The sequence below is a fragment of the Triticum urartu genome, chromosome 3A, assembly GCF_056163025.1.
Source record: "Triticum urartu cultivar PI428250 chromosome 3A, HENAU_Tu73, whole genome shotgun sequence".
Lineage (NCBI taxonomy): Eukaryota > Viridiplantae > Streptophyta > Magnoliopsida > Poales > Poaceae > Triticum > Triticum urartu.
Window position 1 is genome coordinate 19,583,141 of NC_141875.1, and position 110,639 is coordinate 19,693,779.

At 45.7% G+C, this 110,639-nt stretch overlaps 5 protein-coding genes and 6 pseudogenes across 7 annotated transcripts; 7 read left to right on the forward strand and 4 right to left on the reverse strand.

Moving 5' to 3' along the window:
• The first annotated feature begins 4,333 nt into the window (after nucleotides 1–4,333).
• Nucleotides 4,334–7,285, forward strand: LOC147977938 (cysteine-rich receptor-like protein kinase 15). Its single transcript, XM_087516486.1, has 7 exons — nucleotides 4,334–5,239; nucleotides 5,344–5,457; nucleotides 5,685–5,857; nucleotides 6,016–6,226; nucleotides 6,336–6,576; nucleotides 6,667–6,811; nucleotides 6,902–7,285. The coding sequence occupies exons 1-7, from the start codon at nucleotides 4,345–4,347 to the stop codon at nucleotides 7,205–7,207; spliced, it is 2,085 nt and encodes a 694-aa protein (XP_087372612.1). The 5' UTR covers nucleotides 4,334–4,344; the 3' UTR covers nucleotides 7,208–7,285.
• A 5,696-nt stretch (nucleotides 7,286–12,981) lies between these two features.
• LOC125546514 (cysteine-rich receptor-like protein kinase 10) lies at nucleotides 12,982–16,668 on the forward strand. The gene is made up of 6 exons (XM_087516487.1): nucleotides 12,982–13,969; nucleotides 14,980–15,113; nucleotides 15,316–15,526; nucleotides 15,693–15,933; nucleotides 16,028–16,178; nucleotides 16,264–16,668. The coding sequence occupies exons 1-6, from the start codon at nucleotides 13,108–13,110 to the stop codon at nucleotides 16,564–16,566; spliced, it is 1,902 nt and encodes a 633-aa protein (XP_087372613.1). The 5' UTR covers nucleotides 12,982–13,107; the 3' UTR covers nucleotides 16,567–16,668.
• Nucleotides 16,669–18,301: 1,633 nt separating this feature from the next.
• Nucleotides 18,302–21,092, forward strand: LOC125542422 (cysteine-rich receptor-like protein kinase 15). The gene is given in 8 exon segments (XM_087516488.1): nucleotides 18,302–19,130; nucleotides 19,274–19,387; nucleotides 19,480–19,606; nucleotides 19,608–19,659; nucleotides 19,867–20,077; nucleotides 20,219–20,459; nucleotides 20,550–20,694; nucleotides 20,784–21,092. Coding segments are annotated over 8 exon segments (2,013 nt in total). The 3' UTR covers nucleotides 21,078–21,092.
• A 3,010-nt stretch (nucleotides 21,093–24,102) lies between these two features.
• Nucleotides 24,103–25,009, forward strand: LOC147977939 (isoflavone 3'-hydroxylase-like; annotated as a pseudogene).
• Nucleotides 25,010–31,872: 6,863 nt separating this feature from the next.
• LOC125542425 (cytochrome P450 81Q32-like) lies at nucleotides 31,873–33,881 on the forward strand. Of its 2 annotated transcripts, none has more exons than XM_087546048.1 (2): nucleotides 31,873–32,994; nucleotides 33,059–33,881. In XM_087546048.1, the coding sequence occupies exons 1-2, from the start codon at nucleotides 32,032–32,034 to the stop codon at nucleotides 33,713–33,715; spliced, it is 1,620 nt and encodes a 539-aa protein (XP_087402174.1). In that variant the 5' UTR covers nucleotides 31,873–32,031; the 3' UTR covers nucleotides 33,716–33,881. The 2 variants fall into 2 exon arrangements, with proteins under 2 accessions (XP_087402174.1, XP_048561426.2); XM_048705469.2 differs by having other exon boundaries at nucleotides 31,878–32,994; nucleotides 33,083–33,881.
• A 1,791-nt stretch (nucleotides 33,882–35,672) lies between these two features.
• On the reverse strand, nucleotides 35,673–43,517 carry LOC147977940 (uncharacterized; annotated as a pseudogene).
• Nucleotides 43,518–49,109: 5,592 nt separating this feature from the next.
• Nucleotides 49,110–50,227, reverse strand: LOC147977941 (receptor-like protein 6; annotated as a pseudogene).
• Nucleotides 50,228–54,444: 4,217 nt separating this feature from the next.
• LOC147977942 (receptor-like protein 6) lies at nucleotides 54,445–55,333 on the reverse strand (annotated as a pseudogene).
• An 11,736-nt stretch (nucleotides 55,334–67,069) lies between these two features.
• On the forward strand, nucleotides 67,070–73,324 carry LOC147977943 (wall-associated receptor kinase-like 1; annotated as a pseudogene). The gene is made up of 4 exons (XR_015617991.1): nucleotides 67,070–68,086; nucleotides 69,473–69,958; nucleotides 71,659–71,808; nucleotides 71,890–73,324. The product of XR_015617991.1 is annotated as a wall-associated receptor kinase-like 1 (transcript).
• A 1,358-nt stretch (nucleotides 73,325–74,682) lies between these two features.
• Nucleotides 74,683–79,973, reverse strand: LOC147977944 (uncharacterized; annotated as a pseudogene).
• A 671-nt stretch (nucleotides 79,974–80,644) lies between these two features.
• LOC147977945 (uncharacterized) lies at nucleotides 80,645–84,052 on the forward strand. Its single transcript, XM_087514598.1, has 8 exons — nucleotides 80,645–81,433; nucleotides 81,514–81,669; nucleotides 81,730–81,765; nucleotides 81,889–81,974; nucleotides 82,056–82,124; nucleotides 82,196–82,646; nucleotides 83,046–83,322; nucleotides 83,409–84,052. The coding sequence occupies exons 1-8, from the start codon at nucleotides 80,645–80,647 to the stop codon at nucleotides 84,050–84,052; spliced, it is 2,508 nt and encodes an 835-aa protein (XP_087370724.1).
• Nucleotides 84,053–110,639: the final 26,587 nt, after the last annotated feature.

Sequence of the window (110,639 nt, forward strand, 5' to 3'; positions counted from 1 at the left end):
CAACATATCGGCCACTATATTAAACAAGAGAGGGGACATGAAACCTCCTTGTCTCAAACCCTTGTGTGTCTGAAAATAATGACCAATATCATCGTTAACCTTAATTCCGACACTACCCTTCTGGACTTGGGAACCCACTTGGTTCCGTCAGACCTCGCTAAATCCTTTCATGCGCATTGCCTGCTGTAGGAAGGGCCACTTTACATTATCATATGCCTTCTCGAAATCCACTTTGAAGATAACGCCATCAAGCTTCTTCGAATGGATTTCATGTAACGTTTCATGCAAAACGACCACCCTTTCAAGTATATGTCACCCTGGCATGAACGCTGTTTGGCTCAGTTGTACCACTGAATACGCAATTTGTGTCAATCTATTAGTCCCCATATTTGTGAAAATTTTGAAACTCACGTTAAGAAGACAAATTGGCCTGAACTGTTCAATCCGAACCGCTTCTTCTTTCTTTTGCAATAGCATAATCATACCAAAGTTAACACGAAACAACTCTAAATGACCGTTAAAGAAATCATGAAACATAGGCATAAGATCATCTTTAATAATATACCAACATTTTTTTTATAGAATTCCGCTGGAAACCCATCTGGTCCCGGTGCTTTATTCGATTTCATTTGTGAGATTGCATCCAGAATATCCTTCTCAGTAAATGGTGCAGCTAAAATATCGTTCTCTTCTACCTGAAGCTGAGGAATATCTCCAATTACAGTTTCGTCTAGGGTCACCGTACTTGCTTCCGGATGGCCAAACAGTTGTTTATAGTAGTTAGAGATATAAGCTTTCAAATTCTCATGCCCCAAAAGTGTCCCCTCGTCTTGTTCAAGCTGAATGATTTTTTTCTTCCTATGTTTGCCATTCGCAATCATATGGAAAAATTGTGTATTGTCATCCCTTTGGACAACCTTAAGCACTTTGGCACGCAGTGCCCATTTGAGCTCCTCCTCTCTAAAAAGAGCTCGTAGGCCTTGCTCAGCTTCAGACTTGGAACTTTGCTCATTCACCGTAAGCAGGTTAGTTTTAGCTTTTAAATCTAAAGCTTCGATCAAACGAGTAAGTCGCTCTTTTTCTTGTTTGTAAAGCCCATTTTCATTTCTGGCCGAACCTCGCAAGAACTGTCACAAATGTCGGATCTTATTTTGCCATCTCTCAAGACTAGTGCTTCCACTAACAGGAATTGCCCATTCACGTGCGATGATCTCCAAGAAGTTTTTTTCTCGAACCAACTAAGTTCGAAAGAGAAAGCATTCTTGTTCGCAATATGCGTAGCATCTCCCGAATCTACAAGCAATGGTGTATGGTCGAAGATCGCTCTTTGCATCGCATGAACCGACACCAAAGGATATTTTTGTTCCTATTCCACACTAGCAAGTACCTTATCCAACTTCTCATAAGTCGAAGTGGGCAACGAATTGGCCCAAGTAAATTGTCTAACGGTGAGTTCAATTTTTCTCTAATTAAGACTATCGATAATCATATTGAACATCATACCCCACCGACCATCAAAATTGTCATTGTTCTTTTCATCTCTTCTACGAATTATATTGAAGTCACCACCGACCAGGATTGGTAGAGTCTCATCTTCACAAATCCGCACCAAGTCAGCTAAAAAATCTAGTTTAAGTTCACGTGCGGGTTTCTGGAAGCGGGCTCCTTGGATATAGTAGTTGTACACTACTGGTAATCAGATTGCTTCTATCTCCGGTGGCACTCCGATGCTTGATATGGAGATGCGTCCAGTTAGTCGTCGCCATGGCAGCAGAGAAACAAGGAGTGGGGTGAAAGCGAAGGGGGTTATGAAATGGGGTCAGGGTGTGCTCTGACCATTTAGACGATGTCGGAAATTGATTATCCCAAGGAATGAGCTCGAATTAGGCATTATTCCACGTACGGCAGGCTTTCCGACCTGTTTCTTGTGCATTTTCTTTTTGTTCTCTTCTAATTTTGGACGTGTGATTCTGTTCTAGTTCTTAATCTATAACTATTTTGTTGAAAGAAAAATCTTGTACATATTAGTATATTCGTGCTGGCCGGCAGCTGCTAGACTGAGTGTGTAAGTGAAAGTGAACTGAACAATTTGAAGTCAACAAATTAACTGGGGTGACGCCGAGATTGATCGTTCAAATTGGTTGGAAAGCAACAGGCTGGCCGGCCGCTGCATAAAATTTATTTCATTCTTACAAGTCATCCACCATGCGACATGGAAAGCATGTGATTGCCGGCCGTGCTAAACACATACGTTACGTGAAAGTGAACGTCTTGACCTGAATAATTAGTTATCTCACACTCAATAAGTTGTTCTTCACCTGAATAACCCGTGCGTTAGGTGCCAAACACGTAGTAACATATTCAGTAATTTGTTCTTGACTCTTCGAAAGGAAGACTTGCTCAACCGAAAGCAACGACTAAAAAGCGGTTAGTTAATTTGGAGTTTTGAGGGGTGGCATATTTCTATGTGTGATGACAAAGGCGGGTGACCTTTTCCACTAAAATCCAATGGGTGTAAATTTCTAATTCACGGGATAGACGGCCAGATGTCTTATTTTTCTGCAATATTTTCCAATATGTCTTTTTTTTCATGTTATTCTGGTTAGTCCATCATACACATTTAGTATAATACAATAGAATATTTTTGGGATGCGGTTCCAATCCTTTTTTTTGAACCGGACTATCCCCATTTGCATTTATCACGAAAATGACGAGTTCTTAGAGACCAGAGGAGACGGGAAAGAGAGAAATAGTTTGAGACACTAATTGTAAACCCACTGTGACCTTGTTGTGGTCCCGCAACAAATGTGTTTCTTCTCAGCGACTTGTTGAAGGCGTCTAGTAGTACACTTTTGATGCTTGTTAGGCTTGTTTTGTTGTGTGTTTATTTTTAATTCTTTTTTGCGGAAAGGCCAAAGGCCATATATTAAGTACTGTTTAGAAATACACCCTTACAAAAAATGGAAAATACATTCAGATTCTATAGGGTTGTTGAAGCCATTGACTATTTCATCAGCCTGTATGAAAAGTCCCTCGACATTATATTGTATCTTTCGGTTGTGTCATGTAATTTATGAAACGGAGTAAAACCATGTTTTGAAAAAAAAAACAAATCAAGACACTAATTGGAAGCCCGCTGCTAAGGGCATCTCCAACGCCGACCCGCAAATTCCTCTGGTATATGTCCAGACGTGGTCCGCGGACATGATACCGGAGGGAGCCATCCAACGCAAGTTACAAAGTAATCGGCTGAGAGGAGAAAAGGTAGATGGGGGCCATATATGTGATGGGATATTTATGGTTTAGTGTCCGATTGGGAGGAGAGGGAGAAGAGGGGGACAATGCATGTGCGGTTAGTAGGAGAGAGAGAAGAGAGAGACATGCATGTGATTGGTCAAGTACATGTCCGTACTCCAGCAAAACTCCTCCATGTTTGTCTCCAAAATACCAGAATTTTGACGTCTGGACAGCTTCGAGGACTGATAAATGTCCCCATTGAATTGCAAAAGTGAACAAATATGTCCAGTCGGACAAATACCAGTATTTTGCAGGTCTCCCTTGGAGATGCCCTAAAATATCTGAAACACAAGTACCTATTTTTAAAAAGGAAAATCCACCATAGCGACTATTAATTTTCGAACATACTTACGTTGTCCAAAAGGCTACATGCAATGAATGACGGAGGATCTCCCGTACAGACACAAGTCTGGGATCCCTTCTACATGGGGAGCTAACAAATGAGCTACAATATTCCTCTCCCTCAGACGGTCTTCTATGATTACATGAGAGAAATTCCTAGTCAAGAACACACACTCTTCGTATATTGCTGAAACTTCTGTCGCTGAAAAACCTCCATCATGCATAGTTTGAACAACTTCCCGGCAGTCCGAGTTGATAATTATCTTCTCGCTCCAACTTGACATGCCACGATGAGCCCGTCTTTCAACGCTTGAGTTTCCGCAGTAGCAACCGAGTTTACATGTTCAGTTCTACTGTTACCCGGAGCCACAAATTGCCCATGGTCATATTTGATCACAGCTCTAGTAGCCCCCTTCTCGTCCTGGAGACAGAAAGCAGCATCGATATTCATTTTAACATAGCCCTGAGGAGGTTTCGACCAACCTTGTTTCTTGATGCACTTCTTCCTATCCACAACCTTCATGTGGTTTGCAGTCAAACACATGTGTACGTAGTTTTTAACCTAGAATGATGAGTGAGGTGAAGAGTTTCAAGTCAGAGAGATTGACTGAGTGTTTGATCTTTCAAACACTGCATAGACCTTCTTTCCAACCAACCTCAGTGAACGCCGAGAAGACCTGACCTTCACTTTCTCTGCATTTTGCCATGTTAAAGCAACGAGAAACAGAGGGGCAATTAGGACAAGCACATACGGTCAGCATGGCGGGCGTGCTGCTGCTCGTGCTGCTCGTTCTCATGCCAGCGTCGGCCACGGCGATCGGCCACGTCTGCGGCAGCGGCGGCAACTACACGGCCAACAGCACCTACCAGTCCAACCTCGCCGTGCTCAACGCCACCCTCCCCGGCAACGCCTCCTCCTCCCCGCAGCTCTTCCTCACCGCCACCGCCAACGCAAACACAAATAACGGGACCGCCGGCGTGGTGCGCGGGCTCGCGCTCTGCCGCCATGACACCACAAACCTCACCGCGTGCAGGGAGTGCGTCGCCTCCTCGTTCGCGTACGCGCACAAGATGTGCCCCAACCACACGGCCGCCACCGTCTACTACGACTACGACGAGACCAACGCCTTAAAACCAGGGTGCCTCCTCGGCTTCTCCGGCGACCGCAACTTCCTCAACCCGGCGTCCGGCACCACCGGTAACGGCACCTTCTTCCAGTATTTCAACGCGGTAAACATCGCCGGCAACGCCGGCGTCGTCGCTGCGGCCGTCCGCCAGCTCCTCTCCCAGACGGCCCGGGACGCGGCCGCCGCGGCCAGGAGGTTCGCCACAGGGTTCATGGACGGCGGCACCACGACAACACTCTACGCCCTGGCGCAGTGCACGCCGGACCTGTCCGCCGGGGACTGCCTGGCGTGCCTCCAGCGGCTCGTGGGCTCGATCAACGCCACCAACTCCGTGCGCCTCGGTGGACGGATCTTCCGGCTCCGCTGCAACGTCAGGTTCGAGGCCTTCATGTTCTTCGAGGACAAGAACATGCGGCGGATTCCATCTCCGTCATCCATGGCTCCGGCGCCGGCGCCAGCGTCGGCAAGCAAGAGTATGTGATGAACAATCCTTGATTAATTAACCGACATGTTATTACTATATATGACTTGTATGATGATTCCTTGACACTGGAAAAAACGTATGCTAATTTTGAAGGACATGGAGTCAAACCTTGGGTAATTGCTTTATCGGTGGCTGCTTCTGTGGCACTAGTTGCACTCTGTTTCATCGTCTACTGTCTTCGGCGGCTTAGAAAAAAGAACACAAAAGGTGGGTAAATTAGTTACTGAAATGATACTCTCTCCGTTCCTAAATATAAGTCTTTGTGGAGATTCCACTATAAACCACATACGGATGTATATAGATGCATTTTAGAGTGTAGATTCACTCATTTTGCTCCGTATGTAGTTCATAGTGAAATCTCTACAAAGACTTATATTTAGAAACAGAGGAAGTATAATTGAAGAAATCGATACTGAGTGCGCCATAATTTTCAGGTACACAGGGAAAACGTACTCATGAGTTTCAAGAAGGAGATGAACAAGTTTGGGAAATGGAAACAGAGTTGGCCGACTTTTCAGTATTTGACTTTAATCAGATATTGGAGGCTACCGATAACTTTTCCGAGGAAAACAAACTTGGCGAAGGTGGATTTGGCCCTGTTTATAAGGTATAAATAATCCTTGTTTTCTATGCAAGACAACATGCATCACCAATAATATTGTCAGATTATATATAGGAATTAGAAACAATGGATAAGAGGAAGAATGTTAATCCTCGTAAAGCCCCAAATTATAGCACAATACTGATAGATGTTTTTTTCCCTAGGGTTGCTTTCCTGATGGAGTGGAGATAGCAGTTAAGAGACTTGATTCGGATTCAGGACAGGGTTTCATAGAGTTCAAAAATGAAGTTGAGCTCATAGCCAAACTGCAACACAGGAATTTGGTTAGGCTCATGGGATGCTGCTCTCAAGGAGAGGAGAAAATACTGGTCTATGAATACTTGCCAAACAAAAGCTTGGACTTCTTTATCTTTGGTACATATTTGCATTTTCAGATTCATATGTCAAATTAAAGTTCTCTCGCCTTTTGATTGTTTCTTTAGATGTTTGTCCACTGTTGTACCAACATTTAATTTCCGTGCAGATGAAGATAGAAAAGCTCTATTGGACTGGGACAAACGTATTGCAATAATTATAGGAACAGCAGAAGGACTACTTTACCTACATAAGCACTCTAGGTTGCGTGTTATACATCGTGATCTTAAACCAAGCAACATTCTTTTGGATAGCGAAATGAATGCTAAAATATCAGATTTTGGATTAGCAAAAATATTCAGCTCAAATAACACTGACACAGATACTACAAGAAAAGTGGTTGGTACATAGTAAGTTTCATATGAATTACTCCACTTATAAACATTTTTTTTCCAAGTCACCCGTATAGTAATTTGACATATATTATTACACTATTTTAGTGGCTACATGGCACCTGAGTATGCATCCCACGGCATTTTCTCTATCAAATCGGATGTATTCAGCTTTGGTGTTTTAACTCTTGAGATCGTTAGCGGGAAGAGGAATTCCCATGAATGTGGAGCTTTCATCAACCTCCTAGGACATGTGAGTGCATGTTTACACATCCATTTAACTGAAAAAGGCTTTGTTTGTTCTGTGATCAACTAATTAAGTATTTGATGAAATTTCAAATAGGCTTGGCAATTATTTGAAGAGGAAAGCTGGAGCGAACTCATTGATGTAGCATTGGTTCCCAACATTTATTCAACAGAAATGATGAGGTGCATTAACATTGCACTGTTGTGTGTACAAGAGAATGCAGTTGATCGACCAACCATGTTGGATGTAATTGCAATGCTAAGCAACAAGACCATGATCTTACAAAAGCCTAAGCACCCAGCATATTTCAGCTTAAGCACTGCAGGGAACAAAGAAGCACCCACTACTACTCAGTCTTGTAGTGTTAATGATGTGACTATATCTACGGTGACACCTAGATAGTTTTCCACTATATGGACGTTGTGTTAATTTAGATGTTCAGTAGTGTGTAAGTTCTAAATAATAAATGAATCGCGCAACTTCTTCTCTATATATTACAAATGTAATGTGTTTTGTACAATGGATGTAGCCAATCAAAATCAAAACTGTAGTTCTGTTAATTTGTGTTTATATCTTTTAATATCCTACCAATGGTTGTAGGCGATCAAACTACCAATAGTTGTATGGTATCGGACGAACTCTCCACCATCCAGATCACGTCCTCTCTTTCTTAACCATGTAGCTTGGAAAAAACAAGGTAGGCACTCCCAGAGTCTTTATAGTCCTGAAATTAAGTTGATGTACACCTTTTAGAAACCGAACCATCTCCGAGTGTCTTCCGTGGTTTTGAGAAGGAAGTGGTTTGACCGAAGGGGTGCTGGGAAAAATATAGAAATCAAATAAAGAAAAAATAGGAGAGAAGAAAGGAAAAAATAAAACACAAAGGTATCGAAAATCTTTGCCGAGTGTCAAAGGCCAGTGCTAGGCATCATCCCGGGTGATGTTTGCAAAATTTAATTTGCCTCCGCAACCTTGCGATGGAGATTATCCAACGATCATAATTTCCCGCTTACGGACACATTACACGGGGTGGCATGGGTTGAGCCACCCGCTTTCTGCATGCACACACATACGCGTCAACTCACTGCATGCAATCCAAAAAAAAGTAGTGCACACCGACCATTCGATGGTCACGCATATAGACTCCATGAATGCACATGTATTCCTGTTTCTACATGAAAGTGTTAAGTTGTCACCTTAGTTGTTGCTGTCATAGTATCACCATTAGTCATTCACGTGCAACACCCCCGCCAGTTGTCCTCCCTGCCCATTGCAACAATTGGTGAGAAGACCCGACAGCGCAACACCAGTTAACATTACGAGCCTCCGATCCTGGTTGCATTGCCGCCGCGGTTGCACATCATGGTCGTCGTTCGAGGTTGCAACATGGTCACTGTTGCGGTCACTGCCCCCATTGGGGCATCACCCAACAACCCTCGCATCACCACTCACACACCCGACAAACAAGCCTCGTGGCACTCCAGCATGTGGTTGTCTCATGACATGGACCACTTGCAGCAATGGCAATTAGTGTCGTATGTTGCAGTAGTGGTGGTAGGCAATTGCAGCATCATGCATACCGATTGCAGAACAATCAATCCTTGTAGCATCTTGTGTCTTGGCTTGCAGCAATGGTGCCCAACCATGCGAAATTGCGTGTTCGTCTTGTAGCAGTGGTGGCCACCCGTTGCAACATCAGGTTTGTCATCTTGCTACCATGGTGGGCATCCCTTGCAAAGTATCGCATCTAGACTTGCAGCAGTGGCGGTCACTCCTTTGCAGTTTCAAGCATCCCGACTTGCAACAACGACGATGGGCTTTGCACTAATGATGACAATCTTTGCAGCGTCGGCTCCATTGCAACATGAACCATGTTGCAGTAACCCATTGCAACATCATCTCCAGCTTGCATGGCATTGCAAACACGTGGACTTTTGATCACCCATTGCAAAAAGGACCAGGTTGCGGTCATCGATTACAATATGGCCACGACTAACTTTACTATGCAATAAATCTTCATTCTTTGCTAGCAAAAATACCTAGAAAAAAAACAAGGCATGTTTTAGCATGGAAGCAAAAACGTATAATACAAAAAAAAAAGTTCTAGTACCAAGCAAAGTTACATCAAAGACCATCGTACCATGTCATCCGTATAATACAAGCGTATAACGACACACCCCTAGCTGCAGATTGCGAGACAGATCAGAGCTGCCCACAAAAAAAAATGAGAAACACAGAGTAGAGCAGTGGTGCATGGACATGCACGAGGCAAAAGAATTGCAGCGGTAGGAGTGAGTCTAGGTGTAGCTACATGTGGCTAACAACAGAAGAGGAGGTTGCGTGCGAGGGTAAGAAAGGATTAGCAGGGTAGAGGCGTGGCGGCATGCCGCGCTTGAGCTTTAGCCCATCGTTGATCAAATTATAACTTAATCTGTTGTTGCTCGAGTCTGTTACCATAGTATATTGTGGTAACTTTTGTGTAAATTTCTGGTGAGCAGGTATACGCTTATGGTAAGATTGCATGTTTGTATGAGAATGGTACAATAGATAATCTGGATTGTTTAATTAGATTACATAGCTAGATGCATACATATGTGTATGAACAGAGAAATACAACAGGGTAAACACTCGATTATGGTAATATATCACATAGCTGGACGGCATACATGCACGAACAAAGAGGACAATTCAATAAATTATATTGTATTTCATTAGTACTGTAAACGATCTGCTTTTGATCTTCATTTCTTGTCATCAATTTTGTTCATGTTTTAAAAAATCGTTTGCAATCAAAAAAATATTTGCATTTAAAAAAATTTAGAGTTTCAGAAAATAGTTGACAATTTCAATAAATATTCAAAAATATAAATATTGAAAAAATTAAATCCACAAACATTTTTTTAGTTCGTGACTACTTTTTGAATTTATGAACATTTTTTAAAATCCACAACATTTTGTCTAATCCGCAAACATTTTTAAATTCACGAACATTTTTTGAATCCAGAGATTTAAAAAAAAATCAAGAACAAATTTTGAATTCGCAAAAAAAGAAATCAACCCATGAACAATTTTGAAATTCGCAAACATTTTTTGCAATGCACAAATATTTTTTGAATTCATGATTTTTTTTTCAAATTCATGATGTTTTTTTGGAAACGCAAACAATTTTCAAATTCATGATACATTTTTAGTTCTCGGATATTTTTAAAAGGCATAAAAAAATTCTGGACAATTTGTAGTTTTTTTTTGTTGTAGGAAAAAACACAGAAGGAAAAACTCCACAACTCAAACCTACGCTACAGTATAGGGGCTAACGATCGAATGTACTGGGCCGGTCCACCCAACGTGAGGGATCGCTCCCTTAACGCTTGCACCAGGCGCGCTATAGCATCTCCCACAAAACATTAGTCAACATTGTTATGCTTAACCTCGGTTAGTTCATGTCATGAGAGAAGAGAGTTAAATAAAGAGGTGCATAACAAGTCTCGTTTTTCTCTCCATTATGTAAACGGCCGCCACTTGGGTATTATGTCGCCGCCCACTAACCTTGGTATTCAGTCATCCTGAATGTTTAATAAATGGCAGTAATTCAAACATAAGAAATCATAAAACACTATAAAATGAAATGATAACGCACTACTAGAAAAAGGGTTATAGATGAAATTAACATTAATGACGCATCAGACATGTGATGCGTCATTACTATATACTAATGGCGCATCATGTGTTGGTGCGCCATTAGTAATTTTTTTTAAATTTCATCAAAACTACTAGTGGCGCACCATGGGAGTGGTGCGCCATTACTAGTTCAACTGAATGCACACCTCCTCCCCCCCCCCCCCCCCGACCGCCTTTTCAGTTTTGAAAAAAATAAACAAAAATGATGGAAATGTCAAAAAGATAAAAGAAAATAAGTTTCTCATGTGATATGTGGTCTAGTTGTTGTGAAAATTTACAAATATGAATTTTGACTTTATTTGCGAAATCTCTCGAGAATTTGTAAAATAGTCATAACTTTTGCGTACGAACTCGGATGAAAAAGTTTTTTATATGAAAAATCATCTACTCAAAAAGTTACATCCGAATTTAACAGGGGAATTAAACATTTTCAAAATCCTCAAAAACCTAACAGAAAAAAAGATACGGGGCTTTTAAGATCTGGAGAGGCAAAAAAATTCAAAAAAAAAATCAAACTTACTAATGGCGCACCTACCCATGATGCGCCATTACTATCTTCCCGCCTTCAAAATTCAAAATAAGTCAAAAAAAATAAAAATAAAAGTTAGTAATGGCGCACCTGCCCATGGTGCGCCATTAGTATCTTCCCGCCTTCAAAATTCAAAATAAATAAAAAAAATAAAAAAAGTTAGTAATGGCACATCTGCCCGCGGTGCGCCAGTACTATGCCATATATATGGCTGGGCGTGGTCCTCTCCTCCTTCATTTTTCTCCTCCACTCCATCTTCTCCTCTCCTCCACTCCATCTTCCCTTCTCTCCTCCACCATACTACCCTCCTCATCTTCGGCGACCTCCTCCTCCTCCTCTCCGGCAACCTCCTCCTCCCTCCTCTCCTCCCCTCCCCTCACGGTTTCTCCTCCCTCCTCTCCGGTGAGCTCCTCCTCCCTCCTCTCCTCCCATCCCCTCATGGTTTCTCCTTCCTCCTCTCCGATGCTTCGGTGAACTCCTCTCCGGCCACCTCCTCCTCCTCCTCCTCTCCGGCGACCTCCTCCTCCTCCTCTCCGGCGAACTCCTCCCCCTCCTCTCCGGCTATGTAGGCGAGCGCCTCTCCGGTGACCTCCTCCTCCTCCTCTCCGGTAAAAGAACACGGCAAAAGAACGTACAAGATCCAAAAACAGGAACAAAATTTGAAATAATATCGTGCCAAAAAACGAGCAAAAAATAGGCAAAAAAATCACGATCCAGATCCAAATTCAAAATTCAAAAATAGCAATGGCGCACGGTGGGGGTTAGACGGTGCACCACTACTATTTTCCCGCCTTCAAAATTCAAAAATACTAATGGTGCACCAGTGGCCTATACTAATGGCGCACCAGTGGCCTATACTAATGGCGCGCCGTGGCCTATACTAATGGCGCACCAGTGGTGCGTCATTAGTAAAAAATACTAGTGGCGTGATACTAATGGCACACCAGTGATGCGCCATTAGTAGGCAAAACTGATGCGCCATTAGTAGCCCTTTTCCTAGTAGTGACATATTCAACTGAAAGCTAGAAATTTAGCAAACACAAAAAAATAAAACCAAGCTTCTATCCTCGCTAGCCGGCATGATAAGAAAGAGAATCTCTCCTACTTTTAAAAAATAGTGTTCTCTCTAGCTCGTTTGTTTGTCCACCCTCAGTCATGGATGTAATCAGGTATTGATACATTCGGACAGCTTGATCGTCGTGGATGCACTGATTAAGAACGAAGGATATGGTTTAGTAGCAGCACCAATTCTGAATGATTGTCGTAGTTTACTAAAAGAGTTCGGGAAGGTTATCATTGAACATTGTATAAGAGAGACTAATATGGTTGCTCATGAGCTCGCTAGTTTCGGGGCGTGTAATCCACCGGCTGTGTGGTCGGATACACCCCCTAGTTTTATCTACAAGCTTTTAGCTAATGATGTAAGTTTGATTTGAGATGAATAAAACTAGCCATGAAGGCCTTCCCGTCAAAAAATAATAATAATTGTCCACCCTTTCGTCCGTAGTTCCTATTTTTATTTTCTCATCTCATCTTTGGTTTTCCTCATCAGTTTTGCATGAAACCACCTTAACTATAAAGCTTTTAAAAAAATTGTAATCACATTAACAATAAAATGGCTTGTAATCATGATGATTACCTACACAAATTCACTAAAAAATTAGTAGAAATGTACTCCTTACGATCCAAAAAAGGTGTCATGGCTTCAGTTTAAATTTAAACTAAATAAGCTGAACTGAAGCCATGACAGTTTTTTTTAGATCGGAGGGAGTACAAATTATGCTGCCATTGTAACGCATTGACAATTATCTAGTGATTCAGAAGAACAAAAAATAAGGCCCCCGCAAACAAAAGTCTGAGTGTGCGTTGATCTTTCCAAAGTAATGTGCCTTTCGGTGCACGGTGATGGGTGCGTTGGTCGTTTCATTCACCCATGCGAAATCAGCTGAAAAAAGTTTTCCGTGTTCATTTTTCCAAGTGACCGATGGTGATTTGATGACACACAAGCGCACTTATTTGTGGATATCTCATCTGGCAGAAGGGACACAAGAAACATGTTGTAGCTAGCTAGTCGTGCACTCGTGATAGATCGGACATGGCGATCATCCTGCTCCTCCTCCTACTCGCACCGTCTCTGGCGGCCGCCGACGTGTTCTGCGACAACGTCAAGGCCATCGCCACCACTCTCTCCAAGAACGCTGCCTCATCACCGGTACACTTCGCCACCAAGACGTTTGGCGGCGCCCCCAACGTCGTCTTCGCGCTCGGGCTCTGCCGCGGCGACGTCCTCGACGGCCCCGCCTGCGGTGACTGCATCGCCAACTGGTTCGGCAAAGCGCTGAACCGGACCAGGTGCGACAAGGCCCGCTCCACCTACGGCGACTGTATCGTCGTCTACAGCGCCGGCGATGACATCCTAGCGGCGCCCTCGAATACCACGGGAGCGTACGGAGACAACACGCCGCCATTCCAGCAGTGGAACATCAAGAACGTCACCACCGGCGACGTACCCCTCGTCGTCGGCCTCGTCTGCGAGCTGCTTGTGGAGACCGCGGAGAAGGCGGCCACCACGGAGCCGAGGCTCTACGCGACCGGCGTCATGGACATGGCTAGAGTGACGACCTACCCGAAGGTGTACTCCCAGGCGCAGTGCACGCCGGACCTGTCCGCCGACGACTGCTCGGCGTGCCTGCGCCGTCTCCTCGGCATGGTCAACTCCACCATGTCCCTGCGCATTGGTGGGCAGATGGCTGTCACGCGGTGCTATTTTAGGTACGAGGCATATCGGTTCTACGACGCCCAGCCCATGCTGATTCTGCCGTCGCGGCCACCGCCGACGACTCCGACCAAACGCAGGAGCATGGTGTGGGTAATTGCGGTAGTTGCAGTTCCACTATCGGCAGCAGCATTTATCTTCTTCAATTGTTACTCTCGTCGGCTCAAAAGGCGAAGAAAAGGTATGCTACCTAATGACCTAGTGGAACGTTGTTCCTTCACGTTCTTCACCGTTAGTGGTAATAATGTTTTTTTTACGAAAACACTAACACTCATACGTGTGGCCGTTATCCAACTCGTTTACACGCCTGGATCGTCGTTCACTGTCTTTTACACGAATCTTGACATGAAAAGGTGGATTTGGTGTGCCACGTAGGACAGGGCTGGTGTGTGGGCGTTGGAGAGTTTGCCCACACATCCGCACCACGCTGTTTGTCAGCTGCGTTGTGTGGGCGAACTGCTTTTCGCCCACACAGCCACCAACTAGGTCATGCGCGTGTGGGCGAACTGCTTTTCGCCCACACGACACTACTACCTTGTGGATGGTAACTGCAGTTACGGGAACGTGGCAACTCGGTACACACACATGGCAACTGTGATTCTTTGCTACACGGCAACTGCAGTTACGCGAACGTGGCAACTCGGTACACACATGACAACTGTGATTCTTTGCTACACGGCACCTGCAGTTGCGAGTACGTGGCAACCAGATAAACACACATGGCAACTGTGATTAACAATACATGGCAACTATGGTTGGACCACACGTGGCAACTAGGTAAACACACATGGCAACTACTGTTTTGACCATATGTGGCAAATAGTTAATCACACACGGCAACTATGGTTTGGTTACACATGTCAACTACCATAAATTAGACATGACAACTATAGTTAACCAAAACAGATACCTAACGTAGCTGCGTCAGGACGTGTGGGCATTTTTGCTTCGTGCCACACGCACGGGGTGGAGATGAGTAGTACTTGTTGGGCGTGTGGCACGAAGTAGCCGCGCCCACACGTGTGGGCAATTCTAATGTTCGCCCACACACAGCCCGTGTGGGCTGCCTTTTGCTCACACCACATACGGTGTGTGGGCGCATATCATATATGCCACACGTGTGGCAGTTATCGGCGTCCTTTTTTTAAATGTAGTGGTAATAATGTTATGCTGATGATCTAGTGAATTTAGGGGGAGAGGGCCTAGTTTGGCAAGGGAAGAATTCGGAGTTCTCTTTGTTTCACTTTGAACAGTTATTGGAGGCCACAAGTTATTTTTCAGAAGAAAACAAACTTGGACAAGGTGGCTTTGGTGCTGTCTACAAGGTACTACATTTATAGGCCTATGAGGTTACATATTTTTCTTGTGAACTGTTTTAGCAGCCTAATATGATCTCTTGTATGAAACATGTATGTCTACATTGAACCTAGCTATCTTACATAGTACTAACTTTTAAACGGGAGAGGATGATTAATTCCAGCGAAGGTGGGGAAGAGCCTAACTTTAGGGTAGATTTTTTTTTCTCAGGGCCAGCTTCCAGATGGGTTGGAGATAGCGGTTAAGAGACTTGCTTCACATTCAGGACAGGGTTTCGCTGAGTTTAAAAATGAAGTCCAGCTCATAGCCAAACTCCAGCACACAAATTTGGTTAGGTTCTTGGGATGTTGCTCCCAAGAAGAGGAGAAAATATTGGTCTACGAATACTTGCCAAACAAAAGCCTGGACATCTTCATCTTTGGTATGCATTTGCATTTCTTAATTTACCATAATTATTGTCCGTGGTTGTGCTGCATCAAAAGAACTAAATATTACTCGAAAATATTATTTCTATCAGTTCTGTGAATATGTAGTTTAATTTATGTGTGCGCTTTTCGCCGTATACTAAGTATCTAATTAATGTGCAGATGAGTATAAAAGAGCTTTACTAGATTGGACAAAACTGTTAGAAATAATTGAAGGAGTAGCACATGGACTCCTTTACTTACATAAGCACTCTCGATTGCTTGTCATACATCGAGATCTTAAACCAAGCAACATTCTCCTAGACAGCGAAATGAATCCAAAAATTTCAGATTTCGGGCTAGCAAAAATATTCAGCAAAAATGACACTGAAGGCGACACTACAAGAAGAGTGGTTGGCACATAGTAAGTTTCACAGAAAAAACTCCAACTCCAATTATATATATATTACATTTCAACCAGATAAGGTAATCTTGACATTTATCATATATAATTTTAGTGGTTACATGGCCCCTGAGTATGCTTCAAAGGGCGTCTTCTCTATTAAATCCGATGTCTTCAGCTTTGGTGTTGTTATTTTTGAGATCCTTAGCGGAAAACAGAATTCTGGTAACCAACAATGTGGAGGCTTCGTCAATCTCCTTGGATATGTAAGCGTATACACACGTGCTTCAACTTGCATTTTTTTTCTTCATTTGCTATAAAACCTATTTTTTTAATGGGATTGCGAAACAGGCATGGCAATTGTGGGAACAGGGGAAGTGGATCGATCTCCTCAATGCATCATTGGTTCCTGATACTCACTTGGCAAAGTTAATGAGGTGCATTAATATAGCATTGTTATGTGTGCAAGAGAATGCAGTTGATCGGCCAACCATGGGAGATATTGTTTCAATGCTAAGAAGTGATACTATGATCTTGGCTAAGCCTAAGCAGCCAGCATATATCAATGTAAGGGTGGGAAATGAAGAGACGTCCAATGCTCCCGAGTTGTGCAGTATTAATGATATAACCATATCTGCCACAATTCCTAGATAGTGGTTTTCCTTGTGTCATGTTATTAATCTATCATTGTACTAGTATTAACAACACTATAAACATTATATGATGTGGAAGTATAAGTGTTGCTTCAAATGTGAGATTATGTACCCCAATAGATATAAAAGAAGGCTTCCAAGCTAGCTGGAGTAAATAATCAGCTGATTTTCCTATGCCTTTGATCATATTTCCCTTTTTGGTGTTGCAAAATACTACCTTACTTTAATGATGTGCACATAGTAAATTTTGTACCATTCTGTCCTTCATAACTGAAAACACATGTTGCATGACAACGTAGAAAATGAAATACAATTATGAATGGTTGCATAGCAGAAGTAGATGGAGTGCTCCCAGGAATTCTCTTGTGCCCGGAAGACATCGGAGAGTGGGAGGAGTGGAGTGTTGTGTCATGGCATGCGGAGAAGAGCTAGCCGTGGCCTGGAGGAGTAGAGGAGGTTGTCGCTGGCGAAGTAGCTCACGACACCGATCGCATTGGAAGAAGGGGAAGAAGCAGGCTCACCACGGGCTCCTAGGGAAGTAGGAACATGGTCGTGTGGCGAGGCACACGGCGAAGGTTAGGAGTCTTTGCTCAGGCGATGGCCACTCGATGCATGCAAGTGCTCGATGGGTGAATCTGGAGCTCGGGGACAAAACCTGTGCCATGTGGCCGGTTTTCCCATATAATTTGATTTTCGGATGAAAGTTATCCGGTTTTGAAACATGAGGGACTAAATGTCGCTCAGAAAAATCTTAAGGGACCAGATGTAGTAGTTTGTTAAACTTGTGGGACAAAAACATACTTTTCTCAAAAATTAGGATGACGCCTTGTCAAGCAATAGTCAACAGACTGGTGGGCATCCACTGTGAAAACTAGTCAACAAACTGGTCGACATCCACTGCAAAGACTTGCTTTGCATTCTTACAAGTCAATCCACTATCTTTTTTATTTGAAAAAAAGTGAGTCCAGTGCATCAACTTGCTCAAAAATGCTAGACGTACAAAGTCCTACAAGCTTGCACAGGCTCCTTCCGGGTGAATTGTGGAAAGCCACCACATTGAGGCCTAGGTTTGCATAAAACACCGGTTTACACAGGAATTCGTAAACCTGTGTTTTCTGCAAACCTAGGCTTTAATGTGATTTTTTTTTGCAATTCACTCGCTTCTTCCTAACCAACTAAACATGCCCCGGCCCATCTTGATTTTTAGATGGGTGGGGCCTAACTTCCCATTAGCCGAGTCATAATTTGACAGCGCGTTTGGTTCGGGGGAATTAGAGATGGGGAATGGAAATTGAGGGGTGAGGAGATTAAAAGTCCATTGTTTGATTAGAGGGAATGGGAGTTTAAGTGGGAAGGGGAATGGGAGTTGAGGAAGCCAATTCCCACCTATTTCTTCCCAGGGGGTACCCTGTTAATTCGTGAGCAGAGTTTTATCCCGTGCTAATTCCCACCATATACCAAACAAAAGAATGAGAGTAAAAATCAACTTCCCATGACTAATCCCTCTATAAACACTCTGATGCAAACTCCCATTCTTATGCCCAAATGTTTACCAAACAGGCTGTAAATGTCCGTCGACTTAGCATTGCTGGTGCCTTGCATTCTTCCAAGTCAATGGTGGGCGCAAAACACACGTACATTTCCAAGTGCATCCGTGCGTGCCAAACACGTACGTTTTGCGTTTTAAGCAATGAGAAACCAACACAAGCACGGACCATCAGAAACCCTGCCGCACAATGGTGGGCGTGCTGCTGCTCCTCCTCCTCCTCATGCCGGCGTCGGCGTCGGCAATCGGCCACGTCTGCGGCCGCGCCGGCAACTACACGGCCAAAAGCACCTACCGGTCCAGCCTCGCCGTGCTCAACGCTACGTTCCCCGGCAACGCCTCCTCCTCCCCGCAGCTCTTCGCCACCGCCACCACCGGCGTGGTGCGCGCGCTCGCGCTCTGCCGCCACGACACCACAAACCTCACCGCGTGCAGAGAGTGCGTCGCCTCCTCGTTCACGTACGCGCAGAAGATGTGCCCGAATCATGAGGCCGCCACCGTCTACTACGACTACGACGAGGTAAATGTCACGCGGCCAGGGTGCCTCCTCGGCTTCTCCGGCGACGGCGGCTTCCTCAGCCCGGGATCCACTGTCACCTGGAACGACACGTTCTTCCAGTTCTTTAACCCGGTGCAAATCCCGGGCAAGGCTGGGGTTGTCGCTGCCGCCGTCCGCCAGCTCCTGACGCAGACGGCACGGTACGCGGCCGGCACGGCGAGGAGGTTCGCCACAGGGTCCATGGACTCCATTGGCAGTGCCGCACCGACACTCTACTCCCTGGCGCAGTGCACGCCTGACCTGTCCGCCGGCGACTGCCTGGCGTGCCTCCGGCGGCTTGTCGGCGCGCTCAACGCTACAAACTCAGTGCGCGTGGGCGGACGGATGTTCGTGCTCCGTTGCAACGTGAGGTTCGAGCCTTTTATGTTCCACAACGACAAAAGCATGCAGCGGGTTCCATCTCCATCATCCATCGCTCCGGCAACGGCACCAGCACCAGCGCCAGCTCCGGCAAGCAAGAGTATGTGATGAACAATTCACGCATGCAACAATTCAAATATGCGACAAGACTCTTGATAAAGTAGTTGCCAAGTTATTATGATTTTTATGGAATTATTGTGACGTAATGCTAATTCATGGACGTATGGATGTTTAATTTTGAAGGACATGGAGTAAAACCTTGGGTAATTGCCTTATCGGTAGCTGCTCCTGTAGCGCTAGTTGCACTCTGCTTCATCGTCCACCATCGTCGGCGCCTTAGAACCAAGCACACAATAGGTGGGTAAATTAGTTACTGAAATGATCAACATTATATATATACTCTACTCACTACTGGTTCATAATTGATTGCGCTGGTTCATAATTTTCAGATAAAGGGACAACCTTACAAGGAAAGCGTACTCACGAGTTTCAAGAAAGAGATGAACTAGTTTGGGAAATGGAAACGGAGTTGGCTGAGTTTGCAGTATTTGACTTTCATCAGATATTAGAGGCCACAGTTCTCGGACGAAAACAAGCTCGGCCAAGGTGGATTTGGCCCTGTTTACAAGGTAATTATATACAACACCGTTCTGTAATCCTTGTTTTCTAGGCAATACAAAATGATACCAAAGCCTCGTTAGAGTATAGGAAAAATATAGATCCAAAGTAGTGTAAATGTGCTTTTACACGGCACTATTGAATTGTGAATTAACTTGTGCAACATAAAGCAGCCTGGATTGTTGCATATTATTAATAAAAACATTTACGTTTCCTAGGGCCACTTTCCTGATGGAAATGAGATAGCAGTGAAGAGACTTGATTCACATTCAGGACAAGGTTTCATAGAGTTCAAAAATGAAGTTGAGCTTATAGCGAAACTTCAACACAGAAATTTGGTTAGGCTCATGGGATGTTGCTCTCAAGGAGAGGAGAAAATACTGGTCTACGAATACTTGCCAAATAAAAGCTTGGACTTCTTCATCTTTGGTACATATTTGCACTTTCAAATTCATATGATAGACATTGTTTGTCATGATGGCACCTTAAAATATTTTCAAAAATTAAGGTTCTCGGCTTTAGATTGTTTCTTTAGATTACTCTATTATACTAATATTTGTTTACGTGCAGATGAAAATAGAAAAACACTACTGGATTGGGACAAACGTCTTGTAATAATTGTAGGAATAGCAGAAGGACTTCTTTACCTACATAAGCACTCTAGGTTGCGCGTTATACATCGAGATCTTAAGCCAAGCAACATTCTCTTGGATAGCGAAATGAATGCAAAAATTTCAGATTTTGGACTAGCAAAAATATTCAGCTCAAATAACACCGAAGCAAATACTACAAGGAAAGTAGTTGGTACACTGTAAGTCTCATATAAATTACTGCATTTGTGAACACTTAAATTGTAACTCGACCATATAGTAAGTTAACATATATTGTTGCATAATTTTAGTGGCTACATGGCACCCGAGTATGCTTCCCACGGTCTCTTCTCTATCAAATCGGATGTCTTCAGCTTCGGTGTTTTAACTCTTGAGATCCTTAGCGGGAAAAGGAATTCTCATGAATGTGGAAATTTCATCAACCTCCTCGGACATGTGAGTGCACCTTTACACATCCATAAAATAAAAAGAAAATGCTAGTTTATTATGTGTCTTCCTAAAGTATTTAATGAAATTTCAAATAGGCTTGGCAATTATTTGAAGAGGAAAGCTGGGTCAATCTCATTGATGCGGCATTGCTTCCAAACGGTCATTCAGAAGAAATGATGAGGTGCATTAACATTGCATTGCTATGTGTACAAGAGAATGCAGTTGATCGACCAACCATGTTGGATGTTGTCGCAATGCTAAGCAGCAAGACCATGATTGTAGATAAGCCTAAGCACCCGGCATATTTCACGGGGGAGAAAGAAGCACCCACTACAACTCAATCGTGTAGTGTTAATGATGTGACTATATCCATGATAACCCCTAGATAGTTTTCTTTTGTATCAGTGTTGTATGAACTTAGATGGTGTGTAGTGCATAAGATTATAGTTCTATATGAAGTGCATGACCTTCTTGATATTATAGATGTATCATACTTTGCATGATGGATATAACCAATCAAAAATATGGCTTTGATAGTTTGTAGTAATGTCTTTTCATATTTTGCCGATGGTTTTAGGGCATGGGACTATTTCGAGGGATCGATTGTGTATTTACACTATGCGTAAAAACATATTTCTTTTTGACCTTGACATGGTCTTGGACATGATACATTTGCTAATTACTTTCTGCATGTATAGGTTAGTAGAAAATATACAAAAACCAAAATTTGGAATTTTCATGGCAAATACAAATATATTTTTAATTTTAGCAAGTGTATTGTTTAAATAATTTAACAGGAAGAGTCAGGCGAGTTTGACGGTATAATATTTGGGATGGCATGTATCAATGAATAATGATATACTATTTTTAGCAAAATAAGAAAGCCAATTATAGTATGAAAATATTTTTCTTGGAAAATAAAAAATATATTTTAGATTCAGTAGTGTAGATTGTTTATATATTTCGACAGAAAGAGTCACACAAAATTTAATTGTACAACTTTTAGGATAGTATATCTTTAAGAGTAAACATATAGTACTAATTTTTTACCAAAATAATGAAGCAAAATCATCTTAGAAAAGAACAATAAGAGGTACATGCAGATTGAGGAGAAATTTTTCTGAAATAAGTTTCAAAATATTTACCATTTGTATGCTATTAATTTTAGTGTATTCTATTTTATATAATCATCAATATATCGCATAAATTTGATATATACAAGAGAGCTGTCATGTCCTTGTGTACTTCTCTTGGACATAATGGTCTTGATATGCATATCCAGTACAATGCATGCATGTGTTGCCACATCGAAACATAGTTCTTGATGAGACATCCCTACTACGTACAGTTGCATCCTTAGCCCACATGACCAGGCCAAATCAAGTTTCAGAAACACAAGGACCAATTACTATAGCTTGCATAAGCCAAGTCAAATATCAAGATCTTTCGTCTCTAGGAACTTCCACTAGTTCTCATGAGAATGTGATACAACCTGAATCTAATATATTTGTATTAGTAAGGAAAGAATGGCCTACATGGACAAGAGCGACAATTATTGTAACATGAGCAAGTGTGGAGATGGCAGCCGACGAATGAATATGGCATTTCTAGTACTAGAGATTTCAGGACTTCAAGGCTGACATAATGACCCATGAAGACATGTACCAAAGATATGTCATTTCATAATTTCGTTCATGATCATCCATAGGTGTTGCGCCACCTCAAATTTGGGGGAACACATGTACTTTTGGAGTAAAAGACTATGTGTAGTTTCAGAGTATGTATTTAGGAAGGAGACCTACAATTCATATTGCTTCGTAAGTTCTTTGTTCTTCGGCTGCGTGTAGGGATTGATCTTCACGATCAAGTTGAATGTCTTTTCAACATCGTCAATAAACATACCAGAGTTTGTTGCTGGTTCATCAAAGGCTCCTCCAACAAAATAGAAACACCTTTGTACCTATCACGTGGTATCAGATTTCAGGTTGCTCGGTGAGAAAGTTTTAGTTTTCTGTATTTAGATTGCATATGTTTTTCATACTGTACCCACGAAATACTAGAAAAATCAGGTTAAATTCCTATCCAAACCAACCTAAGCTGTCGTAATATTTACTTCCTGCATTGCATCGTTGACATTACAAATGGATCATCATGTTGAGTTTCTCGGCTTAGGGTCCAGTCCTTTAAAGTGTTGAGTTCGGTTAGTAGCCACCATCCTGCCATCAACATCATCTTCACTGCCGACCACCACCTTTTGGCAATCGCCACCGCCCTCTTACACCATCATACTTGTGATCACTTGCAGGTTTGCTCAAGCTAACTATATTTTCCTCATAACATAGAAAGAAGCCAAAAAAAATACTAGATTCAACTAAATAACTACACTCTAAATTGGGGACGGAATTAGGTTTGCGTGGTGATCACTAAAACGACTAAAGGATCACATCTCACTCATACAGAGTCTGCTTGGGTCAACAAGTACTCAAAATGCTTTCGATGGTGAACCACATCCAAATTAATACTACTTTAATAAATTAAAATGCAATTAACTGAATTAATGTATTCCAATAAAAGAACGGTCCATATAGCATCTGTGAACAAATCAGTTGCTTGCATTGTGGAAATTTTCTTCCGGTGCAATTAATTGAAATATTTTGGCCCTATACAAACTTGTGTAAAAATTCTATCAATGGAGATATGTTTCCAATGCTACGTTTTTTCTACTTTCTAGTGCAATTCAAATTTGTGACCCCTTTGTTTTATCATGTTTAGATTTGTTTCCATGAAAGTACATATGTGGTCTTACCTTCTCTTAGTATGGACATATGTTTCCTTAAGCGGTTAAGCCTACATATGTACTTCCATAAACTGTTCTGGAACATGGTTTTTCATGCTTCATCTCACACATATATTAGTTCCATTGTGCCATCATATAGTTCTCCAACATAAATAGAGAGGCAGGGCTAGCCCCTAGAACACAAGTTTTTGGGGCCTTCTCCAGTTGATCTAGTTCTAGTTCTGGTTCCTAATTGACTAACTAGAGCTAGCCCTAGCCACCTCTAATCCTCATAATTAGAAGTCCAGTGTGGTTCTAATATCCTCCCTCTAATTCTCCGGCGATGATTAGCTCTGGATGGAGAAGCGCTGTCGGGTCGTGAAGATCATACGCTTGCAACCAAGTAGAGAGGCCGTGCTTTTAGTCTTCCTTTCGAGGGATCGTTTGAGGGTGGTTCGCAGGATCGTCATCGGCGTTCGAGGGACTCCAAGTACGATCTACACCGACTCATCTACTTCCGCTGCATTCTGAAGTCAGTAACGATCATTGATCCAAACCCGATATGCTTCTTCATATTGTTCCTAGGTGTTCGTAGGGCGAATTTTTTGTTTTGTACTACGTTTCCCAACATCTTGATGATGAGACGCCAGAAGAGGCTGCCACCTGGGCCAGGCTTGGCTCTCCCGCTAGTGGGCCACCTCCACCTGCTCCACGAGAACCCGCTCCACCCACGCTCACCGGCCTCGCCCGCGTGCCACGACCCCATCCTCTCCCTCCACCTGGGCCGCAGCATCGCAGTTGTTGTGACCTTGCTGCGGCTGGCCAAGGAGTGCTTCTCCTCCTAGCTGAACATCAACTTCGCCAACCGCTTGCGGTTCACCTCGGCATGGGAGGTCTCGTTTGGCTACACGGGGCCGTCGGCCGCCAGCTATACGGCCCACACTAGCGCGCCATGCGCCGCATCCCCACCATGCACCTCCTCTCGGCATGCCGCATCGACCTCATGTCTGACGCCGCCATCATCAGCGAGGCCCGTGCCATGGTGTGGCGCGTTGCGCACACTACAACTGCGGCTGCCGGTGGCGTCGCTAGGGTCGAGCTGAAGCAAAATCTGTTCGAGCTCTCGCATGGCGTCCTCATGGAGGCCATCGCGGGAACCAAGGGCAAGCGCGCTGCTAGCTCCGACGCCGACATGTCCTAGGAGTCGCACGAGTTCAAGAAGCTGGTTGACGACATTGTGCACTCCTCGGCATGGACAACCTGCATGTCCACCTGCTGGCACCCCTATGCTGGCTGGACTTTGGCGGCATCCGCCAGAGGCTCACCCAGCTGGTGAACTGGAGGAGTGTGCTAATCTATGGCTTGATAGATGTAGAGAGGCAACGGCGGCGGCAGGAGGACGCCAACGAGCTGCCGAACTCAAAGAGCATGATCAGCGTGATGCTCTCGCTGCAGGAGTACGTTCTGCAGCAGTACACGGACACTTTCATCGCCGCTCTAGTGCTGGAGCTTGGGTCAAAACCCTGCCTCGGCCTTGTGCTGTGACCAGCGATGGCGGCGGATGCGGCCGTCGTTAATCTTCTTGGAGGTATCTTTGCTTTGCTTCTGTGTGATCGGACGATGGCGGCGCCTTGTTGTTGTTTTCCCTCTTGGGGGCTTCATCTCGGAGCTCGGCATTGGCAAGCGGGACCGGTGGCTGGTAGCGGTTGTGGCGTCCGGACTTCTGTGGCAACGATGATGGTGGGAGGCGATGTCGGCAACGTGGAAATGGTTGACGTAGTTGGCTCTTCTCCGACGTGTCCGCGGGATTGCCTCGGTTAGTTTGTTGCTATGAAGTTGAAGCTGCTGCAGCGGGGCCTCTACGGTATACAATGCCTAGATGCAGGTGGTCTGTTCGGTGATCTTTTGCGGCGCCAGCCGTGACTGGTTTTGTCTTTCGTAATTATTTGTCAGGGTCGGACATGCTGTCTGGTCGCGGGTGGCTGAGTCGGCGCGGACCTTCATTCATCTCCACGCGGCTCTGTAGTGTGTGTTGAGTCGACGATCGCCTACGGCAAAGTTAGAGCCGTTTGCTTAGTGTTTAGGGATGGCGATGACACCTCTAGGGGAGTAGTCACTGGTAGAAAAAGGGCCTGTTGTCCCGGTTCATAAGGGCCTTTAGTCGATGCGACTATATCTCCCACGTGTCGAGGCACGACTTAGAGGCATAATCGCATTGAAGGCATATGTCGCAAGTCAGGCAATCTTCACAACATCCCATGTAATATAATTAATAAAAGGGGAGATAACATAGTTGGCTTACACTCGCCACGTCAATCAAGTACATAAATAGCATTACATCATTCAAACACTCATGGCCCGACTACGGCGCCAAAATAAAAGACAACCCAACATGCGACACAGTCCCGATCACCCCAACTGGGCACCACTACTGATCATTAGGAAAAGAAACATAGTAACGCTGAGAGTCCTCGTCGAACTCCCACTTGAGCTCAAGCGCGCCATCTGGAGCGGTATCGTCAGGCCCTGCATCTGGTGTAATAGTAATCTGTGAGCCACAGGGACTCAGCAATCTCGCACCCTCGCGATCAAGACTATTTAAGCTTAATAGGTAAGGCAAGATAAATATGTGGAGCTGCAGCAAGCGACTAGCATATATGGTGGCTATCCTATTCGCAAAAGAGAGTGAGAAGAGAGGGCAAAGCGCGAACGCATAACTAAAGAGGGCAATCCTGCGGCAAACATTACTCCAACACCGTGTCCACTTCCCGGACTCCGCCGAGAAGAGGCCATCACGACAACTCACACAGTTGATTCATTTTAATTAAGTTAATGTTTAAGTTATCTACAACCGGACATTAACAAATTTCCATCTGCCCATAACCGCGGGCACGGCTTTCGAAAGTTCAAATCCCTGCAGGGGAGTCCCAACTTAGCCCATGACAAGCTCTCACGGTCAACGAAGGAATAGACCTCCTCCCGAGACATTCCGATCAGACTCGGCATCCCGGTTCTTCAAGACAACTCCGACAATGGTAAAAGAAGACCAACAACACCACCCGCTGTGCCGACAAATCCCGATAGGAGCTGCACATATCTCGTTCTCAGGGCACACCGGATAAGCTAAGCGTACGGGAGCCAACGTAACCCAAGTTGCCAAGGGACGGCCCCGCACGGTGCTCTAGGTTGGACCAACGCTCAGAGGAGCACTAGCCCGGGGGTTTAAAATAAGATGACCCTTGAGTCCGCGAAACCCAAGGGAAAAGGCTAGGTGGCAAATGGTAAAACCAAGGTTGGGCATTGCTGGAGGAGTTTTATTCAAGGCGGACTGTCAAGGGGTTCCCATTATAACCCAACCGCGTAAGGAACGCAAAATCCGGGAACATAACACCGATATGACGGAAACTAGGGCGGCAAGAGTGGAACAAAACACTAGGCGAGAGGCCGAGCCTTCCACCCTTTACCAAGTATATAGATGCATTAAGATAACATGGCAATATAATGATATCCCAACAAGTAAATAATGTTCCAACAAGGAACGGTCTCCAATCTTCACCTGCAACTAGCAACGCTATAAGAGGGGCTGAGCAAAGCGGTAACATAGCCAATCAACGGTTTGCTAGGACAAAGGTGGGTTAGGGGCTGAACATGGCAATTTGGGAGGCTTGAAAGCAAGTGGTAGGCATCGTAGCATGGCATAGCAAAAGAGCGAGCATATAGCAAAGCAAAGATAGTAGTGATTTCGAGGGTATGATCATCTTGCCTGCAAAGTTGTCAAAGTTGACTGGATCCTCGAAAGCAAACTCAACGGGCTCCTCGTTAGCGAACTCGTCTCCCAGCTCTACCCAAACAAGACAAACAAGCAACAAGGGCACAATCAACCACGTGCAAGGATCAAACAAAATGATGCAAGCATGGCATGCTATGCGGGATGCAATGCGGGATGCATATGCAAGATATGACAGGAAATGCAAGAACCTGGCCTCAACTTGGGAAACCAAGTGTGCCACTGAAAAGATGAGATGAAATCGCTTGAAAACGATATAAAGATCACCGGAATGGCAAGCGATTTAAGAATGACACCGGTCTGCGATTTACAGCAAGTAGCCATCTAAATGCAATGAGATGAACATGCTACAGCACTCAAATATGGCAACAAAATACATGGCAGGGATGCATTCAAGATGCTTAACAAAAGTCTAGCACTGAGCTACGGCCAATTCATCCATTAACAGGTTCAAACAAGCATGAAAAAATTGCATATGGTAAACAGATCTCAGACTTAGTGAAATTAGCACTTGTCTGGAATTTCAGATCAGATAGCACTCTTCGGAGCAACAAAACTATATGCTACAGGATCTGAACATGATAAAGTAAAGCATGGCATGAAGCTACTCAAAGAGCTTAGCAAAAGTCCCTTAGTGACCTTGAGCCAAAAGGGATCACAAAATACATTGGCAAGCATGTGAACATGGCAAAAACATAATCAGTTTTCAGACTTAGTGAAAACTGGAGCATGCTGAAAACATAACTCAAGTAGGCATGTTTACGAGCTCGATGCACTTACTACGTAGCAAGTCATGATAAGCTAAGCATACACCCATCTAGAATACACAAAATACAAGCTAGAAATGGCAAGAACAATAGCATAGCATGCACGGATCAACTACAACATCCTCGGCAAAATTGCAAACAAGTTGACAATCTGCCCAGATTCACAAAGTAGCAAGAGTAGAGCTTGATTGACTCAAGCTAGGCTACTCCATAATTGCAAACAATGACATGGATGGATAGAGCACTACAAGGTTAACAAAATATCCTTACTGATCATCCTCAAAAGAGGCACGGATCACTAGGAAACAACATGAACATATGGCAACATGAGATAAACAGGTCAAGGACTTAGTGGAAATGCTAAGTCCCTGAAAACAGAATTACCAAGTGCCTCACTTCGCAAGCTTGTACTAGTCACCACACACATCACAAAAATACATGGGATGCACCTCTGGACAGATGGAAAAACCCTTAACAAAACATATGTAGAGCTCATGGGCATATCATGCACACAATAATCATGGCAAAAATGACAAATGTCTAAATGGAGTAGCAGATCTGACAATTATCTCAAGTAGCCTCCTTCTAACAGCATTTCAGGCATCAAGATGAACTCAAATGAAAATGATGCAATGGAATGAAATGATGTACTCTCTGATACGAACATTTTGATATGCTATATGTCAAAAACGGAGCTACGGATGCGGAGATATAGCATGATGAACAGGGGCACATGGATTAGGGTTTCGGGCAAAAGTCAACCCGAGTCACAGATCTGGATCGGGCACGGATTACGAGGATGGCCGGATCTTCTTGGAGCTCGCCGGAGACGAAGGGGAACGGTGGCCGGGGCGCCGGATCCGGCCTCGGGCCGCGGGGGAGGCACCGGCGACGAGGAGTAGGGGCGGCGGCGTGGCTCGACGGGGTCGGCGACGACCGGGCGTGCGGTGGCCGGCGAGTGCGGCGCGGTGGCGGAGGTGGCCGGCAACGGCCGGAGGAGCTAGGTGCGGCAGCTCGGGGCAGCGAGGCAGGAGGAGGCGCGCGCGGGCGGCGGCATGCTAGCGCGGGTCGAGGAGGGCCCCGCCTGGGCCCGGCGGGCCAGAGCGTGGGTGGCGGCACGGGGATGTGGGCGCGGCGCGCGGGCGAATGGGCGGCTGCCACGTGTCGGCGGGCGGCTAGCCGGACATGTCCGTCGGCGCGGACTTTGTCCGGTGCGGCGCGGTGGAAGAGGAGCTAGGTTTTCGGGGAAGGAGAAGGAGAATTTCGGAGGGGGTCTTTAAATAGAGGTAGAGGGAGTTAGGAGAGTCCAAATGAGGTGCGCTTTTCGGCCACGCGATCGTGATCGAACGCTCTAGATGATGGAGAAGGGTTAAGTGGGTTTTGGGCCAACTTGGAGGGGTGTTGGGCTGCAACACACACGAGGCCTTCTCGGTCCCTCGGTTAACCGTTGGAGCATCAAACGAAGTCCAAATGGTACGAAACTTGACAGGCGGTCTACCGGTAGTAAACCAAGGCCGCTTGGCAAGTCTCGGTCCAATCCGGAAATTTTTAATCCCCACACATGAAAGAAAGGTAGAAATGACCACCGGAGGAGAACGAAGCGCCGGAATGCAAAACGGACAACGGGGAAAATGCTCGGATGCATGAGATGAACACGTATGCAAATGCAATGCACATGATGACATGATATGAAATGCATGACAACGATAACAACACACGGAGACAAAGACCCGAACCCGAGAAAATAAAATAACTTAAGGCCGGAAACGGCAATAGTTAGAGTACAAATTGGGAAAGTCATATCCAGGGTGTTACATAAAGGGTCGGTACTAATGCCCTGACCCTTTAGTCCTGGTTCAAACCAGAACCGGGACAACAGGCCCTCCACGTGGCCGGTCCACCTTTAGTCCCGGTTGGTAACACCAATCGGTACTAAAGAAAATTTTCTGATTTTTTTTTAAATTTTTTTATTTTCAAATTTCTGAATTATTTTAACCTCTAATCTCTAATCACCCCTCATCACTGCTCAATTTAATCTCTAATCACCCCTCATCATTCCAAATCATCTAACTTCCCGGACGGTCACCCATCCTCCCACTCCCCCAGCCTGAGCACGCTTAACTTCCAGGTTCTATTCTCCCTCGTTTCCAAGTCTGCACTCGTTGTTTTCCTGACAATAGTAAGATGTCAATCCTATTAACCCTCAGGAGTTTAGCTTGAGCATGAAGTCACACATTTCACTGTTTGAGTTTGAAACTATTGTTCTAAAAAACAATAATTTTTTAGTAACACTAATATTTCTTGAATAAGTAGTTTGACCATTGTTTGACCACAGTTTGACCATAGTTTGACCAGATTTGACCAAAATTCAAAAAAAACTGAAATAATTATTTAATAACACTAATATTATTGAATAATTATTTAGTAACACTAATACTTATTGAATAAGTAGTTTGACCAGATTTAATGAAAATTTTAAAAAACTGAAATTTGAGCATAACTTTTTTTCCTTTTGGAATTTGAGGATTCTACAAATTTTCAAATAGGCCGTAGGCGGTCTCCATCGGATGTAACTTTTCAAGTAGATGATTTTTCATATAAAAAACTTTTTAATCCGAGTTCGTATGCAAAAGTTATGCCCATTTTACAAATTCCAAAGAGATTTTGTAAATAAAGTCGAAATTCATATTTGTAAATTTTCCCAACAACTAGACCACATATCACATGGGAAACTTATTTTATTTTATTTTTTTGACATTTCCATCATTTTCTTTTGTTTTTTCTAAAACTGAAAAGGTGGTCCGGGGGGGTGGGGGGTGGGGGGGAGAGTTTGAAAATGGGACCTTTAGTACCGGTTCGTGCCATGAACCGGTACTAATGCCTCAAAGCCCATTAGTCCCGGTTGGTGACACCAACCGGTACTAAAGGTTAGACTGGTAGTACCGGTTGGTGCCACCAACCGGGACTAATGGGCATCGCACCCTTTAGTCCTGGTTCGTGGCACGAACCGGTACTAAAGGGCCCAGGTGAACTGGGACTAATGCCTTAGCGGCACGAACCGGGATAAATGCACCCATTGGTCCCGGTTCTGTACTGAACCGGGACTAATGGGCTTACCTGGCCTGGACCAAAGCCCCCTTTTCTACTAGTGAGTATTGTTTGCAAGAACAATTTAAGTATGGTTTTTTGCGAAACATAAGAGTTTTATTCCATATTTAAAGAGTTATAGTCGAGAGGCGAAAGATCCTCAATACATGGTGGTCCTTGGTGCATCCACACAGCCGTGGCACACTAGTACGACTATACTTTGCTAAGCAGTCGACAACTCTATTTTGATCCCTAGTTAACTTTTGTTGAATAAACTCCTTGATTTTTATCAACTCCTTCATTTCAGCCACGAGAAGACCATAAGCAGAAAGATCTAGCCCATCCGTTGTTAAACTGGACAACGCCTCACTTGAGTCTGCTTGGACAATGACTGAAAGGTTAGTGTGTGTTGAATAGCAAGCACCATTCCTTGCATGATTGCATGTATCTCTATCTTCAGTGCATCGTTGCAATTTAAGTATGGTTAGTGGTTGTAATAGCTAATATTAATAGTTTGATTTATGTCTTGGCCCCTCACTTTTTTCTCCACGCTCCGCCAAAGCAAACATGATCAAACACAAGTACTCGTCAAAAACAACTATGTAGTAGTCATCAACATGACTCATATCAATAAAATGGAGTACCTGTAGTCCTAAACTATGCAGTAATCATCAATCAACACATCAATATAACAATGAACAACTTGATCAATCAAATATTTTTTACAAGTCACCAACCTAATCCAATATATACAACACCTAATGATTGTACTACCTTTTTCCTAAAGTCCTAATTAAACTAGACCTGAACTAGTGAAATCCTTTTACTTTCAGGCCAACCAAGTACCTAAGTCCATTACTGAAGGATGCCAGATCGTGGAGTTATAACCAAAGGTAGCTAGAGCTAAACTGAGAGCTTAGTTGGAGATGGAGTTAGGAGCTTACTACAGCATGGTAATGAGCAATTTGATGCTTGTGCTAACAGTGGTCATGGTCTCTGCTACTTACCTCTTGATGAGGAGGATGAGAGGCAAGAAGAGGCTGCCACCTGGGCCAGGCTTGGCTCTCCCGCTAGTGGGCCATCTCCACCTGCTTCGTGAGAAGCCGCTCCATGTCACGCTCGCCGGCCTCGCCACGCGCCACGGCCCCCTCCTCTCCCTCTGCCTTGGCCGCCGCGATGCCGTCGTCGTCACCTCGCTGCGGCTGGCCAAGGAGTGCTTCTCCTCCGAGCTTGACGTCAACTTCGCCAACCGCCCGCGGTTCCCCTCGGCGCGGGAGGTCTCGTTCGGCTACACGGGGCTGTCAGCCGCGAGCTACGGTCCGCACTGGCGCGCCATGCGCCGCATCGCCACCGTGCACCTCCTCTCGGCGCGCCGCGTCGACCTCATGTCCGATGCCGCCATCGCAGGCGAGACCCGCGCCATGGTGCGACGCCTTGCGCGCGCTGCCGCCGGTGGCTTTGCCAGGGTCGAGCTGAAGAGGAATCTGTTCGAGCTCTCGCACGGCGTCCTCATGGAGGCCATCGCCGGAACCAAGGGCACGCGTGCTGCCGCCTTGGACGCCGACATGTCCGAGGAGGCCCACGAGTTCAAGAAAGTGGTGGACGAGATCGTGCCGCTGCTCGGCATGGCGAACCTGCACGACCACCTGCCGGCACCGCTGCGCTGGCTGGACTTGGGTGGCGTACGCCGGAGGCTCACCGAGCTGGTGAACCGGAGGAACGCGCTGATGCACAGTCTGATCGATGCAGAGAGGCAACGGCGGCGGCAGGAGGACCACGCTGCCGAGGAGCTGCTGCCCGAGTCAAAGAGCATGATCGGCGTGATGCTCCAGCTGCAGGAGTCCGATCCGCAGCAGTACACGGACACTTTCATCGCCGCTCTAGTCACCGTGAGTACTCCTCTCCTACTGCTTCGTCTTGTACGTTTTATACAACCAAAATGCATATATCCAGGCTCCTCTGCTCTGCTCTGTGAAGAACCTCTTCGGCGGCGGCACGGTGACCACGTCGGCGACCATGGAATGGGCCATGTCGCTGCTGCTCAACCACCCGGATGCGCTGCGGAAGGCGCGAGAGGAGGTGACCACCCGCGTCGGCCACGCCCGCTTCCTCAGCAGGGACGACCTCCCCTACCTCCCTTACCTCCGGTGCATAATCAGCGAGACCCTGCGGCTCTACCCCGCCGCGCCACTGCTGTCGCCGCACGAGTCCTCCGCCGACTGCAGCCTCCATGGCTACCACCTCCCGGCGGGCACCATGCTGCTCGTCAACGCCTACGCCATCCACCGGGACCCGTCCGTGTGGGACGACCCAGAGGAGTTCAGGCCAGAGAGGTTCGACGTCAATGGCGACGGCCAGGGCCATGAGGGGATGATGATGCTGCCGTTCGGGATGGGGCGACGGCGGTGCCCCGGGGAGAGCCTTGCGCTGAGAACCATGGGGCTGGTGCTGGGGACCTTGATCCAGTGCTTCGACTGGGGCAGGGTGGCCGGAGACGAGGTTGACATGACGCAGGCCTCTGCCAAGATCCTGTATAAAGCTGTTCCTTTGGTAGCTCTCTGCAAACCACATGACAGCATGCGGGCTATGCTTCAATCAGGACCTAGCTAGTCCATCAAGTCTCCAACAGATCACCAAGACGTTCATGCTTATATATGCATTGTTGTAAACCAGAACTAATTTAAGGAGATCCATGTATGGGCAATATTATATTACACCAACAAACCATACAATTGCTCTGCTAAGTAAAAGAAATGTCAATGATGGGGGAGTTCAACACTTGAGATGAAACTATTTAGTCACTAAAAATTAAAATGCGCGTTTTTCTACCTGTCAAGCTTTCTCTCACTAAAATATATTCAGATTACCCAACTGTCCTTGGATTTTGTAACAAATCTTTCTAATCAATTTCGACCTTAAATGAATAGAACAACCCAATTTTTTACATATAGTATATTGCGATGACTCGGTTGGAATGGAATGCATTATGTTGATCCAAACTGAATGATGCAGTTTGAGCGTTTGGAGAATATTGTCCTCAACTGAGAGAGAATATGTAAGTGATGCAAATGGTTCGGCGAATAGGTTCCTCAGAGCACCCGATTAATTAGTAAGCTTTGCTTTTTTGACACAAAAAAAGGATGATCATATTCTATTAGGAGTTGATTGAAACCGAATCCTCTAGATATTGTACATATATAAACGCATCTATCAGACATTTGATAAGATCTTGACAGGTTCAATAGCAAAAGCCGATGCCAAATAAATTCATTTGATGGTGACATTCCCGAATCGCTTGGGAGACTTGTGTCACATCCTGTGTTTTGATTTTCAGTTTGAGCTTTTTTTCGCCCTAGGCCGAGATGGCCGAATTTCGGCCATTTTCAAAATTTTCGGCTGAAATTTGACTGCAATTTGACTTAAATTTGACCAAAATTTGCCAAATTTGAGCAATTTCGGCCTAAATATACTTTTCGCCTCAGGCCGAGATGGCCGAAATTCGGCCGAAATCCACATTTTGCGGCCGAAAATCAATGGCATTGCTTGGTATGTCTAATACATGATGTGACTCACATCATGTATTAGACATACCAAGCAATGCCATTGGTGATATTCCACAAAAAATTGTCCAGATGACTTAACTAGAATTGCCAGAGCCATCTCTGAACCAACTTGTCGAACAAACGAACAAAGTAAGTGAAGGTGGAGGAATTAAACAATAATTCGGCAGATTCTTTTGATCACATGGGATTAAAAAGCTAGAAAGAAGTAACACACAGTTTGAATAATAGAGTATCCACCAGCCAGCAGCACGAGAAAAAGAAAAGCAGTAGCCCTTTTTCTAATTACGTGAATAATTATGAGAAGAGTACCTGCGCAGTGACGAGGACAAACAGAATCAACTCCAATGGCCTTCGCACCATCTTTCCTGACGACATCTCCGTTCATCACCTGGGTTGCCTTGCTTTCGCTTATCATGACAACAGCAGCAAGCTGAGCCAGTTGGATTACTACTACTCTCTCCGTTCCTAAATATTTGTCTTTTTAAAGATTTTCAAATGGACTACCACATACGGATGTATATAGACATATTTTAGAGTGTAGATTCACTCAATTTGCTCCGTATGTAGTCATTTGTTGAAATCTCTAAGAAGATAAATAATTAGGAACGGAGGGAGTACATGCTATTGGACCGCCACACAGTGTCTCTACCCTGGCTGGTATTTGTGCACGAAAAAAAGTACTAGAGTAATATCTCTGTAAAAAAACCTAGAGTAAGAAAAAAATTATCATGATAAAATAAGTTTAAAGATATGCAGAAAAAATCAGTGTGATGAAAATTTTACATGGCCTCATGTGAGGAAAAAAATAATAAGAAAAATGGTTAGGCAAGGCATACGCAAACACACAATATTCCTGTAAAAGAGAGGTAGAAACTAATTCTGCAATATGATGATCAGATTCATCTGCCACTGAATTACAGGAACATAGTTATCTTCCAGACATGATACTTTGTCACAAGAAGATAGTACAACTTTACGAGAGAATTAGAAGTTTTGGTGAAGCGTATAACCCATGTCAGGCCGCGTGGAGTTTATTTACATCGAAACATGATAACATAATGGTTACAAGATTGAACTCCAGGTTAAACCGTACATAATCATACTCAAAACTGGAGATAACAACAAACAGATACAGGAGATAGATCTCCAACTATCTAGCCATCTAACCCAAGCAATATTGTGTAGTATACACCACAGGAGGTAAAGTGTAGCAGGGGTTTAATACATGAAAACATAGCACAAAAAATACTATATAACAAGCCTATACTTACAATACTCGGAAGCAACGACTGCAGCAGATGGGTAAGCTCTGTCCCAGGACAGCATGCTTGCACCTGGAAACAGTCTCCGGCATTCAGATCAAGTCCTCAAAGCTCTTGCTGATTTAACAAGCCATTCACCAATTCGACCCCATCTCATCAGAATGGCAGCTGCAAATCCAACACCGTAGCCCAGCCCGACAAAGAGAAACAAGATGACATCAACATGAGACAAATCCTCCACCTGCACTAAACTTGGAGGAGCAGGTGAAACGACACAGGGGTTGGACAACGGAGGTCCACACAGACGCAAATTGCCTTTGAACGAACTATTATCAAATGTCGAGAATTGACGTGATTGTGGTATCTTCCCCACCAATTGGTTGTCAGACCAGTTCAGCGTGCCGAGAAAGGTGAGATTTGCAAGTTCTTGTGGAATATTCCCTGAGAGTTGGTTGCAAGAAAGGTCCATTGACTCCAGATCAGTCATGCCACCAAGCTGGGATGGAATTTTCCCAGTGAAGGCATTGTGTGACATGTTCAGTACATGCAGTGAAACAAGCCATCCAACTGATTCAGGAATTGTACCTTCCAGTTTGTTATTTGAAAAGTCAATTGCTGTTAAGGTTGTCAGGATCTTTTCAAACGTCACAGAGGACCCCTTGTATGTGATCTTAGTAGAATCTTGATATAGTCCCCCGGGACCGGTTGATATGTTTTGAGCAAGGACAGTAGGTCCTGTACTATTTAACTTGGCCATCATTGATTTTAACTGCCCAAACCATTCAGTATTCAAAGTGCCAGAGAAGTTATTCGACGCAAGATCAATAATTTGCAAGCTAGAGAAGTAATCTTTGGATTGGTGATAAGAACGTAAAGATTGGGAAGCTCCCCTAGCCAAGATGGGAAAGTATCAACTATTAGATTGTTCCCTATATCAAAAACCTCCAATTCCTTGCAGTTAGAAAGTGTCCTTGGAAGCTGCCCTTCAATCTTGTTACCATGCAAATCTACTGTCCGGAAAGTACATTCACTTGTAATATCAGATGGCAATGTCCCTTCAAAGTGATTCTCTCTCAAATTTAATACCGTTAATGAAGCATATTCTATCAAACAAGAGGGAAGCCCCCCACTAAAGTTGTTGTAGGATAAGTCAAGGAAATCCAATCTGAAATTGCAAACTGATTGCGGTATATGTCCATTTATACTATTGTTGGACATCCTGAGATACGTGGTAGTTCCAAGATATAAAGTGAAGTTTGGAAGAACAGAAGAGAAATTATTATCTGAATAATCCAAAACACTGCTGATGAGTATGGCATAGGGATCTGACCCTGGAGACCATTGGAACTAAGATCAAGCGCATGCATTGGAATACTTAATGGGAGAACGGTTGAATTTAGTTGCATGCCAGTGAACATGTTGTGTGAAAGATTTAAACTGTAAAAACTTTTGCTCCATATCCAATTTGGTATATCCCCATTGAGTTTGTTGCATGACAGGTCTAAATCACCAACATCACCGAGACGTGTCAAAATACTCGGAAATTTGGTTATTTTGCAAGACGCAAGCCCTAACAAAGAAAGTCTGGAGAGATAGCTTGATGATGAGTTATTATTTCCTTCTCCATCCACGATAGACAACTTGTTGTGTGAAAGTCTCAAATCATGTAGCTTCGTCAACCTTTGAAATGAGGTAAGTTCCACCTTACCTACCAAGTTGTTCCAACCAACAAACATAGAGACCAAGTTTGTGAGGTCAAAGAATGACCTAGGAATTTTTCCATTCAATTTATTTCTTTCTAGACTCAAATACTCCAAGTCTGAAGATACCACATTGAACTCTTTTATAGGGCCAAAAAGTTGATTCCCAGACAGATCCAGGTATTGTAATGGAACATTGAAGAGAGATGCTGGAATTTGCCCTACAAATATGGTTAAATATTATAGATGTATTCCTTCCATCTCCTGCCCGAGTTTGGAGACGTGTCTGAAAATTCTAGCGAAATAGACTTTTCTAGTAACTTAAAAAAATACAAGGAGGGCACTCCATTTGGTATACAGGAGCTAGCAGCCTCTGCTTAAAGTAGCTTGGAGAAAATACAAAGAGCCCTTTTAACTTGGCTAGTTAGTCTACTACATAGAAATTGAAACATCCTGTCAATGATCTTGTATTCTTGTGAACCCTTTCTATGTATGAATCACAACTGATAGATCTCCATATAATTATACTGTACCAGTGTAACTACACATATCAGAGCCTATATATCATCGTCAATATACCTAGACAAATCACAACCGATATATCTGCATAATCATACATAATAAAACTCCACCAGTTAGATTCGGCAATGCCCCTCCCATTTTGGGGGACATTCCGATTTCCCTAGTATAATCATTTTTGTTGCGTGGATCCAGATTGAGATTGAGGAAATTAAGTGAATTAAATTTTTGAATAGACCACCACTGCCTAAACATGTCACAAATAATTCATCTACATAAGTGTAGCTAAAGATCTGACAACCAGTTTTAAGCATTCCTAAACAAATCGTATATGAAAAATCATCGTAAGTGTATCTAAACAAATTGTAATGATATATCTTGTATCTGAATAAACCACAATGGACTGATCTTCATAATTGTAGCTAGGTGAACCAGAATTTATAAACTTCTATGAGTACAAACTAAACAACATTTGACCATCGATGTGGCCAATCCTTGTTGTCACCAGTTGATAAACCACTGATCTGACAACCATAAAGTATTTGAATAAAAAAGAAAGGGGATTGTTGAGTCGTTGCCGAAGAACTTTGTCAAATACTCCCTCTGTCCCTAAATATAAGTTCTTTTAGAGATTCTAATATGAACTACACACGGAGCAAAATGAGTGAATCTACACTCTAAAATATGTCTACATACATCCGTATGTAGTCTCTACGGAAATGTCTTAAAAGACTTATATTTAGAAACAGAGGAAGTAGACATCAAAAGCGAAGGAGACAAAGAACTATAGGTTCGGGTCTCCTTATGGATAAATAAACTACTCCAATTGTGGTTTATATTGATATAATAGGATCATAATGGGGTTAAACTCGTCGAGACTAGAAGGGATCTAAAATTCATCGAGATCTAGGTGATATATGCCAATCTTTGGTAGAGGCTTGCCTGTCTCCTACGAAGATATTATTTTCGTAGGGGTTCATGGTTAGTCGTTGAATAATTCCTAGTTTCTGCATGTGTATCCCTGAGTAGAACTCCCACTCCCGTCCAGCCACTGCCATAGGGGTGGTTTCCTTACCAGGGAGGACTCCGGATCACACCTAGTTTCCATATCTCCTAGATCCATTCCGAATATGACACTGGGCCTTGCCTCTAGAAAGCCCCAGGGCATCGCATATTATATGATTCATAGTAGTTCAAACTACTCACCATCAAGCCCCACATCAGTACCATGATCTTAAAAAAGTTCACCCAACAACATCACTCCATTGGGTGGCTTTCTTTGTTTCCTGGTAGGAGAATGCTCGATTTGATATCGAAAATGTGTATAGGGCTACAGCTAGATTTGGTATATGTAGAGTGTTAATTTATTGAATATGTGTAACCCCGAAGTAATATATAAAGGCGTCACAAAGTAGCCAAACTAGAGCGGACAAAGCTAGTAGGCTGGACACAAAATCACAAAGGGGAGATCCACGCGCGCTATCGCAGGGCGATGCAGTGGTAGGAGATGTGTAAACCTGGTCATATGTCGGGTCTGGCCGGATTTCGGGCTGGGCTTGCAAAAGCCTGATCCTGAAACTACAAGCCGGAGTCCGACTTGAAACACCAAAATAGCTCTTTTCTCAAGCCCGAGCTCGGCCCAAAAAGCAGCCCAAAGCCCGGGTCAAACGCTGTGTTTCAGGAAAATCAGGAAAATGGAAGCCTGAGCCCAGTCCAAATACTCTATCGGGTTGCAAAATAAGACCCAAGAATAGCACAAAGTCAAGAGATGGTACCTAATTAGTTCGACATTTCAGTGACTGGACTGTCCGGTCCGGTCCGGTCCCTAACCGAGCCACCGTTTGGACCGGCCGGCGGCGGTCCGGACCGGACCGGACCGACCAGTCTTGCGGTCCTGTTTCTTGGGACCGGACCGGTAGAGGCAAAGCCCGGGCCAGCCCGAGCGGACCGGACAACCACCATCAGTAACGAGGTGCGCGGGAGCAGCGGCGAGGTAGGCGACGTGCAGGAGTGCTCTGGCGAGGTGGAAAACATCACGAGTGCCGCTCGAGGTGGGCGACGTGCGCGGGCGGCGCGGCTGTTACGCATGAACGTGGACACATTACCAGTTTTGTGTTGCATGCAAGTAATATAGCGCGTGCATGAACCCACGATTTGCAGTGCGCGGGCCTTGCCGTGATTAGCGGCTCAAATCGGACGTGTAGATAATCGTCAGATGGTGCCATAATTTTTGGAACCAACCTTGTTTCTCTCGTACTTGTTTTCTGTTCGACTGAAAAAAACTGCAAAAGAAACGGCACTGTGGATGGCGCGTGATTATAGGAAGCGTCCGGTATTAAATATAGCTCCTTCCAAAAAAGCACTTGCCTCATTCGTTGGATGAGAAAATTACGGAGGAGCATTCCTCTGCGTGCGTATTGTGCTGAAACGGCTTCCAGCGATCCGAAAATCACGGCCTGGCACTGAAACAGTCCAAAAAATAGTATTTGCCGTGCCATGGCACTGAAATCCGCCGCCATGGTATGAATTGGTCCGACGATTGGGGTCGACGGCATGGTCTAGAACTCGCGAACGGCGGCGGTGCACGCACGGCAGCAACGGCGAGCGACGGCAAGAGGCCACGGGGCACGGGGAGGAGAGGAAGGAAGGTGTGGGCAAGCTCAGGGACACGGTGGTTCAGCCCAGTTCTGCCGGTGGCCGCGACGACGTGGAAGGGCAACAGCGATGACTATGTTTTCTCGGTCCGCTCGGTTGGACCGGTTAAAGACCGGACCGGACCGAGATTTTTTCGGGCCTGATATGGCAGACCGGACCGGCCATTTTATGTAGCGAGCCAGGACCGAGCGGGCCAAGACCGAACGGGCCACGAGCGGGCCAGCCTGAATTGTGACGCTAATTGTAGCTAGGGATGAAATTGTGTATTAACTCTTAGAATATAGCTAAACGACATTTTTTTTTTTCAGAATCCACACTTCGCATCTGTTTGGCATTGAGTTGACTTTTTTCATAATGCTATCTTGTTTTTACACTTCATAATGTAACCATTAGGTATATCTTTGGAGTCAGAACCAACAAAACTTCTAAGGAAAATATGATGGCTAGAGCAGGAAGACGCGTCCTAGATGCTATCCTAAGAAACAAAGGGTGACTCTCCCCAAAAAAGAAAAGAAAATAAGGTTGTTGATGCGAAGGGCCGCGACCACACAAGGTCGAACTTGGCAGGCTGCTGCCTCACATGCATAGACAACCATCCCGAGTTGTGGCTTGATTCTCAGAATAACAACCTTTTAACTAGATCGAGTGAGTAAATATACCAATAATTGATTAGATTAGACTGCATAGTACAATAAAAACAACAATTTTATTAACTTACCAGTGAGATAATTTGTAGAGAGATCCAAAGAAAGCAGACTGGTCAAATTACCAATTGAATAAGGTATTCCCCTAGAAAAAGTGTTTACTCCAAGCGCTAGTGCTGTCAATTCCTTAAGTTTCCCAACTTCATGTGGTATTGGCCCAGAAAGCTTGCAGAGGGTGAAATCCATGCTCTGCAAGCTACTTAGATTGCCAATTGTGTAGGGTATTGTCCCAGTAAATTTTGAGTTGAAGAATCTCAAGCTTTCCAAGTTTGTAAGAAAGCCAATTGTACATGGTATTGGCCCAGAAAATCCAGAAGAATAAATAGTCAGGCTTCTCAAATCCGCGAGATTGCCTATTGCAGTTGGCAATGGCCCAATAAATCCACAATCACTGATATCCAGTCTTCTTAAATTTGTGAGATTGCCAATTGTAGATGGAATTTTCCCAGAAAAATAAGAAGAATGTAAACTCAGGCTTCTCAAATTCACAAGATTACCAATTGAAGATGGCATTCGCCCTAGAAATCCACAATCAGATATATCTAGTCTATTTAAATTTGTGAGATTGCCAATAGAAGATGGGATTGGGGCATTTAGTACACACGAGGACATATACAAGCTTTGTAGGTCGACGAGATTACCGACTGCAGATAGTATCGGCCTACTGAGGTTGCAGCCATAAATTCTCAAGCTTCTCAAGCTGTTGAAGTTGCTAATGGAGACGGCTTTGTGGCAGAGAAGTCGCATTCAGACAGTTCCAAGACTGACAACTTCTTCATGTCTCCAATCCATGAAAAGATTGATTCTTGGTGCCTTGTGAAGAGCCCCGGACCGAGCCACAATTGACTCAAAGACACAAGCATCTTGAATGAAGAGAGAAACTCCATGGAAATAAATCTCACATCAATAGCCAACTCTTGCAATGACAAGAAACCACCAGAAGAGCTAGTTTTAGAAAAGGACAAGTTGGTATCATCTAGTCTCAAAGTCCGTAAAGAACTTGCATTCGGAAATTTTGGCAAACTCCCTGAAAGATACATATTCCCGGACAAATCAAGGACACTTAGCTTTTTCGATTGGAAGATCCTAGGAGGCAACCACCCCTCGAGATTAATATTAGCAAGTCGAAGTACACTTAAATGGACGAAATCCATGAAAAACTCCGGAAATGGACCAGGAAAGATATTACTGTCTTCTTGGAGATTGATCACAGTTAGAGAGGTGAGGTTTGAAAGGGATTGGTGGATCGAACCGCTTAGAGAACACTGCTCCAAACTAACAACCTGAAGACGAGGAACAGATTTAGCTAGAGTGTTACACCAGTGCTCTCCGCTAGTAGACATATCCACACCGTCTAGGCGGAGCTCTCTTAAATTGCTGAGGTTCCCCACTAGGGCTTGAAAATCAGATATCCACAGTGAGTTAGGTAGGCTAACAACATGAATATCAGATTCGTCGTCACTAGGATCTTCACTAGAAAGATCCAAGGAGACAAGATTCTTAAGCTTGCCGATGCCAGCAGGTATTTCACCCTCAAGATTCGAATTGGAGAGGTTGAGGTGGGTAAGAAAAGTAAGCCTCTCGAGCCCAACAGCTGACATGTTATATTCAGAAAAGTCAGTCATGCTAAGATCGAGAAACTTTAGGCAGGTGAGATTGCAGATCACAGGGTTAAGGCCATTGCTCCTCAAGCCCAAGCGGCTGAGACTGAGTGCCGTGACCCGACCAGAGGAGCCACCACAGCCAACACCCTCCCAGCGACAACAGTCCGTACCTTCTTTCCAGGATGAAAGGCTGGTAGCGGCTTCATCGAAGAAGAAGGATTTCTTTAGCTCGAGGAGCGGTGCAGCCTGGTCTGGATGGCATCGGAGCTCGAGGCTACCACCACCATGGGCGTAGGAGGTGGTGGCGAATGCGAGGAGCAATGCAAGAAAGAGCAGTTTTGCCTGCCATATAGAAGCCATTGGTCTGCACTCTGGAGTCTAAAACTCTAAACACAGAATCACACTTGTTTCTTTTTCTTCTTGACCTGGAAAGGCAGGAGGGCTGCCTTGCTTTATAGAGAACACGCGTATGGCAAAACAGAAACAAATGGTCAGGAAGTCACAATTCCTGTGATGAGTGGATTCGCTTCTACATAATTGATGTGATTTATTTTTCTTCAGGTAAAGTCAGTGGACACAACACAATCAGATAACATCACACTAGTGAATTTTATATTTGTTCTTTGCTGCCGAGTCAAATAGGCGTGCACCAAGCAACAACAAAAGATTGAATTAGGAAAATATTATCCACTTGAGACGTCGGAATTAAAAAGCTAGGACGATTAAAGTAGCACACAGGCTGAACCATATAGTAGCATTTCACAAATATAAGATGCTTTGGATATTTCAATAGAAAATACACACAGAGTGAAATGAATAAACAAATACACTAAAACGTGTCTATATACATTTAATTCACAAAAAGATTAGAACACGGAGGGAGTAGCAAACAGTCTGAACCTGATGGCGAGGAAGCAGCACGTGAAGAGCCAGCCGAGCCCCTAATTTTCCAACAAAATCAGCCAAGATGGCGACCTGTTGGTGGCGAATCAACTCACATAGCACGCGCCTGAAGCGAAAGATTTTGTCCCCGCACCAGGACGAGCTTGGTGGTCCCCGTACTAAGACAGAACCACGGACCGCCTGACCGGCCGGCCGGCGGCGACGGTATATCATGGTAGCGAAGGATGCGCAGTGGCCGGTGCCGGCGCCGCGCCACCGCGAGGAGGGTTAGAGAATGTTCACCCGTGCCCCCAAAAAGACTCCTCAGGCGAATTTTTTGTGCCGGCGCTAAAAAATCGGCACAGTTACGCTCTCAGAAGCCCGATTTTTGCTGACCTAGGTCGAAATTAGCGCCGGCGGATCCAGGCCGAACCCGACGCGCTGGGAGGCGCTCCGGGACGCCCGTGCAAAGCGGTTTTGGCACGAAAGAGCCGTGGGCCCGCCGTGTCAGCGACATCGCGTGTCGTCTCCCCCCCCCCACGCCTCGGTTTCCCGTGGGGAATCAATGGCAAGGCTGCCGCCGGTCAGCCTTACCATTGATTCCTCACGGGCGGCGCGTCACGGGACGGCACCGATGTCTCCCCTCCCTCGCACGCGTACACACGGGCGGGGCGCGGCTATATAAAGCCGGCTGGTTCCCTCGCCTCTGGCCACACCAACCCTAGCCCTAGCCACCCTAGCCGTCGAGCTCTGCCTCTCCCGAGAGTCGCCGCCGAGCCCCCCTCTCCCGAGCGCCGCCGTCCAGCCCTCGCTCTCCCTCCCCTCCCAATGGCCGAGCGTTTCCCCGGAGATGAGGTGGCGGCCAACGGCTTCGGCCGCCGCTCGCTCCCACTGGTAGAAAAAGGGCTTTTAGTCCCGGTTCGTAAGTACCCTGACCCTTTAGTCCCGGTTCAATCCAGAACCGGGACTAAAGGCCCTCCACGTGGCCGGTCCACCTTTAGTCCCGGTTGGTAACACCAACCGGTACTAAAGGAAATTTCCTGATTTTTTTTAAATTTTTTTTTGAATTTTTTTTGAATTTTTTTTGTTTTCAAATTTCTGAATTATTTTAACCTCTAATCTCTAATCAGCCCTCTTCACTGCTTAATTTAATCTCTAATCACCCCTCATCATTCCAAATCATCTCACCTCCCGAACGGTCACCCATCCTCTTACTACTCCAGCCTGAGCACGCTTAACTTCCGGGTTCTATTCTCCCTCGTTTCCAAGTCTGCACTTGTTGTTTTCCTGACAATAGTAAGATGTCAATCCTATTAACCCTCAGGAATTTAGCTTGAGCATGAAGTCACATATTTCACTGTTTGAGTTTAAAACTATTGTTCTAAAAAACAATAATTATTTAGTAACACTAATATTTTTGAATAAGTAGTTTGACCATTGTTTGACCACAGTTTGACCATAGTTTGACCAGATTTGACCAAAATTCAAAAAAGGTGAAATAATTATTTAATAACACTAATATTCTTGAATAATTATTTAGTAACACTAATACTTCTTGAATAAGTAGTTTGACCATAGTTTGACCAGATTTACTAAAAATTTAAAAAAACTGAAATTTGAGCATAACTTTTTTTCCTTTTGGAATTTGAGGATTCTACAAATTTGCAAACAGGCCGTAGGCGGTCTCCATCGGATGTAACTTTTCGAGTAGATGATTTTTCATATAAAAAACTTTTTCATCCGAGTTCGTATGCAAAAGTTATGCTCATTTTACAAATTCCAGAGAGATTTTGTAAATAAAGTCGAAATTCATATTTGTAAATTTTCCCAACAACTAGACCACATATCACATGTGGAACTTATTTTATTTTATTTTTTTGACATTTCCATCATTTTCTTTTATTTTTTTTAAAACTGAAAAGGCGGTCCAGGGGGGGTAGAATTTGAAAATGGGACCTTTAGTACCGGTTCGTGGCACGAACCGGGACTAAAGGTCTCATCCCCATTAGTCCCGATTCGTGCCTCAAACCGGGACTAAAGGTCTAATCTTTAGTCCCGGTTTGTGGCTCGAACCGGGACCAATGGTTGTGGGCCAGGAGCGAGGCACATTGGTCCCGGTTCATCCCACCAACCGGGACCAAAAGGTCTAGATGAACCGGGACTAATGCCTTAGCCGCACGAACCGGGACCAATGCTCACATTAGTCCCGGTTCTAGACTGAACCGGGACTAATGGGCTAAGCCGGCCTGGACCATAGCCCTGTTTTCTACTAGTGTCCGTGAACAGGAGTCTTGTCTCCTGTTCCAGTCGAACATCCCGGCACCGCCGGACATGCGCGCCGGGCCGACGGGCTGGAAGCTCAGCAACGGGAGAGTGCCCATTCCCCCGCCGCCCGAAGCCGTGGCCAAACCCGGGTACTTCGCCGAGGAGGTCGACGTCGTGCGCGCCTCCTTCACCGACGCCCAACTCTCCCTCCCCCAGTACGCCGCCGACAACCATGCGGCTTGGGGGGCGTACTTCGAGCGCCGTCAGCAGCAGCGATTGGCGTCCACCAACGGCGCAGCAGTGGTCGCCGGCATGAAGAACAGCGAGGGGCGCCGCCTGTGGTGGGGCGTCCCCGGACGTACACTCGAGGGCGTGCTGACGCACCTCGAAGGTGGCAACGACCCGCCGTTGGCGTAGCCCCCGGCGAGGGCGGCCACCCAGGCGCACCACCGACGCGACGGGCCATGGGCGCCAAGGAGGTTCGGCTCCTCCTCTGTTCCTCCTCCTCGCGCTCTTCCTTGCACTCCTCTGACACTCCGGCGCTGCTCGGCGTCAAGGCCGAACCCGCGGCGGAGTCGCCGCTCGGCCGGCGCACTCGCAGCGCCAGCATCGTCATCAACGAGGGCGGCCGGCGCGCCTCCTCGTCGGCTCCTCCTTTGCGCTTCGTCAAGCCAAAGACGGAGCCGGGGCTCGCGCCGGTGAAGGCAGAGCCGGGGCTCGCGCCGGTGAAGGTAAAGCCGGGGCTCGCCGCCGTGAAGACGGAGCACGGCGAGGTCGAGCGCGACGACGACGCGGCCCTTGAATGGGCACGCCGGGACTCCCTCAAGATGGCGATGGAGCGCCAGTGCGCCGCCCTGCAGCGTTTCGCGGAGCGCCGCCGGGGCCGTGACGAAGGAGTCGTCATCGTCATCGACGACGACGACGCGCCGCCGCCACCAGTCCGCCATGGCGACGCCGGGTCCAGCAGGGGCGCCCGCGTCAAGGAGGACAAGGCCGCCGACGAGGATGGCGGCGACGACGGCGACTACTCGGTGTTCAGCAAGTTTCTTTTAGATTAGTTTATTATATATTTGCTATGTAATGAAAATCAGCGAACTCTGTCCAAATACATGTCCAAGTTAGCCGAAATTTGTCGTGTTTAGCCGAACTTCGCCGAACTGTGCCGAAATTTGCTATACTTTTTTTTATTTAATCGTGTCTGGGGGTGGCCCTGGGGCCGGCGGCTGGGAACCAACTCGCCCCAGACCCATTTTTTGCGCCGGCTCATCCCCAGACGGCGATTTTAGGCACCCCTGAGGGGCCAACGGCTGGAGATGCTCTTAGACACACGACGGCACGGCACCATCGATTGGGGAAGCAGAAGCCCCGAGGGAGGCCGAGGGCGCACTCTCAGCCTGGCCTTGTCTCGGCAAACTGCGCGCAGTTGGACCAGCCCAGAAGCCCATTTGACTTATGATATATTTCTGTTTAAAATTATTGGAAAATTGGATCCTAAAAAGAAAAATAGGGGGGAAAGTGCCGCTGGATATTAAAATTGTATTTTCAACATACAAATGTCCCAGAAAAATAGGAGTTTTTATTTTTGAAAAAAATAATATATTATCCGATACAATATGCTCCCAATATCGTATAAGCATTATTTACAGGTACAAAGAAACAGGCATCTGCTTGTTTGGAATCTCATTTCATGACAGTGAAAATTTTCAAGGAACAGTCAAGAACATGCAAGTATAATAAGAGTACATACTTCATATACACCTGGACTGAGAAAATAAACAAGACGGGAGCACGTTTTTCCGCTGCTGGATGTTCGAAACACTGCAAATCAACATCATATAAGTTGATTTAAAAGAACTGCATGAAAATGAAGAAAGCTGAGACCTCTTTGGATTATTTGTTCCAAAAAGAGCAGAAACTTCCCCTCTGACTTCTGTTGTGCGAAGAGCGGCATTAAACAACTAGTCCCTGCTAATCTGCAGGTAGAGAAAACTCATCATGAGCACCAGCTCAAGACGCGGAGCTGGCAGCAAAACAAAGAAATGCACTACTCACATGATTTATCAGCATTTTACTTCAGGCAAATTTAGATGCTGCTATACAGCTAAGGGCTATCGCAGCAATTAGGGAAGGTTCAGGTTTCATAAATTCCGCAGACCTCCAATGTAATAAATGGAACTGAACACCCATCTCCCACACAAGTTGTCCACTGGTTCCTAGTTCCTAGTTCCTTCCTACACATGACACGCATGACCCATCCGAAACAAAGAGGTGGTTATCACGGAGCCCATGCTGGATACCAGCAACGATCATCGTCTCTGAGCGCTTCGTCTTCGGCAGGCAAATGTGGATTCATGTTTCTCCCTCATGTCGCAATTTCCATCGCTGGGCTGACACGGCTGTCAGCGCAAGGCAGAGAGATTGCGCAACTGTTAATCATCCACACCATCTTCCAGCCAGCAGTTCGCTTCCACTCGAGAGCAGCAGCAAGCCGGGGCAGTTGGATCACAGGCTTTTGCCCCAGGACGCACTGCCTGTGTGCCCGCCGTACAGCATTCAGGTTTGTCAGCCTTCCGGCAAGCTCATAATTCACAACTCTGCATCAGCTATGCTGGTTTCATTTTTGCAACGATATGAAGGACAGAGGAATAAAAACTCTGCAATATGACTTATTGCATTCATGTCGCAATAGCACCTGAAACAATTAACGAATTACATCATCATGCTTATGTTCCAGAGCTAGTACATCCAGCCATCTAGGCCAAACAACATCATATACTACAGATAAGTCGTCGTAAGGCAGACATGATAGAACTGCATATATGCGTTCTACAATACGGAACAAATGTTAACTTCAGAAGTAAAAGTAATATATATGTAGAAGTCGTATTACATCTCAGTACCTCAGGGATAGAACCCTTCCAGGAAAACATGCAGTTCCCTTTAATTAGATGGAAAATATTGGCACATAACCTGAGAGACCATGTCCCAAACAAATGAAGGACCTTAGTTTTTGTATTGGATGATTCTACTAGGGAACCCGCGTTGGATATTTGTCCAAGCAAGCTGAAGAAAACTTAAATTGTGAGAATCCATGAGCATCTCCCGAGGAGGAGTGGTGGACGTATCAAAGTTATCTTGGAGACTGATCACAGCTAGGGAGTTCAGGGTCGACAGGGACGGGCAAATAGGACCAACAAGATTACAATATCTCAAGCTAAGAACTCGGAGATTCGGAAGAGAATTAGCAAATGCATCGCACCAATCATCTGCGCTGGTAGACATATCCACTCCATCGAGGTAGAGCTCTCTCAGATTGTTGAGGTTGCCAACTAGGATCTGAAAGTTGGGTTCCTGCAAACATAGCCAACTAGTAACGCCAGGTATGCTGGTGCCATGGCCATTAAGAGAATCATCAGAAGCGGCATAGTAGAGAACAGAAAGATCCAAGGATATAAGGTTGGCAAGTTTGCCGACGCCAATAGGTATCTGGCCTTGGAAGCCCGAAGTGGAGAGGTTGAGGTGGGTGAGCAAGGAGAGCCTCTCAAACCCGGTTGCCGGGAGATTGCACTGGCCAAAATTGTTCAGGCTAAGGTCGAGTAGTTGGAGCGAGGTGAGGTTGAAGATTGCAGGGTCAAGGCCTTGACTGTACAAGCCACGGCCGCTAAGCTCTAGAGCAGTGACATAGCCAGAGGAGTTGTTGCAGCCAACACCTTCCCAAAGACAGCAATCAGTGCCATCGTGCCATGAGTCGAGGGCGCTGGGGTAGCGGAAGAAGGAAAAGGATCGCTTTAGCTGGAGGAGGCTTGCACCCTGGTCTGGATGGCATCGGAGAGTGGGGTTATCGTCACCATGGGTGTGGGAGGTGGCTAGTGCCGAAAACATTGCAAGAAAGAGTAGTAGCGCCCAACAAATTGAAGCCATTTGGTTCTAACTAGTTGTTTGTCTTCCTTTTGAGAAAACAAGCAGGAGTACAGTTAGGCTTTATAGAGGGAATACCAAAGAAAATTAGAAACAAGAGGTTCAGAAATTTTAGTGACGGATCTGTCACAAGTTGTACCAATTCAAGTTTTATGCCGGTCTTCGCTCAAGTAATCCAAATAACACAATGGGCCAAAAAAAGGAAAGCCCCCGGTGGACTTCCACCATACGTGTGAGACGGGTTGCGTGGAACTGTGATCCTTGCAGATTTTCCCGTAGGGCAGGGGCCATAGGTTCCTTCAGATATGTCCATAATAGCTAGATGTTGTTTGGAAGCTACTGTCCCAGTGGCACTAGACTAGACGATGACTTGTGAGTTGCAGCTAGGACTCCAGGAGCAGCATGTAGTGCTCTGCTTCTGCAAGTAGACGTACCCTTGGCTGATGCACGCAGCAAGAAAGGCCAAGCTCCGGCAAGGCAAGCAAGACTTGACACCATTTACGTGCCGCGTGGCGCGTGGTATGCAGAAGAAGTGCAGTTCTTGGGTAGCGATGTGACATTTTTACGAAAAGTAGTGGTTGTACCACGGTGCACCATGCAAGAAAACATAGCAAAACATTTCAAAAAATTCTGAAACTTTGTGGGGATAATCATTAACAAATGTTATGGGCGCTAACAAAGTTTGGTGGTCAAATAACATTCGACGAGTTCTGTACAAAAAAGACAAAAAAATATATACAAAATCCAGTCAAATAGTGCACTTACATTTTGACTAATTTTCAGTGATTTTGTCTTTTTTGTACATAGCTCCTCCAATGTTATTTGACCCCCAAAATTTTGTAAGTGCCCATAATATTTGTTGATGATCATTCCTACATTTCAGAACCTTTTGAAATTTTTTGATATATTTTCTTGTGTGGGTGCACCGAGCTGGGGTGCAGGAAAACTACTCTCTTAGATGATTTAGTTGCGAGTTGCACCTGTTTACTGCTTCCATTGCTCATAGCTCGCTTTTCTTCTATTAAAGATCACTTTACATGACAAATTTGGCACATAAACAGAGATGTCCCAAACAAATCAAGGACGCTCGCTTTCAACTTTTATAGGAAGATTCTATTAGGGAACCAGCATCGGAGATTTGTCAAAGCTAGTTGAAGAAAGTTTAAATTGCCAAAATCCATGAGCATCTCCCGAGGAGGAGTGGCAGACGTATCAAAGTTATCTTGGTCTTGGAGACTGATCACAGCTAGGGAGTGCAGGGTCGACAGGGACGGGCAAATAGGACCAACAAGATTACAATATCTCAAGCTAAGAACTCGGAGATTCGGAAGAGAATTAGCAAATGCATCGCACCAATCATCTGCGCTGGTAGACATATCCACTCCATCAAGGTAGAGCTCTCTCAGATTGTTGAGGTTGCCAACTAGGATCTGAAAGTTGGGTTCCTGCAAACATAGCCAACTAGTAACGCACTACCGGAATCGCACCCTATGCCGACGGCCAGGGCCGTCGGCATAGCCCTGAATGGCCATCAGGACAGGTCTATGCCGACGGCCGTCGGCAACATATCTGTCGGCGTAGCCAGGAAGGCCGTCGGCATAGAAAGGTCGTCGGCATAGGACCTATCCCGACAGTGTCCGTACATCTATGCCGACGGCCCTGGCCGTCGGCAATGTTATCGCCTAACGGCGGCCGCCGTCAAGTGTTGACCAACGCGTGCTCGACACGTGGCACGTCTGTGCCGACGGCCTAGCCGTTGGCATAGTTTCAAACTAAGCCGACGGCTAGGCCGTCAGCATAGACGTGCCACGTGGCGAGCAGGCGTCACCCCTGGGGCGGGACTATGCCGACGGTCTAGCTGTCGGCCTAGTTTGAAACTATGCCGACGGCTAGACCGTCGGCATAGACCTGCCACGTGGCAGCCACTGGGAGCTCCTGGAGCAGGCCTATGCCGACGGCCTAGCCGTCGGCTTAGTTCGAAACTATGCCGACGGCTGACCTGCCACGTGGCAGCCACTGGGAGCTCACGGCAGCTCTATGCGCCGTCGGCATAGTTTCTGTCTGTTTTTTTTTTCTTTTTTCTGTTTTGTTTCAGCTCAATTCATTTGAATATATACAGCATCACACAACAAATATATGCATCACATAACAGCTGGCCCAGCAGCATCACACAACAAATTCATCATCACACATCATAAGAAGTATCGCAAAGCATAAACATATAAGTATCATCACCACAAAGCATATAAGAATCTCACAAACAACAATAAGAAACATCACAAGCATATAAGTATCATCACCACCAAGACCGCCACAATGTGACCCAAAGGCTTAAGCGCCAGGACGTCGAGCACCACGGAGGTCGTCACCGCCAAGACCGCCAAAGCCCGGGTCGTCACTGCTAGCGGCAGCGCTACCGCCAAGACCGCCTCCACCTCCGCCTCCGCCTCTGTGGATCGGAGTGGTTGGGCTCCGTGTCTCAGGAGTGCTGCGAAGACCACCACCAACGGTAGATCCACCTGTTCCCTGGATGTTGAAAAGACATATGCACGGGATATATGACTGTGTTGAAAGGCATGACATGCTTTGGGTGAATAGATTGGGGATGAACTAACCGGCGAGGGGCCAGCGTTCTGTGCCACAAACTCCTCAAAGCTCATCAGCACTGGTTGTGCTGGAGGGCATTGTGCTGGAGGGAACTGAGGACACCTGTCGGCCGCCATATCCTGAAAAACCTGCTGCATCTGGCTATCCCTCTGCACTTGGTGTTCATAAAGCTTCTGATGCCACGCCATGGTCTCCAGACTTGTGAGAGGCCGCCTACGCAAGATTTGGCGGCATGCTAGCCCCCGGAGGTCGCCGGCCATAGCCGTAGATGCGTGAAGGGCAATCCGCGTAGAGGGAATTTTTCGGATACTTCTCCATCACCAAAAATTATGAAAAAAATACCATTGTTACTATAGCAAATGTGCCCACGTCGTGCAAAAAAACTCATGATTTTATCGCGCTCCGAGTATTTAGTAATATTGACGCCGCATCGTTACCGCAGAACATCTACTACCGTGTCATCGCCGTCCGTGAGGGGGGCCACGCACCGGAGACGCGTCCCGCCTCTTCGGACATGCCACCACACCACCCCGCATGTATGAGGGCCCGGTGCGACGCTCCGGTGGCATTGCTACCCCCCAGTGCCCCCGTCCCGCCTAACCCTGTAGCGTTTGACCACGGGATCTAGCCCTTTGACTTTGCATGGACGGGCTTTGACCAGTGGACCTCCCCACCCGGTTGTGTTAGGTCAGTCCATAGGAACACTTTGGAGCAACATCCGGGCCAGATGTTGCCGTGGGCCTATGGGCTGACCTTACACAACCGGGTGGATACGTCTACTGCTCAAAGCCCGTCCGTGCAAAGTCAAAGGGGTAGATCCCGTGGTCAAACGCTACAGGGTTAGGCGGGACGGGGGCCCTAGGGGGGTAGTAATGCCACTGAAGCGTCGCATCGGGACCTCATACAAGCCGCGTGCTGGGTGCCTACGCCTGCCACCATGCTTATATAACTGTAGGAGGGCCACCGCAACACCTGGCGGCATTGCTACCCCCCAGGTACCCCGTCCCGTCTAACCCTGACACAGACGACCGCCGGGTCTATCCCTTTGACTTTCGCTGGACGTAGTTTGACCGGTGGACCTTTTCACCTTGTTGTCATAGCCCAGCCATAGCTACACCCCCCAACACAGTCCCGACACAACCCACCCCAAGATTCCCTCTGCGTCGGCCCGACGTGGTCGTTTCCCCCCTTCGGGGCACGGCGGCATCGACGCCCGTGAGGGGGGAGGGGGCACACCCCGGAGCCGCGTGCCTGCGCCTGCCACCACGTTTCCACAACCGTAGGAGGGCCCACCGCAACACCTGGCGGCATTGCTACCCCCCACAGGTACCCGGCCCGTCCCGTCTAACCTCTCCGTGACACGACGGAAGAAGGCCCGTGTGGGGGGCAATCGATATATGTTTTCTGTACATTTAAGTTAATGAAATTAGTATTGGAAAAAAAATAATAAGAGAAAATACAAAAAATATAAAAATATTATTAGAAATCTATGACGTGGCGTAGGGCGGGGATCAATGACGTGGCAAAAACCATGGGCCAGGCCTATGCCGACGGCCTAGCCGTCGGCATAGAAATGCCACCCCACGGGACCGGCGAACGACGTGGATCGATGATGTGGCGGCGCGGCGGATCGATGACGTCGGTGTAGCTATGCCGACGGCTAGGCCGTCGGCGTAGGTATGCCGACGGCCACCGTTAGCCCGCCGGCGTAGCCTGACGCCGTCAAACTGCCGTCGCCGCCCAGGTAGACGGGCCCACACGATATGCCGACGGCCTTCTCTATGCCGACGGCCCCCGTCGGTATATTCGGAGAAACGCCGACGGCTTATCTATGCCGACGGCCCCCGTCGGCATAGATGGTTATACGCCGACGGCCTTCCTACGCCGACGGCTTTTATTGGGCCGTCGGGGTATGCCCATATATGCCGACGGGGGCCGTCGGCATAGATATGGCCGTCGGCAAAACAAGTTTTTCTGGTAGTGACGCCAGGGATGCTGGTGCCATGGCCATTAAGAGAATCATCAGAAGCGGCATATTAGAGAACAGAAAGATCCAAGGAGATAAGGTTTGCAAGTTTGCCGATGCCAATAGGTATCTGGCCTTGGAAGCCCGAAGTGGAGAGGTTGAGGTGGGTGAGCAAGGAGAGCCTCTCAAACCCGGTTGCCGGGAGACTGCACTGGCCAAAATTGTTCAGGCTAAGGTCGAGTAGTTGGAGCGGGGTGAGGTTGAAGATTGCAGGGTCAAGGCCTTGACTGTACAAGCCACGGCCGCTAAGCTCTAGAGCAGTGACATAGCCAGAGGAGTTGCTGCAGCCAACACCTTCCCAAAGACAGCAGTCAGTGCCATCCTGCCATGAGTCGAGGGCGCTGGGGTAGCGGAAGAAGGAGAAGGATCGCTTTAGCTGGAGGAGGCTTGGAGCCTGGTCCGGATGGCATCGGAGAGTGAGGTTATCGTCAGTTTCATGGGCGTCGGAGGTGGCTAGTGCCGAAAACATTGCAAGAAAGAGTAGTAGCGCCCAACAAATTGAGGCCATTTGGTTCTAACTAGTTGTTTCTCTTCCTTTTGAGAAAAAAAGCAGGAGTACAGTTAGGCTTTATAGAGAGAATACCAAAGAAAATTAGAAACAAGAAGTTCAGAAATTGTAGTGACGGATTTGTCACAAGTTGTATCAATTCAAGTTTTATGCCGGTCTTTGCTCCAGTAATCCAAATAACACAATGGGCCAAAAAAAAGGAAAGCCCCCAGTGACGCGAGAGAGACGAGTTCTGCCATACGTGAGATGGGTTGCGTGGAACTGTGATCCTTGCAGATTTTCCCGTAGGACAGGGGCCATAGGTTCCTTCAGATATGTCCATAATAGCTAGATATTGTTTGGAAGCTATTGCCCCCAGTGGCACTAGATGGTGAGTTGGGAGTATGACTCAGAGTGGACAGAGCCAATATCTGCAGAGTGGCACTAGACTAGACGATGACTTGTGATGTGAGTAGCAATTAGGACTCTAGGGGTAGCATCTACTGCTCTGCTGCTGCAAGTGGAAGTATCCTTTACTGGTGCATGCAGGAAGAGAAAAGCAAAGCTCCGGCAAGGCAAGCAGGATTTGGCACCGTGGCGCGTGGGTGCAGAAGAAGTGCAATTCTTGGGTAGTGATCGACCATTTTTTATGTTTTAAATCTGGCTGAGTTTTCTACATAGTACTTCCTTCAGTCCGTAATAAGCACCGTAGTTTTGAACTAAGGTTGAACTAATCTTGTAGTTCAAAACTGCGACACCTTTGGCTAGACATACATTGGTGAGGTTACCGACCCTGGGTGCCGGAGGTGGCTACTGCCGAAAGAATTGCAAGGAAAAGTAGCAACACCCAACCGAGTGAATCCATTTTGTCCAAGTCTACTTATTACTCATCTTTAATTTGGAGAGAACAAGCAGGAGCACTGCTAGGCTTTATACAAAGCAAAACACAAGCAAGAGTGTCAGAAACAGTGTAGTGATGGATCGTTGGAATTGAATCAATCCAAGTTTTATGCCGGTCTTCGCTTGGGTTGTGCAAATAACACAATGGGCCAGAAACGGGAAGCTCTCTGCCCATGCGTGCAAGACGGGTTGCGTACGTGGAACTGTTATCCTTGCAGATTTTCCCATAGGGCATTGACGGGCACCATACATTCCATTCCATCAGCTAAATTTCTTTTGGAAGCTACTGTCCCGTTCCAATTGGCACTAACACTACTGGAAAAAATGACTTTGTCAAGTATGAGGCTGTTTGCCGAGTACTCCCTCTATAAACTAATTTAAAAGTGTTTAGATTACTATTTTAGTGATCTAAACATTTTTATATTAGTTTATTGAGGAAGTACACTTTATCGGGGCACTCAGCAATCCTGTCTTCGTCGCCGACGAGTACGTATACAAATATACCTCGCGGAAAGTAAAACTCGGCGAAAGCACATCTTTGCCGAGTATCAAAATAAAAACACTAGGCAACAGAAAAATACTCCGCAGAGGCGCATCTTTGCCGAGTGTAATGCTAGGCGAATATGTTTTTCAGTATTTCTTTTTTTATATTCTTTCTTTTCATTTACTTTTTTTATTTCCTTCCTTTCTCTATATTCATTATTTTATTTCTGTTCTTTTCTATATTTTTATTTATTTTTATTTTTATTTCTTATATTGTTTTCTTTCTAGGTATTTAATTAGTGAATATTATTTAAATTTAAACTGCAAGTGCGTGAAACAGTTGGAAATTTGGCTTAAAAAAATCCTATTTGTATTCTTGAGTTTATATTTAGGCCTTATACAAGAAAAGTAAAGGAATTCAAAATATGAGTGTGTCAAGACACACTCTGAACATGCAGTTTATTGGTTGTATAATTTCAGAAAATGCAAATGAAGTACAAAAAGCATGAAACTTCGCATGGTGCCGAACGCATTGTATCCGTCGCCTCGCGCCTGATTGGCCCCGCCTCCGCGCACCCTTCCGCCCTCCATCCGCGCCGCGCCGCTCGATCTACTCAACACTGACACTCCTAGGGTCGAGACATGATACGCTCTCACAAGAAGCTAGTGTAACTTTACAAGGAAATCAGAAGTGTTGGTGAAGCGTATAACCCTTGTCAGGCCGCGTGGCGTTTATTTATATCCAAGCTAAATAACGTAATGGTTACAAAATTGATCTCCAGGTTAAACAAATACATGATCACACTTAAAATTGGAGATAAGAACAAACAGATACAGGAGGAGATTGGATTTTCTACTCTCAGGTGTACTACACCCGAGTTAGCAAAAAAGTTTATCAAACGAAATCCAAAAAAATCTGAAATTCTGCTCCATCAAACTTTATCATATGTTTGAGGTTCTAGCCAAGTTTCATCAAAAAATAACATCCGCGGAGCTCTTATCGAAAAAAACAAAATTGCTGCTGAAAGTTTTGTGCACTGGTTAAGCAGTGATTTTGTTATTTTGGTGAGAGCTTCTCAGATGTTATTTTTAAGTGAAATTTTGCAAGAACCTCACACGTCTGATAATGTTTCATGTCCCAAAAATTCAGATTCTTTGGACAATGTTAACTCGGGTGTACTATACCCGAGAGTAGCCACTACTTTCTGATACGGGAGGAGACTGGATTTTCTACTCTCAGGTGTACTTTTTTTTGGAAATGGGGGCATACCCCCAGCCTCTACATCATAATGACCATCTTATTAAAAATCCACGAAGTAGCACAAAGTCATAAATGTATTACAGCTCGCAAGCGGAGCGAAACAAAATAAAATAAAGGAAAAGTACATGCTGACAATCACAACCGGTACGACATTATGAAGGATAATCTCCCTAGACTCCTATCTTGTTATGCGACCACCTTTCGAACCGGTTGAATATAGCCCGTGCTACCATCTCCCACTGGTTGCACCCAGTAACCAAAGGCTCAGTCCATAGAAGTGAGTAAGGACCACGTACGGATCCATGTGGTAGCTCTGAAGATGACCTGCAAGAAAGTTAAAGTGTGTTATCTGTTAAAAATCAAATCATTCCTACAGTTCCATATAGTCCACAGAAGCGCACATATTCCAATCCGAATACGAGCCACAGTAGTATGTTCAACCCCAGGTAACCATGTTCCAAACAACGACTCAATGTCAACTGGAGGATTAATGTTGAGGCTATATGAATCGTTCTCCAAAGCAATTTGACGAGTGGGCACTCAAGGAATAAATGTTGAGGCTACCTACCCATCGCCTCTTGATTAAGTTGTCTTTGGTGAGTATTACTTGCTTGTGGACGAACAACATAAAAATTTTAAAACGCAAGGGAACCTTAACCTTTCAAATATGCAAAGATCTTAAGATTGGGCCAGAATTAATCAAATTCATATAGAAAGATTTCACCGTAAATACCCCATTTTTAGCTAGTTTCGATTGCGTCGAATCCGGCTGGTCGGAGAGTTGAACATCTATCAATCTCTGAACCAAGTGCATCCAGGCAGTCCATCGCTCACCAACTAACGCACGTCTGAACTGAATATTCAAGAGAATCGTTTGGAAAAATGTGCCTACGTAATCCTCCTTACGTTGCACAATGTTATAAAGGGTGGGATATTGTACGGCCAGGGGTGTCTCTCCTAACCACGTATTCTCCCAAAATCTTGTTGAAATCTCATTGCCAACCAAGAATTTGACCCTACCAAAGAACAAGTCCTTCGTTCTCATAAGCCCCTTCCAGAATGGCGAGTCAGTTGGTCTCATGGTAACCTGGGCGAGCGTTTTCGACTGTAAATATTTATTGCGCAAAATCTGGGCCCACATCCCTTCCGGCTGTGTCTCTAACCTGTAGAGCCATTTGCTCATAAGGTATTTATTCTTGATTTCTAAGTTCTCAATACCGAGACCCCCTGGTCTTTTGGTCGGCAAAGGATATTCCATCGCGTGAGACGGTATTTCCTCTTGGCCTCATCTGACTGCCAGAAGAACCGAGGTCTAAAGAAATCAAGTCGCTTACGTACCCCTTTCAGAATCTCAAAGAACGATAGTAGGAACGTCGGCATACTAGTCAGTACCGAGTTAATCAGCACTAGCCGACCTCCATAAGACATAAGCTTGCCCTTCCAGCAGCTAAGCTTTTTTTTCAATTCGAACTTTGATACACTCCCATTCTTTATTGGTTAACTTACGGTGGTGAATTGGTATGCCCAAATAACTAAATGGTAAAGAACATAATTCACACCCGAATAGTTGTCTATAAGTGTCTTGCTCGTCTCTGGCCTTCCAAAAGCAGAACAACTCACTCTTGTGAAAGTTTGTCTTTAAACTAGACAATTGTTTGAAAAGACATAATATAAGTTTCATATTGCACGCCTTAGCAATGTCATGTTCCATGAATAAGATAGTGTCATTAGCGTACTGTAAGATGGATACTCCTCCATCGACCAGATGAGGAACTAACCCCTCCACCTGACCATGCTGCTTGGCCCTGCCAATAAGAATGGCCAACATATCAGCCACTATATTAAACAAGAGAGGAGACATGGAATGTCCTTGTCTCAAACCCTTGTGTGTCTGAAAGTAATGACCAATATCCCATGCTGCTTGGCCCTGCCAATAAGAATGGCCAACATATCAGCCACTATATTAAACAAGAGAGGAGACATGGAATGTCCTTGTCTCTCCTTGTGTGTCTGAAAGTAATGACCAATATCATCGTTAACCTTGATTCTGACACTACCCTTCTAGACTTGAGAACCCACTTGGTTCCGCCAAGCCTCACTAAATCCTTTCATGCGCATTGCCTGCTGAAGGAAAGGCCACTTAACTTTATCATATGCCTTCTCAAAACCCACTTTGAAGATAACCCCATCTAGCTTCTTCGAATGAATTTCGTGTAATGTTTCCTGCAAAACGACCACCCCTTCAAGTATGTGTCGCTCTGGCATGAACGTTATCTGGCTCAATTGTACCACTGAATGAGCAATCTGTGTCAATCTATTGGTACCCACCTTTGTGAAAATTTTGAAACTCGCGTTAAGAAGACATATGGGCTTGAATTGGTCGATCTGAACTGCCTCTTCTTTCTTTGGCAAGAACGTAATCATACCAAAGTTAATATGAAACAGCTCTAAATGGCCGTTAAAGAAATCATGAAACATATGCATAAGATCATCCTTAATAATATGCCAATACTTCTTATAGAATCCAGCTGAAAACCCATCTGGTCCCAGTGCTTTATTCGGTTTCATTTGTGAGATTGCATCCAGAACCTCCTTCTCAGTAAACGGTGCAGATAGAATATCATTCTCCTCTACCTGGGGCTGAGGGATATCTCCAATAACAGATTCATCTACGGCCACCCCGCTTGCTTCCGGATGCCCAAAAAGTTGTTTATAGTAATTAAAGATATAAGCTTTCAGATTCTCATGCCCCACAATTGTCCCCTCGTCCTGTTCTAGCTATATGATTTTCTTCTTCCTATGTTTACCATTCGCAATCATATGAAAAAATTGTGTATTATCATCCCCTTGGACAACCTTAAGCACTTTAGCACGCAATGCCCACTTAAGCTCTTCTTCTCTAATAAGAGCTCGTAAGCCTTGCTCAGCTTCAGACTTGGAGCTTTGCTCATTAACCGTAAGAAGGTTACTTTCAGCTTTTAAATCTAGCGCTTCAATTAATTGAGTGAGTCGCTCTTTTTCTTGTTTGTAAATCCCACTCTCGTTTTTGGCCCAACCTCGCAAAAACGGTCTCAGATGTCTGATTTTATTTTGCCATCTCTCAATACTAGTTCTTCCACTAACAGGCTTTGCCCATTCGCGTGCAATAATCTCCAAAAAAATTTCTTTCTCGAACCAACCTAGTTCAAAAGAGAAAGCATTCTTGTTCGCAACGTGTGTAGCCTCTCCCGAGTCTACAAGAAGTGGTGTGTGGTCTGAGATCGCTCTCTGCATCGCATGAACCGACACCAATGGGTATTTTTGTTCCCATTCCACACTAGTGAGTACCCTATCCAACTTCTCATAAGTCGGAGTGGGCAACGAATTGGCCCATGTAAATTGTCTACTGGTGGGCTCAATTTCTCTCTAATTAAGACTCTCGATAATCATGTTAAATATCATAGACCAACGTCCATCAAAATTGTCATTGTTCTTTTATCTCTCCTCCGAATTATGTTAAAGTCCCCACCGACTAGGATTGGCAAAGTTCCATCTCCACAGATCCGCACCAAGTCGGCTAAAAAATATGGTTTTAGTTCAGGTTGTGCTGCCACATATACAGCCACGAGAGACCATCGGAAGCCGTCCAATTTTGATCTCAGTCGAAACTTAACCGCAAAATCACCCCGAACCACGTTAAGCACCTCAAGTGTTTCACACCGAACCCCTAGTAATGTCCCATCGGATCTTCCTCTAGGAGGTAAAACGTGCCAATCAAAATCAATTCTTCCGGATAAAGTTCCAAGGAACTGTGAAGCGAAATTATCTCGTCGTGTTTCTAAAAGTGCAATGAAATCTAATTTTTGCTCTATCGTCGTCTCTGCCAAGAATCTTCGTTTAGCCAAGTCAGCTAGACCTCTGCTATTCCAAAAGATTCCTTTCATAAGTCATCGTGAATTTTTTTCTTAAGCTTACCCTAGAACTTCTACGAACCGCCGAAGTAGGATAATTTTTCTGTTTCCATGGTCGCTTGGGCTTCTCCGCATCTCCCTGGAAACGTAGTATCTACAGAAGATGAGACAGTGCCCTCCATCATTAGAGGCTCCACAGTGTCCGTATTCTCCGACCCCTCCTCATCTTCAGCCTCCGCATTAGGCAAGAGATTATCACAAAAGTTTTCGAGGGCTACAATTCCTAAATTGTTCATGTCATCGTCATTCATAGGTTTAACGGATGCGAGGTTCCGAATTATTTCAGAAGCCCGCTCCGATTCTAAATCTAAAAGATCATTGAAAGAGATTTCGTTACCTCGTTCTCATTTGAACCCAAAGATATTCCTAAGTCATTTGCCTTATCAATAATTTCATGCTCGGTGAAATGCATAATTGAATAACTCTTATCAAAAGACATACCTGTAGTTGCCTCGACATCTCGAAGCATGGCCGCCCTCTTGGCGCGCGCTAACTGCAGATCATCAGCATCTGGCTGTCCCTGGATCCGGTTGCTGACACGCCTGCCAGCCGTGACCGGATCCGCTATCCCACCGAAAGTGACAAGCTCCTCCGTAGTCCTCTCCCGAGGCGTGTGCTCTCTGCTCCCACGCCATTCCCTAGTTGCCGGTAAAGAAGGGCATGCGCGGTCGAGCGGGTATCACCAGCCGAAGTGGTGAGAGAAGGAGACCATGGAGCCACCAGCTCGATAGTCTCACTCCCCCACTCTCGGGTGTACTACACCCGAGTTAGCAAAAAAGTTGAAAAAAGTTTATCAAACGAAATCCAAAAAATCTGAAATTCTGCTCCATCAAACTTTATCATATATTTGAGGTTCTTGCCAAGTTTCATCGAAAAATAACATCCGCGGAGCTCTCATCGAAAAAAACAAAACCGCTGCTGAAAGTTTTGTGCACTGTTTGAGCAGTGAATTTGTTATTTTTGGTGAGAGCTGCTCAGATGTTATTTTTAAGTGAAATTTTGCAAGAACCTCACACGTCTGATAATGTTTCATGTTATATATAAATTACAAGATGTCCAACTATCTAGCGATCTAACCCAAGCATTATTGTTCGGTATACACGACAGGTGATAAGGGCTTAATACATGAAAGCACATCATAAAAAGCACGGCTCATACTTACTCTCTCCATCCCCAAATTCTCGTCTTAGATTAGTCTAGATATGAATGTATTTAATACTAAAACATGACTTTATACATTCGTATTTAGACAAATCTAATACAAGAATTTTGGGACGGAGGGAGTACAATATACTGCAGGAGCAACGACTGAGCAGACGAATAAGCTCTCTTCCAGGACATAATGCTTGCACCTGGAAACCGTCTCCGAAATTCAGATCAAGTCCTCATAGCTCTTGCATATTTAAGAGTTAATTCCATTTTTTACCCCTCGTTTCGTCCTTTTTGACAGGGATTACCCCATTTAAGCGAAATTCATCCATCTTACCCCATTTAACCAAAATATATGCCAGATTTTACCCCTCTTTAGATTTTTCCTCATTCTGTCGATTGATTCCCACATGATTTATAGGCATTTTTCTTTGTCTGTAGCCAGTTTTATTCACTTCCTCGACCGCACATCCGGTTCGGCTCCAAGCGGTGGAGATAAATACACTCGGACCTATCTTGATTTGCTCCTCGTTTAGGAATTAGGACCCATCAAATTGATCAATTCCATCGACTCCTGCCCATGCTAGTTTAGCAATTTTGCGCGCGTGACCTGCTCGTGATCGAGTTTGAGCTGAGCCGCGTGCGCGCGTGTGTGTGACATACTCGGCGTCCTTCTCCTATTCTAGCGCTGCCGCCTCGCCACACTCGCAACTTATGGTAGCTGTTGCTTGGTCTGCCAGTTGCTGTAGGTGCAAGCTAGCTGTTGCTTGGTCTGTTGCCTGCGTGCTGCTGCTGGTTGGTCTGCTTCGTGTGCCATGTTTTTGTTTTGTGCTTCGCATTAGCCCCTACTCCATATTGTGCGTAGCGCTAGGTGCTACTACTTGCAAAGGCACTTGCAAATTGATGTACGCTATCAAATGTTTGAAATGAGATGCAATACAAGCAGACATTTGTTTTGGTTGACATAACATCTGCAAAGAACGCCCAATTCGTAGAGGGGGCTCCGGAGAGATGCAAAGCGGTTGATGTTCTAGTGGCAGCGGATGCGGTATAACAGGACAAGGAGGAGTAGCGATGGAGGAGGGAGACATGGAGCGAGATGGAGGAACGACATGGAAGGGGCCTGCGTGATGTAGAACCGAAGAAAGAACCGGGTGTGCAATCGAGCGGGGAAGAAACGGGCTGCAAAAAATAAAAGATTGACAGAATGTGCAAAAAAAAGGGTAAACTCTGGCACAAATTTAGTTAAATGGGGTAAGATGGATGACTTTTGCTTATATGGGGTAATCCTTGTCAAAAAGGACAAAAGAGGGGGTAAAAAATGGAATTAACTCCATATTTAATAAACCATTTGCCAATTCGACCCCCTCTCGGGAGTGATGCGGGAGTGGATGGGAGGGAAGGGAGGATAACCCCTATGTTGCCTTCTCGGACGGGTAGCCTCGACAAGCTCCTCGCTCGGAGTCGATGCTGGTCAACCCAGCGACTAACTTTAAGTGCATCCTCCATTTTATTTCAGGTTTCCCCAATGGAGTGGAGTCTGGACACAAGCTATAGTGGTTTACTAGAGAAGCACGGAAAGGAAGAAACAGAAACGAGCGGTTCTGAAATGGTGTGGTGGCGGATTTGTCAGAAATCATAATAATTCAAGGATTTTGCCGGTCTTCGCTAGGCCATCCAAACCACGTAGCGGGTCAGGTCGGAAAGCTCCAGCCAAGCATGATTGGTACTGTACATGCGAGACGGGTTGCAATTGTTACTCTTGCTTTTTGTGCCCCCATTGGACAGAGACATTTTTCTTTGGAGTTACTTGCTCCTGTTGATCCTGTCAAATAAAAAAAACACTAGCTATTGTTGATTTGTTCTAGTGAATTTGTGAGGAGAAGGGAGCTTGGTTCGCTGTCCTGGTGGCACTAGATTGTGATTTATGGGTAGCGAACCAGTTCCTCGCAAAAAAAAGGAAGAAGAAGAAGAGGAGGAGTAGCAAACCAGTTAACAACCTATCCCCCGGTGGCGCTAGATTGTGATTTGTGACTAGATTAAATTTCTTAGTAGCTTGATTTGTTATTGTGTTGCAGACGAATTGCAGCGGCAGCACGTTACTGCATGTAGGAATACTGATGATTGAATCCAGAAAATCGCAGTTCTTTTGTGGAGACTTTTCGTCAGCAGTCAGGTCGGCACACGTAAACACCACCGGGTAGCAAGATAGCTGCTTGTCCCTAAATTCGGCTGCCAAATCAAGCTAGCACCAAACCAAGTAAACACTCCAGGACTTCGAATTGGATAAGATTTGGGCGAATCTGGCGGAACCAAAGCTGGCACCAGACTATCGAAGTAGAGAGCTACTCCTTCTATAAATTAATATAAGACATTTTTCGACAAACGTCTTATTAAATTACAGAGGGAGTACTAGAACTATGGAATGAGTGCACAGTTCGAAGAACCGCGCGTACCTGCGACAAAGCGGCTAGGACAAAAAAAAAACAGCAGGGAGCTCCCCACCCAAGGTTCAAAATTGCAACGAAATTTCAATGAAATTTTTGACATTTCGCATATTTCAGAGGGGTCCCAAATACTTGTAACCCTGAATTAGGTTAAAATTCATTAAAACTTATTGAATTTTGAAAACTCAAAATACGAAATAATTCATAAAATATGTGAAATTTCCAAAATTTCGGTGACCTCTGAATTTTTTCTGTTTCCGAAATTGAAAGCATGATGGTGATCTGATGCATGATGTAGGCCAGACTAGAGAATCTAGCAAAGTATAGTCCCACATTGTTAAGGCAGGAAGGTGGAGACCAAGGCGATTTGATTTCCGGTGAATCCATCCAAAACACGATGGCGTCGGCGGCCGGAACGCGTTGAATTCGGCAACGATAGCGAGGGCCGTAGATCTACAGTTTTAGGAGCCGCCGCCCGCCAGAGAGAACCAAATCCAGGTGAGGGATGAGCGCAGCACGTCCTACGAGCATCGGCTGTGGCGTGTGGTGGCCGGCAGAGGTTAGAGGGGAGCAAGGTTTTGGATCCCAAGCCGTCCTTTTTTCTCGAGGGTCACCGGAATTCGTGGTTACCACGGTAACCGCGAAATTCCAAAAAAAAAACTCAGGCGAAATTTAAAAACAAAATTTGAATTCAAATATTTTTGACGTATATATATTAAGTACTTTACTCAAAAGTGTCACGAACTATTCCCTGGCGTAGTGGTTAGTGCACCGCAGCTACAGCTTGCACGTATGTCGCAAGTTCGACCGCTGGTCATTGCAGCATTTTTAAACTTTTGCTTTTTTTAAAAAAAAAGAAAAATTGCGCGAGGCCAAATTCAAACCCGCGCCTTGCTGTTAAGGAAAGGATGCCTTTGCCGCTAGGCCACTAGCAGTTCTTGTGGTATAGAAGAGATGCTGCTTATTTAACTTGACAGTGAATGTTTGATTTCAAAAATTTCAAAATATTCGAGATATTTTGCTCGGTATAAGTGTTTCTCGAGGGGCGACGGTAAACGCGGTAACCGCGCGAGATAGTGAAATTTCACTCGGTACCCAAAACACTGGAGGGGAGGCGCCTGAGTAGATGCGGCGCCAGGGTAGGATGGGTAGGGCCGAGGGAGGATGTTCTTTGTTTTGCTCAAGCGGGTGCGCACTGAGTAAAAATAGGAGCCCGCGGCGCCGAGGAGTAAATTTTTTACTCTTCTAACCAGTTTAGGAGATCGGCTAGGTGCCGCTTGGAGGAGTAAAACTAAAATATATTGCCTCTATTTACCGATTGAAGTAATATAAGCCTTGCGGTCAGTATATGTGGCAACGCTTCAGTCAAAGTGACTGACTCCTAGTCTTTGATCGAGCCAAGTTTCCAACCTGGCTAGCGGGTCCTGTACTCCTGTACGCTTTGGAAACATTCCCTCTCGGGTGTAATTCTGTGTAGCATATTGGGTTGCCCTTACCGCAATCCACGGCATAGGCGCCAACCATGGTATGGGTATATATATACGCCTGGTTTACGGCTCACACCCACAACCGGCAACTTCTTGCAACCCCACAAGCAAAAAGGTAGCCAACACATATCTCTTTCCGAAAGGGCCAAACCGAAAGATGAGCCTCCTCGACGCGCTACTCTGTCTGCTCGCACTGCTGTTGCTACGGCCGTCGACGGCGCAAGCATCCGGCTTGCAAAAGAGCCGGCCGGCGAATGGAACCGTTCCCTCCTCCGCCACGCTTGTCGGTTGTCGGAAGAGCTGCGGCAACCTGAGCTTTGAGTACCCTTTCGGCATGGGCGCCGGCTGCTTCCGGGACCCGGACTTCGAGCTCATATGCGACGACCACAACACCACGCAGGCCCCCATGCTCTTCCTGCACGACGGCATCACCAAGGTACACATGGACATCAACGCTACTACCCACTGGAAGATGAGCATGATCAACACTGAATTGCAAATCAATAATGAATTTGTAGTATCATTTTCCCGTACCATCTATTTGAGACCGGACGTCCATATATACCACATCTCATGGTATCCTGGGAGATCTTTCCGTTTTTTCACCGTGGAAGCAGACATCATAGGCTGCGACTTCGACGTCAGCATGCTCGAAGACTCCTCACAAACGATGGTGCGACGGTGCACAGTTACATGCCCCAGCGGAAACATCACGGCCGATGCGGACACTGGACGGAACTGCAATAACACAAGAGGATGTTGCTCCTTCATGGTTACTGATGTTGGCGCCACCGTCCAGCTCAAGTTCGTGCGCCGCCCAAGGACAGGAGGGAAGCATGAATCCCAAGGGCACAACAGCCGAAGCTCTATCCGGGATAAAATCCATGTTAGCATTGGAGCTAGTCTGTGGTGGGGTATCTTTGACGATCAACTCACATCGCCTGGAAGCTTCCAAAATAGAACAGATTATGCATGTCTCAGCAACCACAGTGGAGAAGCACCGCAAATTTCAGCATCATCCTACTACTTTTATAATTACTTCTATAATTTTCAGTGCAACAGTGGTTACCAAGGCAATGCCTACATAGCCGATGGCTGCTCACGCGACAAAGGTAATTACTCTCAACTAAAGTTATTTAAACAGGGGTTACTTTTTCTATATATCACCATCTCCGCGCCCTAGGTAGCGTACGTTTCCTCAAAAGAAATACCAACGCTAGCTGCTTTTACTAATTATCAAGGACATGTGGCAATAATCCTCCCAATGCTATTTCGCTCAATGTAAACATATCATCTCAACACAATATATTAGTATGCTACTTATATTTCATAAATATTTTACAACTATAGAATAACCAAATGCAATACTCATAATAAATGCAATGCAATGACATAAAATTTGTTTGAAGTCAAACTTAGTAAAGTTTGAGCAACTTTATAGGAAAAAACATCAACATTTACAATATGAAATCCATATCATTATATGTATCATGAAATTAATTTCTATACTGTATAATTTTAGTAATACCTCCTTCTGCACTTATTAGTCCCCATCGAATTTTTGGTAAAAGTTTGACTACATATTTGACTAGCAAAATGTTAAGGCGTGTCAACAAAAAATATATTGTTAGATTTGTATTTGAATGTAGTTTTGAATTATTATTTTCCATGTATAACTTTTATTTATTAGTTAAAATCAATGTAAAAATGTAACCCACAATACGAGTGGGACTAGTAAATCAGGATAGAGGTAGTATTATAGATATTGATATATCTTTTATATCAATTTGGTAAACTTTGCGTAATTTGACTTCAATCAATCTTATATGTGGAGTAAAAAAAATGAAGGGAGCATGTAAACTTGCACAAAGTAGGAATGGATGACATAACATTGCGTTATTTTTAAGTTTATTTATAAGTAGCACGAGAGATTCCAATGCACCAAACAGGTCCATCCATCCGTTTGGTGGCTCGTGCAGTCTCCTCATTGTCAACCTCTACTCTGCTTCAGCTCGCTGCATTATCGTTGATCTTCTTTGTAGTAGTGTCTTCCACTTCTCTTTAGTGCAGTTAGGCCTTTTTTGCGGGGCCTTATTGTTTTATGGGACAACTTAAACAGTCACTATCAACCTCCAATTCAGTAAAACCTGAACTGGAAGGGTTTTCCGTCACCCGAGGGGATCATTTCATGAGTGGTTCCCCGACCGTTATAAGTAGTACTATCTCCATCTAATAATACAAGACGTTTTTGCAGTTCTTACCTCTTATATTTCTAGAAGGAGTAGTACATTGTATTGTGTTAGTGTGAGACATGTGACATATGGTCGTTTGGCTAATGTCAGGTTTTAGTTATTTCCCATCAGCAAGTGCCCCCCCCCCCCCCCCCCCCCTGAAAATAATTAGGATTTGGTCATATAGGGTACGTACAAACTAATTGTGTGTTAGTATTGAGTAAGTCATAAGCTAGATGCACTGAGTCTTTTTCATTAAACCTGCAGGGTACAGACAATTCCAACAGAAGGCTAACTGCTCTAGATGGTGCGGGAACATAAGTATTCCGTTCCCATTCGGCCTAGGACACAAGTATTCGGCAAGGATGTCGTTCCAGCTAAAATGTGCAAATTCAACGACGTCCACACTAAATTTCTATGCGCCGAGCTTCACGGAAAAGCATATTGAATACATAAATATCAATGAGGGGCTAGTTGGTATTACGTACTCAACCAATACTGAAGGTCAAACTGCTTTGATTGTAAGAGAGGACCCTGCGCTCTACATTGGCTTAGGGATATCAACATCTTTCCGATGGGCCGTTGCCAACTTAACATGCCAGGAAGCACAAGAGGACTTATCAAGATATGCATGTGTTAGCATTAATAGCACATGTTTGATTGTCAACTCGAGACATGGATACCCTGCCGGTTACCGTTGCAAATGTATGGCTGGCTATAAGGGGAATCCATACATCACAAACGGGTGTCAAGGTACTCTGCATGCTCACTCTATTACCTCTTGGTCTTGGAAGATAAGATGCAACAATTTTGCAGTGTTAATATGGACTTTGTGGTTTGTACAAATAAGGTAGAAAATAATTTTGACATTAAAGCATGTGTTACACTACGAAATATACCATGCATTGTGCTAATTTTTTATTTTCCATGTTTCGTTGTTCCTACATAATAATGTGTCCCTGCCATTGCTTTTTTTTCGAGCTTGATCATTTATACCATAGATTGAGTATAAATTCATATTTATGTGATGTAAAATGAGCTAATTGTTTTCTCTCTTTTCTACCTTTGGATCAAGATCTAAGTACGGACCTAACACCATAGGAAAAAATGAAAATAAAATATGTAAAGACATACATAATTTAGTTTCTATGAGCCAAAGTACTGATTGAAGCAAAATAATACAAACAAATGTACAAAGACTCAAAATTGCGGTATAGTTTGACTAAATGTATTTACCTCCCATGCTCCATTTTAGTTTCCAGGAGATATAGTAATTCTACATGACTAAAAAAAATGAACAGATAAAACTAATATACATTAGTATGGAGTGAAATGCCTCACTGGTCCCTTAACTCAAAGAGATTCCACGCTTTAGGCCAACAACTCAAGAACCGATCTATTTAGGCCGTAAACTCATTGATTTGATCAAATAAAGCCAAAACCGATTAATGACGGGGAGAATCGCTCCCATTCCTGCCTGATCAGTGCTTCTTTGACCACTCACAAATTATCTATTTTTAAATTTATAAATTGGTCTCTTTTTTCTCACATACCATGCCATCGGTGTGTGGGTAAATTTTCTTCTTTTATGAAAAACATGCTTTTCATGGACTTGAACCTGTGATTTTGAGCATTAGTTCCCGCTTTCCGAACACTAAACCACAAACTTCTTTGTGTCATGTTATTCAGCCGACTCTATTTATTACTTCCTCCAATTGCAAATATGGGCACCTAAGTTCGGGCTTGTTGATTAAGGAAGTAATTATGCTGTTATTTTGTTTTATAACTATAGCTAATAATCACATGCCATAACTGAACAATTCTTAAATAAGAGATAGGTGGGTCTCCTCATTTCCCATGGCACCCAATAGCAAAAATATGGTCTTTTTCTTTATTCCCAGCTAATTGATCGGAAAAATAGATACAAAAGGTAATTATAGAAGTTAGTTTGAAAGCGGTCAAAGGAACGCTGATGTGGCAGGCCCGCAGGCGGTCCCCCCCCCCCTCTTAAGTTGATTTTGACCTTATTTGATCAAATCAATAAGTTTACGGCCTAAAGTGATTGGTTGTCGAGTTGTTGGCAGCGTGCAATCACTTTGAGTTAATGGATAAGTGGCACATTTTAATTGACATATCATGGTGGAAGGAAAAAGAATAAAGGGTTTTCCATGAATGAGGCATTCGTATTATACGTAGAAATTATATGTGAATCTTTGGTATACACAGGCGAGGTAATTAAATCCATCTAAAATATATTTTATGTTTTAACACTTTATATACTTGACACATTTACATTGTCAAATTTACTCTTGATCAACGAACAGGTATTACATATTCCTCTAAGTTGGTGCTGAAAACAAAATCTAGTGTCGCCTGCAAATTAGGCACCAACCGGCAAATTAATTATTTCTGCTTTATATTTCTTCTCACCTTGCGCATCTCTTATATTGCAGATATTGATGAGTGCAAGGCGCCAGGTACTTGTAAAGAAATCTGTAATAACATTATGGGAAGCTACTATTGCACCGAATGTTCTGGTAAAACAACGTATGACACTACAACAATGAAGTGCATATCAATAAAAAGCCAAAATCTTGTAGTAGGTGAGTTCTATGGTACAACTGATTTACTGTGATGAGACAAATGGAATTACAATATAATACTGAGCAACATCTTCATTACAGGTGTTACCATCGGGATTAGTGTTGGCCTTGGTGTTCTACTTCTTATCTTGAGCGCTACAGTTCTCATCCGCAGATGGAAAAGACGCATCCAAAAAAAACTTCGTGGAAAGTATTTCCGAAAGAACCAAGGGCTTCTACTGGAACAACTAATTTCATCGGATGAAAACGCAAGTGACAGGACCAAGATTTTTTCCTTGGCAGAGCTAGAAAGGGCAACAAATAACTTTGACTCGACACGTATTGTTGGTCACGGAGGGCATGGCATGGTGTACAAAGGTATCTTATCTGACCAGCGGGTAGTAGCCATAAAAAAGTCTAAAGTTATTGAGCAAGTTGAGATTACTCAGTTCATCAACGAGGTCGCTATCCTCTCGCAAATAAACCACCGTAATATTGTCATGCTGTTTGGATGTTGTCTTGAGACGGAAGTCCCACTACTAGTATATGACTTCATCCCTAATGGTTCACTATTTGGAATCCTCCATGCTAACCCAACCAACCACTCCATGTTGTCCTGGGATGATTGCTTGAGAATTGCTACAGAAGCTGTTGGAGCACTTTATTACCTCCACTCAGCTGCTTCAGTATCTATCTTTCATCGAGATGTCAAGTCCACGAACATACTGTTGGATGGAAATTACACAGCGAAAGTATCAGATTTTGGTGCTTCAAGGTTGGTTCCAATTGATCAAACTCATGTGGTTACAAATATACAAGGCACCTTTGGATACTTGGATCCAGAGTATTACCACACGGGCATACTAAATGAGAAGAGTGATGTTTATAGCTTTGGTGTAGTACTTGTAGAGTTGCTTCTAAGAAAAAAGCCTATTTTACAAGTGACTCCGGGATAAAGCAGAATTTATCCAACTACTTCCTTTCTGCGATGAATGAGAAACCACTTGCAGAAATAGTTGATGCTCAAGTGCTGGAGGAGGCAACAGAGGAAGAAATTCGTGATGTCGTCGGTCTTGCAGAGACTTGCTTGCGGCTCCGAGGCGATGAGAGGCCTAGTATGAAACAAGTGGAGATGAGATTGCAGGCTGTGCGATTCAAAAGGTTAAGATCGTGTCAGGTTGCTCCAAGAAATGAAAATATGCAAGCATTCTTAGGTGGACAAAGCCAGGTCACACGTCGGCCGGTGATGGCTGACAGAGCTAACTCATCTTCTGAAATGAGCCATAATTGCTGCAGCCTGGAGCAAGAGTTTATGGCGTCGGCGACCCTACCACGCTAGATCATGTAGTCCTCTTGGTATCATGTTTCAAGTCTGTATTTTTCGTTTCAAGTTCTATCATTGTTGTCCTTCAATGGAAATGGTGAAGTATACAGTATAATGTATAGTGCACTTAATAATATGTAGCTTATATTATATATTGCAGTCCCATTCTTATAGTATTTTCTTTGAGAAAAAGGCATGTTTAATGTAATTATCCAAGTTGTAAAAATTATGATATGAACTTGTGATCATCATGTAATATAATGAATATCATATGATGAAACCTTAATTAGTAGAATCTATGTTTCTACGATTCTAATAGTTATCATTCTACGATTTGCAATCCTACCATCGGAGCTTCGTTCCAATTCGGAATCACGATTTTCGACTACCTTGTTAGGAACATCAGTTTGCAATTTGTATTCAGGGCTAAACGTTTGCTAAGTTGCAGTTGTGCTACGGAATTTACTTCTAAGAGTAAAGAGGATGCCATGGTTTGGTCGTTGGGTGCCAAAAACTTGAGTAATGTAATGACGTGAGAGTAGTGTTATATCTTACCCGCTTGGTGGGTCATGTCTTTAACTTTCTCCCTTAATTATTGAAATGAAAAATATTTTGCTTTGTTTAAAAAAAATGTAATGTGGGTTACATGTGGCATTTCGCCAAGTAGTCTAAGGTACAGAGATGTACATTATCCACGTACAAAATCTTGTTACTCATATGCCTTAGTAATTGGCAGCACCAATTAGTGCCCTTATATTATGCATGTTGCTCATTGTACCCATGGCGAATTTATCTTTTCTCTTATGTATGCCTGTTGTGAACTCGACCTGTTATAACATAAGACCATGACCCATTGTAACCCACTCTAGTGAGTCATGACTTGCTTTCGCTTGTTGCTCCAACGTATGACGTTCCTATTGAATGCAACTTAGTGGTTACTTCTCTTATGTTCATGTGTTCCCCTGGGATCAGACGAGTACAAGAAAGAGCAACTTCCATCAGTGATAAAGGCATCCATATGCAACATTTTCTGTTCCAATGTTTGCTTGGATATAGCCCTTGCATTCCCCATGGAGACGTGCATATATAATATGTAGTATCTTATCTGGATAGTTCCTTTGCATAAAGTTGGCCATGTTGAGTTCATTCTCAAACATAAGATCCGTCGGTCTTTTGCCAATGAGCATCTCTAAGAGTACTATTCTGAAACTGTAAACATCCCCACAGATTGATGCCTGGCCGCTTGGAGCATCCTCTGTATATTGAACCATAGCTTCCTCTTCCGATAAGGTTTAACTCCGAGAACTTCCCTTCTTTGAAAAGGAGGATAGCTCCCGGCCTCTGCATCAGAGTGATGCATGCAACCTATTTATTGAATTAAAGTACGGAAACAAGAATTCAGGTCCAGTACTGGCTCACAATCAGAGCCCGGAAATAACAAAAAATTATAAAAAGATGCCACAACCGGTGAAAAAAAAACAGGCCACGATGAATAAACACCTATCCTATTATTAGCTAGCCATCCAAATCAGTTAAAGATAACCCGTGCTACTGTCTCCCACCGGTTGCACCTAGTAACCAAAAGCTCCCTGGAGTGTGCATGAGTGAGTAACGACCACGTACAAATCTAAGCAGTGGTTCTGAAGATAACCTGCAAAAAGTTGTTAAATTTTTTCCGGTTAAAGATCATATCATTTCTGCAGTTCCATATAGCCCAAACTAGTGCACATATCCCTATCTGAATATGTCCCGCAATATTTAATCCACTCTATGTAGCCACATCCCAAATAACGTATTGATGCTAATAGAAGGATTCACGTTGAAGGCTATATGAAGAGTACGGCGAAGAAGTTTGGCTAACGGACAATCTAGAAAGAGGTGTTGAATCGTCTCATCATGGTCACAAAAACAGCATCGGGAGCTACCAACCCATCTTCGCTTTACCAAGTTATGTTTTATTAATATCACTCCCTTGTGCACAAACCACATGAAGATTTTAATTCTAAGTGGTACTTTAATCTTCCAGATGTGGAGAGACCTCGGGATTGGCCCAGGATCAATTAGGTCCAAGTATATAGATTTCACCGAGAAACTACGGTTCCTAGATAGTTTCCTATGAATGGTATCTGGTTGGTCTAAAAGCTGAACATCCATCAACCTGCGGACCAAATGCAACCAAGAGTTCCATCGCTCCCCCACTAGAGACCTCCTGAATTGGATATTAAGGGGGACCGATTATAATATTATAGCAACACAGGCTTCCTTGCGTTATACAATATTATACAATGTGGGATATTGAATGGCTAAAGGTGTGTCTCCTAACCATGCATCTTCCTAGAATCTAGTCGTGTTACCATTGCCAATAATGAATTTCACCCTATGAAAAAAGGTTTCTTTCATCCTCATAAACCCCTTCCAAAACAGCGAATCATTAGGTCTAGCGGTAACCTGGGCCAAAGTCTTGAAATATGTACTTATTACGCAGAATTTGTACCCAAGTTCCCTCAGTCTCAACAGATAATCTAAATAACTATTTGCTTAAGAGACACTTATTTTTAATTTCTAAGTTCTCGATCCCTAACACACCTTGGTCCTTGGCCCTGCAAATGATATCCCACCTGGCCAATCTGTATTTCTTCTTAACCTCTGAGAACTTCCATGTAGCTCAAGCTAGATCATTGTAGGCAACTCTAGGGAACTTCTTACCAAAAGAAAGCAAAATTGAGTATGTTGTTCGTGACATCTTCTTCCCAAAGAATATAATGTAAGCCATCATTACAAGTGATATGAAGCCAAATAATGGAGCTCTGACCAAATAGTATTGACCAAATAGTATTGTGTCTCTGACCTCCGAGAAACAGTAGGACACATGGGCATGTTAAGATCTATCACACCTGCATAGAGCCCCCAATTACCCTCGATTGAAATAGTTGTGGCATTTCCGAACACTCCATTGCTTGGTAATTCTCCTTCAAGATTATTATATGAAAGGTAAAGATTGATGAGGTACTCTACTTTCCTCAGAGCTAACAGGATAGTGCCTGACAAGCTGTTGTGTGAAAGATTTAGCATGCTCAGTGACAAAAGGTTACCAGAAGTTACTGGAATGTTTCCCGACATAAAGTATTGATCTATTTGCAGACTCACAAAGCCATTACATTGGCATAAAGAATCGGGAATTTGCCATGTAAGCTTATTTGATGAAAGATCCAAAGTAGTGAGTTGCTTAAGGGTACTAATTTGAGGTATGTCACCTTGGAGATTGTTGTGGCTGAGATACAACAATATTAGTTCTTGGAGGTTTCCAAAGTTTGATGGTATATACCCTTGGAAATTGTTACCACCAAGGTTTAGCTGTAAGAGTGGAAGGTTCCCCAAGCTGGGTGGTATGTGGCCCTCGAACTCATTTTCACCTATATACAGATATGTCAATCGAGTAAGTCTGCCAATAGAGGATGGGATTAGGCCAGTGAAACTGTTTGACTGGAGATATAATGATACAAGGCCTTTCAGGTCACGAACCCATCCCTCAATTGTACCACTTAAACTATTTTCACCTAGTGCTAGTTTAGTTAAGGCACTAAGTTTAATGATGCTCTAGGGTACTTGTCCTGATAAGTTGTTTCCAAGCAGCAAGAGCTCCTCAAGGCTGGGGGATAGGTTACCAACGGACTGGGAATAGATCCCTGCTGTTTATTCAAGGAGACTGATAGTTTCTTTAGAGATTGACAATTTCTGAGTGCATTTAAGAACTCCCAGTCTTTGTTGTTCCATGTTTCAAGAAGGTTATTCTCAAGGTTTAGAATAGTCAGTTCGAAAGCTTTCTAAAAGAAGTAGGAATTGTCCCGGTGAAGCTGTTGTTTGATAAATCTATCACATTTAAACCTGGCGTTTCCTAGGGAAGCTGGGATGTTACCTTGAAACAGGTTAGTAGCCAAGGTAAGTTGGATGAGATTAGGCAGACGGTCGGCAATATTAGGTGGCAATGCCTTGCTTAGCATATTGAATCCCAAGCCTGAAATTTGGAGCGAACCAGAAGAATTCAGGATGACATGTGGGGGTTCACCTGAAAGCTTATTGTTGCCCAGGATCAGCTCTTGCAATAGCGGAAATTGCCCAAGCTCAGGAATGCTCCACTCAAGTTGATTTGATCGAAGATAGATATATGCTTGATTAGGAAGAAAGACTAAACTCGGAGGAATTTGACCCACTAGCAAATTTACAGAGAGATCCAAGAAGATCAATTTTGACAGGAGGTCTAGTTTCGGAGGAATTTGACGGACTAGTGAGTTTGCAGAGAGATCTAAGTAGTTCAGTCTTGAAAGGAAGCCTGGTTTTGTATGAATTATACACATGAGGGAGTTTACAGAGAGATCTAAGTTGATCAAGTAGGAACAGTTGGTAAGTGAATCAGGAATTATCCCATTTAAACTATTGTTGTTGAGGTAAAGTGTCTGTAATCTTTGAAGATGGCCAAGGACAGGCTATGAGGCCAACAAAGTAGTTCCCCGAAAGGTCAAGAGGAAAGTTAGGTTTCCTAGAGAGGAGCTAATTTGGCCTACTAAGTTTTGGCTAGCAAGAACAAGTGATGAGACGTTGAACGATGGTGCCGTGGAGGTGCAGTTGACACCATTCTAGCAACAGAAGTGGGTTGTGTTGTTCCAGTTACTCAATGCTCTCTGAGGATCGCTAGCGATGCCCTTCTTGAAATCAAGCAGTGAGTGCAGATCGACGCTGTTCTCGTTGATCGTTGAGCAATGCGCGTTGCCAACTCCGTTACAGAGCAACTGGAGTTTTTTTGACCCGGGTGCCTCTCCCCCCACCTCCTCCTCCTCTAGGGGCTCTCCCCCACCCCCTCCTCCTCTATGATCTCCTCCCCCGACCCCTCGACCTCCCTGTGAGGTGTCATCCTCGCGTAGTCGGGGGGGACCTTGTGGGCTCGTGAGTAAGTCCTTTGAATTTGCTGAGGAAACCGGCGCCGCTGGACTTGCCCATGATTAGAAAACTTGCATTGAGAAGAGAGTAAACATTTAGTAAGGATATCAAATAAACAAGCATACAGAAAAAAACATTAATAACAAAAGAGCACATTAAGCATATAGAAAAAGAATATTAATAACAGAAGAGCACATTAAGCATACAAAAAAGAACATTAATAATAGAAGAGCACATTAAGCATACCATTGTAATCTACCTCAATCATCATTAAAAGAACTTACATTTTCTAGAACCCATATGAATCATCACTATTGTAATCTATTTGTCGACTAGTCTCATCATCACTATCATGCATATCTTCTTTGTTGTCTGACGGAGGTGGATGCTCTTCCTCATCGTCAGCGTCTTAATTTAACTTTTCAAGCATAATTATATCTCTTTGATTCACAACTGCATCACCATCAATCCGCACGTCGTCATCGTTTGGGTCCAGGTCAACATAACCCAATTCATCATTGTCCTTGTTTCGGACCACGTCATCACGTTGCTCTTGAAAGAACACTCCCTCATATGTCATGTGGTTTATGTTGTAGTAATCATCATCGTTCGGGTCCGGTAGCTTACCATGTGGCGACACCTTGAACACAACTTCCCAACCCTTTAGGTACTCTTTCTGGCATGGGTAAGGTAGATAATATTCTTGTGTGGCTTGGGTAGCGGCGATAAAGAGATCAGCTCCGGCATAGACGGTTGATGGTTTAACTTCAACTAAACCAACAAAAGGCGTATGTCTCAGACCCTTTTTGGGGTCGAACCATCGGCATTTGAACACAGTGAGATTTAGGGGTTCGCGGCCACGTTTGAATGTAAGCTCATATATTTTTCCTACCTGTCGTGGAATTGTCACGGCAGATGTCCTCGTGAAAGGACTTAGTCGTGGAGCCATCGCAACTAGGAAGCTTAAAGGGGTTAAAGTGGGACAAAGGACACGAGGGTTTATACTGGTTCGGCCCCTTGCGGTGAAGGTGAAAGCCTAATCCAGTTGAGGTGGAATTGCTAGGGTTTGATGACCAGGGAGCAAATCTGCTATGCCTGGCTCTCAATTTGATGTTACTTGCCCTAAGCCACCGGCGGGTCGTCCCCTTATATACACGGGTTGACACCCCGCGGCTTACAGAGTCCCGGCCGGCTCATAAACAGTGTCCGGCTCGGTGACTAGTTAATCTTGCCTTACAACACAAGTCATGCCATTACGGCGGTTTATCACTACGGGCCTTAAGTCGCCTGCGGGCTTTAGACCCTTTATTGAACCGCCATCTTCAAGCTTGATATTGGGCTTCATATAATAAATCATCATAGCGTAACCCGACCCCTCCTGGGCGGGTTACACTAGTAGTTATATCCACAACATTAGGCCCCAGATTGATTTGAACCGGTTCATGTCAATCTTCAATACCTTAAGAAAAAGGTCTTCGGCCTTCTATCTGCGCAAAATATATAACCCGCCATGACGTCATCTTCTGGATTTATGATAATTCGCTATGACGTCATCTGCCATTAAATTCATTTTTTATTCAATCATATCCCAACAGATCTTTATCTTAATAACCATCCCGAGAATCGAGGCGTCTGAGCAGCTGGATAACCACGTTTCAGCCTCCTCATTTCTCGCACCTACTCTGTCAGTCTTCTCCTTATAAATAGGCACGTCCTTAGGTCTTTCCTCATTCTCCCCCTTTCTGTCGTCTTCTTCCTCTCGCGACTCTGTTGCCACTCGAGCTCCACCGGCGCCGCCGCCGCAGAGCATCTCGTGTTCGTCAATCTTGGCCGCTGCATCAACTTGAATCGACCAGAGAATGGCGGCGATCCTCCGCAGTAGATCTGCAGTTGTAAGTCCTTGCCGTCCCGCACCCCAGATCCGCATTTAGGGTTCACAGTTCTTCTGCGTTTCTTCGCTGTTCATCACAGTTTCTTCATAGTTCCTCCATCACGGCCTCTTCTGATTTAAAAAGCAACATATACTTCTGCGGTAATCGTTTTATGTCCATTTTTGACACGAGCAGATCCCTTTTCCTTGTACAGAGGCCTCATTAGAACTCACGAACTCATCTATACCAGCCTTTTAGGTCTAGAATATTTCTTTTCTGAACGACCGTTTGATCCAAAATAACAACTGCAATATGTGAAACTTGTTTGTGTGACACTTAGGCAAAAACTGTATCTGTTAGATCCACCTAGCCACGACGACTCTTATCGTTGGCTTTAACAAAGGCAATGCTTAATCAGTAATCCCGACCATTCATGGTGGTTTAAATGACATAATTGCTTATGATGCTCATGACGGCTTAAATAATCTGATACAATTAGCCATATATCATTAGGCCCCTTCGTAAGCCGCCATCTTGACTACAAATTGAAGTATTTCTCTCCGGCTTAATTTGAGCCGGAAATTTTTATTTGGTCATAGGCTTCCATCTCCATAATGCCCCCAAGGCTCCCAAAGAACCAGTTACATGCAACTGGGTTAAATCCATCGCCATAGATAACACCTTTAATGAATTTGTGAAGACTGGTTATCTGCCGAAGAAGGAAGTCATGTCCTATCGTGCTCCTGATCTGACAGAAGAAAAACCTCAACCCAAGGAAGTGGAAGTTATCGTCTTTACCGATCACATGAACCGGGGCTTTTCTCCACCCGGCTCAAAGTTCTTCAGAGACGTCTTGCACTTTTTTGACCTGCGACCTCAAGACATCGGGCCTAATTCCGTGTCAAATATCTGCAATTTTCAAGTGTTCTGTGAGGTGTACCTTGGAGAAGAACCCAACTTTCTATTCTTTAGAGAGTTATTTTATTTGAACTGTCAAAATGAACGTGCCAATGGGCCCAGCTTGGAGCTTGGTGGAATCTCAATCCAGCGACGAAGAGACTGTCTCTTCCCGTATGGCGAACCACTGAGTCACCCTAAAGATTGGAACCAGACGTGGTTCTACTGTCAAGACACTTCTCCGGCTAATGAGAACCCTTTGCCCGGCTTTCGCGCCCTGCGCCTGGAGTCAACTCACCCCCTACCAGATAAACTGTCTCCGGCTAGACATCAAACACTCGCCCCCACCATGAGCAAGGTCAAGGCTCTTCTGGGGAATGGCCTAAATGACATTGATCTGGTCCGGGTTTGGCTTGCCTGGCAGGTTATTCCTTTGAGCCGCCGTCCCGGCTTGATGTGCGATTACACAGGCCAAAAGAATGATCCTCTGCGGCATAGCCCTGATGACTTACCTGGGGACGTTGTTGATGATATGACCAAGTCTCTTCTGAATGAGAGCCTGACAGATTGTGGGAAAGTAGGTTTAAGCCCTTTCTGCAAAGCTAACCCGGCTCCAGCGGTAAGCTATTGACTTGAGCATTTTTACCATCAACTTTAACAATTTCGTCTTTACTCAAAAACCTTTGTTGTAATTCACAGGCTGATGATGAATTTTGGAAGGTCAAATATGACCATGAGGCTGCAAAGAAAGCCGGAAAAACCAAGAAAGCCGCCAGGAAATCCGCTGCCCGGAAGAAGGGGAACAAACCTAGCGCCTCGGATATGCTTCATTTGGAAGATACCTCCGAGTCAGAGGTAGCTCTTGACTCTTTAGGCTCCTTTTTTAACCATCTTATTGACACTGATTATCATCAGGAGGATACAGGAGCGAGTCATGTAGCGATTGAAGAGGTAACTATAATTTCCTCCGCCTCCGAGCCTTTGCCGAGATAGAAAGTCCGAAGAGTAACCCGAAAAGTAAGATTTTCACATCCTATAGCTTACCAAGATCATCAATTTCTTTTGAAGCGACAGATTCACGAGAGCCGGAGGCAGACCCGGACCAGTAAAGATGCGGAACTCTCCTCCGGCTTACCCGATGTAACAAGAAAACGCCGGACTAAGTTCATCTCTGATTTACATTCTTTTTATCCTTTGGCGGGTTTCACTCGTCAACCACCCAATTCTTCTAACTCAAACTATCAGGGAACTTCACCTTCCTCCGGTGAATCAATGCAGTATAATATGCCGGCTTGCAAAACCGTTCCAGGGTAATGATAATCTGTTTATCTTGTGCTTATCTTACTCATATTTTTGCACTAACCTTTTGAGTTTTACACAGCGTACAAGTAAAGCCCAGCAAGAGGGCGAAGAAGAACAAGCCGGCCGAAGAGCCAATCTTGACTGAACTGGAGCTCAGAACGGCTGCTCCTGACACCTCCGCTCATGAGCCGCCGTCTGAACCAGCCCACGATATTCCAACGCCTACTGCTGATCCGCCTGTCGAGCAAGCCATTGACGGCTCCGAGAACCCGGAGATCCCTAGCCCGGCCAAGGCGGATGACCTGGATGTCAAAATCATCAAAACTAACTTTGTTGAGCCGGGGAGACCCACCGTGCTGGCCAAGTGCTCCGCCAAAGAAGAACTTCTGGAACGTCGCAAAGCTAGGTTGGATGTCACTGATTATACTCATCTAAGTATTGGAGAAATCATCTCTGGTTATATAAATCAAGTGCACAACAGCCGGGACATGGAGATTGACATGGTGAAACAGATACACCAAAAATCTGAGGTATAACTCTTGTTGTTGTACTTTAGTTATCCTTACTACACCAGCCCCCAAGTCTATTGCTTATGATGAAATATGTTGTAGACTTAAGACCAGCTTAGCAATATATGTAAGAAATCCGGCTTATCCTGTAGCCCCCCAGGGCCGGCTGAACCAGCATGTTTGACCTGGTCCTTATCATGTTTTAATCAGGAAGTACTTGGAACATCAATATGCATTAGCCCCCAAGTGCCAAGTATCTTTGCTTAGAAAGTGCTTGGGACTTACTTTAATGAACCACCACTGCAAATAGAATTCTTCAACATACATTAGTCCCCAAGTGCCAAGTATCTTTGCTTGCAAAGTGCTTGGGACTTAATGTTGCATTATGACAATCCTGACTGTAACCCGGCATTTGTACAGGACGCCATGAGTCAATTTGAATCGGAGATTTCTGACTTGAAGAATCGCCTGGAAGCACAAGAGATTGAAACCCAAAAAGCCAACTCCAAGTTTGAATTCAGTATATCTGAACAAGAGAAACTGAAAAAACACTTTGAAGGAGAAAAGAAAGCCTGGGCTGATGAAAAGATCGCCTTGATCAACCGGGCTGAAAAGGCTGAGGCGGCTCTTGCAGAAACAACCGCCAAACTATCCGGCTTAAAACACCATGTATCTCAAATGGTCTCAGCAATCTTTGGTAAGTTATTCTGCAAGTGTTAAATATTTGAATCTTTTCTAACAAGTCTATCAATTTTCATCAACTTACCTGACTTTGCAATGCAGGCCCCAGGAGTTCCAATCTTAACCAAAGCATGCTGATAAAATTGAAGGCGGTTTACACACTGGTAGAACAACTCTACACCGGGTCACAGCGTGCTTTAGCTGCAGTGGCTTTGTCCAATGAAGTCCTCACCCTCTTGGAGGATGTACTAAAACGTCTTACCATGCTACCTCAATGGTTCAAAGAACTAGGGCGATCTTCGGTGAGAGCTGGAGCCGTAGCTGCATTAAGCCGGGCCAAGGCGTGGCTACCGGAGCTAGACCCGGCCGATATTTCCATCGGGTATCCCAGCCTGAAAGAAGACGGCACACCGTTTGGACAAGAGGACTTCACCACTTGTGTTAAGGAAATACGCCATGTGGCCACCCTGATTGCTAATGACACAGATCTTACCAAATATCATCCGGGGTGTGATGCTGAAAACCGGAGGATTCCAACGCTACGTTATGAAGTGATCAGCCTGATCCCTCCAATTCGTAAGCATACATTTGCCCCTGAAGTTGACCCAGCCGGATTAATTGATGATGAAGCTGAATTTGAAGCTTTGAGTGGCATTGACTGGTCATCATCAACCTTCCAGGACAGGGCACAAGAAGGAGGAGCGGAAAGGGATGATCCGGAAGCTTCAGGCCAACAACGCATTTGATCCATCGGGCGGCCCATATTTATGCTTTACTGAAAAACAATGCTTCATCATTTGGACTCGAGGAGTCATGTAATAGGGTAGAAAAACACTTAATTTTGTCGTGCCATCGTGCACATGTCTGGCGTTCAATTATATGCTAATCCTCTGCTTTCCTTATGTTTTAAAAGATCTGCTTTAACTGTCCTGCATAGAGAAACAAATCACAAGTCCCTTGGCGGTTTACCGCATGGTGGGTCATATATCTTAGATGTAACCCGGAATATGAACAAAAACTATAATAAGCTGGCTTTCAATTATGTCTTTGAAACATAACCATAACAGCATACCTGTGATCCTTGGATTACACCGCCGGTTTATCTGATCCGGACAGTGAGGATAACAACCCGATATTTAGAAGCGGAAAACTTCCAAATGCATGCTCACCGTCATATACTGGCGATTTATTGACCAAGGCCCAAACCGGGCTAAATGGAAGCTACTCATTAGATGCTTCCAAATATAATCAGAAAGTTTCAAGACAAAGTCAGAAAATTGTGATTGCAAAGAACTTTATCAACAAATAAAATTCAAAGGCTTATGATTCGAATACGACCAGAGAACCATTCCAAAGGGGTTAAGCTAAGATTCAAATACGATCATATAGCCCCCAGTGGTTTTGGCGTTGCCGATCAAGAGGGTATCGACAGCTATGTTCTCTTTGGTTCGAATACGACCTATGTTTGAACAGGAAGCCCCCAAATGACCTTGAGAGTTGTTTAATGACACTGATTCGTATACGATCCACGTCAGACCCAAAAGGGGTTGAGCTATGATTCGGATACGATCAAGAAGCCTCCTAATAGGTTTGGCAGTGTGCCAATCAAAAGGGTATCGACAACTATGTTCTCTTTGGTTCGAATACGACCTATGTTTGAACAGGAAGCCCCCTGGTGATCATGATTTCTAACGGCTAGATTCACATATGATCATAAGCCGGACCAAAGGGAAAACCGGATTCAAATATGATCAGCTCCCTGTTGGTTGTTTTAACAATATAATAATGAAGAAATATAAACTTTTGAGGATGAAAAGGACAGAGGTCCTGCTTTATTACTTTTCATAATATATACATTGTCAAAATATGTACATCATGAGAGCCGGTGGCTCAAGTGTAGTAAGGCTGAAGATGAGCGATATTCCATGGCCGGCGGGTCTCCTCCTTCGACTTACATGAGTCTTTGTGCTCTCGAACATCGATGAGGTAATATGACCCGTTATTCAGGTTTTTGCTGACCACAAAGGGTCCTTCCCGAGGTGGGGATAGCTTGTGCATATCAGACTGATCCTGGATGAGACGGAACACTAAGTCACCTTCTTGAAAGGTTCTGGACCTAACCCGACGGCTGTGATAACGGCGCAGGTCCTGCTGGTAAATCGCCGAGCGAGCTATTGCTAAATCACGCTTCTGATCCAACAAATCAAGTGCATCCTGACGAGCTTGTTCATTATCAGCTTCAACGTAAGCCGCCACTCGGGGCGAGTCATGACGGATGTCACTCGGTAGGACCGCCTCTGCTCAGTAAACCATGAAGAAAGGCGTATAACCCGTAGATCTGTTAGGTGTAGTATTGATGCTCCAAATCACAGAAGGCAACTCCTCCACCCAACAACTCGGCGTCCGTTGTAAAGGGACCATGAGCCGGGGCTTTATACCTTTCAAGATCTCTTGATTCGCTCTTTCGGCTTGTCCATTGGATTGAGGATGAGCTACTGATGAAACATCGAGCCGGATATGTTCACGTTGACAGAACTCTTCCATAGCGCCTTTGGACAGATTAGTACCATTGTCAGTTATGATGCTGTGTGGAAAACCAAAACAAAAGATCACCTTTTTCATGAACTGAACCGCCGTGGTTGGATCACACTTACTAACCGGCTTTGCCTCAACCCACTTTGTGAATTTATCAACCGCCACCAGGAGGTGTGTCTTTTTATCCCTGGACCTTTTGAAAGGCCCAACCATATCAAGCCCCCAGACTGCAAACGGCCAAGTGATTGGAATCATCCTTAATTCTTGAGCCGGCACATGAGCTCGCCGTGCGAATTTTTGACAACCATCACATTTACTGACCAGATCCTCCGCATCAGCATGAGCCGTCAGCCAATAAAAACCATGATGGAAAGCTTTGGCCACAAGAGATTTTGAGCCGGCGTGATGACCACAATCCCCTTCATGGATCTCACGAAGTATTTCCTGACCTTCCTCAGGCGACACACAATGTTGAAACGCCCCAGTAACACTGCGATGATGCAACTCACCATGAACAATTGTCATGGACTTAGACCGTCGGACGATTTGTCTAGCCAAGGTCTCATCCTCAGGCAACTTGCCCTGGGTCATGTAGGCCAAATATGGCACCGCCCAATCTGGGATGATGTGAAGAGCCGCCACCAACTGTGCTTCTAGATCTGGAACAGCTAAGTCTTCCTCTGTGGGTAACTTGACAGAAGGGTTATGCAAAACATCCAAAAAGGTGTTAGGTGGCACCGGCTTACGCTGAGATTCCAGCCGGCTTAAAGCATCAGTCGCCTCATTCTTCCTTCGATCGATGTGCTCCACTTGATAACCCTTAAAGTGCCCAGCTACAGCATCAACTTCACGGCAATAAGCCGCCATCAGAGGATCCTTAGAATCCCACTTGCCTGACACCTGTTGAGCCACCAAATCTGAGTCGCCCAAGCACCTTACCCGGCTTAAGTTCATCTCCTTAGCCATCCGAAGACCATGGAGCAAGGCCTCATACTCAGCTGCATTGTTAGTACAGGGAAACATCAACCGGAGCACATAACAAAATTTGTCACCTCGAGGGGAAGCTAAAACAACTCCAGCCCCCGAGCCCTCCAATTGTCTGGATCCATCAAAGTGAATAGTCCAATATGTGTTATCCGGCTTTTCCTCAGGCTCCTATAGTTCTGTCCAATCGTTGATGAAGTCCACCAGTGCTTGAGACTTAATAGCAGTGTGTGGCACATACTTCAAGCCATGAGGCCCAAGCTCAATGGCCCACTTGGCGACTCGTCCTATAGCCTCTCTATTCTGAATGATATCTCCCAAAGGAGCAGAACTTACCACAGTGATAGGGTGACCCTGGATGTATTGCTTAAGCTTCCGGCTCGCCATGAACACCCCATAAACAAGCTTCTGCCAATGCGGATATCTTTGCTTGGACTCAATAAGCACCTCACTGATGTAGTAAACCGGCCGTTGAACCGGATGCTCCTTGCCAGCCTCCTTGTGCTCCACCACAATTGCAACACTGACAGCACGTGAATTAGCAGCCACATACAACAATGATGGCTCCTTATCAACGGGAGCCGCAAGGATCGGTGGCTCAGATAACTGTCTCTTTAAATCTTCAAAGGCAGCGTTAGCAGCATCACTACAGACAAAATTGTCTGTTTTCTTCATCATCTGATACAGCGGTATGGCCTTCTCACCTAACCGGCTTATGAACCGGCTTAAAGCAGCGATACGACCCGCCAGTCGCTGAACATCATTGATGCACGCCGGCTTACCAAAGAAGTGATTGCCTTGATCTTCCCCGGGTTAGCTTCAATGCCTCTGTTAGAGACCAGAAAACCCAAAAGCTTGCCTGCTGGCACGCCAAACACACATTTGGCCGGGTTAAGCATCATTTTGTAGACCCGGAGATTATCAAAGGTTTCCTTCAGATCATCTATCAAGGTCTCCTTCTCTCTGGATTTCACCACAATATCATCCACATAAGCATGAACATTGCACCCAATCTGATTGTGGAGACAGTTCTGTACACATCGCTGATAAGTCGCCTGGGCACTCTTGAGCCCAAATGGCATAGATACATAACAGAAGGCTCCAAACAGAGTAATGAAGGCTGTTTTCTCCTGGTCCCTAACTGCCATTTTGATCTGATGATAACCAGAGTAAGCATCCAAGAAGCTCAAACGCTCACAACCCACCGTAGGATCAATAATTTGATCAATACGGGGAAGAGCAAAAGGATCGGCCGGACAAGCCTTATTTAAGTCCGTGTAATCCACACACATCCGCCAGGTGCCATTCTTTTTAAGTACAAGCACTGGGTTAGCCAACCACTCCGGGTGAAAAACTTCAACAATAAACCCGGCCGCTAAAAGCTGGGCCACCTCCTCACCTATAGCTTTCCGTCTCTCCTCGTTAAACCGCCGAAGAAACTGCATGACCGGCTTAAACTTTGGATCAATATTAAGAGTGTGCTCAGTGAGTTCTCTCGGTACACCCGGCATGTTAGAAGGTTTCCATGCAAAGATGTCCCGGTTCTCACGGATGAACTCGATGAGCGCGCTTCCCTATTTAGGATCTAGATTGGCACTGATACTGAATTGCTTAGATGAGTCGCCTGGAACAAAATCAACAAGCTTGGTGTCATCAGCCGACTTAAACTTCATCACCGGGTCATGCTCTGTGGTTGGCTTCTTTAGAGACGTCATGTCCGTCGGGTCAACATTGTCCTTATAAAACTTTAACTCCTTTGCTGCACAAACAGATTTAGCATAAGCAGCGTCACCCTCCTCACATTCCAGGGCTATCTTCCGACTCCCATGTACTGGAATAGTTCCCTTGTGAGTCGGCATCTTGAGATGTTAGTAAACATAACACGGCCGCGCCATGAACTTCACGTAAGCCGGTCGTCCAAACAGAGCGTGATACGGGCTCTTGATCTTGACCACTTCAAAGGTTAATTTCTCAGCCCTAGAATCATACTCATCTCCGAAAGCTACCTCCAGCTCAATTTTACCAACCGGATACGCCGACTTACCAGGCACCACTCCATGGAAAACAGTGTTGGATGTCTTTAGATATTTGTCAGGCAACCCCATACGACGAAAGGTCTCATAATAGAGGATGTTGATGCTGCTACCTCCATCCATGAGTACTTTAGTGAATTTATATCCACCAACCTGAGGTGCTACCACGAAGGCTAACCGATCCAGATTGTCAACCCGGGGAGGGTGATCCTCCATGCTCCACACAATAGGCTGCTCTGACCACCTTTGTCGGTGTCAAAACCGGCGGATCTCGGGTAGGGGGTCTCGAACTGCGCATCTAAGGCGGATGGTAACAGGAGGCGGGGGACACAATGTTTACCCAGGTTCGGGCCCTCTCGATGGAGGTAATACCCTACTTCCTGCTTGATTGATCTTGATGATATGAGTATTACAAGAGTTGATCTACCACGAGATCGTAGAGGCTAAACCCTATAAGCTAGCCTATGGTATGATTGTTGTCGTCCTACGGACTAAACCCTCCGGTTTATATAGACACCGGAGGGGGCTAGGGTTACACAGAGTCGGTTACAAGGAAGGAGATCTACATATCCGTATTGCCAAGCTTGCCTTCCACGCCAAGGAGAGTCCCATCCGGACACGGAACGAAGTCTTCAATCTTGTATCTTCATAGTCCAACAGTCCGGCCAAAGGATATAGTCCAGCTGTTCGGATACCCCCTAATCCAGGACTCCCTCAGTAGCCCCCGAACCAAGCTTCAATGACGATGAGTCCGGCGCGCAGATTGTTTTCGGCAGTGCAAGGCGGGTTCCTCTCCAAATCCTGAATACCTGGTGAGTAGTGTCCGACTTCCCATAAATGTTGCACTTCTTGGCTTCCACGTCCAATAATGGCTATCCTCCACGTGTCGAGCGAATGCGAGAAGCCGGGGTATTTTTACATTTTCCACCCTAGCTATGTGAGTAAACTGTCTATTAAAGAGACGGGGATTCTTAGATCCAAATCACACCATCCTTCCACGGCGAGTATCCATCGGAGCGCGCTCGGAAAAATCCCTTCCAGCATGGCCGGACATCGCAGCCCCACCTCTCGCTCCCGTAGCCCTAAGCCCGGAGATTGGAAGAAGTGTTATGTCCCGCACAGTCAATTAGTGGAGTTATAGACCCAGGGATTTCTCCCTCCAGCGTATATGGTCCCCGTTCGAGCCGGGCTCGCCACCTATAATGGTGGGGAGCAAGCGGAGAGCTTTCCCAACCCCTCCAAGGGGGAGCGGGTATGCCTTGTCCCTTATTTACTAAGGGGACTTGGATTTCCAATCCATCCGTTCCTCCGAGGGCTCCTGGAGTTTTACGGCCTCCAGTTGCATAACTTCACCCCTGCTTCCATATTACACATCGCTGGTTATGTAGCCCTTTGTGAGCTGTTTCTGGGCTATGAAGCTCATTTCGCGCTGTGGAAGAAGCTATTCTGCCTTGTGCCCCATACACAGAGGGGGTCAATATATCAAGTGGGCGGAGCCGAAATATGGCGCATCACCGGGACCGGATACCTGTCCGGTACCCCGAAGAAGATGTACGAAGACTGGCCTTCGGAGTGGTTTTATATGGAGGATGTCCCCCTTCCGGATCCTATTCGGATTGGTCTTCCCGAGTTCGACAATGCCCCTTTGAAGAAACGCCGAAGCTGGCGCCCACGGAGCCCTCGGGAGGAAGATAACAGAGACGTCCTTTACCTGATGGACCGGATAAAGGTGCTGGCTCAATCAGGACTAACAATAACCGAGGTTATGTCAATATGCATTATGCGAGGGGTGCAGCCACTTCAATATCGAGGCCACCCCATGTGGCACTTCGACGAGGAAGATTAGGCCACTCGTTGCGGGCATAAGGGACCGGACTCAGTTGCTGCTCGAGCAAAAATTCTGTCTGATTTGTATAAGGGAGAGGAAGAGGAGTTCATCCGCGTTAAGCCACGGGATGGATTCTCCATGTACAACCCTCAAAGTTGGGTGAGTTGTCATTCTTTACTCCCATCCTTCCCGCATTCATCGTCATACGTTTTTACCTTGCCGTTTCATGGCAGGAACTGCGAAAAGCTATAAGGGAGGTCAACAACCCACCTCCACAACCGGAGGATCCTGACCGGGCCCTCAACCCTGGCCTCGAAGAGGATCCAGACATATTTGTGGAGCTGATCGACAGGATATTTTATCAATTAAGCTGTGATGATGCCATGGTGTCCATTATAGCTGACTATCCTGGGCTACTCCCCGCCTCGCATGTAAGTAAAACCAGAGTCCCGACTTCCGAGAAGGATCCCCTTTTATGCACTTCACCTACCGTACCTGTATGGTGTTTTACAGGGAAGGCCCTCGGGACGCCATGCCGAACCCGCGGTGACTCGCCAACAAGGGGCGCCGAAGCCGGGCAGGCTAAAAAGGAAGGCGGTCCGGACGGAGACGCCAGTGCAGAGGTATGATACAAAACCTCGCTCCGTGGTTGTCGTATTTTAAAACATAATAACACCCATGTTTCCTAGAAGGAAAAACGCTCGCCGGACTATATCCGGAGAGGTTGCCGATCACGCCTCTACCAGTCGGGCTCCAGGGCTGGACACAGAGGCGGAAGCTAACACGAGGCACGCGTCGGATGCTCCTCCTACAGAGGATGCGGATAAAATATCCAGCTACAGGCCGCAGTTGCCGCATTGAAGGAGTCCGAGAAGGCCCCCTCCGGTAACACTTGTTTCGAAGAGTGATAGGTACCATATAGTATGCGGCATGCATGCAAATCTAACAATAGATATTGCAGATGACTCCGGAGTGAATCCGGATGAGCAACATGCCATACGGCAGCTAAAGGTTGGCGAGCGCGTGCTTACACAAGTTAGGCGGGAGAAAAACGATCTCCAAGACACCAATACCCAGCTGGGTGTGGAACTGAAGGATGTTCGAGCCCAGCTTGCGGACTCCGTGAAGGAGAATAAGCGGCTTTGACGCGGCATTTTCAGTAAGTGCTTGAACGAACTTTTGAAGGAGTTCGGCGAAGAAGCCGGCTAACAGAGTTATGTCTGCAGGTGTGCTGACGGGTTGTCCCGCGGAGGAGATGCCCGGGTCTGCAGGTGATCTTCTACCAGAGCTCTCACAACTGCACGAACAAGTTCGGCAGGTGATGCAGGGTATTGCCCAGGCCTTGTTGCCATCCGTCTCCCTGCCAGGAGGCATTGGGGAGCTTGCAAAGAAGCTCAAGGGAGCGCGGCGACGCTTCCAATTATGGAAGATATCGTCCTGCCATCAAGGTGCCAGAGAAGCCTGGGCCATGGTGAAGACGCGGTATACCAAGGCTGACCCAAACCACATGGCCGAGGTCGGACCCGTGGGGCCCGATGGGAAAGAGATCCCCGTCAGTTTGGTGTATGACCAAGTGGAATTAGCCGCAAAGTATTCCCAATAGGATTGTAGGCTAGACAGCCTGTTGGATGGGATAGAAGAAGAATTTAGTCAGTCTAAGTGACTGTGTAATTTAAGTGACATGTATAATGTCTCTAGCCGGATTGTAAATCATTTGTCATGGCGGACCTTTTCGCTTCGACCTCGGGACCCAATAGTCCAGAGTGTATCCGAATACCCGCTCAGTTATGTAAAAGCCGGGGTATGCGTGGAAACAAGGCGTAGGGGTCATAAGTGCTTGAACAGACAAGTACCCAACTAGCTATGTTATATTACATGGATAGTAAGAAACATCTTCCAGGAAGAATAGTTCCGTTAAGGGTTCCTTTCCCTGGGTACGCATGCCCTAATGTGCATGTCCGGACTACGAGAAGAGACGCAGGCAAAAAAAACATCTGGGGGCATGTATCAAAATAAATAAAAGTCATCTTTTGTTCACCGACCGAATATTCCCTTAAGAACGCTAGCTTTTGGCTTCACCCAGTCTGAGGTACACATCCGGCTGACCCAATAGTAACAATCGCAGAGGTGCTCCCCTTATGCCCTAGCCGAATTAACGTAGGGCATAAATACAAGAGCCAGGCAACCCAGCTTGGCCAAAACTTAAGTCATATAGATGCATATAATGGCAAAAAAAGGTACATGCGGAAGAATAACACATGCGCGGGGCATGAAGCCTAGAAAAATAGTTATATTAAGCTTCTGTATAAGAAGCTCCCAGGTATAATGAGCGCGGCTAGCGCGTTAATATTGTGTAGTCAAGACACAAGTTGGCCTTTTAAGGCCTTGAGGAGAAGGAAAAAGAAGAAAGAAAGAGAGAAAAGACAGATAATAGAGTCCCGCACTAGGCGTAGAATCTTCGGAGTCTGGCTGCGTTCCATGGGTTTGGCTCAAGTCGATTGTCCGATGCATCCCGCAGACGGTACGCTCCGCCGGTCAGATCTTGGTCAATAATGAAGGGACCTTCCCATTTGGGCTTTAGCTTGTTCTTTTTCTTCTCCGGCAGGCGTAGAACTAGTTCGCCAATGTTATAAGTTTTGGCCCGTACTTCTCTGCTTTGGTACCTTCGAGCCTGTTTCTGATAGAATGCGGAACGGGCTTTTGCCACATCGCGCTCCTCCTCCAGGGCATCCAAACTGTCCTGCCGATCAAGCTCGACCTCTTTTTCTTCATACATGCACACTCGAGGTGAGTCATGAATCATGTCACAGGGCAAAACCGCCTCTGCGCCGTACACCATAAAGAATGGTGTGTATCCGGTAGTGCGATTCGGCGTGGTCCGCAGCCCCCATAAGACGGAGTCGAGCTCCTCTACCCAGTGTGTGATAGACTCCTTTAAGGACCGCACTAATCTGGGTTTGATGCCGCTCATGATAAGACCATTTGCTCGCTCGACTTGACCATTAGTTTGCGGGTGATAGACAGAAGCATAATTGAGCTTGATGCCCATGTTGTTGCACCAAAGTTTTACCTTGTCGGCTGTAAAGTTCATGTCGTTGTCAGTGATGATGCTGTGGGGGACGCCATAATGGTGTACAACCCGAGATATGAAGTCTATCACCAATCCGGATTCGGTCGTTTTAACGGGTTTGGCTTCTATCCATTTGGTGAATTTATCCACCATGACCAGTAAGTATTTTTTCTTATGGGTTCCCCCTTTAAGGGGTCCGACCATATCAAGCCCCCAGACTGCAAAGGGCTAGGTAATGGGGATTGTTTGGAGAGCGGTGGGCGGCATATGGCTTTGGTTTGCAAAAAGCTGGCAACCGACGCAGTGTTGGACCAAGTCCTGTGCATCTGCCCAGGCCGTCGGCCAATAGAGACCTGTACGGAAGGCCTTGCTTAAAGGGCCCGGGCTGCGGCGTGGTGGCCGCCGAGTCCAGGATGGATTTCTGCCAAAATCTTCTGCCCTTCCTCTTCGGAGATGCACCTTTGAATAACTTCGGTAGTGCTTTTCTTGTAAAGCTCTCCCTCGTGGACCTTGTAGGCTTTAGATCGCCGCACTATGCAGCGTGCCTCATTTTGGTCCTCGGGAAGTTCCTGCCTGGTTAGGTAGGCCAGGAATGGTTCTGTCTGCGGGGCGATGACGGCCATTATTACATGGGCTGAAGGGGTTATTTCGGTGGCAGAGCCTCCGATTGTGTCAGAGTGTTCAGTATCTGGCGTTGTGACCAGGTCCGGACTATTGTTACCGGTGTCCCCTTCCCATACCACGGATGGCTTAAATAGCCTTTCCAAGAAGATGTTAGGTGGGACAGGGTCGCGCTTGGCGCCGACACGGGCGAGGATATCCGCTGCCTGATTGTTTTCCCGAGCCACATGGTGGAATTCGAGCCCCTCGAACCGAGCTGACATCTTGAGGACGGCGTTGCGATAAGCCGTTATTTTCGGATCCTTGGCATCGAACTCTCCATTTATTTGGGATATTGCAAGGTTCGAGTCCCCACGCACCTCCAGGTGTTCAATGCCCATGGAAATTGCCATCCGAAGACCATGTAATAGGGCCTCGTATTCGGCTGCGTTGTTGGAGTCTGTGTACAGTATTTGGAGTATGTATTGGACTGTATCTCCAGTGGGGGACGTCAGGACGACGCCGGCCCCCAGACCAGCCATCATTTTAGAGCCGTCGAAGTGCATGATCCAGTTGGAGTATGCGCCGTACTATTTAGGGAGTTCGGCTGCTGTCCATTCGGCGACAGAATCGGCCAATACTTGCGACTTAATGGTTCGCCGAGGTTTATATGTTATGTCGAATGGGAGGAGCTCAATGGCCCATTTGGCAATCCGGCCCGTGGCGTCGTGGTTGTTTATTATGTCGTTGGGTGGTACTTCCGAGGACAATGTGATTGAACACTCTTGAAAGTAGTGTCTTAGTTTCCGGGATGCCATGAATATCGCATATGCTATCTTTTGATAAAGAGGGTACCGTGATTTGCATGGAGTGAGGACGATGGACACATAGTATACCGGTTTTTGAAGCAGGAATTTATGTCCGTCCGTCTCTCGTTCAATGACGAGCACTGCGCTTACAACTTGGTGAGTTGCCGCTATATATAACAGCATTGGTTCGCCGACATTTGGAGCGGCCAAGATTGGGTTGGTGGCCAGGATGGCTTTTATTTCTTCCAATCCGGCCGTGGCTGCGTCCGTCCACTCGAAGTGTTCGGTTCGCCAGAGAAGGCGATAAAGGGGGAGTGCCTTCTCCCCTAGTCGGGAGATAAAGCGGCTTAAGGCCGCCACGCATCCAGTTAACTTCTGGATTTGCTTGAGGTCGGTTGGGATAGCCAACTGCGACAGAGCTCGGATTTTGGCCGGATTTGCTTCAATTACTCTACTGGAGACTATGAAGCCCAGGAGCTTTCCAGCGGGTAGGCCGAAAATGCATTTTTCCGGATTGAGCTTGATGTCATATGTTTGGAGGTTGTCGAACGTGAGCCTCAAGTCTTCTATTAATGATTCGACGTGTCTGGTTTTGACGACCACATCGTCTACGTATGCCTCCACTGTTTTGCCGATCTGCTATTCCAGACATGTCTGAATCATGCATTGATACGTTGCGCCGGCGTTTTTGAGCCCAAAGGGCATTGTATTAAAACAGAAGGGGCCGTATGGAGTGATAAATGCCGTTGCGGCTTGATCAGACTCCGCCATCTTAATTTGGTGGTAACCGGAGTATGCGTCGAGGAAGCACAATGAATCGTGTCCTGCGGTAGCGTCGATAATTTGATCGATGCGAGGGAGAGGGAAGGGATCCTTTGGGCAAGCCTTATTAAGGTCTTTAAAGTCGACGCACAAGCGCCAGGACTTGTCCTTCTTCGGTACCATCACCAGGTTTGCTAGCTAGTCCGGATGTTTTATATCTCTAATGAATCCGGCCTCCAGTAACTTGGCTAGCTCCTCTCCCATGGCTTGTCGCTTGGGTTCAGAGAAACGCCGAAGAGTCTGCTTGACCGGCTTAAATCCCTTTAGAATGTTAAGGCTATGCTCGGCCAGCCAGCGTGGGATTCCTGGCATGTCTGAAGGGTGCCAAGCAAATATGTCCCAATTCTCGCGCAGGAACTCCCGTAGTGCGGCATCTACAACGGGGTTTAGCTGTGCCCCGATGGATGCTGTTTTTGTAGGGTCCGTTGGGTGGACTTGGAATTTGACTATTTCATCCGCTGGTTTAAAAGAAGTGGATTTGGATCTTTCGTCGAGTATCACGTCATCCCTGCCCACTGTGGAGCGTAGCGCAGTTAATTCCCGTGCCGCGAGGGCTTCGGATAATGCCTGAGGGCCAGTGCGGCTGTTTTGTTTTCGGCGCAGAGCACTATGTCCGGATCACTAGCTAGAGTGATGATTCCATTGGGCGCGGGCATTTTGAGCTTCATGTACCCGTAATGGGGTATGGCTTGGAAGATTGTGAATGCCTCCCGCCCTAAAAGGGCGTGGTATCCGCTACTGAACGGGGCCACTTGGAATGTAATTTATTCGGACCTATAATTCTCTAGAGTGCCGAATACCACATCTAGTGTGATTTTCCCAGCGCAGCATGCCTCCCGACTGGGGATGATTCCTCTGAAGGTCGTGCTGCTTTGCTCAATGCGGTTCCTGTCTATTTCCAATTTTTGAAGAGTTTCCTCATAAATGAGGTTTAATCCGATGCCGCCATCCATGAGCGCTTTAGTGAGCCGAAAGCCGTCCACAATTGGACTAAGGACCAATGCGGCTGGTGCTCAGGTTGTTTGGAATTTAGGTTCGTCACTGGCATTGAAGGTGATAGCCGTGTCGCTCCATGGATTTATTGCTGCCACGTGGCAGACTTCGGCAAGGCTACAGAGTGCTCGCTTGTGCCTATTATTTGAGGTGAATGTCTCGAAGACTATCAATACTGTATTGTTATCCACGGGATGGTGCTCTGTGGTGTTTTGAATGAGGAGATCCTCACCGCTTTTGGCCAGCTGCCGGAGTACCCAACATGCTCTCAGGCTGTGTGTTGGTATGGTATCCGCTGTACTGTGGATTTTGCAGGGCCCATTAAGCCATCCCTCCAATACGGTTCCACGCCCTATAGTGCGCTTTTGCTTCTTTGTAATTGAATCGGGCGACTTATGAGAGTGCACTCTTTTAATTCGGACTGGGTGTTTAGTCAGAGCCGGATCATCCCAGAATTTTGTTTCGGTTTTCCAGGCACTTTCCATCGCACAGTACTTCCGTACTATGGCCGCCAAGTCAGCGAAGCGTGCTATGTCACGGCGACTTATGGCGTTAAGGATTCCCTTGTCCGTGCAATTATTGCAGAAGAATGAGATTGAATCTTCCTTGCGACAGTCCTTGACCTTGTTCATTACAAGGAGGAATCTGGCCCAATAATGATGTACTATTTCTTGGGGCTCTTTCCTAATGTAGGAAAGATCGTTTATATCTGGGTGGGTGGGTGGATTTGAGTCCGAACCCTGACACGATCTGAGACCCAGGGGCAGAGGAGTTTCCTATCTTGGAAGTTCGGGCTCCGGGATGTTGCCCAATAGGTCTGGCCCGCTGCCTGATTCTAGGTTCAAGGCTTGGGTGATGTCCTTCCGTAAATGGGTATCCGGCTCGGAGAGCTCGGGAATCCGGACATAGTTTGTCCTCAAGATAGAGGAAGAAACGCCGCATTGTTCCTCCACCACCGCTATCTGATGGGTGACCGGCGGAGAGTTAATCTCCCTTTGGTCAGGTTTAAGCCCAATCCGATCATAGTCCGTAGTGACTCCCAAAGCGGCTATGCAATCCAGTAGCTTGTTTAGGAAAGAGAGCTCCATTGGATCCATCTTCTCGGCAAGTTCCGAGCCGACGTGGAGGCTATTTTCGATGACCCGAGAAGTCATCGTCGGTGCAGCAGCTGAGCGGGCGGTCATGACGAAGCCGCCTAGCCGGAGAGTTTGGCCGACAGCCAGGGCTTCCCCAGAGGTGACGTTGTCCTTGACAATGAGATGAGGCATCCTTCCTTATGGTGACGGGACAGTGGAACTCTCAATGAAAGCACCAATGTCGGTGTCAAAACCGGCAGATCTCGGGTAGGGGGTCCCGAACTGCGCATCTAAGGCGGATGGTAACAGGAGGCGGGGGACACGATGTTTACCCAGGTTCAGCCCTCTCGATGAAGGTAATACCAAACTTCCTGCTTGATTGATCTTGATGATATGAGTATTACAAGAGTTGATCTACCACGAGATCGTAGAGGCTAAACCCTATAAGCTAGCCTATGGTATGATTGTTGTCGTCCTACGGACTAAACCCTTCGGTTTATATAGACACCGGAGGGGGCTAGGGTTACACAGAGTCAGTTACAAGGAAGGAGATCTACATATCCGTATTGCCAAGCTTGCCTTCCACACCAAGGAGAGTCCCATCCGGACACGGGACGAAGTCTTGAATCTTGTATCTTCATAATCTAACAGTCCGGCCAAAGGATATAGTTCGGCTGTCCGGATACCCCCTAATCCAGGACTCCCTCAACCTTAAATAACGGGAATCGCCGGCTCAACAGCATTCACAGCCCTTTTATGAAGCTTCTGGTCTCGTTTGCATAAGCTAGTGGTGAACACATGATATAGTCCACTATTCAGCTGCTTCGGATTGCTCTGATAACCCGATTGATGCTGCTGCTGACCTCCCTGACCAGACTGTTGATTATAACCACCTTGATTTCCTTGAAAGCCGGAACTTGAGCCGCCACCCGGGCCATGAAAACCGCCTCCACCTAAACCGCCACCAGACCCATGGTTGCCGTCGAACATGTTGGAATTCTTGAAAGCCTTCATGATCGCGCAATCTTTCCACAGGTGAGTGGTTGGCCTTTCCCGAGTGTCGTGTCTTCGACAGGGTTCATTGAGCAGTTGCTCAAGAGTAGGACCTGACCCGCCGGACAGAGGGGGCGGCCTCCCCTTGCGTCGTTGATTGTTACCTTGTGAATTGGTGTTAGCCACAAACTCCGGGTTACCGTCGGCCTTATGCTTATTGCCTCCTTGATTCGCCGGGTTATGCTGCCGACCCTTTCCATTGTCGTTCTTCTTTCCCTTCCCTGTCTTCTCTTCGTTAGACGCGGGATACTTGGCACTATCAGAATCGGCGTATTTGACTAGAGCCGCCATCAGCTGGCCCATATCATTACAATCATGCGTGAGCCGCCCCAGCTTCTATTTCAGAGGCTCAAATCGGCAATTTTTCTCCAACATTAAAACAGCAGAGCCGGTGTCCATCTTGTCAGACGAATGTATTATCTCCTTGACCTGGCGCACCCAATGAGTGGTGGACTCACCTTACTCTTGCTTACAATTAGTCAAGTCCACAATTGACAAGGGCTGCTTGCAGGTATCTTTGAAGTTCTGGATAAACCGGGCTTTTAACTCTGCCCATGAACCAATGGGAATTAGGCGGCAGCCCTTTCAGCCAGGTGCGGGCCGTTCCGTCCAGCATCATGGTGAAGTACTTTGCCATCGCTGCATCACTGACCTCCAACAGCTCCATGGCCATCTCATAACTTTCAATCCACGCCCCAGGCTGTAAATCAGCTGTGTAATTTGGCACCTTTCGGGGTCCCTTGAAATCCTTAGGCAAACGCTCATTGCGCAAAGCCGGCACCAAACAAGGAACACCGCCGGTTCTTGTGGCCACACCTGCCTCAATAGAAGTCATTGGATACTCCGGGAAGGTTTGGTGAGCCTCCTGCTGAGCGCCTGCTGAGCCGCCCGCTCATCCTCTCGACGTATCCTGTCCTATACTAGATTATGCCCACCCGGCTGATTGCAGCGCTGGGCGTTGCTTGGCAAGGCCTCTGAATCCATATGTCTGCTGTAACTTGGGCTCCGGCTTGGGCGAGGAGTCGAATGAATCCTATCTCGACTATAGGAATAAGCCTCCTGCTGAGCCAGAGCCGTCTGAAGAAGTTCACTGACCCTTCGCGTCTCAATTGCTGTTGGAGAGTCGCCATCCACTGGGAGAGCCGCAAACGTGCCAATGCAGCGATCAGGTTCTCCAAGGGGTTGGAAAAATGACCTAGCGGTGTTGGTACATAGAGAGGCAGGGCCGTATTCACGTGAGGAGGTTCCATCACCCGGGGCTAAACCGCCCCCCCTGCTTCGGATGTTACAAACTGGTTTGCCTCCGACGGGTTACTTGAGCCGGCTCCGGGCGTGTAGAAGAGATTCTTGTTAAGATTAATTAACATAGTAATTACGGGATTAATCCCTGCTTGTATTAACCATTGGCGGTTGCTTCTCGAACCGTTGCGTCGGTTGTCTAAACCGACACCCCCTTTGTAAACGCCTGTTCCAGTGCTATATATAGCACTTCATCTAATGCAAAGAAGGAGTTTGATCATTTTGTTTCTTTCGATCTCAAACACGTTATCACGCACGTCGCTCTCCAATAGAGCAGAAAATCGCCGGAGGAAAAAAGATCAACAGGAAGTTCTACAGGAAAAAGTTGATTCGTCGCCGTCGTGGAGTAGGCGGTCTTCGTCGCCGCCTCAACCGTGCAAGCGCGCGTCGTCGTTTCAACGGACGTCCGTCGCTACGGTGAAGGTGGCTACGGTGCACTACTTTGTACCGGCCACGCAGCAGCCCGTCGTGCCGCTGCCGGTGCAGACCCTTGAATCGACCCTGCAAGCGGCTCTGCAGCCCCTGAACCGGCGGTGCCCTGACTGGCTCTTCGCTGGTCTGGCCGCGCCAATGGTCGTGGACGTTGGCCAGGCACTCGCGGCTCCGCCGCCGCCGGGATGGTGCCAGTACCACGGCTTGGGTCCGTGTCCCCGTCGCGCGTATGCGTCCGTCGTCCTCGACCCGGTAGTGGCGGCGCCCCCTTCACCCCCACTGGAGGACGTGCTCGATGAAGCCGAGGCTGCTCCACTGCCGTCTCCGACCCCCGCGGTTGTTGAGATGAAGGGCGACGCCCTCGCCTACGTCTCTGCACCGACCGGGGCCTCCGCCTTCGTCTTCGGCTCCGGCGCCCGCAGCTTCTCGAGCGCCATGGCTGACGATGCCATCGCGCCTGCCATCCCAGACACCCACCACGCCTCCGCCTCGCCGCCGCTTTAAGCCCTTCGGCTTCACGGCATCAAGCCCTCCATCGAGCAGCCGCGACGCGCGCGCGGGGACTTGGAGCCCGGCCGCCCGAACGACGCATTCAACGGCGTCACGCCGGGCACCCTGCTCCCTGGAGGATCCTCGAACGAGGACGAGCGCGGCAGGAGTGCCTCTCGCCGCCGGTGAACGCCACTGCTACGGCACGTGTGGTGGTGGCGCCGGCCGGTGATCACCGGAGACGCGTGGGGGCGCGGCAGCCAAGACCACTGCCGGCGGCGCTGTTGCAAGGAGTGGATCGGGTTTGGTTGGGGATCGATCGATCCCCACCCCTAACCGCCTCCTTTACTCGGTGCGGCGGCTGTTGGGCTGGCCAAAGGCCGTGCAGGCCCAGGCCCAGGCGCCTGGGGCGACCACCGGTTGCCCCCTTCCCCATCCGGTCGGCTGTGGGCTGTATGGCCGCCTCGGCCGGCATCTTTTTTTCTCTGTTATTTCCAGTATTTGTCTTAAATACTGATTTCTGTAGAGTACCTTGTATTCGAGAACGTGATGTAATATATTTCCATGTTTCTTACATGTTGAGATTCATTACATCTATTATTTGCAATTGAGATTTGTTTTTATCTCTTGCAAAGACAAATTTAGTACCTCTAGAGTACTGATTTGCGATTGAGAATTTTTTGTTCTCTCGCAAAACAATCTCATTGCGATTGAGATTAATTTTCTCTCATAAAATATTAATTCACTTTGTTGAATTATCCTGCAACTTGATACAAGATCATCTCATTTAATTTGAGGTCTATACAATTCAAGTTTTTCACTCGAACATCAAGTTTGCAACATTATTACTATTCATTACAATAGTAGTGTATTTTCGTTGAGTACGGTGTATTCCAGAATGTATGTATCTCCATGTTCGCTACATGTCGAGATTAATACATCTATTTGCAATTGAGATTTTCAATTTCTTGCAAATACATATGCAAAATTCAAGGTGTCATCCTTAGCAATTTGAGGTTCACACTAATGATTTCGAGCCACCTTCTTGAAATCTATTAATTTTGCAACATTAAGATGTATTTATATTACGCAATCTGTAATATAAATAAATTACCGGTTTTTCACCGGGGATGATATGTTCTATGTGTTTACCACATTGACATTCTTCATGAACATGTCACAGCGGTCGAGATTGATTTCTCCCGCACAATAAACTTGTAAAATTTTGACAATAACATCGCCCTCATTATATTAGGAAAACACAAGGTAATGAGTTGGATCTACTGCCCATGTGCAGACTATCTCTATTACTGTGAGATCTGTATGATCTTCAATGTGTTATGTTCCCACAATTGAGGATGAGCATTTTCAAGTTATACACTTGAGTCAAATTTTTGCATTTTTATTACAAAACCATGATGGTTTTTAATTTACTTCTTGTAAATTAATTATCTCTGGCTTGCCCCTATAAGTAATCGATGGCTAACAATTTGAGGCACGTGCCCTCAATGACCACAACTTACTTAAGCGGGTCATGGACATCAAGATCAGTCTTGCATCCCATGGGATAACGCGTGCAATCCAAGCCACGCTACCGGGACGCAAAGGACCTCAAGGGTAATGGTTTGGAACTGACTTCAAACCCTCAACCTGTCACGAGACCCTATGAGCATGGAGAGCATGATGGTTGAATATGAATCAACCGACATGTTTGGAGACTATACATTTAGTCCCTAGTCTCCTTAGTGATCTATTTATTTATGTCCATTTATGATGTTCTAATAAGAACATGATTATTGTTGTCACCATATATTGTATATCACAATATATTGTATCAGCACTTTGATACAAATTCATTTGTATGTATTCTATATATCCGAAGTGATTTTCTTGAGAATCTTCATGTCTATATATAGATTTCTACGGGAGTCAATCCGATGAAAAATGATATGTGCCTTGTGGACATATGCGCCACAAACTCTATACTCAGGGAAGTACAATGTTTCCACTCTCATTGAGATAAAGGAGATATTTTAAAATCGCTAGGCGCGATGAGGTATTTGTTGGCTCAACTCGAGTCATATTACTATCCCTGTGGGTACTCGAGTAACGTCGGGATGCTTTATTGCTTCCCAGGTTTAACTCGTACCCTACTAAGCTATAGAGGTATCCGTCAAAATAGTTTCCATAGCGAAACTTATGATGACAACAAAGAGAAATAACTTCTCTTTACCATATGCAACGGATATGGTAAGCACACTCTCTGTGTATCATCTGGATTGTACTACACATACGACACAACCCGTAGCACATGTTGTGTACGAGATGGTTTTCTAGAGTGTCTTGTACATGACAAACTTGGCATACTGGCCTTGGTCATCGAGACATTGGGTTGAAACCGAAACTATCAGCAATTTCAATAGTTTATGATTATTATGATGCTAAATTCTAACAACATTTGGATTTTATGTGCACTAAAAGTGACAGAGGGAAGCTAATTTTAAGGCTCACACACCTTAAAGTCTACGCTGAACCACTCAGACTCCTTGAATGTATCAAGTTGAGGTAAGTGGCTCTTCCCATCTATTGAGTAGACTATTCAGGTATTCCATAGTTCTAAAAGACATATCTACATGATGGTCTTAAGTGTGTGCTTTATTCACACGAAACCATTGGCTCATTATCCTGACATCGATTTCAAGCAAATCGAATGGATAACATTGCAGAATTCTCCTTGAGTGCCTTCTCTATGTCCCTTGGATTGAAGTTTGCAATTTGTCCTAATGTCTAGACTCAAAATGGTTTGGTAGAATCCTATCCAAAGATTTAAGCTCATTGCATTATCTTTACTTTGGAATTGCAACTTGCCAACTTTATGCTGGAGTCATGCAGTTTTACACGCTCATGACAGAACTGCATAATATTATTCCCCTCTATCTTTGATATGCGGATATCTATCAAGTATTTCCTATCTGCGGTAATTCGGTTGCATACCGATATCACCACCCAGCATACATCATTGGCCCCTCAACATATAGTTGGGATCTATGTGAGGAATAACTGTATTTTCGTCAATACCTCGAGCCCCTCGCATGGGGAGTTATTCAAGGCCAGTATGCTAATTCATGAGGAATATTTTCAGGCATTAGGGGGAGATTTCAAATACCATAAAGAATGCCAGGAAATTAGTGGAATGTTCAACACATTTCTACCTCAAATCCACGTAGTCAAAGATCTGAACCATGCATTCAGAAGATTTGCAACACATTGCAAATAACCTGCCAGATTCATTTACTGACTATAAAGATGTCACACAATCCTACAATCCTGAAAAATATGTTGGAAAGAGTGGAGGTACCAACTAAAACCACTCACTCCTTGTTCAAAGCAACAGGGGGAGAAGTACGGCAATAGTACATCAGGATTCAGCTTGTCGCAAGCAAGGATATCAAGGCCTGTGAATCAGTAAATGCAAGTCAACTTCACATTGACAGACACCTGATGGGTAGTATACCCAGTGGATGGGAAACCTACACCAACCCAGGTCATAGTACACACATTGACCGGGACATCGGAATACCCGACTCGATCGCATTGGGAAATCGCGAGCAGTCGCCATGGGTAACGATATTTCCATCAACTATATATTGATATATAGATTCTGGAGAAACATATAACCGGAAGTCTACAATTGTCGACATACATTTCTCAACTAGATTGCAAAAACCTTTCAAATGATTCAGATCCAAAGACCATGGCCATGGCAAAGTGTGAACAACACTCAGACTGAACTCAAGCAAAGGGTATAATCTAGGTAGAAATGATCTTGCTCAATAACGAGTAGGTATTCATAAGCAATACCTACACTAGTTTTCTTCTGGAAACAGAATTGAGAATAACGAGGTGGTGAAACAAAGAGCAAGTATTGTAGCGCAAGGGTTCATGCAGATACCCAACTATTCTCCAGAGGTGGAATCTCATTCCGATAACTTATATCATTGGCAGTTCAAAATCATCTATCTCTGCAGTTGATAGATGTAGTGATCACATATCCATATGGATCACTAGATTCAGACATATATGATTGATTTCTGATGGAATCTCAATTCTGAATCGAAATACAAAATACAACATACATTGTGTAAAATCGGTAAGCCACCATACGGCTTACTGTTGTCGGTACATATGGTACAACCGACGTAGTGAGTTCCTTATACACAAGGATTACTCCTACAATGATGATTATCCATGTTTGTGTGTCTGCAATGATGACACATGTAATCATCTAAGTGACGGACTTTAAAATAAAGGATTTGGGTAAACCAAAATACCGCTCGTTACTGCAACTTGAGCACCTTCATTCATACATTATGGTATACTATGTTGTCTATATTCAAAATATATTGGAGAAATTCAATGTGGACAAATCTTATCTATCCACAACTCTCATGGTAGTTCATTCTCTAGACGTAGAGAAAGATCTATTAGACCAAGAGATGATGGAAATGAGATATTGGGACTCAACGTTCCATAATGTCATTGGATCCACCAAACACAATTGGTTGGTACTCAAGAATATCTTTCGATATCTCCAAGGCATGAAACATCTTGTCCTGGTTTTTCAGTTTTCGGAGAAATTTGAACACCAATATCATTGGATACATCGATCAGATCCCCACTATGTCAGATCGTAGACAAGTTTAGTGTTCCTACTAGGTGTGGTAGCCCTCTCATGGAGAGTCTTCGAAAAAGACCTCATGGCTACATCCACCAACCATTATCTCAACGATAATGTTTCTTGTGTTGCCCGGATGCAAACAGGTTACTTAATAAGCAATATTGCTATATTGCATATCTTGCAAGTCAAACCATATGACTGATTTGTTCACGAAGTCTCTACCAACTTCTACATTCCAGATATATGTTCTTGGAATTGGTTTGGGACGGCTTCGAAATTTGCAAGAATTAGGGGGAGTATCTTCTTGAATTGTTCCTGTTCAATGCATTATATTATACTCTTTTCCCTTCATGAGTTTACTTTACAGGTTCTCATCAAGGTTTTTAATGAGGTAATATCAATACAAGATCATATGTCATACTTTCTGTTTTCCCCACCGGGGTTTTTAGGAAAGTATATATGTGACATATCTATTGTCCTTTAAATTCTATGAGTTTCTCATATTGAGTTAAGAGAGACAATAACCATTATATGTTGCATCATTTTCTCCTTATTTTCCCACCGGGTTTGAAGGAGTTTTAGCAACATATATGCACTATTCTCCTCATATTTTTCCCATAGGATTTTTGGAGGAATCTCTTTCAAGATGATGATGCTACCTGGACAAGCATGGATTAGGGGGAGTGTTAAGATTAATTAACATAGTAATTACGGGATTAATCCCTGCTTGTATTAACCATTGGCGGTTGCTTCTCGAACCGTTGCGTCGGTTGTCTAAACCGACACCCCCTTTGTAAACGCCTGTTCCAGTGCTATATATAGCACTTCATCTAATGCAAAGAAGGAGTTTGATCATTTTGTTTCTTTCGATCTCAAACAATTCTAAGGATCATAAACCGGAGGCAAACGGGATTGAGCCTTCTGGTGCCTCCTCCTCATCACCTCGTTAGATGCGTTCAGGCTCATCTTAAGCTGGAAAGCCTCTGACTGGATCTGTTGAGCCCAAGCATCCAAAGCCGCCTGCTCCGCGGCCAATTTGGTGTCCTCAGCTGCTAGGGCTTCTTTGTCTCGGGCTATCTCCTCACGTACCTATGCTACCTCTGCATCATACTCAGCTTGACTCGCCGGAATAACTATGGCGGTTAACAGGGCCGTCAACTTGTCCATGAGATCAATCAACACCTGAGCCGGCGGGCGCACAGGGCCTCCTGCCCCGGCCGCTCCTGACTCGGAAGTTATTGTTGCCGCAGCCGTAGAGTTTTAACCGGATTGAGTGCCAGCCATGAAGATCCCTACTCTGCTCGGCGGCTCAAATGGGTCTGGAATACTGCTGCCATCGGAACAGCCCCCAAGCCCGCCATCTTGCAATTGGTATAACGAATCCATCTCACCAATGGACGACTCACCATCGGAGTAGATGGTCGTCTCACCGCCGTCCACGGATCCTTCAGAAAGTTCTCCTCCATGGATGCAACCTACGAAGGCACGCTTCACGGTGGGCTGAGCCCGGGTGGGTCTCGCACGCTGAGCTGTCTCAACGATGTCGGTGCAGATGTCCGGCTCAGGGCCCGGCTCGCCAATCCGGCCGATGAAGACGTGGATTCCACTGAAGGGGACCCGGTACCCGTACTCAATTGAGCCGGCGTTGGGACCCTAGCCGACGTCGTCGATGTAGATCTTGCCGCGACGACTCTTGGTCATCCGGCCCACAATGTATCCCTTGAGCCCTTCGAAGCTGCCCTTCAAGAACTCAAATCCACCGTGCGCTGGCCCCACGGTGGGCGCGAACTGTCGTGGAATTGTCACGGCAGATGTCCTCGTGAAAGGACTTAGTCATGGAGCCATCGCAACTAGGAAGCTTAAAGGGGTTAAAGTGGGACAAAGGACACAAGGGTTTATACTGGTTCAGCCCCTTGCGGTGAAGGTGAAAACCTAATCCAGTTGAGGTGGAATTGCTAGGGTTTCGATGACCAGGGAGCAAATCTGCTATGCCTGGCTCTCGATTTGATGTTACTTGCCCTAAGCCGCCGGCGGGTCGTCCCCTTATATACACGGGTTGACGCCCCGCGGCCTACAGAGTCCCGGCCGGCTCATAAACAGTGTCCAGCTCAGTGACTAGTTAATCTTGCCTTACAACACAAGTCATGCTGAGGGAGTCCTGGATTAGGGGGTGTCCAGATAGCCGGACTATATCTTCGACCGGACTCATGGACTATGAAGATACAAGATTGAAGACTTCGTCCCGTGTCCGAAAGGGACTTTCCTTGGCGTGGAAGGCAAGCTTGGCGACGCGGATATGTAGATCTCCTACCATTGTAACCGACTCTGTGTAACCCTAACCCTCTCCGGTGTCTATATAAACCGGAGGGTTTTAGTCCGTAGGACAACAACAGCAGAACAACAATCATACCATAGGCTAGCTTCTAGGGTTTAGCCTCCTTGATCTCGTGGTAGATCTACTCTTGTACTACCCATATCATCAATTAATCAAGCAGGAGTAGGGTTTTACCTCCATCGAGAGGGCCCGAACCTGGGTAAAAACACTGTGTCCCTTGTCTCCTGTTACCATCCGCCTAGACGCACAGTTCAGGACCCCCTACCCGAGATTCGCTGGTTTTGACACTGACATTGGTGCTTTCATTGAGAGTTCCTTTGTGTCGTCACTTTTAGGCCCGATGGCTCCTCCGATCATCAATAGCGATGCAGTCCAGGGTGAGACCTTTCTCCCCTGACAGATCTTCGTCTTCGGCAGCTTCGCACTGCGGGCCAATTCGCTTGGCCATCTGGAGCAGATCGAAAGGTACGCCCCTGGCCATCATGTCAGATTTGGAAGTTTAAACTACACGGCTGACATCTGCGGGGACTTGATCTTCGACAGATTCGAGCCACAGCCGAGCGTGCCGCGCTGTCACGATGGGCATGATCTAGCTCTGCCGCCGAACTGTGCCCTGGAGGCCACACTCGCATCGACTCCGACCCTTAATTCGGAGCCAACTGCGCCGATCGAGAATGGGTGGTTGGACGCCGCCTCAGGGGCTGCAATCTCTACGGCGATCGAGCTGAACACCAGCCCTGCCCTCCGTGAGGCTCGTGACTCCAAGGAGCCGGACTCCTCTCCGGACTCCGAGCCCTCCGTGCCCCTGCCGATCGAATCCGATTGGGCGCCGATCATGGAGTTCACCGCCGCGGACATCTTTCAGCACTCGCCCTTCGGTGATATTCTGAAGTCACTAAAGTCTCTCTCTTTATCAGGAGAGCCCTGGCCGGACTACGGTCAGCAAGGTTGGGATACGGACGATGAAGAAATTCAAAGCCCACCCACCACCCACTTTGTAGCCACTATCGATGACTTAACCGACATGCTCGACTTCGACTCCGAAGACATCAACGGTATGGACGCCGATGCAGGAGACAATCAAGAACCAGCGCCTGTAGGGCACTGGAAAGCCACCTCGTCGTATGACATATACATGGTGGACACCCCAAAAGAAGGAGATGGCGATGGAACAGCGGAGGATGACCCCTCCAAGAAACAGCCTAAGCGCCGGTGTCAGCGGAGCCGCTCTAAATCCCGCCAAAGCAAAAACGATGATTCCGGCATGGGAGATAATAACACTCCAGACAGTGCCAAAGAAAACCCCCTCCAGTAAGATTCAGCACAGGAGGATGGAGAAGCCAGCCCTCATGAGAGAGTGGCAGACAGAGAGGTCGAGGACGATAATTATATGCCTCCCTCCGAAGACGAGGCAAGCCTCGACGACGACGAATTCGTCGTGCCGGAGGATCCCGTCGAACAAGAGCGTTTCAAAGGCAGGCTTATGGCCACGGCAAGCAGCCTCAAGAAAAACAGCAACAACTTAGAGCTGATCAAGATTTGCTAGCCGACAGATGGGCTGAAGTCCTTGCGGCCGAAGAGTATGAACTCGAACGCCCCTCCAAGAGCTACCCAAAGCGTAGGTTGCTACCCCGATTAGAGGAGGAAGCACCTAAACCTACATCACCAGCGCATGATACGGCCGACCGGCCACCTCGTGGCCGCGAGAGAGGCCTCTCGGCCCTCCACTCAAGCCGCACCCTGGCGCCGCTCAAAACATACCAAGGCACGGGAAAACGTGCCAGACCTGCGAGATATATTGGAGGACAAGGCAAGGCAAACAAGATCGATCTACGGATCACGCGGGCGCCCCACGGCACGTGACGGTGATCATCACTCCGGATATAGTAAATCCGGCCGGGCCGAACACAATAGACAAAGCTCGTTTGAGCTATGTCGTGATCTAGCCCAATACAGAAGCGCCGCACACCCACTATGCTTCACAGATGAAGTAATGGATCATCAAATCCCTGAGGGTTTCAAACCCGTGAACATCGAATCATACGATGGCACAACAGATCCTGCGGTATGGATCGAGGATTATCTCCTTCATATCCACATGGCCCGCGGCGATGATCTACACGCAATCAAATACCTCCCACTCAAACTTAAGGGACCAGCTCGGCATTGGCTTAACAGCTTGCCAGCAGAATCAATCGGTTGTTGGGAGGACCTAGAAGCCGCATTCCTCGACAATTTCCAGGGCACTTATGTGCGACCACCAGACGTCGATGACCTAAGCTGCATAATTCAGCAGC

What these genes read in the sequence shown, in the direction of transcription:
- LOC147977945 (XM_087514598.1), top strand. Translation starts at nt 80,645, where the DNA reads ATGTCCTATCGTGCTCCTGATCTGACAGAAGAAAAACCTCAACCCAAG. An exon ending in GCTTGCAAAACCGTTCCAGG is followed by an intron (nt 82,125 to 82,195) that starts GTAATGATAATC and finishes AGTTTTACACAG; the next exon opens with CGTACAAGTAAAGCCCAGCA. An exon ending in AATGGTCTCAGCAATCTTTG is followed by an intron (nt 83,323 to 83,408) that starts GTAAGTTATTCT and finishes TTTGCAATGCAG; the next exon opens with GCCCCAGGAGTTCCAATCTT.
- LOC147977938 (XM_087516486.1), top strand. Translation starts at nt 4,345, where the DNA reads ATGTTAAAGCAACGAGAAACAGAGGGGCAATTAGGACAAGCACATACG. An exon ending in GATTTGGCCCTGTTTATAAG is followed by an intron (nt 5,858 to 6,015) that starts GTATAAATAATC and finishes TTTTTTCCCTAG; the next exon opens with GGTTGCTTTCCTGATGGAGT. An exon ending in AGAAAAGTGGTTGGTACATA is followed by an intron (nt 6,577 to 6,666) that starts GTAAGTTTCATA and finishes ACACTATTTTAG; the next exon opens with TGGCTACATGGCACCTGAGT.
- LOC125546514 (XM_087516487.1), top strand. Translation starts at nt 13,108, where the DNA reads ATGGCGATCATCCTGCTCCTCCTCCTACTCGCACCGTCTCTGGCGGCC. An exon ending in GCTTTGGTGCTGTCTACAAG is followed by an intron (nt 15,114 to 15,315) that starts GTACTACATTTA and finishes TTTTTTTCTCAG; the next exon opens with GGCCAGCTTCCAGATGGGTT. An exon ending in TCGTCAATCTCCTTGGATAT is followed by an intron (nt 16,179 to 16,263) that starts GTAAGCGTATAC and finishes ATTGCGAAACAG; the next exon opens with GCATGGCAATTGTGGGAACA.
- LOC125542425 (XM_087546048.1), top strand. Translation starts at nt 32,032, where the DNA reads ATGGAGTTAGGAGCTTACTACAGCATGGTAATGAGCAATTTGATGCTT. An exon ending in TCATCGCCGCTCTAGTCACC is followed by an intron (nt 32,995 to 33,058) that starts GTGAGTACTCCT and finishes GCATATATCCAG; the next exon opens with GCTCCTCTGCTCTGCTCTGT.